Source organism: Lutjanus erythropterus, chromosome 2 (assembly GCF_056507025.1).
Source record: "Lutjanus erythropterus isolate fLutEry1 chromosome 2, fLutEry1.hap2, whole genome shotgun sequence".
Classification (NCBI taxonomy): Eukaryota; Metazoa; Chordata; class Actinopteri; order Lutjaniformes; family Lutjanidae; genus Lutjanus; species Lutjanus erythropterus.
In genome coordinates this window covers 30,409,315-30,553,493 of record NC_139318.1, presented here as the reverse complement: position 1 = coordinate 30,553,493, position 144,179 = coordinate 30,409,315, and the positions used below count along the sequence as shown (strand labels likewise).

Below are 144,179 nucleotides of genomic sequence, written 5' to 3'. Positions count from 1 at the left end.
TGCCCATTACATTCACAAGATTTTCACAGGGATGAAACAGTAAGAAGTTTTATGATAAATTATCAGTGATTAGAAGTTTAAAATTTTAGTTATTGTAATAACCTTGTTTGATTAACACGGTTTGAAAAACTCATGGTAAATATCTAGTGTCCAGCATTCTCTCAGACGCAGGCGCAGCAGCAACGTGAGTTGGTTTTGCATCATTGAAAGCATTGGCATCACAAAGGAACATGATGCCACTTTAAATCTTTGAGAGGTTTTCAATATACAGTAGAATCTGACAAAATGATAGTGTATAAATTAAATGATAGTGAGTGTGTGTATCAGTACTTTTTGAACATTTTCAGCATATTTCAACAATGCCATGGTAATACTGAATTTAAATCACTGTAATCGTGACATGACATTATCATACTATTTCATCTCTACCAGGTAACAGAGACTTTACCACATAGTAACAAATTGTGTCTCATTTTCAAAACACATAATGACGCTACAGTAACTTTGATGTAGATACAGTTATACTGTGCATATTTAATACAAAAAAGCCACTGGAAATGTAAGAAATCCTTTGATATACAAAAGCAGGGCTAGAAACAGAAACACCCTCCTTCTGTACATCCCTACAGCCATTCATTTTATGTCTTTCCCTCTTACCTATTCCTTTATCTGTTCCTCAATTTATTGATTCCTTCACCACTGTGATCTCTCATTCATCAGCCCATCCTCTCATCCATTTTTCTTTCTTTTCTATCATGCTTCGTATCTTGTCTTGCTCTCTTTCCTCACTTATGTTTATGTAGGGATGTGATGTGGCATGCATAGCCTTTCCCCACTTCCTACACTATTTTCTATTTTCCCTCTCTCTCTCTCTGTTTTGTCTTGCTTTGTCGTTTTATCTATGAGTATTTTTCACTTATTCATCCGTCCCTCTGTTTTTGTTATTTCTTTACATTTCTTCCTCCCAGTCATTTACCACCATCTCTTCTTTTCCTTGCTCACTCCTCTTTCCTTTTTTGTCTTTGAACCTTTTCTCCCTTATGGATCACCTGGAGCAAGCAGTACTGAAGATCAAAATAAGACATAGACACAAAGATAAAACGTCTTCTGTTGAAATCAGACAAAAGGCACTGCCAGACCTAATATAATATATGATGTAGAGCCTCAGTTCCAAAGGAGTGAGCAGTGTTTACCTATTATATTGCTTTTTTATATGTAGCTAGGTATCAGTGGAAACAATGAACATCCTCTTTTTAAAAGAATACTTCAGCTTTCTTGGAAATATGCTTGTTTGCCATTTTCCCACAGTGAAATATGATCAAATACATTTCTTATTTGTATAGAAATGGTGCTTGGAGGTATTTAGCTTAGCTTAGCTCAAAGACTGCAAATAGATGTTAAGAGTTTCTGTTAAGAGTTTGTCAGAAATGGAAAAGTACTTATTTACATTTTGGAGTCATCAGTACACTCAGGCTGACTATCAGGTCTGCTGTGTGAAAGACAAATTGAGGAAGTGATCAATGTGTACAGAAAGCAGAAAGAGCTTCTTTAAGTGATGCTGTGTGTGTCAATGCAATGTATGGATAATAAGATAATGAACATCATTCATTGTTGTTAGATTGGCTACAGATGTTAAGTAGAGGAAAAATACAAGTAAATCCTTTCCATTTGGGCTGGGAAATATATCATTATTATTATTGTGATATATAACTATTGTTTACATATCATTTTAGATTTTGGATATTTTTATATGGTTATATGGAATAAGTGTGGTCTTTTCCTGGTTTTAAAGGCAATAATAATACACATTAATGATGATTATTAAAAGTCTCATCATGGGAATACTTTGTGAAGGTACCAAAAGTCTTCCCTGGCTTCTCAAATGAGAGAATTTGTTAATTATCATTCTATACTGAATATCCTTAGTTTTTGGACTTTTGAAGATGTCATCTTGGGCTCTGCAAAGGTGTGACGGGGGCCACAGGTGACAGCTGATGCTGGAAGCATTTTGTTTTTTGATTGTCTGTCTAGCCATCCGTTCCATTCTTGTGAATGCAATATCTAAAGAACGCCCTGAGGCATTGTCCAAATGTCCTCTGTGACTCAAGGATGACCTGATTAGATTTTAGCGGTCAAAGTCTCTTTGACCTCATATCTGTTGGATTCCTGTGAACATAATATCTCAGGAACACCTTGAGGGAATGTGACTACATCTGGCACAAACATCCACTTGGACTCAACAGTGATTGATTTTGATGGTCAAAGATCAAGGTTACTGTGGCCTCACAAAACAAGGTTTTGGCCATAATTCATACACTCATTATGACAACATTTCAGACAAATGTCTAATAGGATAAAATGATGAAGTGATGACATTTCATATCGAAAAATTCATGGTTCAGTTTAACTGTGACATATCTGGACTAATATGGATATAAACTGCAACTTGACTGGTTTGCAGAGGCATACAACTGCAAGGGACTAATCCTAGCCTGAAACAGTGTTTTGGCATTTCCTAGCCCCATTGCGGATGAGTAACAAGAAATTGCAGTTCGGAAATGCCATAGATGTGTTTGAGCTAGAGACAGTGTCTCCATTGCATTACACTTGTTTATTTTCCAAATGTAAAAATGTGCGTTTGTACATGTTGTGGTCACAAATTAATGTGATCTTTCATGTGTTTAAGTAAAAAAAAAAGGCTCCTGGCAATTGATATTGGTATTGGGCTCACAAATCCATCGATCCATCAGTTGTAGGGCTTCAGTTTTTCTTACTAGAATCAGTAGTGATTTGTGATGTGAAAATATCAACATTTTTACAGTCAGATAAGTTAAAAGTGTGCGTCCTCCAGTAGTTCAGTTATTAAATCAACGAACCTGTGAAGCTTCTCTCCTGAGGTTGCGGGTGCTGTGCAGTACCACCTGCACTGTGCGCGGAGTGCTCCTTTACACCGTGAATTAAGGATTTGTTTGAACCAGGTGCAGGTGCGTCTGGACGAGGTGGCTGACCATGTCACACTGCTCTGTGTTTCTGTCACATCCCTACAGCCATTCATTATATGTCTTTTCCCTCTCATCTATTCCTTTATCTGTTCCTCCATTTATTGATTCCTTCACCACTGTGATCTCTCATTCATCAGCCCATCCTCTCATCCATTTTTCTTTCTTTTCTATCATGCATCATATCTTGTCTTGTTGTTCTCTCCCCTCACTTATGTTTATGTAGGGATGTGATGTGGCATGCATAGTCTCTCCCCACCTCCTCCACTATTTTTTATTTCCCCTCCCTCTCACTCTGTTTTGTCTTGCTTTGTCATCTTATCTAAGAGTGTTTTTCATTCATTCATCCATCCTTCCCTTTTACGTCATTTCCTTACATTTTTTCCTCCAAGTCATACACCTCCATCTCCTCTTTTCTTTTTTGTTTTTAAACATTTTCTCCTGCATGGCATGGCTCTTACATACAGTATTTAACAGGTTTTCTGTCTACTTGTGTCCTTCTGGTGCTGCCACAGAATGGTGAATTCATTTTATCATTAAGATTTCCCCTTCAGATCATTGATGTTTTACATAATTTATCCCTTTTAATAGATTTTGTATCTGTGGTTGTTGGTTCAATGTGACATTCTCAGGCTTTATCCCAGGCCACAGGGCTACTCCTTGTTGAAGCCCAAATAAACAGTGATTCTTAACACTTATAATTTTTATCACAAAAAAGCATTAAAGTGTGTCCTTTGAAGTGAGATACCATTTTTTTTCTTTCACCTTAACTCACCCTGTGTAAGAGTAACATTTAACATATAAAAGAAAACCTTTATAGCCAAAGGCATGTTCAGATGTTAGTCATTCATGTTTCATGTGAAAGGTTCATACTACAAAGGCCTTACTTCTTATGTCATAGTCAGACTAAAAGGTCTGAATGTAAAGCCTGGTTTGCTTTGGGCCAGACTAACATCCTTCATTCTATATAATAAATGTGCTGCATATCTTTTCCACTGTACTTACTAATAGTGCTAAGGATAAATATAGCCTTGATGGTAAATGCATGCTGGTGTGCATTCTTTGTAAGTGTTGGCATTACGTGGGAGCTGCTCGCTGGGGTGAGATGATGCTCTGGTTTTATGAGGTCATAAAAGATGTGTCACGCAATGGGGCACTCATGGCATGTAAATCATTTATATTTTTGACAGTGCTGTCTTCATTATGTTGGACTTCAACATTTTTGGACTACCTTTGAATCCAAGATGTTGAGCACTTAAGAGGAAAATGCTTAAAATTTCCCTTTATGTGACTCTACTGGTGAAATGCTGTTGTGACATTAAAGGGATCTGTCTTTTTCTATTGAAAGATTGTTGTTGATTTTGATATTATTATATCCAAACTGTGCAACTACATAGGCACCATAGTTCAGTTTCTCTCCAGAAAGATGTAGCTAATTCTTGTGTAAGTATATAGCCATAAAATTCCCCATGAGGAGCTAAATACTACTTAAGACAACAGTTCAGATTTCTTTGAAAGCTGCATTTCACAGACCTAAAAACTCAGTCTTTACAGAAGATTCTGTATAAAGCTATCGGGACTATCTTGCCTTAACAAAGCAGACTGTTGACCTCTGATGTTTGTGGTGGCTTTATACACTTAGTTGGATATCTCATATATTTTTTTTTAAATACACAGAGTAACATAGTAACGTACTGACCAGAAAGAGGTCTAGGCTGCATGCTGACTTTTTCATCAAACAGTTTATGACACTAGGCTACTTTCATGGGGTTATACTGAGAACCTGTGGTGTCGTATATGTATATTGCATGTTCCTGTCTTGGTCTGTCGGAGCTCAGCTGGCACATGGCATTTCCTTTAGAGGTGTGTTGCCTCATAGTCATTAGGTTTTTCATTTTCCCGCTGACCTGCTTTTTTCATGGTTCCATCTTTAAATGAAATAGCTCTGTTATTTTTTCGCTTTCTGTTTCTCTTTAGAGAGCAACCACACACAAGATGATTTGCTGCTGTGCTGGTTCAGCAGCAGTTTAACTGTAACATCAAAGATGCCTTCATGTAGGAAGCTGTATGCACTGTGTTTAAAGACTGTGCATTTTTCTGTAGTGGGACAGCGAGCGGTAGTGATGGGAGAAGGAGCATGGTTTACTGGCTGGAGTCATGCTGAAAATGTTGCAAGGCATGTGGCTTGGAAGCAAGCCATTTGAGTCATACTTCATACATTCATTATGAACAAGAGCACAGTTTCCAGTGTTTGTACTTGGGGTTAAAATAAATCATGGAAATGATTCAACAGATAAATATGTGAATGTGTCCACATAGGAGCCTTTTGAAACTGTTTAGCATGGCCAAAAGATAAATGCAACAGTCTGTAATTCAGCGTTGTGTGAAAGTCAAAGTTGCTTTGGTGAGAAATATAGTGCTGGCCTTGAGATCAAGTCTTAATAGCATCATTATAGATTCATCAGCGAGATCAGCATCCGTTTATTCAAGCATCAACTTGCTACATCATCAGCCTCATCAAAGTTCACATCTCAACATCTTCTTCTTCTCTTTTCCTTTTCTCTTCCTCACTTTCTCTCCTCTCCTTTTCTAATGCTTATCTCCTCATCATCTTTCTTTTTTCACCCCCCCCTTTCTTTTAACTTCCCTCTTCCTCTAATCTGCCCATCCTCTACTACCTCCTCTTCCTTCTTCTACTACTTTTCCGTCTTCCCTCAGTTTGCTGCAGTGCATCACTAGCAGGCACATTAACATCTCATCTCCATTACCCAGCAATGTCCTGCCCTCTCCCTCTGCCTTTTATAACCTTAGTTTTCTCCTCTTCTTCCTTCCTTTACCTACCCCAATCCCAATACTCTTCCTTTATTTTTCATATTTCATATCTTGTTTTACCCAGTGTCAATCATTTTTTTTACCCACTTGACAATTCATCCCTGTCTTTTTATAGTACTCACTGTTTTCCCCATGTATGTGATCATCATCATTACAGGGACCCTCTCCTCTCCTCTCCTTTCCTCTCCTCTCCGACGAGCTGTGCTGTAGTGTTTCAAGGGAGTGGATGCCCTTGGTGTGACCGTGAGGGAGATGGGCTAAAGCTCTGCAGTAGCAAGCCAGAGAGTGAGCAAGTTGCTCTCACTGTGTGTGTGTGTGCATGTGTGTGTGTGTGTGTGTCCATCCTGCTCAGCACCAGTCGGTATTATTTGCGTAATGCAACTCAACCAGGCAGGTCGGGTTAATATGCAGCCCGGGCTATCTGTCCTCTGAAGCTCACCATTCCCAAATCAGCCTTGTCTCTCCTATTTCCTCCATCACTCTTCATCACATGCTTCCTGGTCACCTAATCTGACTCTTTTCTCCCAGCTTCCTTAGAAGCTAATCTTGTTTCATTGGCAGCATTTTTTTCTCCCCATGTACTGACACTTTATCGTGTTACTCACCAACACAGCTTCACTTCATTGAGTCCATGTCCACTGAAAGGATTTAAGGTCAGTTTTGACTCATAAAGTAATGCAGTATCAAAATGACAGACTATAGATGGCAGAGGATATTGCAAGGACAGTTTTTGGGAAACTGGCACTGAAAAGGGAACGTAGACTGTATTAAGTCGGTATATCAGGGACGGTTGTCTTTAGCTGCAGTCTTTAGTCAGGAGTAAGTATTCAAGTCTCATCCAGAAGACTTCCATTCGAATAGAAATGGCTAATGACAGAGCGATAAATTTTATTACCTAAAAGGATCGAGGCTTTTGTCTGATTACTTCCTTGAAGGTGTCATTCAAGATTAGCCTCTCTTTCTCTCTTTCTCTTTGTCTCTGTCATTCCCTCTCTTTCTCTCTCTCTGTCTTTTTCAGCCTGTGTTTCTCCCTCTACCTTTCCCCGTTTGTGTATCTCTGCTCCATCCACACCTGTGTCATAGCCGAGCAACCACAAGGAATAACAATTCATTGTTGCACTTGAAGGCCCCGATTACATGGAGTGCATCTGGCAGGTTGCAAAAAGCAAGGCTCACTGCACTGCCTTTTTTTGTTGAAGCTGTTGTTTTAAAAAGAGAGCAGCACAGTGTCTTGTTTATTGTTGCTAGGCACCCAATGATTCAGCTGTCCTTAGATCTGTAATCTTATGTTTTGGTTAGCTAAAAGTAGTTAAAATTAAAATTTCAGCTGACTTTGAACACTGATGAACCTCCTTTCAAAAACAAACATTTCTCACACTATCACTTTGTAAGCAGGTACCTAAACTAATTGTAGTTCATGATTACAAATTGTAATTACAACTTGTAATGTGAGTCTTCATGCCTGTAATCACTTTGTGTTATGTATTTATTATTTGAAAGAACACATTCTTGATTGTATTTGTTCTAGCCCGTCTAAATGTTAGAGCATTTAGCGGGAGAGAAAGAAAATAGCTGTGATGCAGAAGGCTTATTTAGTTGAAAACAATACAGATTAAAAGCTGTTTTGTTCATGCTAGCATAATAGCCCAATCTTTTTTAACATGCACAGGATGTAGACTAAAAGCTGCTTGGGGTGTGTGTGTGTGTGTGTGTGTGTGTGTGTGTGTGTGTGTGTGTGTGTGTGTGTGTGTGTGTGTGCGTGTCTGTGTCTGTGTGTGTGTCTGCATGTGTGTGTCCGCATGTGTGTGCGCACGCAGGGTTGTACTCTGTGTAGCCTATGTGAGCTAGCATTATTCTCAGTGCCAGGCAGATCAGTTGCATAGCAACAAGAACTTTTTGAGGGCAGGAAATCTTTCACCAGTGGAATGTGTCAAACACAAGAACAGTAAAAATGGAAAGAGAGAGATATACACTGTGCATATCCCAAAATTCTTATATCCAAGTTTAAAACATTACATAAAACAGATGGATTGTAATCAAGGGAATCACAGTCTACTGCTACTAATCTGTTGAAATAAATTATAATACATCTGAACATCTGATTCTGTTTAAGTAGAACCTCAAAAATCACATCACTTGAGAATTGAAATTTGTGTAAAAATGTATTACATAAATATCTCACAAAATATTTCAGTCTTGAAAGCTGATACAGCAACCTGCAAAATACTTTAACGGAAAATGAATCTTTTCTTAATTAAAATCATACTTTAGTTTGAAGGCAAAGTGTTTTAGTGTCGTCATCATATCAACGGTGTATTGAAAACTATGCAGTCAGATATACTTTGAACGTGTGTCCATGTATGTGATCAAAATACTTACAGGCTGCAATAAAGTGATGTTCTGTATTAAAGTGGCAGCTGTAAGAAGTGATATCATTGACCCTGTGGAGTGTGTGTGTGTGTGTGTGCGCGCATACATTACATGTGTGGGTTGTGTGGGCTTTGAATGGTGCCAGAGGTCAAAGAGGAATCCAGTGATACAAGTTGCTTCTTGCTTCTTGTATTACCTACTTCTTTCCTACTGTAAATCATCTTCTTATTATCATCTCTTTACTGTTTATTAGTGAGATTGACCAGCTGTAATTGATGATATACTAAATGACATTGCAGGGCTTCTCACATACTGCCCTGTGTTTCATTAGCACTGTAGTGCTTGGGGCCTTTGGCAGGGTGTGAAAATCAAGCCTTCTTTGCATATCTAGTGTAGTTACATTAAAATGACTTGTCACTGGAGGCTTATTTCAATCACTGCCATTTGTGATGCTCAAAATGGGTGTTCCCAGCAACCGCCAAGAAACTGGTCAACAACTGGTCTCCTGTCTAGAGCTGCTGCCTCAGTACATTCTGAGTTTTGAATTTCAGTCACGAAAGCTCTTTCTCTCGCATCTTTTATAGGCATGATGCATGCACAGACATGCATGAAAAAATCTCTCCTTACTTTACTTTGGACATATATTTCTCTCTTTCCCTGACGGTATTTTTCTGTGAACATGTTTGTGTTGCTCAACAGCTTGCTGACACTGTTAGCTGTTAAAGTGACACTGGGTCACCACTAAACACAGCTACCACTATATAATATATGTTCTGTGGCTGCTACGTTTCTTTTACAGTTGATTCTTTCTGCAAGGTGTTGTGAGTTAGTGTTGTTGGTTTTTATTACTGTAATAATTTCTCCCCTGCTGTTTGTCTGTGTCTTCTTCTATTCACAGGCAAATTTTAAGCATATCTCTTAATCGACAACTTAATCACAACTAGTGGTTCATCGTCAGGATCAGAAAATGCTTAGCTGAGTGTTTTCCTATCTTTGACATTTGAAGTAAAACTCATTTATTGGATCAGAATATCTGAGAATTAAGATTTGACTTAAGAATTAAGAAATGCTTTTTGTTAAATTACTTTTTTCCACAGCTCTGCTTTCTTTCAAACCAGTATTCTTACTCTTTTATGTATCTAGTATTTTACTCCATTACTGTGGTTGTTCCTTGCACCAGGTATCTGTGTTGGCTTTGTAGCATACGTCTACTTTACTGAGATTTTTAATTTAAATTCAAATGTCGTGAACAATTCACAATGCTGGGTGAGGGATGTTGCCACATTGTCAGCAAGTCTCTCTTGTCAGCTGCTGGATACAGCATAGCAGCCTAAATAGAGCTGTCTCCACTTTTCTCTGCTACCTCTGCACCAGAGCTGTTATTTAAAGCCATGAGTCATAAAATTTGATTTCAAATAAAACACTGTTTACGGAAATATATGATGAGAAATGGGTATATTTTGAGATGAGTGAGGGGGAATATTGTCTTTTTCTGGAAACTCTGCTAGTCAGTCTAATTGTACCTTGCAGATGAAGATACCCAGTGTAATAACTGTGTGCATTACTGACACCAGACTTCCTGATAGTTTCATACTGTACGTAATGTAGCATGGTCATAATCTGTATTGGCATAGCTTTGCAGTCATTTGAATAATATATAAGAGTGGCACTAAATTGCAATAATGTATTGCAGACCATTTTATTTGACTGTAAATTTGATATTTATCTTTGACGTGTATATTTTAATGAGAATCTTAAGTTTCAAAGCTTTTAGTCATGTTGCATGTAGTTTTACTGTTGGTTTTCAACCATTTTTCAACTGTCAAATATATCACCAAGGCACACTGCGTTACTGATACAGCAGTAGAACTTGGTTGAACCCACATTAAAACTGGGGGAGATCTGAGATTATAGACCGGTGAGTCTGCCTATCAATCTGTCACACACAAAGCTGACATGCCAGTAAACAAATTTAAAGACGCCTCTAGGGAACAATGCATGCCATTATTCATCTCTGGCATTCTCTAAATTGCGCTGATTGGCCTAAGGGGGCACTGCAATGCCTGTTTAATTGTCCATATGTTCATCTACATCTACATCAATACTACATCTTTTGTAGTATTGTGCTGTTTCTCTCTAAATATGTGCATACTTCATGGGAATTTTCTTTTACATCATTTACTCCATGAGAGCTGACGAGTACATCCATTAGGCTATTTCATACTGGAACACTATATTTTTTCCTATTTGTACAGTAACTCATTGATCTTCTCCCACAGTTCAGTGCACACTAGTTGGAAGACTGATAGTGGTAACAAAAAATGCAGACTGCCTCTGACTGTAAGGTTTCACCATAGACAGTAGAAGAAGAAGTGGACGGAGCTTCCGCGTCTGAAAATTGAAGCCAATGTGGAAATGCCTTAAACCTGCATTCTCTCTAATGGGCAGCAAGAGGCAATGGCAACGCTGGTTGCAAAAACAAGTCAAGTCTATATGTAAATGACCAGATTTCTCACCTGATGTATAACCTCAGAAAACAAATTCCTAATGAGTTTATGGTCTAGTTTTAAGCCACATACAAATGATGTTCATTTTGTAAATTATAGGTCTATGTTAGACCCGTTGATGGACTTTGTTTGGGAGTTTTCACCATCTGGGAAGCTTGTTTAATGTTCATGGCTTCCTTGAACCGTGTGAGGCACTGTAAGATTCTGGCTTGTGAGGTTCACATGTGCTGCAGATACAATGCCGAGACTCAGCTCTTATTTGCATATGCCCATGATGCATGGCTGAGAATTTAAGTTTACAATTTTATGTTACAAGTTGTTAGTGTTTGTGATGTGTTTGTTCAAAAAATTGTGTTTTATGCTGGTGTTTGTCATTTTGTGCTGATTTAGAGATGTCTTAGTTGACACCATGAGTGAGAGGTGTTGTACATTTCACTACTTCAGCTCTGAGTTGTTAGAAGACAGTGGGGGATAGAGGCAATGCCTGATTTTAAGCTACTTGTTGTAGTGAAGGATAACAAAGTGGTATGTGCAGGCCAAAAAAAAAAAAAATGCACGTGAGTGTATAATTAGTGTTGGAATCAATAGTGAATTTAAACTTCTTAATTATGTGTATGGAGTCACAATTTTGGAACTGGTTCTAAGGTGGATCCAGGTTTCAATGCCCATCCCTACTGTAGACAGGCATTGGATGTGTTGGACTTGTCTTCTCCATGCACTCAGATAATCTGTCCCCAGCTTCTTTCCCATTCAAGGTCAAAGACAATCTCTAAACGAGAGCGTTGTTTCTCCGTCAGCACTCTTTTCTTCTCTTATTTCCCTCCTCCTCCTCTTCTTCCTCTTCCTCTCTGTCTGCTGTCCTGTCCTGCAGTGGAGAGAGCTGGCAATCGTTCAGTGTAACAACTTGGCTCTGATTAATTGGCTGTTTTAAAAAAAACATGGTCCTTGAAAAGTTCCCCTCACTTTAAAGCAACTAATTTTAGATGGAGTTTGAAGTGTGAAAGTGCATTTGTGTTTATTCGTGGATAGTGAGCACAGTAAGTCCTTGTGTTCATTGTATTGGACAGTGAGGTTGAGGTCCAAGTCTTGTACTCTGTACTGAACTCTTTCAAACCTCCTTGCTGTCAGCTGTGTGCAGCATTAGGACACTCTAGAGATGACTTAAAAATGCAGTTCCCTATCTAAACAAACCCCAACCACTTACGTGTCAGTTAAACAAGGGCGTCTGACTAAAATGCATTCAGCATCGTATTCAAGACTCATCACCTCATAAATAAAGCATGTGTTTATATGGTACTGGTTCCCAATATAGAGGGAAATAAGGTTGCCAGATTATGAATTTAAGCCAAAGTGTATCTCTGTAGTTGAAACTATCAAACAAGTGGACTCATTGGTCTATTTGTTCATGTAAAGACTACGTTGTGACTCAGCTGAACAGAGCTGAACTGCACTTTTCTCCCTTTTCTAGGTTAAGGTTGATGATTATTATTTTTTTAATTGAAAATTAACTGCAAAAATCACCATTCCAAATAAAATCATGACTAATTTTGCAATTGTAATATCTTTCATAATCACAATATGATTTTTTTTTGTTTATCATTCAGCACTAGTCTACAGCCATGCTAGTGGTCTGGGAGGTTATACTTGATTGGAGCCAAACAGTAACACCAGCACTCTAACAGTGGAAATGCTAACCTGCTGATCTTCAGCAGATATGATGTTTACGGTTTTCACCAGCTAACATTTGCTCATTTGTACTGTACATGAATGCTAATGGGAATGTTTTAGTTTTAAAGGCATTTCTTCTTAATTGTTCTGGTGATTACGTTAGATGAAAGGTCAGGGGTTCACCAAAGTTATTAAAATTAATCATGAGGGGTCCATGAATGTCTGTAGCAGATATAATGGCAATTCATCCAGTAGTTGTCAAGTCATTACTATCACATCCCAAATGCCAGTCTCAGGGTGGTGTTAAAGAAAAAGTCAGGGGATTGCTAAGGTCGTTAGAATACATTGTAAGGTAACCATGAATATTTGTACCAGATGCTGTGCCAACCCATCTCTATAAAAGAGAGAGAGAGAGAGAGAGAGAGAGAGAGAGAGAGAGAGAGAGAGAGAGATAAAAGTCTGCCCGTCAGTGTGTTTCTCACATATCTCGAGATCTGCTCATCTTATGTACTTTAGTTTTGGCAAGTGTGTTACCAAGGACCCAAGGAAGCGCAGTGTTGATTTTGGTGTAATTTGGACTCATGTCATGGTCAATATTAATACATTGCAAATAAACTGGTGAACAGCTGCTCTGTAGCAGTGGGAGATAGGACTCATCGACATCATGATGTCATCAACAACGCCACGTCGCCAACACACACATCAGCGCACAGTCAGTAGCGTACTTCACAATGAGAAAAAAAAAGAAAATACAGGTAGAGAGCAGGGTCTGTGCAGATACAGCCACCACCACACACCTCTATTGGGTCATAAGTAATGATTGAAAGGGATTATGTAATATTGTTTTTCAGGAAAATGTTGCAGATCATGCCTTCAATTAATTGTTATTCTATATTAATTGAGTAATAGCAAACAATCTCTGGAATAATAGATATATTAGTCAATAGATTAATCAAATAATAATCAGCTCTCCAGAAAGCTGCAATCTGCAACACCAGAGGCCAAGCAGTCATCCCTTTTACAACAGGCGTGTTTTGAATGGAAACTGTCTAGTAAATGTTGAGATATGTATCTGGATACATGAGAAATTTGATCTGCTGCTGGCACTGCTGCTGGAAAAGTTAGAGGACTGCCAAAGACAAGAGGACTCAACCTCTGCGCACCATAGCCACGTCAATCAAATTTAATGGTAATCAATCCAATAGCTGTTGAGATTTTTCATTCTGAACCGAAGTTGTGGACAGATATGTCTACCCCCAGAAACATGTTGCTAGCATTGCTAAAAACATGGCAACCTCACCTGCTGTGAGAACTATCGTTCAATGCAGTGATGTGTAGTAAACAGCTAGGTGTTGTGAGTTATATCACAACAGCTATAGCAATTCACACTCATATGGAAGACTTACAATTTAATGCAAAAACGAATTATGATCTCTGTAGTAAACAATATAGATGATAGATCTAGATCAGGGGGTTTCAACCTATTTTACTCTCCCTTCTTGTATGTAAGAAAAGTTGAACCTTCCCAGCCTGCACACCCACACACACCAAAAGAATAATGATTCATTTCAGAGCTTTATTGTCAAGAATTTAGTAAGAATGAAAAATATTAGCTTTTTAAATAGTTTTGTTCACAGACTTTTATAGAAATTGTGATTTTAGTTAATGTGCAAATCCAATTTTGACAACTTCAGAGCATACAAAGCCTTTGGGACCCTCTGTGATTTTGCCACCCCTCTGAGGGGGACCAGAACCCAGGATGGGAACCAGAGCTGTAAGTGAATACATTGAACCTATGGAAGTAAAGTTCTCAGCAGTATATTGTTGGCAGTTTAAGTTTTTTGACAGTAGGCTAGGCCAGTGTTTGCTTTAATTTTAGTGAGTCACCTTGTCTTAGCATGGGTTTGTCTTTCCAATGGTGAAATGACTTCTCACAATTTACTTTGCCTCATATTTGCAAAGTAAATTCCTTCCCTTCTTGCCTCCAGCGTAACTGACAGCCTTTGTAGCAATATTGACTGATAATCGTAGTGTTTTCAGATTCCCTTTATTTCCCCTCCAGCCACTGACTCAGAAAACCTGTCACTGCTGACCTCAAGAGAACAGAACTGTGTTATATAATGTAGAGAACCTGATACATTTAAGTTAAATGTTTATTTATATTCTATAGACCTTTGTGTCATAATCACCTTTACCTAGCAAATAGTCTTGTATGTCCATAGCCTCATCTGATATCCTGTTTTAATATTAGTTTAACAAAGAAATTATGTAATTACTCCTTATAATCAATATAATATACAAGAGCACTGCAACAAAAATGTATTTAAAACAAAATAATAACATTGTCCAGTCTTACTGGAAAGACCATTGTATTCAGTTAAGAATGAGCTATATTCACTCATTGGCTGTATCCATTCATATGCAGGTTCTAGTCTTTTTATAAACTATCTGCAATTGTCCAGCTTACAGACATGCAAGACTGATTAATCCTCTGCCACAGTTTAATCCTCACACCTCACCTCAACCAGGCATTAATTTCCCCTGGAAATGGGGGAATAAGAACTGAATATATGGCTATTTAGGAGGGAGTGTATGTGTCGAGAGGGAGAGGAGATAAATGAAAACGGGGGAGAAAAAAAAAACGAGGAAGCCAGGGTAGATTAATGGCTTTGGACACCCAGCTTTTCTCGCCTGTACCTCAGTGAATCCCCTACCAGCTGAACAGATTTCAGTGGCAGGCAGCTTTGTTAGATTATCAGTACAACAATGTGTGTGTGGGTGTGGGTGTGCACGCACACGCGTGTGTGTGTGTGCGTAAGTGTGTGTGTGTGTGCATGCATGTGTGTGTGTGTTTTAAGAATTAACTATGCTCCCAGGGGTCAGCCAATCAGGAACAAAGACCCCCTACTGGCAAGGTTGATGGGTTTCCCTTACTAGAATTTGGGGGCTAAAACTGAACTTCCATCTAAAACTACTGTACATATAGGGGTGGTTTGTAATAGCAAAATTACACTTAACTTTTCTTATCTCCCATCTCCTCATGACTGCAAGAGTAAGAGGTAATGATCATAGTTCCAAAAAAAATAAATGAGATTTTAATATATTCTTAGATGTCTAACTAACATTTAATTAAACACAAATTATTATTATTTATTTAATTATTTCACCAATAACTTATGAACACTAGGAAACTATTACAAGCTGTGTCAGTCTTCTCTTTCTTTTAAACTTTAATCCAATCACACTTTCCGCATGCAGCGTAACTGTGCTCTTTGTAGACAGTCAATTACTAGCATGGTGAGGAGGAAAAGTTAAAGCTCGGTTTGACGTGGGTGTCTCAGCAGTGATACTTAGTCCTCCACCCACACATACAATTACTCCTCACCAGACACTTTACAACCTCCTAAAACCTCTGCGTTTGCACTTGTTGTTAGGTGTTAAGAATGGACCATGTGGTCGTTCATTAATATTTCAGCACCACCACAAGTGCTGAACCACCAATCTCTCTGCACAGTTTCTGCAGAGCCATTCAGCCTGTGAACAGGTTGTTCCCATTTAACGAGGGACATACTGGTAAGATTAAATAAGGTGCCCTCACTGAATCCAGTGAAGGAAGGATTTGGTAATTGTTACATTTATGTAGCTACATTAGCCTGATGATGGTTGAGTTCCTGCTGTCAGTAATACTCTATCTAATCTCTCTAATCTATCCAAGCTGCAATATCCTGTATGCTAAAATGGCTAAAGCAAACATGTGAAACATTTTATTTGAATTTAATTTCCTTTATCTCATACTCATAGGGAACCAGAGAGAAATACCGTGCAACTGAAATGTACCTGTTAAAGTACAAATTGCATTTAAAGCTACTACTGGGATGCACCGATGGACCGGCCAGAGATCAGAACCGGCCGGTTTTCAGTGTCACATATCCAATTATGTGCCCGTTATAGTCACACACGTGTTCTGCACAGCAATTCTGCACAGACAAAGTGACCATGATATCACACCCACCACAGTGCTAATCACAGCTACACACACTCAGACACATGCTCGCATGAAGTTGGAGTGAGCAACAGAATCGGAATCGGACAAAATCAGAATCAGCAGGTGAGACGCTTAAAAAAATAGGAAATTGGAATCGTCCAAGAAAATTGAAATCGGTGCATCTCTACCACTGACATCTTCCTCTGTAATGTAGAGGAATCTGTAATAATTTAAGAAAGATACAGAGTCTATGTGAGCCACATAAATTTAATATAATAAAATCATGATGATAGCTGTTTTTCAGAATTATAAATGATCAACTGACCAGACTGAGGTCATTAAAGAGCCAAAATCGGTCCATGGCGTGCCAATTGAATAGGCCTGGTGTAAATAGTGAATCAAATGAATTTGAAAGGACAGTCAATACCTTTCAGTTTGCCAAGGTAGTCTCCAGTTATTATGCTTTGGTACCCTGAGAGAGTAAGAGCACCTTTTCTTGTCATGCCATCAAGGTAGTGTGCATGCCATCTTCAAGATTTCATCATAGTATCTGCATGTCTGTCCACTTTTAAGAATGCAAATTAATTGAAAAACACTGAACCCCTATTTCTGTTTTGTCATTTCTCATTGCCATATTCATTTAAAAAACAAGTCCTGAAACCTTGCTTTTTAAAAAATGAGTTTGTATCAAAAACCTATTTTGTGTTATGAAAACAAATATTCTGACATAAATATCTTACCTTAATTTAACATAAACTCAGTAGAGAGGATTTTGCGGCAACTAAGATCAGTATGAGGAAATAAATGGGACAGCAAAGAGCAATCAGACACATGGCTGCAACCATAAACCACTAGCGTAAATAAACAGATAAATTCCAACTTCATCTTTCTGACAAAACTCCGGCATTTGACAGCCTCAGTTTAAAAAGGTAGAGTGAGTGTTTGCTGCTGTTTTATGTTCTGGTTGTATTATCTGTCATTGTGTAATGTCCCCTTCTCCTCTGCCTACCCTTGCCTCTGGGTTTGGTATGCAGGAAGCTTAGCTAAAGAGAATTTGACTGAGTTCACCCCAACTGTCGGACGATGTCTCCCCGTCTGCTGGCTCTGTGTGTCGGTGTGTGTACGTCGATGTAGGTGTCTGAGTTCTTGTGCTGCTGTCAGGCTTGTGTGTGTGTGTGTGTGTTTCCATTAGTCTTATGGCTTATAGCTGTCCTTGGGGAGTTAGATGAAGCTCTCCATCACTCTTGGAACAAGGACTGAGAAAAGAGAAAAGGGACAAAGCAGTGTGGAGAGGTATAAAAGAGGAAAATAGGATGGGATGATGAGGCCCTCATAGTGTATTGCCTGCCGTGCTGGTTGTGATTGTATGAGTCACCGTAAGATTGCCCATATTTTAAATACCCAGATTCTTTTGTTTGTCTTCTCTGGTTCAAAGCAACTAGAAAACACAGGAGTCTTGCATGAGTTTCTGGATGGGATGGAGCTAACTGCATCATAATCTGGAGTAGAGCTTAAACAATCATATAATTAACCGATCAACAGAAATTAATTGCCAGCTCTTTAGATAATTGATTAATTGTTAATAATGTTTCTTCAGGTCTCCTCCTTTCCAAATACGCAGATTTGTTGCTTTTATTTCACTCATATGATGGCAAACTGAATATCTTTTGGTTTTGGACCGTTGGTCGGACAACACAAGAAATCTGAAGACATCACCTTGGGCTCTGGGATATTGTGGACGACATTTTTGATTATTTTGTGACATTCTACTGATCAAGCGACTAATCGATTAATTGAGATAATAATTAGTAGATTAATCAATTATTAAAATAATCATTAGCTGCAGCCCTGACCTGAAAGTAGATTGGTTTTACTTATCTTACTTTATGTAACTATTTTTATTTGAATTATTTCTTAATCTCCATGCAGTATATGAAGCTCAACTTGCACAAATCAGACTAATGTCATCATGCAGGTTGGAGAGGGGCAGCAATAACCAGGACACTAGAGTGAACATCTATGTGTTTCAGGGGTTGTTTTACAAATTGCATATCAATTTATGTGGTTTACATGTGCCACTAGTTGTCTTGATATGCAAAACATGTTAAAATTGTCATGAAAAAAAAAAAGATCTCATGTTACCAATTGCAGCTTCCATGTTACAGATTTGGTAAAACAGGTCCCAGACTCGTAATACAGGGCTGTAAAATTGGCAGCCAGCTTTCATACAGACAGAAATACAGACATGCAGTGTGTGAGTAATACATTAGATAAGAGTGAGTGTGTGTGGTGGTGACCTCTCATAGAGAGAGGTTAGAGACCTTTGGGAGTCATCTCATTAACTGCATCCTTGTGTGTGTGCCCACACACAGACACAGTGCATGGTTTGATTTTACTACAGCACTCAGGAGATGGTCTAAGGCTTCCGCAATTAATAAAGCTAATGGTTATTGGCTGGTGGCTAGTGACCAGGATATGAGATGTCTGATTGACCCGAGGTAAACACGGCACTTTATGGGTTAACAGATCCCTTCTAGGAGGAAATGGAGCTTTTATGGGAGTAACAGAGGAGGCCATTCAAAAGGACAAAGAGGATGAGAAGCCTCATACTAATGTGTCTAATAGGCTTCTTGAATGACTGTCATTTAATTAAGATGGATGGTATCAATTTCTCTTAAGCTAAATACGTGTGTGTGTGTGTGTGTGCGCGTGTGTACGTGTGTGTGTTTTCCTGAGTGCGAAGGCGTTCCTGCAGCATTTATTTAAAACCGGCCTACCTGCAGGATTTGGGTGGGGAGAAACTGACTTTCATCTTAATGAGACAAGTTTTGTAGTGTATTTCCACTCAAATATTGTTTTGCATTGTACTTTTTTTTAACAGGAAGGCTGCACAGCTGTGTCTCTCTGAACATCTGAGTTCACTATCTCAACTATCACCGAGAATTATACTGACAATTGTTTATGAGAAGTTAAAGATGAAATCCAACTCAGGTGAATATCATGAGGTTATTATGATTCATGGTAGTGGAGCAGCGTGGTGATCTTGTACTGGTGGTCTTGACTGCACAGGACTGGTACCTCCAGCTCTGGCTGCCTGTGATGCCATTGTCCTCTCTTGCTCTTTCTCCCAGGTTTTGGTGCACTGCAGCCCTGAATTCTCTCAGACGTGCTGCATTGATATTCAGGGCCTGTTTCTGATCCCCATCACTGCTCTCTCTCTCTCTCTTTCTCTCCCTCTCTCCATTTGGCTCCCTCCTTCAGAAACTCTCTCTCTCTTTCTCTACCCCATCCAAGATAAAAGGTAGGGAACAGTTGGTCTTTAACACTTATACTGTCCAAACTCTGCCGTAGGCTTCCTCACTTCCTCACAGCAAAATCATTATGTATGAACTGATATATCTCAAAGTTTTCACAAAGTTATCTAGTGACCACTTCTGTTCCATATGCGTTCACCTGCATTGCTGCAGCTGCTGTTGCAACTCACTCCTGGTGATGCTGGAGTCAAGGTGTTGCTTTAAGGAGTAATTGCCTTTTTGTCCAGCTTCCTGAAATTGATTGTTATTTGAATTTTTATCTCACCAGATTAGATCAGAAAAGTGAGCAGCGTCCTTAAAGCTGGGGTCAGTAACTTTGGAGAAACCAGCAAGAGTAAGTTAGATTTTGAGAGTATCCAACTGGAAAAAATCCCACCTCCTACCTACGGGTCTTCTTCTAAAGCTGCTCTCCCAAAACGCGTAAACGCACACTGTCTGATTAGAAGATGAGTCCACAAGAGAGTGCTGGGAAAAGGAACACATACATCACTGTCATCCCCAACTGTATACAACTATCTTATGTTTCATTTATATGAAAGAAATCACCTAAGATTATCATAATAAATGTAAACAAGTATAGCTATTGTTAGTAATCAAAGTTGTCAAGTTAGCTTGTTAGTATTGGACAATTAGGTCTGCCATTTCTGTGCAACTAGCGTGCAATAGTTTTAGCAATATGTCTGCTTAACCTTGTGGAAGACTCAGTCATGTGCAATAATTGCACAGACACAGTGTGTGTAGGTCAGCAGGTATGTAGGTAGGCTGAATAAAATGATTGGATGGAGAAATTACAGGACTGCTACAGTCACAGTCGCATTTTTTGGCAGAGCATTTGATTTATTGATTGGTGATGGTATTTAATAAGAATGTCAATAAATCAAACCAGTTCAGCTGCACAGCAGATATACATGATAAATAATCTGTATTTAGCTCAATGCAAATGTCCAAGAAGCAACATTAATGGCAGGAAAACTACTTTAAATTAAGGGGGAAATTTGGCACTTTTCTTGTGGATGTCCAATAAGTGTTGATGGTAAATGCTGTCTATTGAAGCAATAGATTCCATACATTCTTGGTGCATGCTATATTGCCCAAGTTTTCCTGCTCACACAACTGTGAGACAGCACCTATGTGTACCAGGATGCACTGAGGGGGAATTTGTGACCCCCATGTCCATGTTGCAGTGTTATAACCACCCAAACCTGTCCACAGTTTGGATTGTATCACGGTTTTGAGTCATGGATCGGATCATTTTTCAGAACAACAAAAAAGCGAAAAAAGGTGGAATTAAGGCTAAATTATCTTAAAAATGCACTTGGCTCTCTGTCTGTAGTCATTATAGTAGTGTAATAATAATAATAGTAATTCAAAAAACATATACAGTTGGTAGAGCGTGTGCCTTGTGTACCGAGGCTATTAGGCCACTGCAGCGACCGCTGGCTCGACTCCCACCTGCGGCCCATTTGCTGTTTGTCATCCTCTCTTTCTCTACCCCTTTTCCTGTCCTCTACCCCTTATCTTCAGCTGTCCTATGGATAAAGGCAAAAAAATGCCCAAAAATAATCTTAGAAAAATAAATATGTGTGTGTGTGTGTATACAGTAATACTATACAGTACAGTATCCTTCGAATACTATACACTATTAAACTATACAAGAGTACATATAATAATTATACATTGTGAAGTATAATACACTACTACACCATGTAGTCTGGTCTAGTTACACCAGTAAAAATGTCAGAAGTCATGGATTTCACTTGATGGCAATGTGACTGCTTTGAAATCTGTTTCTCTTTCTTTTTTAAAAACGCTGCTGCCTCACAGAGATGCGCTGCAAAACAGCGTGCGTCTGTCCTGTCTTTTCACTGCAATTCTGCATTGAGATTACGTACATAAAAGTAACAGTGAAAGTAAAACTGTGTTCACGCTATGGTTACATGTAATACACGGATCACATGCATGCCGAATCATGGGGGCCGGTCTGTACAGGCCACGGGACAACTGCGATCTGTTGCACCCCTCCTAGCATTTAGCAGTTAATTGTAGGTCAAAACATAGCGGTAGGTGACAAAAATACTCATCTAGAATGCCTCCTGGCTACCCACAATGACTGGACATCCACATGAAAAGTGCATAATTTTCCCTTTAACAGCTCTAGTCAGCTGGTTGAAGTGTGCATGTTTTTTAAAGTGATCCTCTGCAGTGAATGTCTAGTGCAAGTGCAAGGCATGGTGTCTCAGATTAATGTCAGCCACAATGAGATGTAAACAAGCAAGCAAGCCTGATAACTTGACATTAACCATGGCAGAATCCAGTCTTTCTTTAACAGCCACACAGTAGCCCCCTTTTTTCTCTTTGTTGTGCTAAACAATTCATTTTGTGGTTCAAAACTTGTCAGCCAACCGGGGATGTACTCCTTCTCAAGTGGAACAATTGTGCAGCAGTACTGCTACTGTACAGACCTCTACAATACTGTAGGTATGTCAGTACATGCTGTATATTTTATTAGCTGTTCCTGTCCAGCCTGGATGTGCACAGCACTGCTCTGTTTAGCATGTATTCATCTAGTGGGGGAATGCTGCTAGTGATGCCTGTGCTGTCCAACATCTGATATTTACATAATACACCTGTGACACGACCGTGGAGGGAGAGAGTGTTACACAGTGAGACAAAGATTCAGAAAAAAATACACTCTGACAAAACAGAGAGAAAAAAAAACAGAAGGGGGTGGAGGTAAAACATTTTGACACAGTGCCCCAACCACCCCCACCCCCCCTTTCCTGCATGCTGTGACAGGATGAGGTACAGTGGGATAGTGACGTGACGCCAACATGACATGTTATCTTCTTCTGTCGTGGCTGGCTTGCTGGAGACCCAGATGACTAGCTGGGGCAGAACAGGTGTGCGGATGTGTATGTCGTGTAAGAGCCAAACACACACAAACACATGTGCAGGGGCGCACCAAAGCATTATGTCCTGCAGCCTTCATGTGCACTGGGGTGAGCTGTATGCAAGTTTTCGTGTGTCATATGGGTGTCCCGATATGCAGAAGACAAGAATGAGCCTGACAACAATCTGTGTCCTTGAAAGTTACCCTTCCCTCCTCCTCTTCCCTCTCCTCCATCTCTGTTTTTCCCTCATGCACTCACTCCTTCTTTATCCCCTAGTTTCCTTTTTCATTGTTTTTTTTAAATGTCTTCTCTCTTTCTATCCCTCTTTTACCTTTCCTGCTCCAGTGCTTCTCTTCCTCTCATCCGCTTGTACATAATCTATCTAGTCTCTCTGTCTCCCCTTTTTTCCTCCATCTCTCTTCCCTCTCCAGTTATTTCTGAAATGTGGTTGCGTGCATGTCTACAGTGGACCTCCTGCTCTTCTCTGAGGGCAAAATGTCACACAGAGGGAGTAAGAGAGAGCCACGGAGGAGAGATGTGGAGAAAATCTGTCCCCTTCTTTCTTTTCTGCTACCCTCTCATTTCTGTCCATCAATTTATCTTTCCATCTATCCATCTCGATCCCTCTTGCCACTCAAGAGACAGCTTTGTCAAGTAAAGAACAGCCTCTCTGCTATGCAGCACTGTTCACATACACACACACACACACATAGTGACACACACACGCCCACCCCTGCCGCCTGCTGACATGGTACAGGCTGTGCATTGAGACAGCCCCAGCTGAGGCAGTAGCAGTGAGTGTGCAGCTTAGCGAGTCTCCACACACACACGCACACCTACACTCACTCACTCACACACACATACACACACACATACTGCACACAGCCGCGGTGGTTTGTCTGCTCCTGCATGTGCCGTTGCAATATCATTTTTAGGTGGGAGGATTTTCACGTCACGGTGATGGTGGTGATAACCTTGCTGCCATGTAAGTATACATCGTTCTTGTGTAACATTTGAATGAGTGAGCAGCTTATCTGCGTTTGCTGGTTTCATTAGTTGCTTGTTAAAAAAAAATCTGTTGGCATAAATCATTCGCATGTTGGAAGGCTGTTTTGTGTGAATATGTATCTGTACACGTTGGTCTGTGTTTTATGGATGCAGAACATGGGTGATGTAGTAGAAGCCCCGTATCAGTAGGCAAGGTAGTTAAGAAGCAGGTGATTTGTTAGAGGGAGAGAGGAAAGATGTGGATGACCTGAGGCAGAAATAATTCTCCTGCAGAATGGACTTGTGTTTGAAGATCTGTTTGATCTCTGTGCATCTAATATATTTTTACATATACCTGAATATACGTATGTTTGCATGCATATATAGTATATATAATATAATGCATGTTGTATAGGTCAGTGCTGTATGCTGAACTCTGACTTTTCTTTTTTTTAAGACAACCCCTTGTGTTGTCATTTAGATGAAGATGTTTGATTGCACACCTCTTCACTCAGTCAGGCCATCTGTTGGCAGCATGAAGTCTGCAGTCTCTCTTCTCTGTCACACTTACTGACTGGTTCTGTCATACCAGCAGGTTTCACTGCCGTAACTGATCATGTGTGTTTGCTGGCTTGCTGTCTTCACCGCATTAGCTAAGTGAGTGCTTGGCAGGGTGATTGGATTAATAGGGAACATTATCACCTCTCCTCTTTGATCTGTCTGCTGTCTGTGTTTCTAGATGGCTGGTTATCTGGCTGATTAAAATCAGTGGCCAATGGATTGATCATTTCACTCATTTGTTAGTTGAATGTTTTAATGCTTGTCTGATCAACTGAGTGATCATGACACCAGGTGACTGACGGGGTCACTGGCTTATTGTCTGGTTGGCCGACTTGTCAGTCAGTTTAGTAGACAGCCAGTTAGTCAGTGTGTGCATCAGAAGAAAAAGGAAATCCATTCAGAGAGACGTCAGTACAGGTAGGCAGTCAGTCAAACAACCAGTCAGCCATTTGCTTAGCCACCAAGCCGTTTAGTCATTCATGCATTCATTCAGTTTGCAAGCCAGTCGTTCAGTCATACATCTAGTCAGTCAGCCACACTGTTAGACAGGCTGTCATAGGAAATTGATTGTGCCTCAGTTGGGGCTTGGATGACTGTGTGACCTCAACCGTCAGCTTCACTGCACCAAGACAGCCAGACAGCTCAGAAGCAGAGTGTCAGTCCCCTTGCTGTCCTTTTATACCTTACTTTTTCTCTCACTCAGTTTTTTATGTCCCCTTCAAGCTCTCAAAACATACTATAATGAGGTATTCATGAATAAAAGTGCAAAGTAATGTGCTCGCAGAGTGAAAATGGAGGAGAGAATGAAAATCTGGATCAAAGAGATTTAAAAAAAAAAAAATGTACTGGCATTGTCCCCTAAAACTTCATGCCCTTAAACACTATTTCGGATATGTAACGCACACATTTTAGGACATTATAGGATCGTAGTAGCACTGCAAGCATGTAGTGACATATCTACCACTACTCTTTTTAAATTAAGGGTTGATAATACAGCACTGAAAAGACGTACAGAAAATTCACAATGTGCCGTTTCCATTCTCACGTCAGCCAGGAGTAAACCTGTATTATTAACTTTTACCACTCCTTTCCTTGCAGTTTGAAAATGACCATGTGGAGGTACTTAAGGCATACACACAAAATATATATCCATATTTAAAGTATTTCTTTATGCTCCCAAATTTTTTTATATTTGTGATTTATCAATCATTAAGAACAAGAGGTGTGTTCACGAAAAGCAAACAGCCTACACAGAAGATCCATACCTGACTCTGCTCTGTCATATCTCATATAGTCAAGAGAGAATCTGTTGGCGTCGCAGTGCATTATATTTTGCTGTGTCATCATCACCTCTGTGTAGCATAGCGACAAACACTGTGCTAAAGCAGACTTGACAGTCATTTTTACACACACACACACACACACACACACACACACACACAAAATCTTGAATAGGAGATTTGAGCCAAGGACAGGTACAGTTAAATAAGTATTCATTTATTTCTTCTTGTCTTATTGGTAATAACAAATGACAGGAAATGATTGATGATGCTTGCTAACATTATAAATAACTCATTTTGATTTTGTAAGCTTGTCTACCAGAAAAAAGAGCAGAGGAAAGAAAGGGAGAGATGAGGAGGGTGAGAGGGGGTCACGTAGCTACTGAGAGAGAGAAGGCTGTCTTGCTTGTGAGGATGCTTTAATTTCAATCCTTACTCCTAATTCAGCCTAATGCAGTGAGGTGGGTATCAGTTTTTTTTAACAACTGACTGTCTAAGGATTAAGAGAGGGTATAAACTGACTGAAAGGAATGAAAATTTTAAATATTAGGCTATTTAAAGGAAACTGTCTTGACTCAAAATATGGCATGGAATTACTAATATAGTCTTTTTGATGTTTTTATTTATGCATTTGCAGCTTTTCTTTATTTTTTGGTTGCTTGCTTTCTCCAGTTTTGTGTAAATTGTTAAAACTACAGCTGCCCAAACTTCAGATTTTCCTAGTTCTAGTCCTAGTTCTTCTTTGTTAAAGCCATTAGTCGACTAATTGTTGCATGTTTATGATATTAATCTGATTCATCAATAATATTTTTATATAGTTTATATTTTTGGGGCACAGAGCAAGCTGCAAGTTAAATACAACTGCCAAAAGTGTTCATGAATGTTGTTCAAATAAAAATAATCAAATAAAAAATAATTTCTAATCACATAAAAACACTCAAGGACTTATCAACACGATGGATGATGCGTACGTACAAACAAACAAACTACAAACTTGCTCCTCAGCTGCGTCACGCCTTCTGTCCTTGCCTGAACCCTGCTGTGTCTTCATTGTCCCTGTACTCAGTCCTGTACATCACCTTGGTAAACTTACTGTATTGCAAAAACTGGCCTTTGTGGGTCTCTGAGGCTGTGTCCTAGTCTAATAAGACTGCTAACTGAGCTAATTTGCTAATGGCAGCTACAGCACAGTTAGCAGCAGTACTTCAGTGTTACAAGAGAAAAGGTCAGCGTTGCGACAATCCCCAGGGCCTAACAGCAAGGTGCAGCTCTTGAATGGAATTTGAGTTTTGTTTTTTTATTTTTCTGTGACTAATGAATAAATGAAAATGTGGGCAACTAAGACTTTTCTCACGGACTAACGGTTTAGTCGACTATTAGGGGACAGGCCTCGTTAAAACTGACTGCAATTTTATGCAGAAAGTAACAACATAGTAAAGTCGATTGCTTTGTCACTGTTAGATTTACTGTGTTATACGTGCAGTTTATGTGACTTTCAGTGCTCAAAGTTTTCAATAGACAGTCTTCTGGGGGAAAAAAGATGGATTTTGGGACTGCCTCATAAAATATACCTCAAATAAACATAAGCTGTGTTGTAAGGCAGGATGCAAGCGACTGCAGGTAGTCACTTGACATCGACACCCACTTGCTTTGAGTGTCATGTCACGTTTCAAGGTTCAGCAATAAGCATCTGTGTTTTTCTAATTCATTTTGTCCCAGTGAAAAGACTTCATGTCCCAGTCACCCATTATGTGAGAATGTGACAGCATGGGATGTTTGTGCACGTACATGTGTGTGTGATACAGTGAGAGACAGTGACTAATAGCTTTTATCCCTCTCTCTTCCTGACCTGTCAGTCATTATATTTTGGTGTGTTGCCTGGTGATTGGTTGGGGTTTTTTATAGAATGTCCTGGTGAGTGGGGATTTGTTTCACACTCTGTTAGTTTCCATATGTTTGAGTTGCCCCTTGGCACATTTAAAGTATTCAGTGTGTGAAGATAAATTGTATAATGAGTTGGTTTGAAACATTTACTTCTTTCTTCCTTATTCACATTAGTATGATGGCAAATCAAGTCACTGATCATTAAATGTTTTGTGCTCTTTTGTTGATCAGGCACAAAGCTATTGTAGACAAAGTTGGAGTGCTATTTTTTTGGGCGCATGTAGGCATATTCGAAAATTTTCTTGCTTCACAAACACTCACTGTCAGATGTTTGGCAAGCATCACAGCTAAAAATCTTGTTTATCCAGATCAAATGGCATAGTGCAATTTTGATCCTTGTTTTCATCATGAAACTACACTTGCAGTCCAACATGTTAAGACTACCTCTCATTTTAAATTACCCCTATGTTCAAGAAGAAGTTTTCTTGGCTTTACTTAGTGAAAGTGCACACATCTTTATCACTCTGATATACATTTCTATCTATGAACATGTAAATGCACATGAAATACAAATGTTAATGAGATTATCGGCATGGTAAAGTTGAGGTAAGTTGAACTGCTGTCTGCCACATTGGCTATTTTGATACGACCACTCGGGGCAATAAAGTCAGAATTGTTCAAATCCCACACGTAATTGATAATTGGCACTGCTGCACTTTTACATCTACGGTACGAGACGTGTTTTCACATGTAATAAGTTGCAGTGTAGTTGTTTGCATTTGGTTTACCAGTATTAGCTTAATTAATCAAATAAAGGAGCAGGGTACAATAGTAAAGTGGTGATTCCACTCGAAGTGGTGATATCAACTTGTATCATGTCATCGCCAGCTCACGTTTTGGAGAAATTCTTTATTGCCACACTTACCATTGTGCCCATCTGTAATTTGTTTGAAATGAAAACACAGATCCTAACAAATATTGCACCATCATGATTTTAATAGGTTTTTCAGTAAAAATGAAAATATTTTGAACGCAAAAATGATCATTCCCACTGTCACATATCAGCATTGTAATTTCAGTCCAAATAATCACAACATGACTTTACCATATCGTGCAGCCCTGATTCAGAGTCTCTCTTGCCTGAAATTTTTTGTGCGTTTCTCTTTTCTTCTCCCCCTCCTCCTCCTCCTCCTTCTGTCTTTAGACCCCTCCTAGCACACTTAGCCTGCATGTGTTTAATTTAATTAGACCAATAAGTCCCTCATGATTTCTACAGGCTCATCTGGAGCAAGGAGAGGGCCACAGCAGTCTTTTTTTTTTGTTCTGTCTTCCAGTGACCTTGCAGCAGGAAGTTAGTGTGTGTGTGTGTGTGTGTGTGTGTGTGTGTGTGTGTGTGCGCATAAGAATGTGCACACTACATTGACATGTCTATGTGTAACCATAAGGTATGGTTCCACTCCTCCTTGAAAGACACAAAGTATTTTTTTTTTTTGCGTCATGAATTCTTCAAGTTTAGATGTTTTTGTTTAGAGACTTTAATTTTGAAATTTTATTTTGAAAGTACACTCCTTCCTTCCTTCCTAATGCTAATTGCTCTACTCTCTGCTATGTTGCTGAGCAGAAGTCACAGGCGATGTGATATTATCCTATACTGTTGATGTGAAGTGTATTTATTGGATCACTGTAATGTCTCTGAATACTCGTTTCAGTAATTAGCTCATGGAAATTAGCCTTGCCAAGTGATAAGCCAATTGGTGAGCCCAGCTAGTTTTTCCTGTATCACTGTGAACACACAGGTAAACGTGGCTACTACAACAGTTTTTCATAGAGTATCCTGGTCTCATTTTACAGCCCTAAAATGCCTTTTGGTAATGCTGGTTGTCAGCAACAAGTCGCAGTTATACAGTTAAGAGCTGAAATCCAGTTGATGACGCTGTTGTCATGTAGTGGTCAACCCCCTGCCAGCACCTCACAGCACACAAAAACACACTCACCCCGCTCAGCTGCCCCACCAAAGCAGTATCCCTAGGGCAAATACAGCTTATCAATACTCTTGTAAATACTGCTAACTAGAGATGAAACTGGTGTGAAAAATTCACGTCAAGCTGTGACCAAAACTATCACAGTTATCATGTTATTGTTAAAATGTGCTGGGGCGCCCCTATAGCTCAGTTGGTAGAGCATGCAGTGGCTGCTGGTTTGACCCCTGCCTGCGGCCCATTTGCTGTGTGTCTTCCCCTTTCTCTACCCCCTTTCTTGTCATATCTTCAGCTGTCCTATCACGATGCAAAAGCCCAAAAAATAATCTAAATGATGAAAATGCATCATGTTTTTTGCAATGTCATTTTTTTCATTGATAAAAAACAAATTCATGTCGCTGCTGTGCCTGCATCTGTGAGACTGTTGCTAACTTGGGTTGAAGCTGAGCAATATTTACTGTGAGTTTTTCAATTTGCAAGAATCATACATGACTTTAATGGTCATTAAAATCTGAAATAAAATTATTAATGTAATATATAATATACAGTAATGTAGCTGGAACAGGAAATTATAGTGCTGTTATTAGCCATAATTTTGTGCCAAAAAATATTTGACAGACAAAGATTTGACATGAAAAGATGTGGAAACATTTGGCAATTATTTTATCATTACTTCTTTTTTAGAAGTCACAAGTTTAACTGTTTGCTGAGTTATTTAGCTGCGGTTTCATTAAATTATTCAAATGTGCCCCCACCGATACCGATAGCAGTATTGTTCGTCCAGAAGTTTGTCGATATTTTGGTACTGACCAGTCAGGAACTAGTGCTAGTTTAGTACCGGTTTTCTCTGCACTTAGGGGGACGTGCGGCAGCCCCAGCCGCTTTGAAAGTTTAGTCGTCTTTCAGCCTTCAAAATGTCTAATTTGGGATATGGGTGGTAATTAAGACATAGAAACTGCGTGTCACATTGTAATATGCTTATTCAGTGCTGGTTTGAAACATCTGAAAAATAACAGTGTGCAGCTGGTGCTAATTCAGGATAAAATGGGATAAATGTGTTCTGGTGGCCCAAAATGGCTACTGGTGAGTCTTTTATAAGCCTGCTTTTGTTCTATTAACAGTTAGACGTGCTCTACTGCGTGCATACTGCAGCCAATATTACACCATTTCAGTTCCCCCTTATCTCCCTGTAGACAGCTGAATTCAAAGCTAGTCTATCTTTCTCAGCCTCACGCCTGTTGTCTTATTTTTCAGTGAAACCTGGAACAACAGTATCAGTCCTTTTTTCCTCGTGCCTGAACCGATGGTTGTCCTCCCAAAACAATGACACAAATGTGACACAAATGCATCACCAGGGCCGGATGTTTAGTTAGCTATTGTTGTTGAGGCTAGTCCTGCATGCTCAGTGGCACCAAGAGACAGATTGTTTACAGATACCAATTCCTAACATGCACATTGTCAACCCCCACCCAGCATAGAATCCTAACAGACTCCAAATGTCCCCCTGGAGGAAGACACCGGCATTATATAATGAACCACTTGCTGGCAAAGAGGCAAGCAGGTGTACAGGAGGCAGCGCAGAAGTTCAAAGCAAGGACAGGAAAGACAAGCATGGTTCTTTATTTGAATGCAAGGAGGGAAACTGGTAGAAATAAAAACATATGGCGAATAGTTGCAGACAGACTTTCTGAGAGAGGCTGAGACAAACAAATCATGGGCAAAAATGCTACATAAGCATCAAACAAGAACGCTAAAAAATATCCCGCTGATTTAGTGGCCATCCCTCTGGATTGATTGATGTTATAACATGAAGCAGATGATGGAAATGTTACGTGATTTGTTAGGGCCAATTCCAGCCACATTTTGCTTGTTATGACTGATCCTCAGGATCAGACTGAGCCGGCATTAGTTTGGAATGACAGCAGACAGTTGGCACAAATTAGCCTTACTTGTAATTTTGAGGATTAGGGGCTGTATTCACTTGTTTTCCAGTTCATCTGAGAGCATCGGTTTTATTTCAAACATATGATTTTTACAACTTGATTTTGGGCAAGTTCTGAAGTTTTTATGAAATGATACTTAAGATATCAAATCCAAAAGGAGACCAGCTGGCAAGAGTCAAGGAGAGCTAAGTGTGAGAAAGGGGAAGAAAGATAGAGCAGACGGATGTTTCACCTCTCTGTTTGTTTGTGTTATATGTTGAAGTTGCACCACAAGAGTGTGTCTTTGTGAGGTTTAGGAGATGATGATGGAGTTAAGGGTAAGTAGTGTGTAATCGGCTTCTTTACCATGTCATCACATGAATGCTCAAGTGTGTGCGATGTCTGCTCATGTTTGACAGCTGAAAAAATTGACAGTGTCAGTCAAAAAGTATAAAATTTCAAGTGTGTCTTCCAGTCTTTTGATTCAGTTCTGTTTTGTTTGTACCTCAGTGCACTGGTACCTTGAGGCTCATGTAATCTCATTGTTTCATGTTAAAAATAAATATGCTATTCTATTTTGTTCTATTCTGCTCTACTCCTTGAAATGACGAAGCCTTCATGTTTTAACGCAGATGTCCTGTGACCATATGTGCTCTTTTAGTTGCACAGAAAGGACTTCTGTAAGAAGCTATATCATGCTTTTTGATGCCATGGTGTTTTCCAGACACAGATTAAGCAGTTTGTCATGCTGAAAAGCAACAGAGGGCTTCCATGAAAAAAAAAGGCTTACAAAACTAGGAACAAATGAGTAATCTGAGGTCAGGATCCTGGCTCACAGGGAAACAAACGAAGGAAGGATGGGGGTCAAAGTCATTTAGTTTTAACAAATGGGTTTTCTTTTTGTCGACACAGATAATTGATCTAGCTAATTAGTATACATGTCGGTGGAACCATCATGAGCAATCTTGTTACACTTATTATTGGTTAAATGCTCACCACACAAACAACTATTATCATCATCATTACAATGAATAATTATCAGGCTCTTGACATCAGTCGTTTCTGAATGTGGCCTGAAAACACACATGTTTTGATTTGAATGAATGTGCAGAATTCTTTTTCTATGATATTTACAGAGAACATTGCTCTCCCCTCTGGTTTCATCATTAAGTACTGTAGATAGTCCATCCTGAAATACCATGTTCCCAGCTGCATAACCAACAGAAAGTGGTAGGAGTAACAAGACTGAAACAAAATTACCTTCACTTGACATCAACCGATATTCATGTAAACCACTATGTACATGCTATGCTTAGTCCAAACCTCAGCACCATTTGTGATAAAGAAATACAGAATTTTAGTCTGTAAGAATGTGTCTGTGCAAACGTACGGTGTATACCATTACTATTATGCCATGGATTTAGCCCAAAACTTTAAACTGACAGTCTTTGCCTCATCACACACAATCTTTAAGCATTCAACCTTGAAAATGATGAAGACTCGACTGTTTTGCAGGACCTTTCTTGGTTAGAAACCCTCTTAAGCAAGTGTCAGACTCAGTGCTATCACTGTTGTGTGAGCCATATTATATGTGGACTGCACCATGTGTCACACTGTGTGTGGATTAGCAAAATCCCCACGAGCACATTTGTCATCCACTTGTTTGATGCATTATTCTCTGAAGGTAATGAATCTGGTGGTGAAACAGATTAAAACACATTCATTCTAGGTTCGACGATGACACAGACGTTGGGTGGAAGCGCAAAGGGCATGAAAGTTGTAATAGAAGTAATGATTACAAAGGGTACAAGTAAAACGATAGACCTTACTACATTTTCCCTATGTTTCTTTGTACACATTGTTTCAATTGAGTCTGCCAGGCATTATGCTGATGAGATTTCTAGGAACATTTCTTGAGGCTGTTTAATATATATATAATGTAATGATGTATATATAATGTATATCAGGCATGTGTGGGCAGGTTAATGTAACTAAGAAACAAGATTTGGAGTCTGCAACCATAGTGCCTCTGAGAGGCTGTACTTAAGCACAGGTCAGCATACTAACTTGCGTAGCAGGTGATATTTATATGTTCACTCAGTTTCGTATGTTAATATGCTAACATTTACTTTTTAGCAGTAATGGTGGAACAGTCAAGGGATCACCAAAGTCATGAGATACATCATCCAACAACCAGGAATGAAAAGCGCTATTTACAGTCAGTGGTTGGTTTGTTCGTTCTGGGCTGCTGTAGAAACATGGAAGCACAACATGGCAACCACCCACAATTAAAGCATACTAATGAATATAATATACCGTTTCTGCAATATTCAAAATCTCCATAAATCTTAACACACTGGACCTTTATGTAGTGGACTGAAAAACTGATATTGCCATACCTAAAGCTATAGCACCAGTGTATCTAAAAAACATACTGTGGCTGTAGTTTTGCTTTACAGTAGTAATATATTTTCATATACCATATGTTTTAACACAGTGTATTCTGTTCCCACCTCCATTATGTTTTCTTAGAACAAAGATTTAATATTTTCCTTATTTCTCTGTACCTGCCAGGTGCTTGGCTCTGATTCATGAGTGCTTAACTGCACTGTTTGGTGTGTCATTGTTTCATTGTTTGTAGCCTTGGCTCTAGTTACAGCAGTTACAGAACAGACTTACCCAGCTGGCTGATACCATACTGACTACCCAGAACTGGAGTTTCTTTCACTCAGAGAAGCACATGAGATCAATGTTTATTATAGACTTTGTGAAAAGATCAATATATACTCTTGAGCCTGTGCATTCTGATATTAACTTAAATTCCCTTTGCACTGCTTATTGTTCACTGCTTATGCCACTCTATTATCATATGCACCAGCCTCTCTTAATTAGAAAAACTACTACTGCTACAGAATAGCAAAGTGAGACACTGAAAGACATTAAAAACAACAAAAAAAAAGGTTTCATTTCATTTCACTCCCACTAACTTATAATTTACCAGGGTTCCACTCCCCTGAGTTCCTGTACGAGCTGATTGACAGCTAGATGCCCTGCAGCTCTGGGGGAACTGGTCTAGGAATCTAGTTTGATTGGAGAATTCATCAGCAGATAGCAAAACTGCTTCTCATTTACAGAATCAAATCCTACAGAGCCTGTTATAGCGCCAGACCATCCTCAACACTATTAAGCTCACGCTACACCACTATTCATTATTAGATCATTAGCTAGTTTTTCAATAATACTGACTTTTTCATGCTACATTTGTTTGTTACATTTCAATGTGCATGGCAATAAAATGCCAGTATTTATCTGGTTACAGTTGTTAATATGCCTCCACATCACTGCTTCAGGCAGGATTACACTCTACATATCTCCCTCCACTGCCTGATAATGTTGCTTAAAATGTATAATGCCATTTGCTCACTAAGTAAACTCAGGACAAGGTATTCAGGTGGCCATGAAAAGCGCCTTACAAAAGCGAAAAAAGGACAGGACAGAAATGGCAGTTATTTGTTGCAAATTAGCAATGAATGTTAATAAAAAAAAAGATGTGTCATTGTTAGAGGAAGAGCGAGAGAAATCAAGCAGGCAGTTGAATGTAAAGTGACAAAGCTCAACAGTGACTGCCCACTTTTCTATGGCTGTGGTTCGGAAAGTGAATATTCAATTTATTTTCACCTTCAACATTTCAGAAAACCCTGCTATAAAGAGTTTTAAGCCTTGAACCAAACCAGCCATCTACTTGATTAATTGTGGACCATAAAACAATTGGTTAATTGATTTGAATCAATTTTCCTTTGCATGGTCTGATATTGATTCATAAAATTCCCTAATCGATCTTTTAATGTGTCTTCTCTCCTGCAGATGTGTGGTATACCCTGCAGTTAACTCCTGTTAGTCTTGAGTGACCAGTCTTTGGCGTGAGATCTTTTTAATTTTGGTTGGTGAGGTCATATAAAATAAAAAGTACATGATTGTTGTAACTCCTATGGGGTCAATTTTTCACGTAAACAATATTTTTAATAATGCACCAGGTTAGAGGATAGTCCTTGCACAATATACAGTAAAAGTTCTCTGAGAATCTCTTTCATATCTATGCACAATTGGTATTGTAGCTGAAATATCCCAAGCCTAATCGATATCAAATTGAATTGAATCAAATCGTGAATCAAATTGAATCAGGACCTTGGAAATTTAATCGAATCAAATCGATTTGGGAAATCTGAATCGATACTCAGCCCTGACAAAACATTTGATTCAGAGCAAAAAAAAAAAGGAAAATTTAAGGCAAAGGTCCAAGACTATGTACCTATTTATTTATATATATATATATATATATATATATATATATATATATATATATATATATATATATATATATATATATATATATATATATATTTTTTTTTTGTGAAGGAACCACACTCCCATAAACAATTGTGAATGATAGCAGACCTACTTAAATTTAACTTTGTCATTATTATAGTGATATAATATAGTATTATATTATCACTGTGGCATAACAATATTAGTACAATGATGGGGTTAGTACAATTCATGTCAGTTAATGTTAGATACTTAGCTAGCCAGCCAACTATGGGCTTCTACAGGACATACACCATTGTCTCACAATCTCATCACTTGTGGTCAGTCTACTTTGGATGACTACGACATTACGACTAATGATCTAAATCCTATATTCAGAATATAAATCTTCTGAAAGCTCACTGTTGAGCTCTATGGACCAAGGCAAGAGGAAAGATGACATCTATACAGCAGCCAGAACTGGTGTGTAAGCTGCAGAGGCAGAAAAGCAAAAGAAGCAGGTGGAAGCAAGGGAGAGAGACGGGCAGAGATGGGTTGCACACAGTGGCACAACTTAACATATTATTGAGGCACCACTTGTCCTTTTTTGGAGAGGATTTTTCATGGATGTGAAAGACAGGGTCCATTAGGGCTTTTCTATTTGGACCAAAGGCATATATCGCTCAGTGCCTCGTCCTCCATCCTTTCACCGAGTCATCTCACAGCTATAGCATATCATCACCAGTTCTCACTTTCTCGCTTCTCAGTCTCAATCTGCAGTGACACACAGCAACCCCTGCAGCTGTCGAGGTTACCTGGCTTTACTTCAAAGCCCTCTCACCATCTTTAAGCTGACATAGGCTAAGCACACACATACACATGGATGTATGTATTTGTCTCTTTCTCTCTCCCTTTCTCTCTGACTCATCCCACTCTCTTCTTGTTTTTTTTTTTTCCTCTCTGCGTTATCTTCTCTTCAGCCTGATACGAGCTGGAGCTGCAGTCCTTTTTCGAGCTCCTGCATTCGTTTCCAAAATAACCTCTTTCTTCGTCAGACTCTGTCTGCTGCGCTTAGTTAGCATGACAGCTGCTTTCAACCCAATTAGAGAGCACTGATGGTGGCTGAAAGGAGGCTCTCCGTGTGGTTGTTATATAACAATTCACCTCAGAGACAATGTCAGTTAACGTGCCTTTGGATAATGCAGTGCAGTATTGCGGTGCAGCTGCTATCTAATGTGTGTCTGCGTGTGTTTGGGGATTCCCTGAGCATTGTCCAAGTGCTTCTGCTGTGTAGCTGATATTCATCCAGCTGAAATTTTCCACATTTTTTTTAGTTTTAGACAAATTAGATCAAGAAATTGTTCATTGCCAAAACTGGCAGTGACTGTAGTTTATACGCAATGTGCATATGTACTGTATGCATACACAGAAAAAGAGTTTGCATTTATTTCACTTCTAAAGCTGCACTGAAACGTGTATGTTGGAACACACTGCTGTCAGTCCATGCACACAGAGTAAGCCTTCATTTTCATGACCTCTGCCTTCCAAATTTTCACACAAATCAGTGACATTACTAACATACACAAGTCCTGTCCTTTGTATATGTTGTAATATACAAGGACTACACACTATTTTCAGCACATTCGTAATGTAGTATGTTCCCATCTAGAAGTAATTCTGTAAATGCTACTATTACGAGTCTTGTATTTTTAATACATTGTTTGAAATGTTGTTTCTGAGGCTGCAGTTTGTGATGGTGTTATATCGATTGTGTCACATCATAAGGTATTCATACTGTTTGGTCCCTCCCACATGAACAACTGATTAAAAAAAACATATGATTGGTGCTTTTGAACACTTTTTGAAATGAAACTCTTCATGCAGCAATACATACCCATGAACCTATCTGTAAACCTGTCCGCGGACATGATAATGTGATATTTACAGAGGTGCAGGTGTGCAGAGCAGCAGTGAAGTCTCCTGCACTATTTTTTATCGCAGGCAGGGGGGGCTATGTGCCAGTGCTGCTGCTGGTGGTGGTGCAGTGGGCTCAGCTCATACATCAGCTCTGCCTCACTGTGCTCAAGGACATTTTGAGACAGACACACGGAGAATGCGCATGGCTCCACTGTGGAGGACAGAAGCTACCCACCGCTTGTCAGACCAGGAACTTTTCATCAAAGAGAAAGCCGCAATTAAGCCAGAGCTCCATTTCATCATTAACACTTGTTCTTTATAATCAAAGTGCAGAACATAGAGAGCCAGCAGACAAATCACCAGACACAATACACAGAGAAATTCAAATGAAAGGTAAAATCAAAAGACAAAATATGCAATATTATATTGCACATGAATATGAACAAGGCTCTCCTCATGATGAATGGAAAGACTGTGAGGATGATGATGATGAGGAGGAGGAGGATGATGTCATCAAGATAAAATTACATAAAGCTGTCTGATGGGACTATAAATTGTAGCCTTTGAAGTGAACCTTAAGCTGAATGCACTAAAATCATGCTATTGGAAAATATTGATAAGATAAGACAATGTGTTTTACTAATAAACTAGTTCAGTGTACTGTACAGTATATTCTTGTGTTACGTTTTTACTTTGCTCTCACAACAACACTGTAATAGAGTAAGAGTAGTACTGCATGTTTATGTGCACAAACTAAACATGTCCCTTTCAAAGGTCCAGTGTGTAAGATTTAGGGAGATCTATTAGCAAAAGACAACAGGAATGGAATATAATATTCATAGGCATGTAGGGCTGACTGCTTATAGACAGATCTGAGATCGTCTCTCCATTGTTCCAACAATCACTAACTCTGGTTTGGTCAAAACAAAGCCTTAATGCATTGTTTGAAAGAGCATGCTGGGCTGGTGACGCCAAACAGTGGTTGCAACAGTGCATAGATGGCCAAATCTGATTCGATTTCAAAGAATCTTAGTGAATATGTTTTCATTACTAAGTAAAGTAAAGGAATAATTGTGTTTTTGTTGCCTTAGAATGAACATGGAGGCATAAGCATAGGTACTTAAAGGGGGGCATTGGGTTTTATGACCTCCCAGAGTTGAAGTTAGGGGTACAGCAAGCCCCCAGTCTTGAGTCACAGCTGGAAAAAATGCAGCTGTAAAATAGCCATACACTAATAAATTTAATTGCCATTTGACAGGAAAGGAAAATAAAGTCATATCATGTGCTACACGTATTATTCTTATTATTTAATTTTCATGGGCGGTAGTGTGTTTTGTTGCTCTTAATGTGTTACCAGACGAGCACGCTGAGCCCCCACCCCCCATCTCTTCATTCTCTTCATCCAGACTCGTTATTCGACTACCTCCATCGTTTACATTTGCTTCCCCATGGAATCATGCTAGATCACGTTCTTCATGAAATCACATGAGATCGTGCTCCCTATGGCACAATAATCTTGATAATATCCTGTAGTATGTGATGTGCCATTGTTTTTCATTCTTGCAGTGTGTGGGTGTTTGAGATTAGAGAGAAGAGAACTGTTAAGTTCCTCCTCATGTCTGTGGTGCAACCAGATTTTAAAATCTGTTAGAATTTCAAAACTCCTGTCGTGTGGAGGCAGCTGTAAGGGCTTTTACGAGTTTCGTGGCCACCATAGTTTCTCCTACATACTTGGAAGGAGAGGGTAAGAGAAGGTATTCATTTGGTTGCCATCTACAACCTCGCCACTAGATGCCGTTAAGTTCTACACTCCTGTCCTTTAAATGAAAAAAGCAATCATTTGAAAGTCTGATAAATTGTTAGAAGATGATTTAATAACCTAATGCAAACAAAAATGATACCAATGTTACATGTTATCACAAAAACACTATCAGTAGTTGGTGAATGATTCTACAACATATTGTGGACAGACAGCATCTATTTTGAGATGCTGCATTAGCTTTATGTTAATAGCCCTTTTTGTCTATTCCTCTGTGTTTTTTCAGTTGTTTCATCATACGGCAAACACCGTACAGTATGGTGGTCAGATGGTCTTAGCATCTGGCCATGGAGCTTAACATTTCAATGTGGATGAATCCCATATGGCGTTCGAGTTTATAAAGTCCAATTAAGTGTTCTCGCACTTTAGGTAAAAAGCTGTTAATTATTGCAAAATCTACACTTTCTCCTTGAGTGTTTGATCATGTGTTACTCATTACTCACTGTCAAGCCATGGCGAGCATGCCAACAATTATGCAGACAGACTGGCAAGTAGGCAGGGAGGTAGACAGAATAATAGCACAGCAGGGAAGTGTTTTAGTCAGCTACAGATAGACAGATAAGCAGGATGACAACATAGATTGATGAGACGGTAGAGACAGACAGACAGGTACAAAGGCAGGATTAGGAGTCTTGGTGATGGAAATATCAGAGACTGAGGTTTTTTTTTTGTTTTTTTTTTGCAAGATGCCAGCAAAATCAAGAAGAGCTTCTCATCCCCAACACTTGAGGAAAAGTCAGTTGGTTGCTGACCCTTTGATGTTCAAATTATTTAACAGTGAGGAAGAACCATTTCGACACACTGCCTGCACCATGGTTTTATCTGTGAATGCATACAAAACACCAACAATAGCTCTGCGTACAGCTGCCCTCCTTTTTCCAAGGAAAGAAGAAATCAGTTATGTGTGTGCATACATGCGTCTGTGTGCGTATGTGTGTTTATATTTTATAGAAAGGTGAGCGTCGTTTGCTTTGAAGATACTCAGCTTAGGCTTCAGCGGTGCACTTCACCTCCATCTTACCCCTTCCCTGGCTCATTCTTTGCTTTCCTCTCCTTTCGTCTCCGCCTTCTTCAGTCTTTCAACTTTTGTCTTTTGCTATCTACGTTCTGCGTCTCCCCCTTCCCTTTTCTTCTCTCTTCATTTCCCTCCCACATCTCAGTCTCTCCCACTCCTGCGCATGTCATCGTAATTTAAAGATAGGCAGCTGCATGCCAGCAGAATATAACACCATCGCCGCCGCCAGTCACTTACATCACCAACATGATAATGTGAAGCTGGAAACACACCGTCTATATAGTCGTATAGTTGGTAATGAACAGATGTTGTGAAAGGAACTGCATAGACATTCTGTGTTAAATTAGTCATGGGATACTGCATTTATATTCACATTTTTTTGTTCTTTCAAACAAGAAAAATACAGGAAAGGGTGGAAAAATGACATGCAGAAAGGTTATCAGCATGAGTCAAACTCAACTAAGAATTGCACAGAGTACTCACTGATGTTGCTGCTTTTCCCATAAGATTTGTGATAAATTCATTTATGTCTTCAAGGCTGTCATGCATTATATATTATAGAAGGTAGACAGAATTAACCTTCTTTGTGTGTCCACATTTATTTGATTTAGTCTTTCATGGTCATCAGCATTGTTGGTTTGGAAGTATGCTGACACTGTCTTTTGTGCCATGCCAGCTTAAATTTTCAACAGCTTCAACCATCAAGACAGTATCTACAGGACCCAGAACCCTGCTGGTTTCCATTTTGCTCAGTTATCTGACTGATTAGTTGCAAAAGACAAGCTAGTAGCATAGAAAACAAGCATTACTCAGTACAGGTATAACAGTATAACTAGAGGCAGTATGATGGAGTTCCTCTCCTCAGCCCCTTGATTAACCATTCAGGCACACAGATACACACACACACATACGCAAGCACACACACACTCATATAATTTACTGGGAGAGCATTTGTTTGCTTTCATTTGACGGTTTTGGCACAGATGTCTGCCTTGGCATGCACGGAGTAACGCCAACATTGATTGGACCTGAATGGCAGGAAAGGGGGACAGCATAAAAGGTTGGAGAAAAAATAGAGAGGAAGATGCAGTTCTGCCCCGTGCTGTCCTCTTTTGTTTATTAGAGAAGCTATCCAAAACCCAACTGAGCTGAAATATGTAATGTCTTATTTAATGTACGATTATTTTATCATTTGTGGGTGGTGAAAACAGAATAATTTACTTAATTGGAAATGCTCTCCTTAATCCAGTGATTGAAAAGAGATCTTTTACTTGAAACAAACATCTGTGCCACAATGTAAACAAAATTTTATAAAAGTATCAAAATATACTCTATGTACCTAAAGCTGCAACATTAAAATTTGACCCAAAAAGACGCCATTTACACCATGTTTTTAGCCTAAATGTCAACTGCAGCCTCTCAGACCTGATCCACGTGCACACGCCTGAAGCAGGTACACAGGTTCTTGCACAAGCAGTGCGACACGAGATCTCACCAGATCTGCACTTTAAAACTGGTCACCATTCACTTCAATTGTACTGGATTTGCCTGCAACGCTGTTTTCTACTGAAGCTCCAGGAGTGTTTTGTGAATGGGAGACCTTCACCCATCCTCACATCAGCACAGGGATGAGTAGATATTGTGTGAAATTTCCTTTTTGGGTGAACTATTGCTTTAATGTGCTTTACAGAAATGTTTAGCAGGTATTTTAGGTCACACCTGTCCAGGTGACATTGCCAAGGCTGTCTAACTTTATCATTTCAGTCAGGGCTTGAGCTCATTAGCAGCCAAGACTCGTTCCTGTGGAGTTACAGATGTGTATTCACATGTTGGCAGGGTCTCTCACCACCCCGCTGTGACAAGGTCGGTGCCCCGCTGTTCCCGAGTGCACAATTGTGTCTGGTATTAGTCCCATCTGTATCATCATGCTTGATATTTGCGACCGAACACCACTGCTGATTGTGTCAGTATGGTCAATTTAAGAAGTGTGCGGCACCAGTACCAAGAACCTGAGTGTGTTCACTACCTCAGTGTTGCTGAGTTCTATCTGCTGCCTTGTGAACTTTTTGTTAATTCCCATTGCTATTTCCAAACAGGCAACAACCAGTAGAAACATGTCTTCTAGGTTCTGGGAATGGTTTTGGTTTTAACATAAACAATTCACAAAAATGTAGCTGCTCGCTCTTGGCTGGTTTCAAACATACATACATTCATTCATACATATTCTACAAGATTACATTTGGCAGATTCAGTTACTTTTAGTATACAAAGCAGGGCCTTTACATATCGGAATGTGGTGTGTGATGAAAAGCAAAGTTGACCTGCACAAGTTTACCCTAATGCCCTCCAAATAGTGAATAACCAGGTCCTTAATTGTATGATTTCATAATTTGTTTAAAAGGGTAGCTAGAATTATTGCATAGTGGTTGTATGAGGAAGTGATTATAAAAAGTGTGGAGACTCGTTCTGTTAGTCTGTTTGTGTTATTGTGTGACTGTGGTGTTTTATAAGTGTAGTTAGGATACACTGAAATCACACAGAAATGCAAACAAATTAACAGAATGAGGTTTACTTTGTGGGTCACTGATGTCATTGATAGAAAATACAAGCACATATGCAAATTATTAGTGACAGATCAATAGGGGTTTTCTGCATTTTATTATGACATTATGTGTTTGTGTGGAGGTGGGTGATTATGAGAAACTGGTGACTCAAATGAAAAGGATGGCATTGTTCAATATTTCCTCTATTGTCTACAAAAATTGAAAGAAAAACAAACAGGCCTATTAACAAATAGGCCCATTGCTTGTGCCACTTATTCGTCTGTGCCATGGACCTCTATTGTTATCCAAAAACTATTAAAAACACAACAATTAGCCACACCATTACACTGACATGTTTCTTTATTACAATAAACATGAGCACTGTTGTTTATTTTGAGCTGAAAATATTCTGTCTATCTGTTAAACCACGTCTGTTTCAGTAACTTTCTAATAATTATAGTGTCCAGCTAATGTCCATTAATTTTGTTAATTTAATTCCCACATAATTCCCACTCATAGAAACCTACATGTGAAATCAAGGGCTTCCTTAACTAACAGCCAGCCACTCTGCCACAGCAGCAAGACCAAAGACTGTCTGCTCTGTCTACACCACAAGACACAAAACAACTAACTTGTTCAACTACCTGAAACACCACAAACTGCAGTATGATGAATGAACCTTGCTAACGTCAAGTCACAGATTCCCCATCTTTGTCAGACATTAACACAGACATCTGTAACACTGTACAGCACATCATCCTATGAATGTAGCACAACCTGAAAGTTAAAGGAGTGCATTGTGGAAATAATTTTGTATAAAAAGTTTTGGTACAATCTTATATGGCTGTTATATTTTGCTTCTATACAAGCACTGTAATAAGGATCAGTCTTAGTTTGGTGCACAGATTCGTGCATTAGCAGCACAACATGGAAGTGAAAACAGCAATCTGTTTATTTCAATGTGAAAGTGCCATAAAAATATTTTGTCCCAAAAATCAATGAATAAGCAACATAAATAACCGTGGTCTCAATATTGATAAAAATAATCATGATTATTATTTTGGCCATAATCGTGCAGCCCCATGGCTAGCGGTCTTAGGAATGACCTAACCTTTCTTGAATTAAAATGATCTGAACTTAAATATTTACATCTTCAGTAGGCACAGTGCCACAGACTGGGTAGGGAAGGCTTAAAGTATTGACAGATGGACTCTTTTGGTGTTGGTTTTGGTCTTTTCATGGGATTTGTCAGCAATAAAAAGAAAAACCCTCTTCCTTTGAAACCATGATGATATTTTACTTATAAATGATGTAAACTGTCATAGACTTATCTTAATCCAATAAATTGCAGTGTTAACACCTTAAAGGTGCAATATGCAACAATTATGCCCAGAAATGAGTACTGCAGTCCAAATGGTGACTTGAAGCCATAGATGATATATTAAATAGGTTGAAATCCTATCTAATATACCCTCTATGGTTTAAACAAGTTTTTTCCCTCCGATCCCTCCTCCCCACACTTGGGGAAGCTCCAGCAGACTGCAGGAACACTGCAGGAGCGCAATATGAGTAACAGGCTGTCAATTGTTTGTCAATGTAAAGCTAAACCTGTTGTCCTGAAAAGTAAAACCCACTGCTCTGAAAATACACACACTGAGTTTGATTTCAGTGACTGCCTGCCTTCTGCCTGACAGATTTCATTAACATGTTGCTTAGTTTGTCCGTTATAAGCATCTACTCCTTCTACAAGATTGTTAATAATTTCTTACGACTCATAAAGAGATAAAGTGCGCTGTGACTGTAGTGTTGTTGTCAGAGAAGGACATTTCCTTAATCTCTGATGACATATCATGGTCGTTTTATGATTTAGTACAGAAAATGTGTCACATTCTCCTTTACCACAGTAGAAGCCTCTTCTCTGAGACAAGTTTAGGTCTGAGGTTTGAGGGTGGGAGACATGGAGAGAAATCATTAATGCAAGGCATTACAAGACAGGCAGACTGAGATAAAGTGACTGCATAGGAGAGGTCACTTACTGTAGGATGAGAGAGAACTAGTGGTGAGATAGCAGCAGCACCTCCACAGCTCAGCCCATCCTCCCCGTGACAGCGCAGCGTTACGTGCTGCCTCTCTGCTTTGTCGTCAGAGCAGCCCCAGCCTCCCGCCCGCGCACAAGTCCTCTCCGCTATGCACCAGAAAGGAGCATCCTCTTCTCTCCGCCCTCCCTCTCTTTCGTATCCTCTCTGCCTCTCTCTTGCTCTCTGTCAGTCGGCGTGTCCTCAGAATGAGGTTAGCGGCAACAGCAGCAGCAGTAGATAGAGACAGCAGAGCCACAGTTACTGCAGCAGCCAGGAGAGGCTGTCCTTCAGCCGTGCACCATCTACCGCTGCATTCACCCCTGCCCTGAGAACGCAACACTCATCCTTGTGCTCTCTCTCTGTGTCTCTCCCTCCTCCTCCCTCACCTTCTGTCCTCTTTGAATTCGTCTCTTGGATTCCTCTCCCTCCCTCTCTCTCTCTCTCTCTCTCTCTCTCTCTCTCTCTCTCTGTAGCAGTGATGGGGAAGACCACCATGTAGAGACAGAGAGGCAGCGGAGGCAACAGCAGAATAGCAGCAATGGGAAGCCACACATGGAGCGGGTCTGGACTGCAGCCGTGGTGAGCCTGAGACCGACAGGACTTGAAACCACAATCATTGCCCTTCTCAGGACCTGACCACTGGGGCTGTCCGACGCTCACCTGGATGCTCCCCAGTTGTGTTTCATCATCCCCTCCTCTCCTTGTTCTCTGCTGCTCTTTCTCCTCTTCTTCTGTTTCTTATCTTTGATGGTTTTCGGTCTCCTGATATCTGACAGTCTCTCCTGAAACAGCGACGCTGCTCATCGATTTATCGGATTTTCCCCCCTTTTTAATCTCTCTATCTGCCTACTTTACCTATAAGTGGCATTGTGTTTTTCCCTTTTTTGGTTGTTGTTGCCTGCTTGATACCATTTTGGATTTTTTGGATGAGACTGAGCTCATCTCTCTGTTGTGCAAGCTTTTTTGATTGATCTCTAAGCAATAACAAACACTAATCTAACTGACTTGACAAGCTGACATCATGGGGGACATGTCCAACAGTGATTTTTATGCCAAGAACCAAAGAAACGAGGACAACCATGCGGCGGGCTTCGGCTGCTCGCTCATGGAGCTGCGCTCGCTCATGGAGCTGCGTGGCACAGAGGCGGTGGTCAAGCTCCAGGAGGACTATGGGGGCGTAGAAGGACTGTGCAAACGATTGAAAACCTCACCCACAGAAGGTGAGTCCCCGTGCTCGTCTGTGTATGTGCTGTGTGTGTGTGTGAATATGTGTGCACTTGTGTGTATTGAATAGTGAATCTCATCTTGAGGAATGAACTCTACTACTGTATGTTAAGTGTGTCATCATAAGATTGATGGTAGATTTTTTATTGTATTTACTGTTGAATTGCATGCCAGCCCTCGTAAAGCACCTGGTGAAATGCGTAAGCACAGCATCAGAACAGCAGACAGGGGAGGGAGTCCTGTTTGAAGGCACTAATGAAAATTCTTTACAGCCAGCTAGTGTTAGACCTGTTTAATATGCATAGAAATCTCTCTGGACAGTTTAGCCCCCCCCCCCCCCCCCCCTCTCACTCCCTCTCCCCCATACAAGCCCCCACCCTCCCTTGTCATTCTCCCATCCAGTCAGCCAATCTGCCTTAGCCTTATTAAGGAGCAGGTCTCTGGGGCAACACGGTAGAGGTTTTGGCCACGTGGGACATGCTGTGGCGTCTGCAAATATGGACTGAGCATGAGTGGAATGAGAAAGCAAAAAACACAGTAATAATAAATAAATAGGATACAGGCACAGTACCTCTTCCCTATTTACAGTTGTATTTTCCGCTGAACATTTGTTCTATACAGTAATTTTTTTTATTTCTGTAGTGCAAATGCCAAATATTTTCATTTTTTTAACCCAACAGGTGAAGGTTAGTTTAGTTACATTATAACCCTATTCTTCCTTACTGAGGGGGTATTCAGGAAAAACATGAAAATTACAGTAAAGCACAGCAGAATCCCTTCATTATTATTATTTCCACATACCTCCCTGAGCTATGTCATAATATCCTCTTTAGATTATTCAAATATTTATACAAACATCTATTGTGAAAGCAGCCCAACCTTTACTTTATCTACATTTTGCATAAAAGTAGGATTTTCTGTTGCTTGATCCCCAGCTGCATTACAAAAAGCATACAAAAAACAGACTTCTCTATGGGCTTCATCTGTATATTGAATATTCATGACAGTGTTGAAATCATCTACCTCTCCTGATTGATCAGTATTCATGTAGTGTCACCTGTGTGACATCAGAGGTAACCTGTAACCTTATAGGCTGATAGTCGCAGAAGATTGTGTTCCCTGGTCTTCTCATCCAATAGCACCACTTCTAGGTCAGCTGATGGTAATATCTGTATCAAGACAACAACAGAGTAAACTAGATAAGTTCAAAGAATCTCACAAGTCTCAGAGCTGAATGAAGAGTGAATAAAGAGCAAATTAAAATGGGATGGAATAGAATTAAGGCACTGATGAACACTGAGTCAGACAGGGTTTTGGGTGCCTATTGCTCTTCACCATATTTGCCACATCAGTGTGAACGATTGCCTGCAGTGTTACAGCAATAGTGAAATTAAACTGAATTTGAACTAGCAATAAAATTATCATAAGACATAAAATTATAATTTCATTTTCCCATTCTCATGAGCTTACTGATTAGATGCACCAGCACCACATTTTATCAGAGCACTAAACAATAACCATGATCACAGCCTGCAGATTTGCAATAACACAAAAATTAAAGTAATTAAATGTGTGATGTATAAACAGGAATATTGTAATTATTAACATAGTTAGAGGTAATCTGATTTGTTGAACCTACATTTCACCAGTGCCACTGTATGTGCAACACTGACACTGAGGGGAAAAGCGCATTTTATACTTACTTATCTTAAAACTTTAAATAACAGCAAAAGCAATAAATAGTACATCAACATTTACTTTGTAGGCTGAGTTATAATTACATGATACAGCTCACTTAAAACATTTAAAATTTGCATATTAAGTGTTTGCTGGTGCATTTTTTATATTTTAATTTAAAGCTTCCACACTAACATTATTCTGGATCACAGTGCAAAATTGTAGTTCCTCTTTGTTGATATGCCCAGTGGGGAAAATAATAATCATAAAAAGAAGAAAAGAAATGAAAAAAGGTTGCTCAAAGGAGCAATTCAGAATGTATGTAAATGCAGTACTCTGCCGGCTAGATTATTCAAAACACAACTATCTCAAATGTGTGTGTGTCATTAATTATTCTGGCTTTTATTGGCTTTGAGAATACATCGCATTTTGTGCAGAACTCTGTTTGGATAAACCAGGGGTTTCCATATCATAGTTTGTCAGTGGGTGAATCCCTTTAACAAATTCTGAGGTTTTGCTTGAGATCTTGCCCCACTGCTAACAAGCAGGCTCTTCTCTCGTCCGTCTTTATGATTATTAATTGTTACAATGAATTATTTTATCTCTCACCGGAACATTTGCTAAGTCGAAATTGAGTAAAGGTAGCTGGTGCTATTTGCATTAGTGATCCCAGGTGTTTCTATGTTTATGCTGCATGGGTCCCCTTGTGTGCTGTGTGGTCGCTCCACAGAACACATGTTACCTCAGAAATATGATCATGGTAATTATCCTTGAAGGTATTCTGTATTGCTTGCTGTCATCATGTGTGGTGTGTGTAACATGTATGTGTCCCAGGGGTCTGCGTTTGATGGTTAGAGGCCCTGAGCACGGTTGACCTATTAGCCCTGTATACTGTCTCCCATACTAGCCCCTTCATATGATACTAACAGTTCATGAATAGCCGTAGCCGATTATGCGGCGTAAATGCATAATGGTTCTGGGAGTATAGAAATACAACCAGGGAAATGCATGCATGGCTGCATGCATTTGATGCAGCAGGCAGTAGACTCCTGTAGACTTCTGCATTATTACTACAGAGACTAAAACTTTAAAATTTAGGGAGGGGGGAGCAGAAAGGGGTTTATCTTGGGTCAGAGTATATGGTGTAAACTGTGTTTCCAAGCAGATTAGCTTGAGAAAACATGAGAGACTGTTATAATAGGTCCTACACTTGATACACATTATGGAAATAATAGCTAAAAAGAAAACAGAATAATGCATACAATATTATAGCTCTGGTCTGGGGAAATATATCTCTATTATTAATAATGTAAATAATTCCAGAACTAAAAGAAGCTCCCTTTACCACATTTCTTCAGGCAGTATCAATTCTTTTAAAGGTCCAGTGTGTAAGAGTTAGGGGGATCTATTAGAAGAATATGATAAATGGTATATAATACTGTATGTTTATAATGATGAATATGTTTTCATTAGTGTATAATCACTTGAACATGGGTGAACCAGTAGCTCACCTGGAGTGCATGCACCATGTACAAAGGCAGAGTTCTTACAACAGTGGCCTTTGTTTATTTCCAGCCCACAATCATGTAATAATAAAATGTATTTAAAAAAAAATCAACTATAATCACCTGAAAATAAGAACCACTGCATTTTCGTTACCTTAAAAATGGACCTGGTGAATGCCAGTCCTCTTCCATGGAGGCTGCCATGTTTATATAATATAATGTTCGTAAGTATGTTTTCATTTGTGTATAATCACCTGAAAAAAAGAATAATCATGTTTTTGTTACCTTAGAATGATCCCTATATCTAAAGATGGAGCTCCTCCGTGGAGGTGGCCATGTTGAACCTCCATATTTCTATAGAACAGACAAACCAAACACACAGCAGCTCTGGAGAGGGCATTTCGCATTTTTCACAAGTTTTGTGGTCACCATAGGTTCTCCTATGCCCTTGGAAGGGGGAGGGTGCAACAATCTCACTGTTAGATGCCAGTAAATCCTCTACACTGGACACTGGTCCTTGAAAGGTTTCATGCTCCCAGTGAAGGAACAATTTTCTAAACCCATAAAGGAGGAATGTAATACATGAATTGAAGTTAAAACTTTTAAAAGAAAAACAGCACGTAAAATTCTTTTTTTTTAGATACCTAGTGATGATAAGGGCTGGGTATCATTTTAAAAAAAATCACAGTACCAGTACCCTTCAAGTTATATTGATACCAACAGAGTACTTAACATTTTTGTTTCCACTTCATTTGATACAGATCATGTGAAACATTGCTGAAATAATATTTCTGCATTTATTTTTATTAGATGCCACAGGTATTTAGTATAGCCATACTTTTAAACATTTTGGTGGTGTCTTGATATGCTCAGTCAAATACACCACACTCGACTTTACCACACCTGAATAGGTTGTAGCTGTTGTGGTAGTGGTCAAATCACACTTTGCATTAAATGCTTGCAGTGATTGGCTGAGGGAAAAAAAACATACAAACAGTCATTTTTTTTCTAGATCAGGGTACAAAACTGGGAACTGGGTTATTTCAGTTGATACCTTAAAGGTATCAAGAATTGATACCCAGCCTCAATGCTGATGAAAGGACTTGCACATCTATTTCTATAACATGCAACAATTCTCTGTTTCAAACCCTTCAAGCTTCGCAGTAGCGTGCCTCCTTGTTCTGTATACCTGCCCCCAGGATGTAGTTACCTATGTGTTTCCTTGTAGGTGACTGTGGGGTGAAGAAGCTAGCGTTTCCCCCAGGCAGCCAGAGGGTGAATGGCATGAGTCATTCAGGGGCCAGATGGGATGTCAGGCCACAGCTAAGTTTCCAAGAAGGGATGGCAGGGAGCCGCTCGGAGTACGGCCTGCTTCTCTAGAGACTGGAGAAAAGACGGATAGTGGGTGCGCGCACAGCATAACTATTTTCTCAAGAGACCGTAGAGAGCTGCAACACATAGGTAGGAATTGTGAAAGAGTTCTCAGGGCAGAGCCGTTCCTCGAGGGTCAGGAGGATGAAGAGGTGCTTAGGGCATCGATAGTCTTTGATGTTGTCAGAAAGGGAGGGCAGGAGAGTACTTAGCGAGACCGTGCGGGAAAGGAGGAGTAAATATAGATACATGTAGAAAACACATTATATACAACGAGTCTGTCCACCTAACAAAACCGCAGTGGATTAAATATTGGAAATGAAGCAATGGATGTAAAATATGCATCTCTAAAAGCTTGTGCTAACTCTAATATATATAATACCGATCAATTCTGGGATTTTTTTTAGCTCTATACAGTATGCCTAAATAGTAGTATTATCATCCAGTGCAGAAAACCCACCAGCAAAGACTGGCCACATAGTAATAATAATATAATGCCATAGTCACCTTTTTATAACTTGCAATCCACTGTCTGCAGAGCTGCATATCAGTATGACCTCACACACCAAGCTGATGCAATGAAGTGCTGCCTCATGTATGGTGAAGAGAGATAACACTAAATGCTAATTATTACATATATAGAAATTTTTTTTCTATATAAAAGTTTTTTTTCTTTTTTAATAACTTATATTATAGTCAGTCTTGACTGAGACTGAGCTATTTTATTTCTGAACAAGTAAGAGCTCCTCAATTTCATATTCTCACCCTCACCCCTTTTCTGTCTAATATGTTTTATTTTGGCGTCTACAATATCACCCCATCTCATTTTCAGTCTTCTTGTTCCATTCGCTGTCTTTTTTGTTTTTGCATAGTTAGTGGCAAACTGTTAAGGCTTGGGTGGGCATAAAACTCACACAGTTAAATGACTACTACAAAAGAAGAGCAGCTGTGGTTAGAAAATATCCAGTTAGTACACATAAAAATGTATGAACAAAAGTTAAATATGGTTCCAATAGTGCCTTTTGCAAATGAGATGGAAATTTTTGAAAATGCTTTGTAGAAATCAGATAACACTGTGTAATCAGTAGCTTAAATCATTCCACTTTCACAGTTGGTGTTTTGCTCCCAGCTGAAACTGAAAAGCATGTTGAATTTGCTACAGGTGTTCTCCAGAGGCTAGTATGTGTTTCAGTGTTTCGAAATTGGAAGAAAAACACAATTTCTGAAGTTGAAATACTTAAAACAAAGGCTGATCTGAATTACTGCATAAAGAATAGTTCAAGATTTTGGAAATGTACTCATGTACTTCTTGCCAAAAGTTAAAGAAGAAATGTGTAATATATTTACTGTACTAAATCACAAAATGACCATGATATACTATCAGAGATCAAGGAAACATGTTTAATTGAACTACCGGCTTCTCCAACAATGCCAAAGCCAGTATTTTCTCATTGGAAATTTCCATTCTTGGCTGGAATAACTGTTTTTGTTTGCCCTTTTTACATTTATTTGAGTTAAAATGAATGCCAAATGTTCACCTAATGAGTAGGTGTCTGTCGAGATGCAGGAAATCGTTAATAATCTTCTAGAAGGAGGAGACGTTTAATGGTTAAATTCAGCAACATATTAACATATTCTGGAAATGAGTTTAGCCAGCAGTCACTGAACTCCAACTCCACAGTGTATATTTTTAGAACAGTGGGCTTTTGTTTTCAGGATAACAGGCTTAGCTTTACAATGACTTACAACAATCATAGACGACTGTATAATAAATAGGGATTCAACCTATTTAATATCTATGGCTCCAACTCACTAATTGGACTGCAGTACTTATTTATGGATGCTAGGGACTCTCCTTTAACTGAGAAGCCTCTCACCTCTCTCAGACAGTGTAAGAAATAGTCCGACATATAAACCATTATAAAATGGCAAATTGTTGTTTGTAACCTGTGTTTTTTTTTGTAAGGACTGAATGTGTTAAGTAATCCTCAGAGATACTGGTAGGTGGATTTTTTTTAACCTTTGGCCAAGGCCAGACTAGATGCTCCCCAGTTTCGGGCTCCAGCTTCTGTCGATATTTACCATGCAGTGTAAGTGGCATCAATCTTCTCATCTAACTCTCGGCAATAAAAGAAACGTATGTACATGATTTTTAAATATCAAACAGATCTTATACATGCAAACGTTAAAATGAAAAAGGGGGAAAATATTTCCTCCCACTTCACAACCCTATTATGGACGTCTTTCCATTCATCTTACCTCCTACCTCCCTGTGTCCCGCCCTACCTCTCTTTCCTGTCCCCTCCAGACCTCCTCCTCATCAACCCTTCCACCTGCCCTCACTCTCTCCCTCTACTTCCCATTCCTCTGTCTAACCACACCTTACCTTTCCTCCTTTCTCTCTCTCCTCTGCTCCCATTTCTATTTCTGTGTGCTGGTCGGTTGCTGGTATCCCAGTGGGCCAGTGTACAGCGTAGCCTAAATAGACCTGCTCTACATCTATAACCTTCATCATCTTTCTCTTCTACTCTCACTTCTTTTACTGAGTTAGTAACAATGTAACAGTGCTGGAAAAGTAGCACACCCTTTCTAAACTTCCGTTTGGCCTTAAACTACTGAAAATATTTCCAGAAAGTAGACTTGATTTTTGATAGATGTTAAAGGAGCAATATGTAATATATTTACTGTAATAAATCATAAAATGACCACGACATGTCATCAGAGGTTAAACAAATATGCTAAGCTGAAATACTGGCTTCTTTGACAGCAGTGCTACAGTCTGTGTGCTCTTCTTTTAAATTTCTATTCCAGTGTGGAATATATGTCTTTGTTTTGACCTTAGTGATTTTGTACAGTGCCTGTTTCACTTTTATTCACTTTACAGGCAGATAAAATTAGACCCAAATTACTAAATAGTTGTTTAATGGTTAAACTGACCAATATTTTACAGATTGTGTGTTTTTAGAGCAGAGGGCTTTTGCTTTCAGGATTACAATCTTAGCTCTGCAATGACAGACATGTTATAAAAGCCTAGTCAACTGACGGTGTAGGACTTGTTGTTGCTTGTCGGTGTTAAAGTATAATTTTGTGCTTGTTTTGTGCTCATATAGGTTCAGTGTCCAGGTAGCCTGCAGGGGGAGGAAGGGGTGGGGAAACACAGCTTATATGAATATTTCAAATTTGAACTGTGATGCCCATTTTGAGCACTAGAGTCTTACATTGATCACCTTTAATTCAAATTCCTTTACAATGACTTCAAGCAAGACAACAAGTATAACACAACAGTTATTTTGATATTAAGCTGATTCACCTCTAATATAGAGTGCAGTCATCTTGACAAGCAGAAAAAAAATGTCTCGCATAAATGCAGGTGACAATCAGTTGATTGAGGACAGTTGTGATTACAGCAGGTCCCCGAGGGGAATGCCCCTGCAATGCTTTTTGTGGCTGTAATGACAGGGGTGGATGGTGGCCAGACGATACATCATACACACTGACTGTATTTCTCATGGGAGGATGTTGATGATGGTGAACACTTGACTTGTTTATTCAAATATGACTCAATCCCAAACACACACCGTACAGTCCTCAAATGTCCCCACAAATGCACATACCACAGTGTCTCATATACTGTGTAAATCTATTGATCTGTTAACAGTGATTTGGATGTTTACATAATTTTTTTTTTCTTTAGGGACGTTGTCTCAATGTCAAAGACACAGTAGTCATGTATAAGTTTGTAGTTGCCAGGAAATGTAGATGGAGAACAAAAAGGAAAAAAGTGGTGGAGGTGTTGTAGAAGAAAGAGGCTGGACAAAGTATTGTCAAAAATGTTTTTTCTTGCCAGATTACAATGTATTAACTAACACTTTAACACACTAAAAATCTGTAATATATTTACTTTAATAAATCCTAAAATGACCGTGATATGTCATCAGAGATTAAGGAAACACATGACATTGAAAAGCTCACTTCACTGACAGCAATTTTACAGCCAGTGTCCTCCATTGAAATTTCTATTTCGGCCTGTAATTTGTTTAATGTTAATTACAGTTAGAATTAATGCCAAGTTCTCCGAATGAGTTTGTGTCTATTTGTTACTTGTAACAAATCATTAATTATCTTTTAGAAGGGGTAGTGTTTATAATGGTTAAATGGAGCAATATTAATGCAGTAGGGCAGACAGTCACTGAATCAAACTTCAGAGTGTGTATTTTCAGCAGTGGGCTTTTTTCAGGATAACACGCTTTGACAGACAATTGACAGTTATAAAAGGCTAATGAACTTACAGTGTAGGACTCGTTGCTTGTTACTGTCAAGTTGCAGTGTTATGCTTATTTTGCTCTCCTGCAGTGTTCCTGCAGTCTGTCTGATTTAAAAGGATTTCAGCTTATTAAATATACCATCTGTGGCTGCAACTCGCAGTTTTGACCGCAGTACCCTTTTTGGATGTGCAGTTGCAACATTTTGCTCCTACCCTTGCAGATACAGTTGTCCATCTAATATCTACATATTATTGCAGTTGCCCTTTCTAATGTCAAGACAGTGCTACTATTATGCTCCTCTTTCCTCCTACATAACTCACTCTCTGTACTGCTCCCATGATGAGGCCTTTATGAATTCTATACATAACTCAGGAAACTGTTTGACCCACGCATCTGTCATCCACTTCTTCCCACCTTCTCTCCATCCTCTCCTTCGCCCTCTATCCTCTCTGTGACTGCACAGTTTGGTTGCAACACCTCCCCTGCTCCTCCCATTTCATCTGCTTTGTTTCTCATTTTCCTTTTTTCGCCCCATCTTCTGCCTGTTTTCCTTCTAATCTTTTTTTATCCGTCCCTTGAAATAAAGTCCACATTTCAGTCTGGGTGCTTCAACATTTCTGCACATTCTCCTCTTTTAATCTCAACACTGTTCCTCCTCTTCTTCCACTCTTCCATTCTTCTCATCTGTTTGTCCCTCATCCCACCTCTCCTTCTTGCTCCCTTTCTTTTCCTCCCTCCCTCCCTGATGATCATACTTATCGCGTCCTCCAGTCGCAGCACCACGAGCGCGTTCCCTTCTGACGCAGTCTATTTAATCTCCATCCCACAAGGGATCTCTCACATGGAGCAGCCGTCTCTTTAATAAGGACAATTTCTCCTGCTCTGCAACTCCTTTCCTTCTCTCCTTCTCTCCTCTGTGCCCTCCACTCTCCTCCCCTCCCCTCCCCTAGTGACTCTGTGAAAGGGAGAGAAGAGGTAGAAAAGAGAGAGAGTGAAATAGGAGGCAGTGAAGAAAAGAGAGAGAGATGGCTCTCAGAGGACAGATTATAAATGATAGACAGCCATTTTGCTCTGTGAAGGAGCAAAACCACATCGTGGGCAGACACACACACACACACACACACAAATACACAGCACTACTCGCACAGGTGCCTCCTCTGCAGTGTAGTAGCAGTGACCTTGAGGCAGGCTTAAGCAGTGTTGTGGCACAGTGGTCAGTCACTCTACAATAGCACTCTATATTCAATATTAAGAAGATTTACCAGGGAAAGGAATGTGCTGAAGTCTTAAGAAGTAGTTCAGCTAAATGCATGTCTTTGGTGTGTCTGTAAAAAAGCCTGATTTTATTAATGGTTAATAAATGTTTCATTGATGCTTCTAGATCACTAATAAGCACTGACCATTTTGCATTGCCAGGATGTCCACACAAATATAAAATGAGGATCTTTCACCTTTCGCCTCAGTTTCTTGGTGTGCAACAAAAGTTTTTGTTACACACAGAGAAACGGAAACTAGACATGAAGGTGACAGACACGACCCGAAAAACCTGTCCAACATGTGATCTACACACTGCGTGTTTTATTGCAGTCAACTATAATTATTGATGTTACAATACAGTATACTGATTAAAAAGCAGTGCAGGTTTTGGCTTTAATTAGTCATAAAGGACCAGTCCCACAGATGATTTATACCTATCATCTTGAAAAAGCCAGAAAAACATCATGACAAATAACCTTTTTAAGAATGATTTACTGTTCCAACATTTGAATCTGCACCCTTGATAGCTTACTGTAAAAGGGCCTCCACCATTCTTCAATGACTTGTTTAGATTTGTAACTGCAGAATTGATGTCTTGATGTAAAACAGGAAGCCATGAAAGCAACCTGTGTTTTTGACAGATGTTGAAGCACCACCTAATGACACTCCCCCTCAGACACACACACACACACACACACACACACACACACACACACACACACACACATACCAGAGAGCTTCTCAGCCTCTGTGGCCCAACACTTAGTTCAGCTACAACATAGGTAACTATTACAGAGAATTTTTTTTTTTTTACAAAGAACTGTAAATTTGTTTATAGTAACTATGAAAACTCATGGCTGCTTAGCTCTGACTGCTGGCTCTATATGACTATGGCTATTTGCTATTCTGAGCGCTGCTTTGCCTCCTTACCTCCCACGTTACGCGCTATTTTGCCACAAGGCCACTCCCCCCTACAGTAGCTCTGCTGTGAACCCCCAACATACCCTGCCCACCTCCGCCTCCCTTCTGAACCCATTGCCCACTCTTCAGCATTTTTCAAAATTAAGCAGTGGCTGGTGTTAGGCTCAGACCTGGGGGTGAAGTTACACCCTTTGTATGACTTACTACAGAATATGCCTTGTTGCAAAGCAGTGTCAGTTGTTTTAATTTAGCATAATACAAAAAGATGAGCAGGTGTAGGGAAAAAAAATAATAATGGCTTGTGAACATTTCCACTGGGGCATGTTGTGAAGTGCAATCACTTCTCAGATGCTTAGGCTTTTATATCAGGGTTTGATTACTGTCTCTGGAGAAGTACACTGTGGGCTGGTTTCCCAGACAGGAATTAAACAAGGCTGTGGACTAAAACAAAATTTATATCCATTAGGTGTCCACTGAAATGCCTAGTTTAGAACAAATCTAATTTCAGTTTGAGAAATTAGCCTTGAATGTACAATTATTATTAATTATTATTGTGTAAAAACAATATTCAATATTGATTTCGCACAAGAAAACATATACCAGTTACAATAGAAAGAGAATCAGATGAGCGGTAAAACGGTTTGCAGAGGAAAAATGGCTGCAGTTATACTTTTTTTTTTTTTTACCGCACATTCAGTGTATTCATTTATTTTTTCCGTCGTTTTATTGAGGCAGTGAAAACTTTATTAAATAAATCTTGTCAGAGAGACTGTAAGACAGACAGATACATAGACACACACACATGCAGATGCTGGACATGGCCAGCAGTGAAGTCAGCTGTCCCAAGAGATGCCTGACTGAATTAAGAGGACAGATGCCAAAAACCAGACTCTACTGGCCTGCTCCCATGGAGCCTGGTGCTGACTCACAATAGTATACAGTATGTCTGCCTGTGTGAGTGTATACCATAGTGTACAGATCAGTATTCAGAAGATGTTACTGAAAATGTAATTAATAAATATAGTTGTTGTGGTAGATTTCAGATAAAACTGTAAAGCTACCTAGTGCTGAAAAAGCAACATAAGTTCTCAGTCAAATTTTACTGGAAACTAATGTTAAAGAAGCAAGGAATGTTAGGATTTGTACATTTTTTTTAAGATATCCTTGAATTTTTTAGTTGATTTGAAAAATAATCCCATTATTAGGAACTCACTAACCATAAGATTACAGATTATTGTGACAGTGTAGCCATTTCATGTCTGATTTTATGTTATTATTATCTAATCTGGTCATTATTGGGATTTTTAAGAATGAACAAGACACTGATTGACAGTTCAGTCCAGTGATTGTTCTTGTTGTGTCTACTGCCAAAATAACCTGGCTTTGAAATATTAGGTAGAATAATGCTAAATCATTCTTATCAAGGGTAGAAATTGTAGTCGTAAGATTCTCTCTCATTTTGTCATGCATGAGTGTATTGGTTGGGTAGGACAGGTTGAGGGACAGTACAGGACAGGTGGCTGTTGAACCTATGATCCACTCCACCTCATTACATTAGCCTGCCTGGAAAGTCTGTCCTCGAATAAGTGAATAGTTCAGAAATACAGTGCCAGAAACTTGACATCTCCAAATGCTTCTTGGTCCCAGGTTGCTGTCATACATCTAAATCCAGCTCTTGTCCTCTGAAATGTCCTGAATCTGAACTGGCGGCTGGAAGCCAGGAGTATGGATAGTGAGTTGACAGGCGTGGTGATGCTTTTAGCTGAATATGCAGAGTCCCGGGCTATAACCGGCTTGTTTCTCTCCATGTCAGCTCTTTTCCTGAGTTGACCTCTCTCCTCTCTCTTCTCCCGCTGTGGGGCAGAACAAGGGTGGTACCACTGCTGCCAACATAGACAGACAGCATTTCCTTCTCAAGGGCACATATTCCAAACAGTCTTGGACCAGATCCAGCCCTGCCTTGCTCAAGGGCACAAAGCAGCTATCTCTCAGCTCCGAGTTTAAACATACTGTAGAGGAAAATAATCCATGACATCCCAGCAGCAGAAAAGAGCAACAGGAACATGGATGCTGTCTTGCTCTGACTCTGAACCTTTAAGATGTGTCCTTTCATGCCTTCCCCGTTGGCATAAAGGGGGCAGAAACTAAGCCTGTTTAGTCTTGTCCAGGGGAAAAGGGATACTGACACAGAGATAGTCATACACAGGATCAAAGCATCTAAATCAGGCACCGCCTAATGTACAAACGCATCATCTCAACTTGTACAGTTCAGTTGCCTGCACATTTCTCTTGTCATGGTGTTATTGAACTATTGTAATATTATCCAGTAAATACATAGACTACAGCAGGTTTAGAGTTAAAGTTACCTTCATTTAAGAATTTTGAAGAAATATTCAAGTGTTTATTTCATAAAAAGAAAAAAAACTTACTTAAATAAAAGTACAAGGGAAAGTGTACTTAAAGTATTGAAGTAGAAGTACTTATTTTACAGAGAAATGGTTGCTATTAGGGATTTATTATTATGAAAGACTGTTAAAACAGCATGCATGTGAAAGTCACATTTCATTGTTGCATTTCAGCTGCGTCGTTGAAGTGGAGTCCTACTGTTAGGTAATTTAATTTATACCTGTTGTATTTTATAAGGTCATCAAATGTTTCTATGAAATGTAAAGTCATAATATACAATGTAAATAGTAACTGTAGCTGTCAAATTAAATTAATTGATTAGATTAAAAAGGTTTTGAAATTTAGAAAATTACCAGTACCTCAACATTTTACTACAAGGAGTTTTAACTCCAGGTCAGATTCTCTGTGAATTCAGATGAAGCCAGCCTGTGTTAACATTTTCCCAGACAAAGTTACAGTGAGTAGAACTTTAGCCAGTTAAAAAGAAGAAGGAGATTTTTGGGGTAATAATTTTATTCTTGACATTGTATTTTGTTGTTATTATGGAAACACTACTGTTTCTGTCCAGTGCAGTACTTGAGTAAATGTAAACCCAGTAATTCTGGAGGCAAGTAATGATGTTGGGGTGGATTTTTTATTTTTCTATTTTATTTTATTTTTTACTAAATATGCATTCTATATGCACAATATAACAGCTGAATTTTTTGAGGTAGTATTGCAACAGTTAATAACATCAACAGACAAGTAATCAAAGTTATTTATGAAAGAAAATGACTGATCTAGCCTCAAAAGTGTGGAAAATTGCTTCTTTTGTCTGTTTATCGATATCTTTAGAATATCTTTAGATTTCAGACATCACATTGGTGTGATGGGCATCTTTTACCATTTTCTGACATTTTACAGATTAAAAGATTTATCAATTAAGCCCCTTACTCTCATAATATTCAGTAGTCTGTTTTCTAGTCTCTAGCAAATATTTCACTACTACAATCAGTACTAGTATTTTAGTATTTCTTTACATAGCATAAATATGACCCTGCCAACGCCAAATGACTGGCCTTACATGAGTGGCATATGGAAAAATCAATTGTGCTGAATACCATGTACTGTAAGTACATCTGTTTCATGTCAGGAATATTAAAGGAGACGCGTCCATTTGTGCAGCAGATGGAACTTTTCGGATGGGGTTTCACAGGCTCAGTCACATTACAGTTCAATCAAAATGCTACTGCATAGCACAGGCACAGATCAATACTCTTTCAACCCTCCACTGTAATTTCCCTACAGCGTTAGTGCTTGTAAACTCTTATTGTAAGCGTGATTACATGATTATTCTCGCTTTAACCCATTAAATATATATCCTGTTAATGTACAAATATGTTGACAAAATTATATTAAAAATGCCAAATTATTATAGTAATTATTTGTACTATTTATATATACTTAATTTGGCATTTTCTGTGCACAGCCATCAGCATTTCTCTTACTGTACCCCTATACGTGTATTTTCCCTGCAGTTCCAAGCAGACAGACAATAAGGGGCACATTAGAGTGTGTAGATTTCCCTTACCTGTCATGACTATTTCATGACTCTCTCTGGTAGTTTGAATTTTAATAGCTGTCCCTATTGTGTCCAGAGCTTATCTGAGCCCCTGGGCGAAACCAGAGACTGACACCCAGATGGGAGACAGCAGATAGACCACTGTCACTCTCCCTTTCAGCCTCTTGGCCCTGGATGCTCTCCCTTTTCACTCCCAAGGGGGGAAGGGTTTGCTGATTTGCGTGAGTGTGCATTCACTGTGCAGTTGGAAACGTTTCCTGTGTGTGCGTGTGGGCATGAGCGAAAATACAAGAGCTCGCAATCGGCATGGCTGGCATAAGCCACGTGGCCAAAATTATAGCATCAGGGTTATTTGAAATATCATTCTTCAGATCTTGATTTTACAATACATAATTTAAAGGAAAATTATTTAAAATGATTAAATGAACCAATAACTTTGATTCAGACACTATAATATACAGTGAGAATGTACAGTCATTTATAAGCTCCAAGTCTGTGTGAAAGGGAAAGTGAGAGACATACAGATAAAAAGCAGCTCTATATTAATTGTCACAGCATCTATAAAGTAAGTAAGAATTCCAATAATTAAGAATACGAATTACATTTTATCAATAGATAGGAAGGCTCTAAAAAATTGACTGAATTCATGTTCACCTGATGATTAGCTGAATAGCATAGATGGATGGATGAATAAAAAAAGTGATAATGGTGGGATGCATGGGTAGACTGACTGACTGAATGAATGGTTGAACAGTCTGGAATTACAGGATGAGGTAACTGACCCCGTTACACTTTGCCCTTATCACTAAGCAGTTGTGTCTAAACACGCTGACACACTCTCACTATCTCTTTCTCTTTCTTTGCCACACACATACATAGAAACACACACCTCCCCACACACAGAGGCTGTAAACAGATGTCTCATTAATGTTGTGTCCACATCTAGGGCAGCCGGGCCAGCTAACATTACAGTGTTTGAGGCTCAGATGGTGGAACAGATATACTAAATGACTCATAAATTCAGTAAGAAACTCATATTTATTCTATTGTTTTTCACTTTTAACCACTTGTAGTGGGTTTCGTCACCATATTTGTGCACACACATGGATTCATGCACACTAGATCTGCACAATCCTGGTTAGGGCTGTGCAGTATATCAATAGTATATCAATATCATGGTATGAGGCGAAATATCATCTTAGAGTTTTGGATATTGTTATATCTCAATATGGCATTAGTGTTATCTTTTCTTTGTTTTAAAGGCTGCATTAGAGTAAAGTGATACAATTTTCTGAACTTAAGGCTGTTCTAGCTGTTCTGTTACTTGCCTTTAAAGCGATAGTTCACCCAAAAATTAAATTTCACTCAATATCTACTCACCCCTGTGCTGATGTGAGGATGGGTGAAGATCTCCAGTTCACAAAACACTCTCAGAGCTTCAGCAGAAAACAGTGTTGCAGCCAAATCCAGTACAATTGAAGTGAATGGTGACCACTTTTAAAATGTAAAAAAATAACTAAAAAACAAAAAAAAACCAAAATGTCTTCATAGTGCACGTGTGGTGTAATCCAAGTGTCCGTAAGCCGCAACATCTGACCCCAAAAGACGCCATTTACACCATGTTTTTAGCCTAAATGTGAACTGTAGCCTCCCAGACTTGATCCACGTGCACACGCCTGAAGCAGGTACACAGGCTTTCACCCAAGTGGCACGACACAAGATATACAAGATCTCGCGATACCTTCACGTCTGTGTTTACATGCTACCTTGAAGCGACTCAGACAACAGAGAGAGAGAGATCTGCTCAGAAATAATGACTTGTTAAGCACAGCTGACTTTGCAAACTTTCAACAAAGAATAAAATGTCCGAGAACTTCGACATAGAAGAGGAACATCATTTCTTTGCTGCAGCTGCGCTGCTTGGGGGAGAGCCTGTGTACCTGCTTCAGGCGTGTGCACGCAGATCAGGTCTGAGGGGCTACAGTTGACATTTAGGCTAAAAACATGGTGTTGGGGTCAAATTTTAATGAATGGTCAAATCTTATTTACGGTATATTATTTTAGACCAAGTGTGTGCAGTGATATATATGTATTGCATATTGCAGAACAGCCTAAAAATATTGATATATTATTTATAAGCCCTTTAGCCCAGTGCTAATTTTGGTCCAAATAAGGATCAAAAATTTCTCCACAAATAATCCTCACACAGTTGTTAGAGACATCATCTTTTAGGGACACACTCTTTCCAAGCCTCCTGCTGTGGATATTTGATTATTGGGGTGACAGTCAAGAAGGTACTTTCATATTGTGCTGATTTTGGAGGCCCTTATGGACAGAAGTGTTAGATTTACCACCACCATAACCATAAAATATAATGTCAGTCATCTAAATAAAAATTGCCTGCTTCCTTTTGACTGGCTTATGTGCCTCTTACAGTAACTTTGCTGGGAAAATAAACACGAGCCTAATTGATATGATTTCAAGGAGGATCCAACCCGATGGCAGGCATTAAGAATGATTACATAGGAATAGATGATTTTCTTGCTCATGGTATTGTTTACTTTGTAGGTCATATAGAGATATTAATGTTAACTGAGACCGGTTCTTGAGCACATAAAACCTCCCTGTAGTAGAAGAAAAATGGAGTAGATTTTCCCATCATTGCAAACATAGCAGAATCTTGTCACTGAAGAATGACATTGCATAGAGGTGTGATCTTGATATGAATAATCGTGCAGCCCTAATGTACACACACATAGTTTATTTAAATGTGGGTCACATGCACCCAGTAGGGCTCAGACGTATGGGTGATGCATAATATGAATTGGACCTCACCCATGCACAGAATTCTAACCCAATAATAACACATTCATGAATTTTGATAAGGACCATATGCACCGAAGCCTTCGTCCTACATGAGTCACTGTCAGCTTGTTTCTCTTTTCTTTTTTTTTTTTTTCCCTCCGTGCTTCTCTTGATGAGCTACTTGCCAGGCCTCCAAAAAAGATTTCTATGAGGTGTAAATTAAACCTTTGGGAATACAAATTCTGTGATATGAGCAGCACACACCAACAACATCTATGGGTTTCCTTTTTTTGTTCCTTGCATAACATTACATAATCAGCTTTTTTCACAACATTATAAGATTTAAAAAAAAAAATGCAAGCTTTATCGTCATAGAAACAAAAATAGCATGTGATTTTGTCCGTATGACCGGGCCCTAATTTACAGTGTGTTAGAACATAATAGCTTATAAAATTAATGTAGGATGCATATTTCAGTCCTTCAGACCTGAAACCTACTTTGTTTACACAACTGCCTTTATCCAGACCCTTTGCAGCATCTTCATTCATTTATATATGTATAATATAAAGCAGGAATACTAAGTAATAATCACTTATCCTGTGGAGTGAGTGGCATGTGTCTTTGTGTGTATGCATGCGTGTGTGTGTGTGTGTGTGTGTGTGAGAGAGAGAGAGAGAGAGAGAGAGAGAGAGAGAGAGAGAGAGAGAGCTGTGAGCTGTGTTCTCTCACTTCACTCTTTCGCATGAGTCAGAATCATAGAGCATGGTGCGTGACAGAAAAACTCACCCACTTGTACAGCTGCCCCCACAAACTCTCTCTCTCTCTCTCTCTCTCTCTCTCTCTCTCTCTCACACACACACACACACACACACACACACACCCACACACACACACATAGACACACACTCACAATTGCATATTTTATTTTCAGCACTTCAACATACATTTAATTTGGGTTGTAGAGAGACCGTTAAAACTGCTCTGGCATCTGAGCCTTTTAATAGAAAACACAATTATGTGGCATCACAGACTAAGTTCAGTTGAAGTGAATTATTTGTTGTGATAATTTAAAGACTTAAAATAACAAGGCCAAAAGGTGTTTTTAGGGGTCAGCATTGTCATAATGTGTGCATAGTGTGCATTGTCTTAATCAAAAATAATTCACCTTTGGAAGATGTGCACCACATCCAAAGGTGACATTATTTAATCCAACAGCACCTCTAAAGTTCACTAATTAACACACTATGTCTGGAATAGTAAAACATTTGCCATTTAATGGAGAGGGGTTATAAGCGGAATATTTCTTAGACAGGATCAGCAACTTCCTTGAGTCTTTTTGTTGCCTGGCAACTAGTCTCACCAAGAAATACTGATATCCCCATCCACTCATGGAGACATGAGAGTGGTATCAGTCTTTCGCTCAGCAACAACGCAAATAAGCAGATTTCCCTAAATTGGTGAGCTATTCCTTTAAGTCATTTTCCGGTAAAAGCAGCAACTGCAACCAGAGCTCTGGATTATCTGTTGCTTGATGAACAAGTACAGTACATCTGCAACATTAGAATGATCTGTCATTTTTTCGACACAAGCAGAAAGCGTAATAGGCTATAGTGTGGTATCACACTCACATGAACATACAGATACACACACACACACACACACACACACACACACACACAGTACTTGTGTGATGGGAAAGACATGGTGTCAGAAATTGCTCAGTGTCACTTTCCAGTCCATTACCTTTGAGATGGGTCTGTCCGTAGGGGAATGAATGATAGATCTATGCGTTTGTGTGTGTGTGTGTGTGTGTCTGTGTTAGCGTGACCCTGTGACTCCTCATGAAATGAGAGAATGTATTCTCTCAGCTGTTTGTTTACATACAGCACAATAAGTCTGCTTGCCTGTTTTGTTACACCGACATCACATCAACTTTTCCTCACAGATAGCCTGCCTCCTGCTGTCCCCTCTTTGCACTCTCAATCCTGATAGGATGCGGAGCATACAGAGAATGAGCACGCAAGACATTGTCAGCTGTGCAACGAAAGTAAAGACAACATTAAAAAAGACGGTGCTAAAACAAAACTCATTCAAACTAGAGGAATCTCCCTGAACATAGGACAAGGGTTGAGACACCCCTTTTCCTGCTGTTTGAGATGCTGCACTAACATCAGCCCCATGCTGTTTCCCCAAAAACATTTAGCCCTACCATGATTAAGTGAAAAAAGGGCTTCCTTTACTTAATTATGTCTTCATTTAATAGTGGGTGGACCTGCTGTGCTGTGCTGGGAGTAAGGGGGAGTCTGGCACTGCCAAGATAGCTACAACCAGTGCTACCACACTCACAATAGCTCTTCAGAGAACCAATGGGTGACATCACAGAGACTACATCCATGCTGTATATGGTGTATGGTTCAAAATTCCATACTAACGTGCCATTTAGTGCGCTAAAACAGTATGTGAGATTTTTTGGTATGTCCCAAACCTTAGTATGAAACCAATATTATGCAAGGTGCATACTGTTTTCAGGGTAAATATTGCAGTATGCAAGCATTGGACACGATGCTGGCATAAATATCCCACAATGCCAATGCAGTTGTGATGAGAGCAACAAAATAACAGAGGCGGACAGTGACCAAGGAAGCTTTGGCACAGCGTCAATAATGCTTCAATTTAAATTTAATTGTAGCATTATATATTTTTAAAATTGCCTCATTGTTGGTATGGTTACTACTGTTAAACGTCTCTAACAGGCAAGGAAGCCCTCAGGAAGTGACATGATATGTGCTGATCATACACAGTAGAATAAGTAGACAACAAACAGATGGGCGACATCACATTGGCTTTGTCCAGTTCCTGAGCAGTGCATCCAAAAAGATATAGTAGTGATGCATTTGGCGGAGGCATACACACACGTCTCCACAATCACTAAACACCTTCATTTATGTTCAGTCTTTTCCCCACACGGGAGCGTGGATTAGTTAAATGTCCTTTGACCATATTTTCCACCAGCAATTAAGTGTAAATATTGAAGTTGAAAGCGTGCGCATGTGTGTGTCTCTCACTTGGTTCAAGTGTGCATACACATCTCCACAATGACAAAACATCTTTCATTAATGTTTAACAGCCATGAGCGTGTGTCTTTAAACTTAATCTCACTAATAAGGAAAAAGGAATTGTTATAATTATAAAGCTTAATAAATCTCAACAGACCTGCAAAGTGCGCGCAGGACAGAATTACAGCTGTCAGATGTTTTTATCAGATGAGTCAGCATGACAGCTGGAGCAGCTGTAGTGTTTGGGCCTGTGTGTTTATCAGGATCCAGAAAATCAAGGATTAAACAATTATGATCTATAACATACAAAATGAGCAAGACGTTATATCTGATTGCACCACACAGGCCCAACCCAGGAAAAAAAGGTATGTGTGCTTCTGTCAGAGCTGGTTGGATATACCCCTGCGTAATTTTGTGTACTTCAAACTTCAGAAACACTTTCTGATTCTTTTCTTTTTATTTCCTCCTGTTAAATCCACCGTCATGCTGCCACTGCTTCTTAATGGTGATGAGCGCTCGCTACCTGATTGGTTTTTTGCATGTTTGGCTGAAACTTGCCCATGAATTAATCAAGGTACTTGGGCACACCTGATAGGTGTATCCCGCTGTGTGTTGGTGGCGCAAGGGGCGGGAGAGAGCAGGATACCCCTGCGCCCCTGGCGCAAAATGGCAACGATGGATTTGGTCATACTTTGAACAAATTAAATCCATCACTCCTTGTGCTTTTTACTTGTGCTTTAGATCAGCATAAGATAGGGTCCATATAGTCACACAGCTTAATCAAGGACAACAGGTAGAAGGCTACTGTAAAAGCATCCGGTACTTTCCTCCCCTGAATTACCACCACAATAATCTATACTAATCATCCTACCTTACAGACACAAGCCCAACACCTGCATAACCCAAACAGCAATTCAAAGATTTCTGTGGTTTATGTCTCTTTTCTTGTCTCTGTTTACACCTTCTTATTATTTTCTGAGTCTTTTCACACTCCTCTCCATCTCACTTCCTACTCCTATCTATGTCATTTCCTTACACATAACATAGTACATTATTTCTTTTATAGTCATCCTTAAGAAGATATGCTCTTCTGAAGCTATTTCTACTATATTCTGCCTTTGTAAGCACAGTAACAAACCTCTTTCTTTCCTCTGTCTGTCATGGCATAAAATGGTGTCGTTATTATGGAGGTCATTCTCAAGGACACTGTGACACATTTCTCCATCACTCCATCTTCTAATAAGAGCACGATAATTATCCACCTTTTAGCTGCTGATGGGTTATTATTCATAGAGTTACTCTACATGCAGCCTACTCTCATTCTCTGTTTCAGTCCATGTCTCTCTCTGTCTTTTTCTCACTCTCTTGTGCTCTCTGAGTCACACTTCAACCCTCTCTGTCTTCCCTCTTCGTTCTCTCTCTCTTTTTTAAAATGGTGAAAGCCGAGAATACATGTTGAAGCTATTGATTCGCTGCAGAAAAAAGCATCAATATTTTGCGTCGTTGATGATGATCATCATCATCATCATTGGAGAACCCTGTTGCCATAGTGACTTGTTTTGGACACTGTAGCACAGAGGATTGTGAGGAGGGGGAAAGTTCAGACAGACAGACAGAAAGATGTAAAACCAAAAATCTGATAGCGCTTGAACCCAGACAGACATATTAAAATGTTGTTCACCCGATCATGTTAAGATTAAAAAATAATATTAATGTAGACTAATGGTTTTGCATCACTGGGATGTGCCTTTTCACAAGGGCATTTGGAGGTCATCACATCATTTCACTATTTCTTGTCTTTTCTTTGTTAGAACATACATACCTGTGCACACACAAACACATGCATGCTCTTGGACACAAAACACACACACACACACACACACACACACACACACACACACACACACACACACACACACACACACTTACATACTCCCACATTCTCCAAGGTTCAGAGTCGCGGGTATTTCCACCCAACGAGTGGGATGCATAGTGTTTCCATGGAGATCTATTTTTAGCCATGGACAAAAAAGGGCCAACTGTTAAAATATGCCATCATGTTCCCTCTGACTGAAAAAAAAATCCCATTTCCTCTCATGCAGAAAGGATGGCATAAAGTTTTTTTTCTTTTTCTTTTTTTATGTCCCTGTATATTTGGAAACAGGATGTTAGGTAGGTACCATTTGTCAAAGCAGATTTGAATCACAGATCCTGCTGTGTTTGACAGATCAGTGCATTACTAGCTATAAATTATAGAGTAAGAACAGTGAAGAAGGGGAGGAGAGAAATTCAAAGTTCTATCTTAATCAAGTTTTACAGAATGTCTGTAAATCTTTGTTCATAAAATATGATAATAATAATAATAATAATAATAATAATAATAATAATAATAATAATAATAATAATATAATAAGACATTTTATTTAGTGGCGCCTTTCATGACACTCAAGGTCACCTTACATCAGAAATGACAACAGCATAGATCACACATAAAAATCATACAATCAAAAACGACAGTAGCAAAACATATAGAGCAGAAATAAATTAAAATCAGTAACTGTACTAGATAAACGAGATTCCATCAAAGGAGTTAGAGCAAGTATGTTAGTTTAAACAGATGGGTTTTAAGGGCGGTTTTAAATTTTGCAACAGAGTCCAGTGTTCGGATATGGTGGGGAAGAGCGTTCCAGAGTTTAGATGCAGCATGAGAGAAGGCCCTGGCACCCGTTGTGTTGAAGTTAACAGGTGGTACTATTAGTAGATCAGCAGATGAAGAGCAAAGTGGCCGAGGTGGAGTGTAGGTGTGTAAAAGTTCTGTAAGATGACAGGTTACTGAATAACTGAACTGTGTAACTGAATAAGCAGAGGAGTGACATGTTCAGTGGATTATGTATTATGTAATTTGTCAGTCAACAATAGGTGTGAACAATTAATTGAAATTTTATAGAAAATGCAATATGGCATCACGTCACGTCACGTCACGTCACGTCACGTCACGTCACGTCACTTAAAAAAAATGGAAATACAGGCTCTTTTCATCTGATTTAACAGAGAATCCGACCCAGGGGTAGACATCAAGAGCAAAAATGTAGAAATATTCATTCTTCTTGCGGATGGTCTCATTAACTTAGTTAGGTCATATGAAGGGAGAAATAAATTAAGGCTATTTCATAACCAGTTAAAACTCCCTGTAGTAGCTTTAAAGGCAAAATGTGTGTCAGAATACCAGTTGAAATTAAATATTGTTGTGCTGCATAGATGTCTTGGCTTGAAAAAAATACCCAGTATTCACTGGTTCTGTCTTAGCGATGTTAGCATCTGCTGCTTGTCTCTAATTTCTATCATCATATTTTATATGAAAATGTTTATATATTATATCATCATATTTTAAATGTCCTTAGGTTTTGGATTGCGATCCTACAAAACGAACAATATATAAATGTCACTGCTGTTTCACTTTAGTTGGCTTTTAATAGACACAACAAGATAAATTAGAAAAATAATGGCCAGATTAATCTACAAAGAAAACAATTCTTAGTCGCAGACCAAATCTAATCATTGTATTTTGATATGATTTAGTATGTTATTATCATTACATTAGTGTTGGCACTAGGCCAAACTTCATGGTCAGGTCTCTAAAATGATCTAAGAGTACAGTGGCTCATTATAGAGTCAATTTGTCTGGTAAATTACAGAAGCAGGGGCAGCTTTTCTTGGCCCTGAACCCAGACTGCCATACCGATCATTTGGGGTGCAGTCCTTTTCATGATTAATGCCATAATCATAAGTTTTCTAATAGGCATTGGAAATTCTAACTGTAGCCATCTAATGCTCACAATCAAGTAGGGCCAAATGTGGTTTATTATTAAGCACATCTGCTTAATTAGCTAGAATTCAGAGGAAAGTGGCGGAAAATATAGAAGAGTGATTTGATGGCATGCAACCAGATTCATAAATTAGATTAAAAGGCAGGATGCATTTCTGGTACAGTAAATGGCTTTTACTTAATCTGCTGAGTCACCAGGATACCCACTGTTGTTTTAAGTCCATCAGCTGACGATCTAAAAGGGAACTGCAATTTAACGTTAATGTTAGTGCATCATCTCTCCTCTCATTTTTCATAGGTGGACTCAAATTACCTCTCCAAAAGGCTTTTACTGTTTCAACTGTCATCAGAAAAATTACAATGAGCTTTGATAAAATAAATTGCCCATTATTCAATACCAGGAGTTCCCTGTCTCAGAGAATTTGGTATGTAGTTTTCTTATATATTGCTCTCCATTCAGGCTTCACTACTTGGTAATGAACTCTACCACAATGACTTCTTTGCAATCACCCTTAATCCTCTGTGAGATTGTTGTGACTCATCGGTGTATCGCCACAGTTTTTCTGCCCTCTCGCTGCCTCCTCAAAATCCTCTGCCAGAGCAGTTAGGTGGGCTGACAGTATTTAGCCTACAATATTTAATAATCTGGCAAATGAATCTTAAGCAGCATTGCAATCAGCGATCCAGGAAGGAATGATAATGTAGCAAAGGATTTTCCAGGAAGCAATGAGTATTTAATGATTCGGGAGGAGATTGATTACAGCATAGCTCACATCTCAAGGGCATTTCAGGAGGAACACAGTTAAAACATTTAACAAGGTTAAATGTCATCCTGAACTGATGCACCATCTCCTATATAATAGTACTTACCACATGGCAGAAATGGCTCCGAGTGTGCAATTTGTAGTATTTCAATGTGAAATGGTTGTTGCTCATGTGCAGAATGGTGCATTTGCATGCTATAACTAGCTCCCCTGCCTCTGGACAGATGCAAGAAATGAATGTGGATTAGAAGGATTAGCATATGTATTTGTTGTTTTTCAAAATTCTGTGGATGCAGTATTGGATAGAAATATGATTTGACATCTTATTTGATGTGCACCTGAACTAACTAAGATAGAGGGGTATAAATATGTGTGTGTGCACCTTTGTTTGCGTGTTTATGTGTGTAACCAAATGGAACTGGCTAAAGCCTGATTATATGAGCTCTAGTTTTACCATGCAATAGTGCAAGCAACTGCAGGCATGCCTGGCTAGCCTTACACACACACACAAAACACGTGCAGGCGGTCACGACTCACAGACTCATGCATACGCACACACACCAAGACACATGCACACACACACAGACATGTTTGTGTGTGATGTGATGCAGGGGGCTATGGAGATCAATGGGAGAGCATGCTAGGTCCTCTCACAGAGACAATTAAAAGAGAATGGATAATGAGGCTATTTATAGACTGATCTATTTGTAACCAGGGCATTCTCCTACGTAGGAGCTGGGAATTGTTCTCTTTTCAGCCTGCCCTCCTTCTGTCCTCTCCTTCTCCCTCCCTGTTGCTCCATCGCTCTTTTACAAGCAAGAGAAACTGATTTATTTTCTCTATTTTGTCTCATCTCATCTAAACATTCATTTTTCACACAACAGCTCTGTCATTCTCTTCCTTTATCCAGTGTCAGATGTGGACAGATCATCAGTTATTTCCCGCAGATGCTAATAAGTCATCTCGCAGTCATATGCATTGGCATGTAAAACAGTGTCATGCAGCAGTGATGTTATCAGGTGCAATCCAGGGCCACTCCTGGGAGACCCAGTGACGCACCAGGCATGACATAATGCTGTGGTAATGTCTGTGGTTGTGAGGGAGAGAGAGACATAGAGACAGAGAGACAGTGAATACACACAGTGCTTGTGTGTGTGCTCAACAGTCAGATAATGGTGCCACACTGAAAAGAAGCCAGATAAAAACTAATAATGCAGCATGATAGAAATCTTTTATGAATCATTTTAAGATGAGATACAGAGCATACATTTGCATCGCCATTATTACACCTAATGCTACCTCCATAGCTGAATGGGAAGGTTTAGTGTAGATATAGTTCACAGTTCACAGCATTTTCTGACACTCCAGTGATGCAGATTCTTATTGTGGCTGTAATAAATATGACTTATACTTATATATGAACATTTATTAATATTAAGTACAATAATGTGAGTTATACTCAGTTTTAAAGCCCACTATGTAAGATCAGAATGCAGATAAAAAATAAACTACAGTAATGTTAAATGAGCTTGTCACATGATCCCCTGAAAAAAATGATGCACCAAAAATTATACAGTCTCAGCCATTTTAGCACAGAACATAATGTTCTGAGAATATAAATTGTCCCCTTTACAGTCTTGCATATTGCAATTGATAGAAAACAGAGTTTTTATTTTCTCTGGTTTATATCATTTTGAATTAGATATCTTTTATGCTTTGGGGTGTTGATCACACAGAAGAAGTAATTTAAAGATGTCACATCAGGCATTGGGGAAATTATGAAGTGCATGTTAAATGGTTTTCTGACATGTCGTAGGCTAAATGTGTAAGTATCTAATTAGACAGAAATCGACATTATTTTGCAGCTGTAATGAAACAGATTTCATATGAATGTGACTTAATATGACAAAAATAGTTAAGGCAAAGTAACCTCAGTTTGAAGGTCCATTAGTTAAGATTGGGAAGATAACAAATACAGGAACACCCACACATTTAACTCTAAATTACACCCATATTACATGAAGTTGACTTTAATGCACCTGTTACATAATTAACCTTTAAAAGACAAAATGGAAAAAAAAAGACATAGCAGACAAAAAGCTACTCATTTGCAATAATGCTACTTCAACTTTTTGCAAAGACACTATATCGGATATAATTGACCCCTTTGCCCCATTATAGGAGCTACTGTATGAAAATAATTTGCTGGGCAGTATTCTAAAAGTAAATTGTGCCTGGAGCCAGTATGAAGTTCTTCAGCTAAAAGAGCCAAAGATATTTGTGTACAGTAGTTCATGGTGTATGAGGAGGTGGATGAGGTCAAAGCACGAGGCCCTCATCTCTTGAGCAGAATTATATAAGGAACGCAGAGCCGAGCCCCGCCATGACTCAAACTGGTAATTAGAGATGGTTTGTGTGGTGTGAGAGTGAGGGAGAGAGAAGAAGAAAGAACAAAAAAACAAAAAAAACAAAACAAAGATCGATTACGAAGCTGGCTGCAGATCATGGCTTTTAACAATAAAAATGTAAAACTGTAAAAAGAAAAAAGTTTTCACTTGTGCATCTAAATGCTTGTGGGGATAAAAATGGTGATTTTCTTGGATCAAATGTAGAAGTAAAGCAGATTGTTGTGTTGCATTGCTGTAATGTTAACCCCAGTGTTATGGTGTGTTGTTGTGTAGTGTTGTTAACTAGATGTAGTTAAATTACCAGTTTAACTACAATGGCTATCTGGAAAGCAGTGCTCTTTCTTTGGACACATAATTTCTACATTTATTGATCCTCTTACACTTTTCATTGTGAAGAAGCTAGTGGTCTGGTTTTAAAGTAGTTTCCCCAACACTGCTTAACCTTTAGTAACTACAATGTAAAACTCACTGAAATACATCAGAAACAAGATGACCATTGTAGAGTGATATGATCTAAGTTCCTCCCTCTCATCTCCTCTTTCAGGTCTTGCAGGCGCCCAACCTGACCTGGACAAGAGAAAAGAACTATTTGGTAAAAACCTGATACCTCCAAAGAAGCCAAAAACCTTCCTGCAGCTGGTATGGGAGGCCCTGCAGGACGTCACCCTCATCATCCTGGAGATCGCCGCCCTGATCTCCCTGGGCCTCTCCTTCTACCACCCTCCCGGAGAACATGGCACAGGAGAGGGTGAGTGACGTGGCCCTTATGACATCACTCCCTTTAAAATTCTCTCGTCATTCATTTCGAGGTCTTGAGACAGATACACACACAACTTACACACACGCACTGTTATCTCTGATATCTTTGGTTGTGCTGAGGATAACAAAGGGTTATAATTGCATTGGCCCACTGACATCACTTCCTCTGACATTACAGACACTCACTGACACACTTATACCTACATGTATGCACACACACTTTTTAATTGGCGAGGCAGGTCACACTTGGTTTGTGACCTGCCGCAAGAGATCAAGTGACTCATGGACCATAGGGGAAATTTTTGTGTGTGTGCACGTGTGTGTGTGTGCACATTATGAACGTGTTAAATGTGTGTATTAAAGGTACCAGGAAGGTTAATGAAGTGTTGAGCAGAGAAATAACCTTGAGCTCCCAGTGCCCATACATCAGCCCTGTGAGCCGTGAAACAGGAAATGAAGACAGAGACCATAACGAGGTGCTGAGTCAGCAACATCAGTCATTGCTCCCAGCATTATCACAGTAATGGAATTCAGCTACCCTGCCAAAGAGACCAGTCATCATTTTAAGGGCTTTAAAAAAGGCAGAAATACCAGAGAAGGAAGAAGTAGGTACCTTAGTCTTAGTTATATGGGTAGTTATTCAAATCAGTCCTGAGTTAATACATTTTCGTCAGCTGGTTAAGATTAAGAGAGGATTAATAAGTGAGTAAATAAATGATGTACTCAGCCATTTAGTTTAGTGGTTTAATTATTGGTCAATTGGCCAGTACTTTTCCCTTCATAATTTGCTTATTCTCTTTCCATCTTTTGAGGTGGTGCTTTGTAAATGTTGCTTTTTGCAAGTCCCAATAAAGCAGAAAAGGACCAAAAGAATCATTATGCTGATAACTGTGCCCATCTGCAGATACTTAATCAAACTTCACTTTAACTTGATGCAAAAAGCCAATGTGCAAGTCTCTTCTCATATTTGAATGTTGTTGTGTAACAGAGGAAAGATGGACATTTGGCCATAGGGAAAGATTTTTAATGACCCATAACAAAATTCACGAGTAAAAGTAAAGAATGATAATTATATATTGGTCTATAGCCCTTTTTTACACAGATATTTAATATGATCAAAAATTCCTGGCAGTGATCCCTCAAATTTGGCTGTTAAAGAGTTGCAACAAAGATGTGTACTAAAGATATTTTATGTCTTGGAAGACCCTTAAAAATGAGGTGACACATCTCACAGGGATTTTCTTTGTATTGTCTTTGTATTTGACTAAATTAACTGGAAGCTGTTCATAATTATGACTATAAAGATAATACAACATATTTAAACTTAATGTAGACAACTATCATTCAAAAACCCATAAAATTGGAGCCTAACATTTATGTACTGAAATGTTTTTATAGCAAATATCATAGCATCTACACATGCATACAAAAGCACACATCGCTCACTGCTGATTTACTGTTTTGTTTTTTAATAGGTCAAAAAAAGCTCAGCAGACCAGAAATAGAAGGTGGTGGGATGACTTAATTCTCATTTGCATATGAAACAGCCTGACTTCAGTTGAATGAGGAGGCTCTTAATTATGTCTGTGTCAAACACAACATGCAAAAAACAAAAAGCTGAAAAATAAAAAGAAAATACAAAAGTAGGCATAGAAACCAACACGGTTGTCAAACAGTCCGAACCGCTCTGCCTTTGAAGCTTATAGACATTTATTTCTTTATTTACAGGCCACCCAGGTGCAAAAGTTTCTCAGTTAGTTGCGTTAGTTATTATTATTATTATTGTTATTATTTTGTGCTTTGTCTGGCTTGGGTGTCTGTCTGCAGTGTGTTGGAACTTCAGCACCATGGACAGCTACAGAATGATATTGTGTGTGTTTCTGAAAATGAGACTGGAACACAGGTTGTGCACACATTTGCGTTTATTATGGGCTTTATTCAGACTGCAGGCAGATCAGAATTTTTTCGCAAATCAGGTCTTTAAGACAGACAGTCCACACTGTAATTTTTGAGTGATCAGATCCGATTTTTTGTGTACAGACATCACAAACCTGCCTGCATGGCATGCTGTGGCAGTGTCGTAGGTATCAATAACTTTGTAAGCTGGTGACGCTGCTTTCCAGCGAGGAAGCATAAGAAATAGAGGCCCAGCATCTTGCCCTCCAAATAATTGTAACAGTTTGGGTCTGTGTTTCTTGGTTGTGTGTACTTGGAGAACTTAGAGGAAGTCAACAGTCAAAAACTTACAGCCGCACTGGTTCTAGAGGATACACAAAGTTTGCCATTTATTAACATAAACATCAGCCTTAACAAGCCTGGTTGTATAGCTACTGTATCATAAATCCATGTAACCTTAACATTACACTTGATTCGAGAGGCAAGATTTAACAGGAGGTTAGTAACAGGTGTCTCTCCATGCCATATGCAGCGCTCACCTGACTCAAGAAAAACATGGCACTGTCTGATGACATGGTTTCCCCTGTATCTAGGCAGTGCAGCATGCTGTTAAGATATATTTCACAAATTCACAAACTATATCACAATCACGGTGTTAAGTAGTGGTGCAGAACTCCTCCATTGCACCAGACAAACCCTGCTAGCAGCATGGATTCTGCTCAGCTGCTATGATGCACTTACGTCACTCTTGATTTTGATGTTGTTGTTTTGTGTTGCATTGTAAGTGATGCAAAAGACAATTTGAAATCTGATTTGAGCGGCCAGCACACCTGGACTTAAGGATATCTATAGAAATCCTATTGGAATCACTTTTCAAACCACCTCTAGTTGGTAAAAATCTCATTTTGTGTTTTGCATGATTAAGACTTTGTAAAATCAATCTGGATTTATTCTTGATATACCAAAAAAAACCTATTTAAACTGGCAATCTGAACAAGGCTTATGAGCTGTATAATCAGAACCATGGACAGCTTCAACACTCACAGTGTCAGTGTGCTGCAGTGACCAAGTGGCACAAACTGAACTCCTATTAAATTATTTACTGCCAACATTACTGGCATTTGGTTCTTTCAGTACAAGAAATAAATGGTAATGATTTGTTTTACATGAAATCTTTTTTAACAGTTGCTTCTCTTAACATATCCATGCCAGTCTGAATGCACTGTTGCATTTAGAGGAGTAAGATTAGTTCTGAATCGCTAAATACAGAGCTGTCACTTGTTGAAATCAAGAACTCATTTTCTCTGGCAAAACACAATTTACTGAAGAAAATATCAGATGAAATAAAATTACTCTTCATAGGTCAATGAAAAAAAACATATACAAAAGAATGATATTTTGTACATCATATGAAATAAATTATTGAATTTAAATGTTTATTCAATTACCTCTTTGTGCTAAAACCCACATGAATGCATGAATATAGATCCCGCTTTGGTACAGGTGGTCTCACAGAACAAGGACGGTATGTTCTGTAACTGTATGCAGTGTGTTCTACTAAATTTCACATTGATTGGAACCCCTCTGTAGTCCATCAGTAAGTCCAAATTGCTTCTTGGAGTCTAGGTCTTGGTTAAACTGGACCCTGCATATGTATCGTCTATAATACGAGGTCTGCACTAGTTCTCTTGTGAGCTGCAAGTGTTTTATAGTCCAAAGCAAATCACCCCACTGTGGGCTTTTGAAGTCAGCTAGCCAGGAGGGTAGGGCTCAATGGCTCCCAGAGTATTACATGAAGCAGCACAAGGAGGACTGGGAATAGGCCTTGTTTCATTCCCAAATATATCCCTGTCTGTGAGTGAACAGCCAGTAGACTGCAGGGCATTCATTTGAAGTAGAGCAAATGAATGAAGAGGCGAGGCGAAGTGAATTCTCTGAAGGTCATTTCAGCCAGAGTTCATTTTATTTCAGAGTTGTCTTTTATATTGCACACATTGTAAATAGGCGGAGAAATTGCATGTATGCATGTATTTACACTATATGCATACACACTTATTGCAAACACAATCACAGCTGGCTTTGTCCACAGCTTTTCAGTCCCCAGTGTGAATGTAAGCTTTGTTTACGTCTCTTTTATTATGAAGTGTTCACTCTCTACATAAGTAATAAGCATATATACCCGTGTATAAGATTTGTGAGTTGATATCCAGTATGTAAGTGTGTGTCGAGAGAATACTTCAGTCTGTATGTATGAAAGTATAGTGTGCTTGTCTGATATCTCTATAATTACCCCTTTCTCCTTTCTGTCACTGTTACCAAACTGTAGCATGTGGAGCGGCGGCAGGTGGGGTAGAGGACGAGGGCGAGGCAGATGCCGGCTGGATCGAGGGCGCAGCTATCCTGTTGTCTGTCGTGTGTGTGGTGCTAGTGACGGCCTTCAACGACTGGTCAAAGGAGAAGCAGTTTCGTGGACTGCAGAGCCGCATCGAGCAGGAGCAGAAATTCCAGGTTGTCCGTGGCAGCCAGGTCATACAGCTGCCCGTGGCTGACATAGTCGTCGGGGATATCGCACAGGTCAAATACGGTAGGTGTGAGGAGATTGTCAAGCTGTGTGTGTGTGTTCATGGCATACAATTAAGTTGAGTGAATTCTAACTTTAAATATCTTCTTGGTTCAAATTTACAGTTTACAGGGCTTTGAAACAAAATCCATGAAATGTTGAAATGTTCAGCGGCAAGACCTCGTCACAGCCTCTCTCCTTCTGTGCTGTCTATACATACCAACACCCAAAGACACAGGCCAATATAAACAACATATTTTTAAAGTTATTAATGAAGGAGTGAATCTTCTGGATCCAGGTAGTTCCATGGTACTAGCAGCGTTTCCTATATTTGACCTAAATCTTTCTAGGGACATAAAAAACATTTGCTTCCCATGTAGCATTTGTCTTGTATTTTAAAGAGTTAATTATTTTGTAGTAAGGTATCTCTCTTTTATATCGATTATTTTTTTAATGATATTCATTGACATCTATACACTTTGACTTTGCTGCAAGGCTTTTGCATCAGCTAGGTTTTTTTTTTTATTTCAGCCATAGCCTTAATTGAAACATCAGAGTCTATGATGTGATTACAGGCCAAAATTGACCAAACTTCCTAGCACACTATGATAAGCACACTGATAAGTCTGATGTGGTTGGACGTTCCCACTCACTGCCTCGATTGGCTTGTCCATTGTTCTGTGCAAAGTAATTGTCATGGTTCAGTAGCTGAAAATAGACTTCCACCTCATTTCCAGAGGGGGATTAAAGTTATGAAGTTATGAAGTCTACCTTAAGCAATTAAATATATTCAAGCGACAGTATGTTAACGTTGATAAATTAATTAGCTGCAGACAGGCGCATAGATGGAGGATCACGGACACATCCTCTCCCAATACTGCAAGAATATACAGTACTGGTCATTAGCTCAAACCTGTGATAAACTCTAATGAATCTGTAAAATTATCTGAACTGTTGAGTTGCATAAATCAATATCAATCAATTCCACAGTTCTAAATAAATCCACTACAAATATCAACTCTGCCATTTCCATTGTTGCAGGTGATCTGCTTCCTGCTGATGGAGTGTTGATCCAGGGCAATGACATGAAGATTGATGAGTCGTCACTGACCGGAGAGTCTGACCACGTCAGGAAATCTGCAGACAAGGACCCCATGCTGTTGTCTGGTATGTTGCCAGTTGATGGATGGGTGCATGTCACAGTCATGTTTTCCAGTAGGTGTAAAGAAGAAAAGGACAAAAAAGAGGAGGAGACTTGATTGAGGACTCTGTGGGCCCTAGCTTACACCCGTCTCTGAGGAGCGTGCAGCGGAGCTGTTGTTGCGAGTTTCTGAAACCACGCAGTTGTCACTTTCACGCCCAGTGCCCATGTTTCTAAGTAGCAAATTGATGACCTACTTGCGCCCATCTGTGCGTCTATGGGGTTAGTGCATTGCTATCTTGAGGCGTCAAAAAGCAATTGCGCCATTTAGCAAAAAAAATCTTCTTTAAAGTCAATGGCAGTTTTCCTGCTATTTAAAGCTACAACATGGAGTTTTAACTGGTTATAAAAGAGTCGGTTTATTACTGATGCTTCTGTATGACTTATATAAGTTAATGAGACAATCTGCAAGACAATGTCTATTTCTGTATAGTTATTCTATTCTTCAAGGAGTTTTCCTGAAATCACATAAAACAAGCCTGTTTACATTTTAACAGGCAACGTTACAGTGAGTAGTGTGTTAATCAGTTAAAAAAAAGCAGGAGATTTTTATTTAGATCATTTAAATTTTTATTTAAACCTCCAAAATCAACAAAATCTTAAAGCTCCTTGCAGTATTTTAAAAGTCTGCATTATTCAGATGGTAAGATGAGCCTACACAAGCAGGTTCACAACATGCTGACACTTTGCTTCATTGACACTGCAATTAATTTGTGGGTCATAAAAATTAACATTCTGGTTAACAGAGGATGAGTTTCAGGTGGGTGAAAAAGGTGGAGCCTCTCCCTGTTAACAATATAAGCGAAGCCAGTTTCTTTTTTCATCTTTACAAAATAAAAAGCACAAATGAAACTCTCAAATAAGTCCGCAATTACATTTTTGGGACTTTTTACCCAATGGACGAGTTCAAATTTGAACAAACCAGAATTAGAAATGAGAAAATAAAGTGGGTTGGTTTGTTACACCTACACGCCTAATGTCATGACCCTTTATTTCCATCCACAGCTAGAAATACTAAATGTTTACACAATAAGCATGCCTTTTTATATTTTTTTCTCAGAAGAAGCGCTAACATTGATGACCCAAGTGAAAGAGTCTTAGATTTGGTCTGCCAAGCTCCTTTTAGAGAATCTGTTGTGAAAAAAAATGTAATATATTATAAGTCACAGTCGTGGCATAGCCTCAGACAGAAGACAAAGGGTTGTTAATTATAATCTGAATATCAGCACAGACAACACTGTTTTTTAATCTACTTTACCGCTTTATTCCTTTAGTGTTTGCTGCAGCAGAAACTAGAATTTGCAGCTGTAGGATTCTTAGAAATGAAGAATATCACAGATAACAGAAACGTGGGTTAATCAGATCTCACATCTTAGTATTTTTTTCCTGTGGATAATTAGCTGTGTGCCTTTTTGCTGCCTTCTTTAATTAGCCTCGTATTCACCCACATCGACTTACTCTCCCAAAGGTTAATAATGTTCTGTGTGTGTATACTGTACATATACACACACACGAAAGTCTACTGCAGTCGGCACGTATCTGGTGACACATTTTTACTGCTTTTGGCTCATTACTGCAATTGTCGATGAGAACAGAATGCTAACTTTTGGCTTTAGTGATGCTTGCGGTACTCTTCCATAAGGTGAAATGTTATAATTGTAGCCACTTTGACACATACGTTACTCCTTCAATTTCATGTCAGTGGAGCAGGACAAGAATCGTAAATACAGAAACAATATAGAATCAATAGATTTTCTGGAGAAACCAGTAGAATGTTCTCGATTGAGTCGCTCAGAAGTGTTGTTGGCACAGGTGTGAGCTATTTAAGTATATTATACTTATATTAAGTATATAATTTGGAACATACTGTAAGCCAACAAGAATAATTTCAATGAAAAACTGCCCAAATAGGGAAATTCCCATTTGGTGTAATTTCACCATTATGTGTAGGGATGATGAGTTAAGTTTGTTTTTAGAAAATTATTAAATCAGTCCTTTTTAGAGTATCTTGAGATGGAAGCTGTAATATTGTAACACTGTGCCGCTCTTTCTCTAGGGACCCATGTGATGGAGGGTTCAGGACGCATGGTGGTCACTGCTGTTGGTGTCAACTCTCAGACTGGAATCATCTTCACCCTGCTGGGAGCTGGTGCCGAGGAAGAAGAGAAGAAAGAAAAGAAAGGTAAGATCACTGTGTCATTAAATCATCTTTTTTTTTTTTTTATAAACATATTCCATAAGATTTTTCTGCAGTTGCTTCAGGAGCACTGAGGTAATTTGTTTTTTTGTTTTTTTTATCAGTGTTGCTCAGCAACATACCCTTGAAAAAGCTTTTGTTGTTTTATTACCTTATGTTCTCAAAGTCTAACTGTGTACACTCATTGCATAATATCAGTGTTTTTAACTGTTGTTGTTATGAGAAGGGTTATAAACAAGAAACTCACTAATGTCCACCTGTTTAACTGTATGAACCTTTTGTAGGTATATGTAGTACAATGCACATTGCTGAATGTGTATAAAAACTTTATAAAATGAGTAGTGGTGGTACACTTGTGAGCTGCAGTATCCAGGTTCTGTGGGTTCAGGTGCATCATTGTCCTTACTCTCTTATCCTTACAAATTCACCTCGAAGGAGGGGCAGTGGAAGACGGACACCAGACTACAGGTAGAGTATCACCTTTCTCTGACCCCTGGGAGTGGCACTTTTGACCTTTAACCCCTATTGCTCCCCAATAAACCACCGTTACTCCTCAACCCTTTCCTGTAGCCGAGCACCTTTGCCCCAATTTAATTCCTCACTTAAAAAGAGAAGCCTCATCTTCACAACACTGCATCTTTTTAAGTGCTGACAGATGACACATTTCACAATGCATCTCTCCCCTTATAACAGGCACTGCACTCATCAAACTAACTAGCTAGCATTCAACATCGGCCCTGTTTCACGACGTATTGAATGCCTTGAATAAACAAAGCCTGTCAGACTCATCTCATTTCTGTGTCACAGAACAATGACATGAGAGCGACAGCCTTGCAGGTGTACAGCACATGTACCAGCAGTAGAGAGTAAAGTAGATGATATGCACCTTTGTAAGATGTAAGAACATCTCATATATGTACCTATACTGTACATATTTTCACATCTGTAGTGATTTCTTGCCACTGTTACCTGTGCCTCTTCTGACAGCTCTGTAGCTTCAATGAGCCGATACCACAGTAGCTTGCATGAGTAACATGCTATATGTGCTGTCTCAGAAATGTCACATTAGGTTACAGTAAAACATGTCATCCCCTGTGGACAATACTTTCTTCTTCTGATCTAAACACTAACTAACAAGTGATATCTGTGTTTTTGTTCTGACATGTAGTGCTTCAACAGCATACCTTTGATCTTTCTGTAGCTCAGTGGCAGTATGCTTTTATTTTGCAAGGTTCAATTTAACTGATCAGACTGATCAAACCAGGAATACTCACAGGTGTCTGATCAGCCAACAACAAACTGTACAGGATAACAGATAATCTGGGCCGAAGGATGCAGTCAGTGAACTATCAAAATTTACTAAAAGCCCTTCACGTTAACTCAGCTTGATCATCATTGCTCCTTTGTTTAAAGTTGTACATTTGATCACAATTTGTATTAAGTTTCACTGGTAGGAATTTCTGTTAATATCTTACAAAGAAAATGTACCATACGCTCAGTTTTTCAGGCATGGCTGGCCTAATTAGTACAAGTTAAACAATTTCTTTTAAAGTTGTATTAACACTATGTAAATACAACTTTTTAAAGTTTGCTGAGAAGTTTTAAGGGGTCACATCAGCCAAGTGTAGTTTTATTGTGATGGATTTCCTGTCACAACACTGTTCATGGTTGCAAACTCAACAGCACTTTGCACTAAAATCACTGGGGTGCTGTGTCATTAAAGAAAGCAATTTCTTTTCAGTGAGATAATAAATGAAGTATAGAACTGTGATAAAACTTTAAAACTACTATATATCAACTCTAGACACATAACTCAAAAAAGATCAGGAAACCAGCTCCTTACCCTCCTTGGAATTTCCTTTTTCACAGTTTATGTGACTGTCGTCAAAGGACAAAAACAAATCCTTACAAAATCTGTTCCAGGTCTTGAAAACATATCTTTAAATTAATGGGTCTAAAGTAAAAATTTGGACACCTTCTCATCTCATATATTTACCCTAGTTAAGTTCAGTATCCCCCCCGTTGCTTAACTGGTTGGCACATGTGTATTTTCCTGTTTAATACCTTTTTTGTTTCCATTGCAGGAGAATTTAATTTCAGACTGGCGATGCAACACCCCCTTTTAGCTTATTTGTTTCAGATTTTCTGCTCAAATTATGATTTTGTGATGCTAAAAGATAGTACATGAATAACATGGTTTAAATAACTTCACATTGAAACAAATTAACAAAAGCAAAAATAACAGTAAATGCAGTTTATGTCACACAACATAATATAATATAATCACTGCTGTTTAGTATATGTTCAAGATTATATTACTTTTATATTATAGTACAGTACATTCAGTTTATTGTGACAAATATGTATAAAATCAAGTTACAGTTGGTTTGTCGATTTTGTAGCTCTGGTTTCACATTTTCTTATATTTACATATATGTTACATTCAGATTTCATGTTCCATGTCTGTCCAATGTTTATTTTACTGACATAACATTTAGCTATCACTTTAATAACATACATGAGATTACATAAATAATAGATATATCACATACATCACAAATTTTACAAACAACAGACTTTAGTTTTCACATATGCTGAATCTCTTGAATGTGCTATAACCATGTTATTTCTGTTCATTGTCTTGTGTGTGCACGTGCGTGTGCGTGTTTGTGTTTGTGCGCGGGTGCGTGCGTGTGTTTTTTTGTTCATTCATGTTCGGCCTTCATTGTTACTGGCTAGACTGCTCCCATCCCCCTATCCACCCCATCGCAACTATAGCCACGGATGGGGCTGCAGGCATTAATGCCCCTGGCAGTGCCAGCCTAATTAATGGTAGGTTGACAAAACCTCTGATCTCTGACCTCTTTCTGTCGTGACTTTTGACACCTTCTACCTTCTCCATCCTCCAACCGCCTCCTACCATGAGTGCTCACCTTCTGCTCCTCTGCTCTCCCTTTTCTTTCAGTTGTGTCAGACCCTTTTGTATCCACGTTCTCAGTGCATGACCTCTGTAGTTGTAGAAATTAGTCTTGTTTTTCATTTTCTTCTCTTTATGCTATCTTTTGTCTTTAAATGCTTTAAACATACTGTATACTGTATATACTACTGTCCTTGCACTTTTATAAGCGTTTGGCTGGTGGTTGGTGCTAATTTTGTACCCCTGTTAGATGAGAAAAAGCCTGGCACGAACCCCTACAAAGTGTAATTTTTACACTTTGGTTTTTGTACATATAAAAGGAGAACAAACTGGATATAATGTGTTAAGTAGAGAGCTTTAGAGGTGCTGGTAGGTGGATTTTGGACACAGCCAGGCTAGCTGTTTCTCCTTGTTGCCAGCCTTAAGCCTAAGCTAAGCTTTACCATGCAGAGTGATATTAATCAAAGATGCCTTTCAAAATGCAGAAATAGTCCTTTAAAATTGTGCATGTTGTAGTTATTGTGTAATAAAATAATTGTTATATATTAGTTCATATTTCTGACACTAGATAAGACATTACCTGAAGAACAGTCACAGTGTAGGGACATCTCCTTTCATTGGGTGTCCTCAGAGATCACTTAGTGCAAATCCTCCATTTCTGTGTGAGCTGGACAAGATGCAAAAGATTAACTACATTCATCGTAGCGCTGGGTTCTCTCTTATCTTTGTCTCCTTGGAGAGCGGCCACAAAATGTTTGTACTCAAGGCAGGAGGGGCGTGATTTGCACTGTAATGATGACCTTGTGCTGTCCTGGGCTGGAACAGAGCAATTTGTCATCTTCAGCTTTATTGTGACTCCAGGGAACTGGCTAATGTGGAAGTGGAGGTGAAACGAGACATTTATTCTCCACATACATACATGCCAAAGATTCTGAGAGAACCAGGTCTTCCAGGTCTACCTGAGTAATTTTTTCTGTGACATTTGAGTACAAAGCACTGAAAGACACATTCTGTGCAATTTCTATCCTGCCTACCTACCACTGAGACAAACAGAGCATATCTCTATAATTATAGCCTGCGTAGATAATGGGATCAACACTGCAGTATATGATAAATGCTTTCTTAATTATAATTTCTTGTTTTGTAAACATTGTGTATGCATTTGGTTTGAAAGCACAAGACTTGTAACTGTTACACTGGGTTGCACCAACAAAGATTAATTTAATGCAAGATTAGTTCTAATCAAAGTTTAGCAAAACTAGGTTTAAAATGAGTAAATCCAAATTTAGATTTAAGCAGAGCTCTGTTGCACAAACAAAGCTAATCTCAGTTTTGTGAATTGAAGTTTAGTAATGTAAACCAAAATTAATTCAATAATCACTGAAGAACAGTATGTTTACCAAAAATTAAAATAAACAAACCCATAAAAATAAAGTGCTGCTGGGACATAAGATGTGTAAAAGAGGGGAGAAATTTTCAGCTGCTATTCCATAACAAAATATTGTATTGTTTGCTAGCTGGCTAAAAAAACAAAAGAAAAAAAAAATAAAATGGGGTTGCTAGCTAGCTAAAATGTTTTTAAAAGTTATATTGTTTGCTAGCTACCAAAAAAGTTTGATAGCCTAGTTAGTCTGGACACGATGACCCAGCAGAGAATTATTTTGTCAGAAAGGCAGCGATTTTGGTGACCTGCTAGCTCAGCTGGTAGCATGTGCGCCCGATGTGTTGAGACTGAGTCCACTATGAGTTTGACTCCCAGCTGAGACTCCCCCCTATCCTGTTGTCACTTAAGCTGTCCTGTCTAGTAAAAAGTGCACGTGCACACACATACACGCACACACATGTATACATTTGCAGTTTAAATTCATCTTCACTTTAAGATAGTTTAACATGAATTAAGGTTAAGCCATGAATGAAAATGAATCCTTGTTTGTGCAACCTAGCCTTAGTTTTATGTTTCATCTTCAACTGTACTAACAAGAAAGTTGATTCTTTAATTTAAAACAATGTTTTTTGATTGAAATACACATTTAAATGAAGTTCAGTCCTTGTGTAAGTAGACACTAATGGCATTATAAATTCACTGTCCCCGAACTTAGATTTCGATTTTCCTCCGGTTGTTCTTATGTAACTTCGCCATGTGGGAGGCTTTCCTTCAGGCTCTCACTCCCTCTCTCCCTCTTTCTCTTTCTCTCTCTCTCTCTGTCTCTCTCTCTTTCTCTCTCTCCCCCTCTCCCTCTCTCTCCCGTTCCCTCTCTTTCTCCCTCTCTCCCTCTCTCTCTTTCTCTCTCTGTATTGTTCACATCTCTTCACGTCTGCTTCCCTCTTAAGTGTGTGATCTTGCATGTGCTTTTGGACTTTCCTCTAATGCATGCTGTCTCTTGTTTGAGTGTGCTCTCTGTGTATGTGTGAGTGTGTGTGTGTGTGTGAGTGTGGTGTACTCTCCCTCACTGTCAGTGTTCAGTGTAATGCTGTATCTACTGTATGTCTTGATATCTCATTTTATACCCTGACAATTTGACTCGTATTGCTGATAAAGTGTGTGGAATTGCCTGTGCTCATAGTGTGAGTATGTCATTCAGATAAATATTTAAAAATAGAAAATTCAGCAGAGCGTGTGCAGTTTTTGTAAATGTTCAGCATACCCAGTGAGCATTTTTTCGATGAAAAGATGTTTATAAAACAACAATGGTCACGGGTGAAAAGACTTTTAGAACTGGTTCAAAAATAAAAAGTTTTTCCACCGACTATTTGAAGACACTGATTAAATGTTCACATGTACACAATAGTTCACTGGGATTTGCAACAGTGACATTTTTTCATCCTCTGTAATGTAAGGATAATAGCCTGTCGTCATTTTGGACTCTCACTAACAAACTACATCCAAATTTCTACGTTGAAAGACAAAAAAATGCCTCACAGGGGGCTCCAACCAAGACCTGTGTTTAACCCACTCATCCACCACAGCTCTCTGTTCATTTATCTTCTATGTCACTCGTCCCAGTATGTAAATACAGGCCTAGTCAAAGCTGTAACCAATGCTCAGTACTCATACGCAGGTTTTTGGCTACAGCAAGAAGCGTTATTTCTTTATTATGAAGCAAGAAGTAATGTACATTTTATATTACCAATGAGATATGACTGAACAAATTATTAAAATGATTCAACAACTTTGTGTTTTGTGATGTTGTAACCACATTTTAGCTGGTTGCAAAAAGAGGTTTTAGACGTTCAGACCAAATATCAACAACTTTTCAACTAGAAATCAATGTTCCCCAGTTTGTGCTCACTGGGTAATATTATGCCACACATCATATAACATTTTTGTTTCAGAAAGGCCCATTAAGCATTTTAATTACCTGATTATTTGCTCACGAAATGAAATAAAACAAAATCTATTAAAACCTAATTTCCTCCCACTCAGTACAAAAAAAAATCTGCACACTACAGTATTTGTCTGTGACTTTCAATTAAATTTTGTTTTATTAACCCCTCGCCCGTAGCTGTAGCTTCTACTTACATTACATCACTTACACATCACAAGCCTTTCTATGTGACTGTCACAGAGACGTTGTATTAAAAGTCATTTTTCTGTCTCCCTGTTTGTGACTTTTGGTTCTCACTGTGTGTGTCGTCTCTGTGGTGATAATTTGTTGACTTGTCTGCCTTGGTTATTTTTGTTGTTATTGTCTTGTATGTCTCCATCATAGGTAAAATGCAAGATGGCAATATGGAGAGCAACCAGATTAAAGGTAACCAAACCATCTCTTTCACCCCCTCCTCCCCCATGCTTTCTCTTTGCCTCCTCCTCTTCCTCCTTCCCTCTCTTCTTCTTTTTCTTCTCATCTTTTCCCTTCTATGGTGTGTAGTGTAAGCTCTGGGTCAAATGCAGGTGGAAAATCCACTGCTTTATATTCGTAGGTCTTAACAGCTCACTGTCTCTGAAATTACTGCGCAGTGCTAATTCCATGTAGATTCCAAGGGACTTTAATAAAGTCCACCACTGACTAAGTAAATCCCAGAGAATGTAAGTGTTTGACCCAGGTTTTGCCTGCAGTCATATTAGGGTCGAATGCCCCTCTTCTTCACCCCGTCTGTCACTGATGTGTTGTCCCTGGTCTGTTGTTCTGTTGTTGTTCTTGTTGTGTTGTTGATTTGTCATGTTCTCAGCGAGAGAACCTGTACCTCAACTGCTGTATCTGCCTCACTCGGGCTGCCTTCTTCCACCAAAAAAAACCCCCTGTCCTTTTGGTTCTTTCCTCAAGTGATATGCCACACCCTGGTTTTCCCCCTACCACTGTTTCATGAAGTTTGCCCCAGAAAATATGACACGAACTGTCTGTGATTAGAGGGATACTGTGAATTTTTTTTATGTCTACAGTAATGGTTATTTTTTTATTATTAATCTCTTGGTTTAGTCTTTGTCTGTTTATTGTGTCTGACAGTCAGAAACATGAAAGTAATTAAATCCTCAGTGTAAAACAGAAAAGGACTGCACATTTTTGCATTTCAGAAGCTGTTATCGAGTGTTTGATTTATTTTTGGTTAATGAATGCATTTTTTCATTTAAGAGACATTTGAATTCACTAATTGATTTATTCACTACTGCTTTACTACCAGGCACAAGTCATGTAAACTGACCAGTATTTTTTTTTGTCATCAAAAAATTCAAACTTGGTAATTGTTGGTATTGTTAATACTACTACAAGTCAAGTCTATCTACCAAATCTTAAGAATTCATGTGATGTTAAAATATGTTTCCTCTCTTGGGAAGAGATGATATAACAAACACAAGCTGGAAAAGTCAAAGTATCCCCAAAGCAAAGACGCAAAAGGGTAAATGAAGACATGGTAAGCCATGGTATATTGATGACATGCTAGATCAGCCTTGCTAGAATTTAGAACAAAATGCCGCTCTCAGAGGATGAACCTTTTGGTCCTGAGCATGTATTAACATCCAGTGTTTGGTCTTCTGCTGGGTACAGTTGGATACAGACACTTTCTGTCTTGAGTCATGGGGATGGAAAAAACAAAATCCACAACCAGACAGCATGACAAATGTTCAACATTAAAAGGTTTTTCGTGAGCATCAAACAGATGCCTCATTGTTATTGGGAAACTGGGCTGAAATGATTCTTGGCAATGGGTTACATTAACAGGAAAGCACTGTACTGTATGTGTGTGTGTGAGGGGGAGAGAGATGGAGACAGAGTGATGTAATTGAGGATTGGTTTTATAGCCTGAACAGTGTTTTTATTACAGAAAATATTTTTTTTACCACATTATAAAACAGTTCCTACAGTATAAAATATACAAAACATCAATTAATCTCAGAGTGTAAATATACATTATATCTATACAACATACATCGATTGCTATGTATTTTAGCAAATGATCTTTAACAGCTGGTGGGACCAGTTTTGTTAAGTTTTATTTATTTATTTTTGTCATTTCAAATGCAGCTGCAGTAATTGTATTTTTTGTGATTTAGCGTCCTCCCTGAGATGTTTGTTTCAGTTAGATGTTTAATCACCTTTATAGACAAGTTTCTACTACAGTATTTGGGGATATATTTAATTCTATTTAATTACAGAATGAACTTTCAACAATTTGGATTTTATTTTTTATTCTGTTGAGTATCTCTTGTGCAGTTCTTTGATCATATTATTGGCAGAACAGAAACTTTCTACACCTTAACCATCTCCGCTGCCTTCTATACATCTGTTCCACAGTATACTGTGTATCTCTCATTGGATGGAGGCAAATATATACATGTATTTCTGGCTTGCTTTTAAAAATTGAATCTTCTAACCTCCAAGATCATTTGAAACCAATCTGCCAAGTTTTCACAAAGTAAAAAGTAAACAGCTAGACAATTTTTTTTTAACAGATTTAAGTTACAATGCTACAAAGTGTAACAAACCCCCATAAGACTTGACACACTATTTTGGACTTACAAAACAATATATATTCTCCACTTCAATTTCTTAAAAAAAATCTGTATTGTTTTGAATTGTGTTTTTTCACATTATCCTTTTTAATCGTTTTGTTTCATTTCTTGTATTTTATTTATTTCTTAAACGAGTTGTGTGTTTGAAATGTGTTGCACGGTGTATAAAGTTTCCTAATTTTCACTCTCTACAAGTACTAAGGTACTAAATAATCTGTGAATTCAGCCTGGACCTTGGATGTAGGGCCACTGAATTATTCATGACTTACTGTAAATATGTGTTTGTGATGAAAAGATAGTGTGAATGATGAGAAACACAGTGTTCCTTACAACAGCAAAAGAAGACCTACTGTATCTTAAATGTTTAGTTTTCACAATCTCTACAGAAACAAGGTTGATCTGAACATGAAGACAATACAGGGACAAACAAATAATCCTTATTATGGTATGTGAAAGCTTTATACATACCAGTTAGTTCCCATCTTGTCATGGGATGTCATATAAGCTCGTCCTGGTTTTTGAATCTAAACTGAATATCTGTGTTGGAGCTAGTGTAACACCTGGGTGTTGAAGCCTGGCTCCCTGTTCCTCTTCTCTCCCTCTGTTTAATCTACATTCCTAATTCTGCTTCTGTCTGTTTTTTTTTGTGGTGTTTACAGTAAAGAAGCAGGATGGAGCAGCTGCCATGGAGATGCAGCCTCTAAAGAGTGCTGAGGGAGGAGAGGCCGACGAGAAAGAGAGGAAGAAGGTGTCCGTTCCGAAGAAAGAGAAGTCTGTGCTGCAAGGGAAATTGACCAAACTGGCCGTCCAGATTGGCAAAGCAGGTACAGCAAACCGCACACAGACAAGTCCATCACTCAGTCAGGCAATTAAATCAGGGACAACAAGGTACTGAACCATCATCCTGTCCATCAAGGCAAGATGTTGCACTGAGAAGACTCACTTATTCTCTCGCAGTTAAGAAGAATGCTTAAGTGTTTGAATTATGAAGAAGAGCCTGTTCATTTTATTTTTCTAAATGACCTGCCCTCTAGGGACTTCTGAATCATTGTAGTGGGAACAACTGAGACTGCATTATGCAGCTTGTTAACTTAAGCTATTTTATAATCATTACATTATATTACATGACATTTATTCAGCTGACGCTTTTATTCAAACCAACTAAAAGTAAGTGCACACAATCCACACCATAATCAATTGTTTGTGATGGAATTTATGGCACCAAGGAGTTGATGTCTAAAGCACTTGCACTGGGTCTGTACCAGCGAGCATTTTTAGTAACAGATGCCCACATGCCAGTGTGCCCACACTGTGGGTGTCCTCCCGGCAGCAACATAGTAGGATTACTTGAACAAATGATATCCATGAATATTACATACCTAAAATACTTCATGCAAATATTCAGGAGTTCATGGACCAGTGTGAAGGAAAAAAAAAACAGAATCACAAAAATCGTGCCAAGGCTTTCTTCGAGGGCCTGTTTTCTTTTTTTGTCTTGGAAAAGTTAGGCTTCTCATTTTCTGAGAATCCCTTAAAGAAGTACCAGTTTTTGCAGCGTGCTGTTACATCAGACTGCTGGTCTGAGTGATGGAATGAGGACGTGGTGTCAGAACAATGAAATACCGTGGATGGATTAGCATACAAGCAGCTCTTTAAAATCATATGGCCTTCCTGCGGGTCTGGCAGAAAATGTTTGGACTTAATACACTTCAGGGCCTGTGACCCTCTAGCATATGTGCTGTTTTTATGCTACTGTGGCTTATCTAAACTCTGTACACTCTTAATAAGCTATTAGCTTATTAGCTTTCAGAAAAGGAATAAAGACAGCACAAATACTTGAAGCATGAAACTTGTAGAGTTTAGTTAACTGCATTGCACTTACACTAAATATCTTAATGCATCAGCCTCTATTAAAATATCGTGTCACACTGTCTACTGTGTAAAGATACACAAACAGAGCAAGCAAAGGTGCGACAGAAATCTACCTGCCGTTTTTGAAAATAGCAACTGACTATCCAGCCTATGTAGGAATCCCTCATTTTACAACCTGTCCCTCTGACATGACTGTTTTTCTAACCCAATATATGATAGATGTTTGAGAATGGAAGAAAGAGAAATAAATGGTCATGATGAGGAATCTGTCCAATCCGTTGTCAGCTAGCCACCTAATCTAATCCAGCAGTCCTGTAATAAAATCCTTCCTTCATTAGGCCATAATGTTCTGTTTTTGTTGTAATTGTTTTAGATAAGAGTTGTTGTTGTTATCTTTAAGGTAGTTTTGGGGGCTGTGGTTTGTAATTCTTTCCAAATGTATACATTAAATTATATATATGTCTATGTATAAAAATCCTAAGCCTAAACAGATATTTGCTTACAAAAATATGCAACTACATATTTCAGTCTTATTATGATTTGATGTTGGTTTAAATGCCATTTTGCATCTCTTTGGGATGATGACCCTGACATTTTCACTCGGCCAACTTCTGGATACATGGTAGAGTAATCAGATTACTATTGTTCTTTAATGATATTTGTGTTTGCTTAGCCATAAATTAATATAATGCTGACTTTGTTCACATAAAGAGTTTGACATGTCTAATTTGAATGATAACCTTTTGTATCTTTTTTCAGGTTTGCTCATGTCTGCCATCACAGTCATCATCCTGGTCCTGTACTTTGCCATTGACAACTTTGTGATGCAGAAGCGCCCTTGGTTGCCAGAGTGCACTCCCATCTACATTCAGTACTTTGTCAAGTTCTTCATCATTGGTGTAACTGTGTTGGTGGTGGCCGTGCCAGAGGGGCTGCCGCTAGCTGTCACCATCTCCCTGGCCTACTCTGTTAAGGTGAACAAACACATACCGTACACACACTGTACATCTTTTGTAAGAGCTGTGAATTTACACACTGTACACGTTTAGAGGTGTGTCCATTCATGCATTTTCATTTTTTTTCAAAGACTGACACTGAATCCTTTTTTTTTTGCAGTTTGTTGTTGTTTTTATGTGTTTTTGCATGTGCAAAGTCCTGAACCTCACACAGAAAAAATGAAAAACGTGATTTGCTAGCATACATGAGGATTGGGTGTAGTTAATGGTCACACTGTGTCAATAGCTTATTTGATTCAAAGCAGAAAACAATTCTGATTCTGACAAATACAGAAAGCATGTTGCCCGAAAAGGCAATTCAGATGTCCATTTAAAAGTTTAAATACTTGAAACCATTTTCATCTTTGCATTGCAACACATCCTGGTCATCATGTTATTTCCACCCAACAGAAAATGATGAAAGACAACAACCTGGTTCGTCACCTGGATGCATGTGAAACTATGGGCAATGCGACAGCCATCTGCTCTGACAAGACAGGCACGCTAACCACCAACCGCATGACCGCTGTGCAGTGTTACATCGGAGATGTGCACTACAAAGAAATCCCAGATCCTGGAGCTCTGCCCCCCAAATCGCTGGACTTACTGGTCAATGCCATCTCCATCAACAGCGCCTATACCACCAAGATACTGGTAAGCCACCTGTAATGGTAGCCATTAAAAGTGACATTACCTAAATTTGGGATTGCAAAGCCAAAATGGTTTGCCAATCTGTCTTTATTGGGTCGCAGGTTGGCAGAGTGAAATGCATAACAATGCTATGATATGTTAAGTCATTTTCCAAATTGAAAATCAGTTTGGACCCGAGGAAGAAACCAAATTTATCTTTTGGGTTTCGGGTTGAAAAGGTTTGGGAACCCCTGCAATAGGGGTTGAACATTGTAACTGTAAAGACATAATGCATATCAGCACATACACCTAAACTTATTAATTTATTTATCCTTTACAAAACCAACCAATTCTTTAATATGCAATCTGACACTCTATATATACCTCTTCCATTTTTATAATGTACGTCCTATGTGCCAGTCGAGCCCTTAACCAGAGTGTTCAAGATAATCTATTATACTGTAACCAGTTTAGTTAAAAACACTTGAATAACTTGGGTTATCTGCAAATTTCAGCTCCCTCTGGGTGACAATGAAACCATATGACGAAAGCAGCCCTGAAACAGTGAGACAGCTCTGCAGTGCTTTCTTCTTGGCAAAGCAGGCATTCTGTGTCCTTGGCTGCTGTATTAGATTCATCAGGCATTCACTCAACTTGTCACCTTTAGAATGGTTGTGTAATTTTGTCTTATCTGAGAGCATAGCAGACTGTAATTGAATCCAATCTGTCTAAGTGCTCGAGATGATCTCTTGTTTACAGTGAATGCAGCGAAGAGAGATTTTCCCTAAACCAATAAGACCTGTATGCAATAATAAATGGATGTATAGATAGAAGGATATATAAATATACAGACAGATGGAGTGTTACATGTTCTAATCACAGAATCTGAAACCTGTTTGCGTTTGCATTCCTTCAAGCCACAGGTTTGATACTTAATAAAGCACTTGGCAAAAAATATAAGAGAAGCAAAGATTGCCAAGATCAGGATGTCTTCAGACTGTTATGCCTGAGTAATAATTTTCCTGGCATGACCATGTATACTCACCTGCACACAGACACGCACACACAATTTGTGCCTGTCTGTGTGTCACTATCCTTGTAAACCCCTGTAGAGTCTATTCATTGATGGCTGACCAACTGACAAATGCCCTTATGGAACATGCATGGGGAATGAGCTGAGCGGGCGGGACATCTGCGATAGAAGGATCCCACAGATTTCACTTCCTACCCCTCAAGGGACAATTGTAGTCTTGGTGAAAACAGAGCCTTGGTCACTGGGTTTTTAAGATGGAGAGTTACATATTTGTGACCATGCTTTAGTTTTAACTCTACTTTGAAAGATAGTAGATATACTTTGGCAATGCATTTTTTTTATTCCAGGCTTTATGCCAATTAGCATAATATAATATATAAAACAGCAACAAATGTAGTTTAATTCTTCAACAATGTACATGGTGTACAAGCCTGAGCTCAGGCTTTGAGAATAGATTACACCGAGTCTAGATGTGAGTTCAGTCCAAGTTGAGACTGAGACCCAAGAAACAAAACACTGCCTGTTCAATATGAGAAACATAACTTCAATCACACAGTGAAGTTTGAAATGTACAGGAAAAAACTAGCAGAGCAATTACTGCAAAAAAAAATAAACAAAAAGTAAGCATTTTTCTATGTAAATATGCCTAAATGTGTCATGATTTATTAAAGATGCTCAATATTTACTGCCACTAGAGCTGGCAGGTGAACATTAGCATCTCACACCAAAACAACTGCATACTTTGTTTACCCAATAAAGTTGGAAATAAAAGAAAGCTGCATCTGAACATGCAGTGCTCACACAACTCTGATCAAACTGTCAAACTAGGCAGTGTTGATCAAATGTGGATCAAGAGTCTGTTACTGACTGACTGACCATCACTTAAAATGTTTTCAGAAACATAGTTTAGTGTACTGTTTAGCTGTAATACAACAAACTAACTCGCTAGGCTGCCAAACTGAAAATGGACATGAAGAGGACAGAGATGCATGCAGGCTTGCACTCACATGCACACACAGGCACACACACACACACACACACACACAAAGGAAATGAATTTAGGAAGCCATTACTCCACTATACACAGAAAATAGTTGTTTGCTGACATCTAGTGAGGCTGAATGTTGTATATCAGAACTTTAAAACTGTGATTGCAAGACCAAAAAGAAAAAATATTAAAAAACCTGATATTCTTGCACAATAAAACAAGTTAACTATGAAAGTAAGATATTTTTTCCACACATTTGTGCAAAAAAAATATGTCTGAAAGGAGAATGTTTTGTTATTAAGCGGCAAAGACAAACAGCAGAAAAACAGCAAGAATAGGGCAATTAAAGTATTTTTGTCTCTATTTGGAGCGGACTGTAAGAGGTGAGAGTGCCGGCCAAGACAAAAGAGAAAAACACATTAGCAACACATTACTGTAAATCTTTTACATTATTAAGTCTTTGAATGTTGTTTGTAGCCACATAGTTCAAATGATTATTTAGTTCTGCTGGTGGAACTGTGAGTTTACCTCGGTTTCCCTTTTCCCCACAACATTTCTTCACCAAGACGTGCTACATTAACAAGATGTTATCCCTTCAGAAAAACCTGGAGGAATGCATTGCAGCATTACATCAGACCATTGTACCTCTGTAGCTGCTTAGCTCAACGGAATTAAGCACCAGCAGAGTGCGGCTTAGACTTGGTGGATTAAATGGCACATTTAGTCTGTTTTATAATCTCTTCATTCATAAAAGAGGTTACCTCATGCACCCAGATAGAAGTTAAACTTAGGGTAAACTTCAGAAGATATTAGCTTACATACCTTTCATCAACAGCAATTAGCTACAGTATGTATACTGCTACTTGCAGTCTGACTCTGACTACACTGCATTCGTACACATATATCCCTATACACATAAATTAGTTCATCCATGCATGCATACATAAGTACATTGTAATCACATGAATAAATATAGTACAGGACACAAAATCTAGTACAGCAATAGAAGATAGTACAGTACATGTCGTCATGGATGTATTTATTTACTGAGAGCTCTTATTATAATGAAGAAAAGGAACAGAGCAAAAGCAAGACGGAGAGGAACAGACATAATTATGGAATGAAGTGAACTCAGAAAGCAGGATGGAAGCGGGAAATTTCTGAGGAATATTTAGTGCATCCCTCCCTCCCTCCCCCTGCCGCCCCCACTCCCTCAGCACCACTCCAGCCCTGCAGTATGCTGGCTGGTGTGTTCTTATATAAGAGGCCAATCCTGTGGGATGCCAGGATGGCTATGGAAGTCTTTGATGGCCACCACACAAAGGCACAAAGGCAAAGAGGCAGGCTTTGATACCCGTATCAGTCCCTCTACTGCCTCTCTGGCTTCATAATACAGCCAGTGGTATAGCTCTACTTCTTCTGTCAGCACATACAGTGTCTAAAGTGGAGAAGCCTCATCCTCGAGGGAGAAATTCACACACATTTACACAATGAGTCCATCCACACGTACAGTATACGCACACTCATCCTCTACATGCACATGCTCATAGATACTGTATCCATGTGCCCACGTGCACTTATTCATATATTCTGAAAAGGAAGCGTGCATACATGAATAGAAATAAGCACACAAGAAGATCCTCAGCACACCAGTTTGCCTTGGTTGTCTCTTGCAGACAAGTAGAGCGTGCGACAGGGAAATTTATGAGCGGCATCCAGTGACGTCAATATACCAACGTCATTTCAAAGGAACATGCGTCATGGCCAGTGGCAAGAGCCTCATAGCAAACAGTCACCAAGTTGAATTAGACATATTTTTTATTTATTTCTTCTTTTCTCAACTTGAACTTCTACCCTTTTTTTCAGTTTTTCAGTTCAGCACTGACTACAAGAAGACTGCGTGTGTAGCATGAAACTAGCGATGTGCAGATACACACGACTGTCATGCAAATACACACATCTGTCAAATCAGGCATGCTCACGCACCGTAGCAGGTATTCAGATCACAGGTGTATGTTCTCGCAGCACAGTGGTGTGTGTTTAGCAAGGCTGTGTGAGTGTCCTGGGAGCTCAGTCTCATGTTGCTTCAACCACCTGCTCAGGTCATTATTCCGGTCAGGGACAAGAGAGGCAGATACACACACCTATACACACACAGATGGCTTTAATAGTGAGGGATGGGTGCTTGGGGAAAAGGAAAGACACTTGCAGTAGTTCATTGCTGGATTAAAGAAATGATGTTGAAATGTGGCTATTAGAAAAACAAGATTCAGTTCATGCTAAGTAGTGAAAAACTCCATTTGTCGCTCTACAGTGAGAAATTTATGGTTTGTAATTAAAATGGGCTGCCTTGTTTTTTTTTCAGTAGTGAGTAGTGAGTTCCTGATATAATTGGCTTTGGCTCACAATGCTTTTGTCATCTGGATGTTGCGTGCTTGTTTGCACAACATGGAGGAGAGATGAGAGTATCTTGGATGTCTCTAGCTTGAAGCACCCAGTGTCCCCACGGAATAATTTTGGACACCGAGAAAGAGAAAGAGACAGAGACAGAGAATCAGCAGAGGTAGCGGAGACAGAGACATCTTCAGCAGAATTATGTCCATCCCTTCTCTTATTCTCTCTTTCTGTGTTCAGCACTTGCTTACAGACTTGACAGTGTTGCTGAGATGGCACTGAAAGAGAAGTCGTCATCACATTAGAATGACAATGCTTTGATGTTTCAGAGGCACAAAGCTTAATGGGATCCCTGCGTTTTCCGCTCATATGACGTGAATGATTTCATGCTTCCAGATATTGTATTTTCCAGGTTTTACTAGTGTCAATTAAGCACATAATAAATTTATTTAGAGAATGTGAAATCAGTGGTGATAAAACTAAGATTATCTTTTTTAAGAAAGAGAATATTATATAGTTGTGAAGTAATGTTTGTGTTGCCTGTAATAGATATCCATGGTCTGTTTCACAGTAACCACTTAAACCTAAATGCCAGACTATGTCTTATCGTAAAATCAATGTAAAAGACAAAAATTAAATCAAAGTAATATTTGTAAAGTGGTTCATCATCAGCAGAATTAAATCTATAGGCAACTTAACCTACAATTGTGTTATTTCTATGTCAGTGTCTTACTAAACAGAGTTGATATTTCACACTCAAGCCCAGATGTCTGGATGGCGGCCAAGTTTCTGTCAGACATGAACTCAGTAAAGATGGCCACATATTGTAAAAAACTCCCACAATAATAAATCAAGGTGGCTGAGATCAAGGTATCGAGGTTTTTTATTGTTATTATTCAACACAAAGTTGTTGATTTGTAGTCCCGTCATGCGACACATACATACAACATGCAGATAATGAATTAAATTCAGAGGAGAATACGATAAAATTAAAAAATTAAAAAATAAAACACAGTTACGATAATATACAACAATATAACAGTAATGCATTTTGTAGTTATTTACATAGACACCCAGGAAATAATTTTGTAGGTCATTTTTGGAATTTGCATCAGGTTAAATGTAAACAGCAACAGAAGGTGATGATAATATGGTCGATATCTTAAAATACAAAATCTGACATCTGGGAAACATTGTCATCAATTTTGACTGCATTTGTGCACAAAATCATCATTGAAGTGAAGTCAGACTAGAGATGTGTGTAGTTAAAAGCAGGTATATTTGCAGCCTAGGATGTGGACACAGCAGTCCCATTTCGTCTGTTTCATTTTCCTGACCGGGCATTTGCCAGGAGCAGCCTGGACTTTAAGCTGGGTTAGCATGGCTCTCATCCTGGCTCATCTCTTATTCTAATAGGTAAAAGTAACAGAAATTCCACAGGCTTGAACTGTTTGTAATTGAACAGTGCTGAACACTGATGATGAGACCAAGTTGTGAATCTACTGTACCAATCTCTATTCTCTCAGCTCTTAACTAGCTAATTAATAACCTGTCCATCATACATTGAAAGTAACACCCAGGGTAAAGCAGTATTCTGTATTCAATTTGCTTGTCTGTGATGCCAAAGCTACAACAGTTGAAAGCCAGAGAATAAAGATGGTTATGTTAAAGTAAGACACAGGGAAGCATAAATGGTGGCAAGAGCAGCAATGCATCAAAATCTATGTGGATACAATTCCTGTAGCTTTGTTATCAGCATCACTGTTATTCGTGGGAGGTTGCTCATTTACGGAGAGAAAAATAGCACACGAGACAGGCACAGATTTCATTAGAGCAATAGTATAGTTTCTGTATTTGGTCAAGGTTGTTATAAATTGTGTATTGGTGCTCATTTATAGATCAAAGTATTAGTATACAGGAAGGCTTTATCAGTATTATCACTATTATAAGATACTGAAAACATATTCACACAGACTTGATGGTACTGGTTCTAAATGAAACTTGTTATGAATTTGAATTTGAGACTTATGTCTTGTCCTATTGTGGGAGTGTTCGCAAAAGAAGGGCAATAAAGGACATAACAAAAGACATATAGACATTAGAGAAAATAAACGGTCAGAGATGGAAGCTGAAAGCAAATGGAGGTAAAATATGTAATAAAGATGGAAAAGCACAATGAAAGAATGAAATAAGATGGCAAAATTATACAAGAACAGGAGAGAGAAACCACACTCGCGTGACAAGTGTCCTCATCATGGACTGGAAGACTGTATTACTGTCCTCCAGCTTGCCTCCAGGCCTTAGCCCAGTTGGCTGGTACAGTCATGTGGAGAGCTAGAATATCATCCACTCCTACATGTGAAGAAGGAACAACAAGGAAGGCAAAGGCGAGGGGGGGTGAGGTGCCTTGTAAGAGTCAGGGGGACACTGATAGCGAGGAAGAGGAGAACGCCATCCAGAGTGAGAAAGGAGGAATGGAAGGGATTGAGTAAGGGGAATGACAGAATAGAGAGTCTAAATCAGGGACAGAGAGAAAAACAGAGGAGAAGAAGGGTGGGGTTGAGTTGTGAAGAGAAGAGAAAGAAAATGGAAGAGAAAGGGAAGGAACAGGAGGGATGGATTAAGGAGACCCCCAGGTGGAATAGGAAGTAAAGTTGCCAGCTCTCCCTCTGGCATATGTCCTTGCCTGCGGGAGCACCCACGGACCAGGGAGAGGGCAGCTGGTCCTTAGCCACGTCCAGGCCAGGACGTGCCAACCGTGGCCCAGTCGTGCCAGCGTTGGACGTCCCATGCCAGCAACTGTCCTCGTGCGTAGAAACCCACGTCAAGCTAAACCTCTCCGGAATCTCTGAGAATTAAATACAGCAGCGTCGCTGTCTGCTTTTTGTTTATTTTCTGTTTATTCATTACTCTTTCTCCCTCCTTGATTTGTTTCTGCAGCAGCAGTCTCTGTGTTTCTCTACAAATGGCAGGAGTTGTGCCAAATGATTTTCAGTGACATGTTCCTAGTTCACAGTCTGTTTTCGCAATACGAAATGTTCTAATGTTGTGTTTGGATGTTGTGTCTAAATGGCACGCTGTGATGTGTACCTTTTGTGTGTTTGCATACTTATTTGATTACATTTTATTTGTACGTTTGTTGTTTTCAAAATGAAGAATTTTAATTGCAACAAAACAACTCACAGGCAGCAATTGTGGTTTGAAGAGCACCTTAGTAATCCAAATATAAGATGGTCTTGATGTTAAGATGCCCCTCCTCCTGTTTGGGAAAGATTCAGACAATACATTCTTCTTCCACCAGCAGCTCTACAGGTTGATAAGTTGGTTGATTCATCAGTCGGTCAGTCAGTCGTTTCACAACCTTCCACCCTTTTCACCCTAAGAGGCTGAAAGTTGGCATGGAGGTCAGGTGTGTGAGCCAAACAATAGCTGATTAACTATCAATGACAAGTGGCAAAAGGGGCATAGCAGTGGGAGTGGCCTATAAAATAAGATGCATGACTTCTAAATGGATTCATGTAACATGACCAAACTTATGAACCATTTGTCATAGACACTTGTGGGAGTCATTATTAGACTAAAGAGAGCTTTAGCTTTTTTTTAATTGTTGTGGAATTAATCTTTTAATTTGAATACGCCCACACAAACTCAGTCTTTTGATACAGAATGCAAATTTCAAATGTAAAACACAAAATTCAAATTTATTTGTATAAATATCATAAAGTAAGGGAAACTGCATAGTAAATGAGTGCAACTACTGGCACCCACTGGCAGAATAACAGTATTTTAGGATATAATTGAATGACTGGCTAAATATATGACTGGAATTAGATTAAATCTGTTGTCTTCAGTAGATTGTAGAACCACTGAATTGCTGCTTTCTAAGAATAGTTGGTAAGACATCTCTTATTAATTAAAGTTTTGATTGTATGAATTCTCATTTAAAACTACAGTATATCCTGTGTGGGTTCCAGCTGGCCATTTACATTTAGTTGTTTAGTGTGATGTTTTTCTGTTGCTGGGAGCCTATTCTCCCAAACACTTAGCAGACAGCACAGATGAGGCCATTTGTCCCATCCCCTCATTAGCCAATGACAGGCAGTGTCTTCCTGATGTAATCATTGGTCATTAGGAAAAGGCATTAATTCTGTTATTTACCGCAAACTCGGTATAAAGTATTTATACTCTTGTCTGTGTCTGGGAGACACACAGCTGAACATTAACCAGATATGTTCAATTACTAGGTGAACACGGGCCAGCAGTCTGATTGGGTTTTAATGATTAATGAGATTTTAGCTGACTGTCTCTCTAACCCTCTCAACTGGAACCTCTGGCTCATGGCAGCTGCAGCTAAACGGACATGTTAAATATGTCGGAGCTTCAGTGAATCGATATTCATTGTTTCTCAAGAAATTGTGGTTTCAAAATATTGAGCTTCTTATGAAAACGCTGAAAGCAGATACATCACCCGCTGGACGGATGAATTGAGCTTTTATAGAGGTTTGCAATGTTTAGCCACATGTCCACGGATCGTGCAGGATGCTTCCATGGTAAATACTTCATTGAAAGCAGGATTTACTGGAAAAAAACACACAGGAAAGTGAATGTTAAGACAAGTTCATTTAAAATGAAATAGCCCAAAATTTGCCTGAAAGGGCAAAGGGCAGTTTGTACAGCATACAGTACGATACCCTGTATCCTCAGACCATAAGACTGTTAGCAAACAGGAACAGAGGAGGAATCCCTCCTGCAGAACAGACACGCAATAGATGTCGCATGTCCAGAGTAGACAGAAAAAAAACAATTTGTAGAAATAAATGACAGTATTAAGTAAACAGATTGCAGTTTAGTAATAATTTCCCACTGCGTGAATATATATGTCAGCCTTTGTCATTTACCTTAAAAAGGCACATTAAAACAGTTTATTAGTATTATCTATCAAAACCTCATTAGCAGGTGGACAAGAGCAGTTCATAAGATGGAGAATGTGAGCGCACCAATTCCAACAAGCCATTAATGTGATAAACTTTGCCGCCGTTGCAGAATCTTTCTCAACACATTTCAGCAAGTGCTGAGTGAAGACAACAACAAGAAGAAAGTAAAATTCAAAAATGTTGAAATGTCAAGCTATCCTTTTAAATCTTATCCTGGTTGGAGGCTTGTTTAGACGCAGAGCAGCAAGCCTGCAGTCGATCTATTTTGGGGCAAATAGCACAGACTGAAGGTGTCTGCTTAGCAGCAAGTCAGAAGCATTATGTTCAGTGTGCCTTTGACATGCTATGTTGTGTGTGTGTGTGTGTGTGTGTGTACACGTATGTGTGTGTTAGAAAAAGAGAGTGTACCTGACAAGCTGTTCTTTAGCTGTGAGTGTAGGTGTCAAGTGTACTGTTGGTACTATATAGCAAGACCCCAGGGAGACTAGCTCTCAGCTCAGTGCCAGCTAATAGGGATCCGAATGAGCCGAATGTAACCAAACAGAATTGTGCTCTAAAGTACTGATTAACAACAACATACAGCAACACTTGCTTGCTATTGTTACAACATATTTGATTTACACGGCCCAAATAGAGAGCCTTACTCATGTTCCTTTGGATGTGCCACATGGGACCTAAACTCGGAAAGAACATGAGCAGTAGTCTGTGGTGAGAGACAAATTATTTTTTGATTCCGTCTGAATTGTTCCATGAGTTCCACATATCTTGTTTGTCAGTTTAAAACATTTAAGTTTACAAGTCAAGCAAATATCAGTTTGCACTGGGTTTGTTGTAGTTTAGCTTAGTAAACAACATCTCTCGTCTCGCACAATATACATCAACACCAGACTCACGCCTTGTAACGTTACCTTACCTGAAGTGTCCAGGAACTCCTGGTGCTTTTATTAGCCATGAGGAAAAAGAACGAGTAAGACCCGCTGTTGTGTGACTGCATCCAAGTATGAAAACACACAGGCATCGTGGCTTCAGCGGCTAACTTACGCAACTTTTGTGTGTGTAGTCTTTTTAATTACATATACACACAGCCTGATACTTCAACTGTGACTGTCCTGACTTGAAAAAATAGCTTTTAAATTGACCAATATAGTATGTGTGATTCATGGCACAATTCAAATAATATCAAAAAATAATTTGTCACTCATCATTGACTACAGTTCTTTTTTTTTTTTTAAGTTACTTCCCCATGTTAGTCCACAGGAAGGGGCGTGACTTAGGCACTCTGTTGTGTTTATTTGCTTTGGAGGTGAAACCATTAGTTGATTAAACAGGTGGTCATATGACAGAAAGGTCCGGTGGGATACTTTCTGTCCCAGGTGGGATTTACTGGGATCTATTGTCAGAATATGACAGGAAGGAAATATTATATTCATAAGTATGTTTTCATGTAGTGTAGAATCACCAGACAATAAGATAGTTGTGGTTTTGTTACCTGAGAGTGAACCATTTTTATCTAAAGAGGGCGTGGGTCTTCTTCCATGGAGGCCGCCCTGTTGCACTGTCATGTTTCTACAGTAGCCCACAACAGACAAACACTGCTTCTAGATATGTACGTAGGCATTTTGCGCAAGTACTTGCGTCCACCGTAGGTTCTCCTACACAGTTGGAAGAGGAGAATAGGACTGCAGCTAACGATTATTTCCATTGTTGATTAATCTGTAGATTATTTTCTTCGGTTAGTTGTTTGGTCTATAAAATGTTGATCAGTGTTTCCCAAAACCCAAGATAACATTCTCGAATGTCTTGTTTTGTCCACAACCCAAAGATTTTCAATTTACTGTCATAGAAGAGTAAAACACAGAAGTTATTCTCACGAAGAATTATTAAGAAACTGGAATCAGAGAGTTTTTACTTTTTTTCTTAAAAATTTACTTAAACTGATCAACCAGTTATCAAATGGTTGGCAATTAATTTGATTGTTGCCAACTAATCGAGTATTTGATCAGTAATTGAGAGTAAGAGGAGGTGTTACACTCTGCAAGCTCAACACTAGATTCCTCTAAATCCTGTTTCTTTAACTGGCAGTGATTTTGATAATCAGTGAACAGTTCTAGTCATTTTTCAAGCAGAAGTGCCAAGTGCTTTTGGTTCCAGCTCCCCAAATGTGAACATTTGTTGCTTTACTTTGCATATACAATAGGTAACTGGAGTTGTTGAGTTTTAGACTGATAGTTTGATAAAATGAAGAATGTGAAGATGCTACTCTGAGATTTTGCTAGGCATTTTTCATTATTTTCTGATGTTTTCGAAGCAGTCGATTAATTAATTTCCTCATTAGTATTTCTGAGAGTTAAGTTGCACATCTTTTTTGTTGCAACATCTTTTATCAAACTAACTTGAATATCATCTTGAGAGCTTGTGATTATGTGAAGTTGTGTTATGAATAATGACGGTAAAGGCTGCACACTCTCAGATGTGTCCAGACTTGTGAGCATCAGTGTCACTACAGTGGTCAGTTTGTGTGAGAGTGTGTGTAGGATGTTGACAATAATGAGATTTGTTCTGTCACAGTGGCTTAAATAGAAGAAAGTGCCTTTTCAAGGAAATATGAATAGCCACACTATATGCTTTATTGCTTTTATTTCTCTGTGATTTGACAATTGGAAGATAGTGAGCAGATGAAGTGAAGCTTGGGAAATGCTAATAAATAAGGACTGGAGAAGATGAAAAAGGGACACACAGAAAGACTCAAGGACATGTGTGAAGTGAGATGAGTGAAAATCCTGCAAGAGAATCGGAGCCAAAGAGTAAGAATCCCCAAGTGGCAGAAAGAGAGAGCACCCTCTCTTTTCCCCCCCACAAGTCTGTCCTTCCAAGTATGCTTTGCCCAGTGTTACCATGGCAACGCTGAGTCTTCCACAAGCTGACCACATGCACACACTCACACACTTGCACATACAGTAAGTGTGTGTGCAGTTTCACACTTATACTGTAGCACCTGCGCAGCCTCGTGCACAGGTTTGAACAGACACACAGACACACACACACACACACACACACACACACACACACACACACACACACACACACACACACACACACACACACACACACGAGCTACAGTAAAAGGCTGTACTGATAATAAACACACTCTGGCTTTGAGAGACAGAGACATCACATGCTGTATAACATTTCCCTTCTACTTGGAGTAAATGTGTTGATCATCAGCACATTAATCAGCAACAGTTCTGACAAGTGAGTGATTTTTTTTTTGTTCAGGCAAAAAATGACATTCTCTGGTTGCAGCTTTTAAAAAGATGATTCGCAGCTTGTCTTTGTTTTCTATGACAGGTATTTGAATATCTTTGTGTTTTGGATTGTAAGCTGGACATGTGGGATGTTGTGATTGGTGTTTATTTTTGCCATTTTTTGATATCATATAAACCAAACAAGTAAATTTCTTAATTGAGACAACAATCTGCATGTTAATTTGGAATAAAATGACCATATCAGAATCACATTTGACATGTTTTATGTAAATTTAAAAAAAAAAGACAAAAAAAAAAGACACATCACATGCTGTGTCTATCATTTGCGCACGATCCATGCGGTTATGTAGAAATGTGGATGCTGAGATGTTCACTGAACCAGAGAAAAACACAGTTCCAAATGTACAATTAAATGTCCAAATTTAACAAATGTCCAGATTGCACTGGGTTGAGCCGTATGCCTGAAATAAGAACATTCAAATTTGATTCCATCCATCTCATCTCCTACCCTCCCACACAGAGCAACCCCTTCACCTGCTAGCTGGTTAATTATCACTAGCAGCTATTTCAAGCCTTACATTGGTCGCACTGCACTGAAGAAAAGAGAATCTCATTGATCGAATAGAGCACAGAACAAACAGCACAGGCAGTTTGTTCCTAAAATGTGTTCAGTTGAAGACTTTTGAGTCTCTATATCAGGATTTTCTTTATTTACTATATGAGAAAACACAATGACAGATAAAATATACACTTTAAAGTGCATAAAATGGGGGGTAAAACTATTATAAAATAGCTTAAAATCATCAAAACCTATGAAGAAAAACATCCAAAGGTAGCAAATGTACCACTATATTGCAGCAAATACTGGGCTTTAAAATCTTTTCCTCTGCCTCTCTCCAGCCTCCAGATAAGGAAGGCGGCCTTCCGAAACAAGTGGGCAACAAGACAGAGTGCGGCCTGCTGGGATTGGTCTTGGACCTGAAGCGGGATTACCAGCCAATAAGAAACCAGATCCCAGAGGAGAAGCTTTACAAAGTCTACACATTCAACTCTGTCAGGAAGTCCATGAGCACTGTCATTAAATTGTCTGACGGGAGCTTCCGCATGTACAGCAAGGGAGCCTCTGAGATCGTCCTCAAAAAGTGAGTCTGGTATTGTGATTAAAACGACATTATACGGATGCTAATTGCAGCACATAACCTTGTGGTACAGTAATATGATATAATCAAGCGCTGAATTATTACCAAACGTACAGCAAATCCATTTTGAGTGCATAATGTACTTAAGGGTATAACCTATTGCGGTGTGCAGTGAGAGTGGGCTGAGTTTCCACTAGAGGGTCATACGATTGTGACACTTTACAGTACATTGCAGTAAAAGCACAGTAACAAATAAGTCGGACAAAAACTCAGAAAACAGTTCTAAAGACTCTTCCACCCACTTAAGGAAGGAGCAGAAATTCTCTTTTGACAATGACTGACTAAAAATGAAAGCTACAAATAGCTTAATTTGAGGTTGTATGTATGGATGTATACATGTTTTTGCACAAGTAACAGCACATTTGGTCCTTTTAAAATGGCTTACAGCAAGTGAATTTGATCCAGGCCTTAGTGTTGCACTTTATACCAGTATACTGTTTTTTTTCCCCATTTGTATGTTCATTTATTTAACTAATGAGGCAATTAGGCAATGTCCTGGTGGTGCAGTTGGTCTACTCTCATGTCCCAGGGGTTGTCAGGTACTCCTGAGGCACATGACCACAACATCAAGGATCATGCTTCCATAACTGGCATGTGTTGAAAATATCCTGGACCATAACTTTAACACATTTTCCTCCATTTAGTTAGTGAATATCTGAATGGGTTTTGTAATTGGGTGCAGAAACAGCAATGGATAAAACACGCTTTCCTCAAGGTCCATTTAGTAGCTGTTATGGAGCTTTCAATCGGAATGCATGATAAGCAGCTGATGGAGTTTAAGATTGATGTTATTTTTAAAGCTGTGGTTCAACACTTTGGAAAATGAGAAGACAACACCACTCTCATATCTGTTTGGAAACATGAAGCTACAGTCAGCAGACAGCTTAGCATAAAGTGGGCTATTGTTTTTATACTTTTTGTATGAATTTAAAAAGCCAGATATAATAGGTTAATTAGTGAGATGGACAGTATTTTTCCACGTTTTGTGTTGAAGTGACTAATGGGGACAACATTTTTTGAAATTGCCCCAGAATTAAACACAACCTGTGCAGCCATCATTGGCAAAATAGGTCGCAACGTAATCTTGATGGGCAATTTCATCACCTGTCAAAGTACATCCACTTAACGTGCTCAGATTATTCTAAGCGTCTGACAACATAACATGTACAGAAACAGTCATTTTATCTTTGTAAAACGATAAGTCAGAAGACAAAATAAAGCTCAACAAAAACGTCTTGGTTAGTCTTTACACTGTTCCAATAATCACTAACTCTGGTGGCTTGGTCGAAATAAACTCTTAATTTACCATGTTGGTATTTTTTATTCGTCACTTAGACACAAATATATCAGAAAATAGGTCCTAAACTCCTGAGGCACTGATGATATTAATACCAAAATGTTTTCTGTTCATTTAAAGTCACTATGATTAAGACTGCATTTAGCATTCAATACTTCCTCAAGTGTACTCGTAATCCAGGATTCCTCTACAAGTACAGCATATTTAGTTTTCAATTTTGGGCCATTTTGACATAACTTGATTTAAAATATCCCCATCCCACCATTTCACCCTTAATCACAGATGCAGCCATATCCTGAACGAGGTGGGTGAGCCGAGGGTTTTCCGTCCACGGGACAAGGATGAGATGGTGAAGAAGGTAATCGAGCCCATGGCTTGTGATGGCTTGAGGACCATCTGTGTGGGGTACCGTGACTTCCCTGGTGATCCTGAGCCCAACTGGGACGACGAGAACAACATCCTCAGCGACCTCACAGCCATCTGCGTCGTTGGGATCGAGGACCCTGTCAGGCCAGAGGTAGGACCGACTGAGATGTTTCGGTGTCTGAGGGGAGTGGATGTCAAATGGGTGATACACTGTATGTGTGCTCACCATAACCGCCATAAGAGTTTTTATGATTTCATATACTGTGCCGCTTGTGTCTGCTGCCCCAGGAATGAATCACATATCACATATCAATATCAATCTATCCAATACCCACCTACTTTATGAATCATCTGTACAGTTTTCATACCTCTCATTTTTGAGAATAGGCTTTTCTATCTGCAATTCTATGATATCTGAAACAGTTGATCGAGACCTTGAAATGACAGCAAAGAAAAGAAATTTAATACTCTGTCAACGCTGTGTCAGTAAAATAAATCCTTCTTTTTGTAATTAATAGCACAGAAGATAAGTTACTGTTATACAAGGAGACATACTGTACAACTGATCAATATTATATACATAAATAAGGCATAAAATGGGTATAAATATAGATTCATAGATAAATTTTATTATTTAATGAAATTTGATTTTCTTTCTGGAAGTATGACAACAAAATTGATTGAGAAGGTGAAAGCTTTTTATTAATTTTGAGATTGCTTCAGACTGGGAGAAAGGTCCGTGTGGTTTTAATGTAATACAGTTTGATGAAATTATTTATAGAAGGTAGCAACTTGACCCCCCCAGTTACTGTTATAATTATATAATTTTAAATAATTAAGCCTCTTAAAGAACTGTCTGTGTGGGATGTTGGTGAATTAAATTTTGACAACTTAATTGCCAAACTATATACAGTTTGGATAAAAAGGTAAATATTTACTGTGTGCTAGTCTGTTTCTAAGAAAGTTTTTAATACGTAATTCTAACAAACTCTCAATAACCTTCTTCCTGGATTTCAGATCCTGTGATTGTTAATAAGCTTCTGTTCAGTTGGCAAAGTTAATCCACTTTTTTTTTCCTAGAAAGCCCAGATTAGGCACATAAACATTGCTATGGATTATAGTTACATCAGTACAGCTCCTTTGATCACGTCCATAAAGTCACCCCCGTGTTTATGTCAGGCTGTAGCTGTGGGGACAAAGAGTTAACAAAGAAACAAGACTCTGTGACAGCAGCAGCCTGCACAGTGAGCTGGCAGAGTGTGATCATGTGTCATTTGAACGACTTGACATGAGGGTGTGTGTATGATCAGTTGCTTCACTGATGATTATTGATTCATGAAATGCACACTCAAGTCTAGAGTAATCAACTTTTAGTTGATTAATGGCACTGGTTAGTTGTCGTACTTTGCTAATATTTTTAACATGAGGTTGCTACTTGTATATGCTGCAGTTACCATACTTACATATTGTGAAGATATACTGTATTATATATATAATATTTATTGATTTATTATATTATGTCCTCAAATGTGGAGACACAGCTCTATTGTGCAAATGCCTAGAGAGATACTGTACCAGATATTGATGCAAAGACCTGCTTAAACCAAAAGCAGTTTTACTACTGCTGATTAACTTGAGTATTTCTATTTTATACTCTAATTCTAGTCTATTTTATAAGGACTAATCAGTCATGAAGATTTTGCATTCAATGTAAAATGAGATCACAAAATATCCTTGTTATTTGGGTAAACAAGTACATGATACAAGATTTGCACCCAGCAGTGAGAGTGTGATGCGTAGTTCAGTTTTGTCAGGAAATAATGTCCTCAGCGGCACAAGTCTTTTATTGCAATTTTCATTTGAAGAAAGGCAGGAATATATTTGAGCTGAATAATGTTGGGTGGAAATGTATCTGTGTACAGTAAGAAAACTGACCTCACTTGACAGCTCGTGTGCAGGTACAGGGAAGCAGGAAGCTAACTGACTACTGCATTATTCAAGTTCATCCTTTCATCTTTTTTTTCCATCCCCCTCCTCACTGTCCAACACGGTCTCTTATTCAACCTCTCCCCGTCACATTTTCTCGTTTCCACCTGTCTCCATATTGTAGGGTTTGACTTTCACCTTCGTCTGGTTTCTCTCTTTTTCTTTTGACTTTCTCTTCACCTGACTCCCTGTATGCCTTTCTCTCTCTTTTTGTCCTGAGCTGAGTTATGTAAGCAGCCGAACAGACCTAGATAACATAAATAAGGGAAAAGAGAAAACATTGTGCTTATAATGAATAAGCAAACAATCTTGGGAACAACTAGATGAACTAATGAGAAACCCCTCTTGTATCACAGTGTTATTAAAGGTTGCATATTTAAGCAAACTGTAGAGTTGTCTTGAAAAGAATGAAAATAAAATTTAAATAAATTGCAAGAAGAATCAAGATATATGCAAAAAGCTAAATCTTCAAAAAATCTGCAAATCCTGCAACATTTGTGGTATTAATTCACACTTTAGGTGTTAATTTAGTCCCTTGCTTTGCTCCAAGCCTGACAGTTTGCAGCACTTCTCTTTTTCTCCACTACAGAAGTCACTTAACATCTGACATTTTCAATAACTGGTGTGGAAAAGCAGTGCTCTGAACACCGCTGCTCTCCAGCGGCATCTTTTCCTGATCTCTTAGTAAGACTGCCTACTGGAAATGAGATGACTTTCTGCTCTGCTAAAAAGGTCACACAGAGTGGTAAACATGTTTTTGGGTTGTTTATTAGTCTCCGATATCTTCCTCCAGAATGCGATGTTCTTTTAATAACTGGCCGCTCTGTAGGGTTGCCCCCACAGAGACAAGAGAGGAGAGAATGAGAGAGAGAGGGGAAAAAAAGAGAAGAGGGAAAGATAGAGAAATTTAAACAGATTCAAAATCAGATTCATGTCAGAGGGATGACGGACTGCAGGGGAAGGAAGACAGGTAAGGAGAGAAAGTGGAGGAAAATGAGAGTGTAACCAGATCCATACAGAAGGCTTGTTTTTCAGTCTCACCTACTAGCCTCCTACCCTCTTCCTCTGTCGGGCCAGATTGTATTTTTAATAAGCCTCCACTCTTCTCCTCTCGTCCTCTCCACCTCCTCTTTCGGGTGACCAGTCAACTAGAGCAATGGGAATCTAAAGGAAAGGAGAATGAAACAGACAGCAGGGATGACAGATAGGCAGACGGGAACTTGATATCTTGATAACAATGACTCGGTGAGAGCAGGATGTAATAACTTGCTCCACTTGCCACAATATTTACTCTAAGAGCTTCTTAATTATGTCACATTTTTTAAATCTAACCAATGAATTAATGTAGCATGTACATTGTATCTGTGTGGTGCAAAGTCATAGCTAGAAATCACATTTTTTATTTAGTATTTTATTTTGTGCAAGTGATAAAATGCAAAGCTAATTTGGCTTTGTTTTTTTCTAATCCTTAGAATATGTACATAATTTAACTGGTGTCAATTTAAAGCAGTTAACTTGGTTCTATTAATTTTTTAAGTACTTTTTAAAGCATTGTAATTCTAATCTTTACAGTGAGACCATGTATGCTTTGAAAGAAGAAATAACACATTCTATATTTTGCAAATGAAAAGTTGAATTCAGAAGCAATAAAAAACTCCCTTGCTCATTTCACTATACTCAGGGGTTTTGCTTTTTCAGCGTTATTTGGTCTGATATGACCACTAGTTTATGGTGGCTAATGTTAGCAAACTTTAAGTAAGAAGGTTTTAGTTAGCCAGACTATTTCACAAATGCAAATTAGTCTGGAATTTCCTTGTGGTGTTATCAACAGTTGCAGACCAAAATGCCAAGATAGGCCCACAACCAATCAGAGCAGCGAAACGTGACATAGTGCTCAGTGATAACATGCAAGTTGGGGCAGTGGCTTGCCCGTTTAAGCAGGAAAAATGGCAGCTTGGTCATAAACATCTTCAAATTACAGCTAAACAGTACACTAAAATGTGTTTCTGAAAACATTTGAGGGGGAAATAGTTCATGCAGTGACAGAATCTTGACTGATGTAAGTTTCATGAGCCTGGTGCTCAAAAAGTGCGACTTTTGAAATTTGGACTAGTGGAGCTCATCTGTCAGTAATCTTATCAAACCCATATTAAGTAAATGGATGTGATTGGCTCGAAGCAATCGAGGACAGGTGGAAATCACTCTGGCTGGGAGGGGGACCAGATGTATTTACCAGAGCAAATGAAACATGAGCTTGCAGATTCATCAAGTTCCAAGGATAAGTTTTTAGTATTCAATATTATAATAAGAATTTCACTTGCGGCAGCTGTTGTGCAAAAACTACACCACATATGGTCTCAATTTAAAGCTATCTATGATGAGCCATACAAGAGAATTATAAGATGTGTCATTAAAGACCTGCCCTCCTCCACTGGAAAGATTTACTTTGTAATCCACTCCCTTTAAATGAGTCAAATCCTTCATGTTTTACACGCATGAGCGGCTTGATTTGACAGTTTAATGGCCAACGTATCACATTGTGGTGGTGGATTCATTTGGTCTTCCATCCTGTGTTGTACTTTGCATGTGTGTTGGTGAGTACAAGTATGTTCCCAAGTGTATGTGCAGTGTCTGTGAGTGTGAAGTGGAGAGTGTGCATATTCCTGCCTCCGTACTGCATGTGTCTGTGTGCATGTGTGTGTCAGAGAGAAAAATAAAGAGAAAGTCCCTGACCTGTGTGTATGTGCAAATGGATGTGAGTTGCAGTTACTGTATGTGTGCACGCGTTTGTTTATGTGTGGGTTTGGAGAGCAGTGCTCGCCCACACTGACCTTTGTCAGGAAGAAGATGTGTTTCTGAATTAATACTCTGCTTTTTCTACCGAGGTTCACTGCAAATCAATCTCCATACAGTAATATCGCCCAGTTATTCTCTCTAGACTACTATCTGGAACAAAAAGAGTTCAAATAAAATGCGTCATTATATATCTTGTTAATTAAAAGGGACAAAGGCCATGGAATAATTTATAATGAATAAAATAAGTATAATGGAGTTAAGTTTGTTTTGTGTATCTGTATGTGTGTTTTGCCTGTCAAAGAAAGCAGTATTGTTGCTACTGATATGTTCTTAAATCAGCTGTAATCAATATCTTCACATTAACGATGTATCACTGCTTGTATGTGAAAGGGGTTGCTCAAATAGAACCAGCACCAACTCTGCAGTTCTTCTCAGCTCTACAGATCTTTATAGTGTTCTTCAGCTCATTGTTTTGATTTGATTTTCCAGCCCACAACTTTACTGTTTTGGTTCAGTCTCATCACATTCATTCTGTAATAGACTGACTGGATGTTACCTACCCAGCACCAAATGGCAGTCTGACGAAGTTAGTGACGAGCTGGTAAACATAGTGGGGCATTTAACAGCAGTCTCAGGATTTAGTGAAGACCAAAACAGGAGAGTGAATATTTGCTTGTATTCATCAAGTGGCCTGGCAACAGGACTACTCATTATTGCTCATGTTGCCCTGTGACTGCTGGATGTGTAAATAAGTAGCTAACAAGTTCACCATATCAACTTAAAGAGTGACAATCTTTCAATGTTGGATTTACAGCATTGCCTCCAAGAGGTCCAAAAAATCTGTTTTCACATGTTTAAGTAATTTGTGCGTCGCTTATCTGTACACATTACCTTATATGTATGTCTGCTGTCCCAAATCATTTGGCTCATGTGTTTGTGCGTCACTCTTCAGGTGCCCGATGCTATCCAGAAATGCCAACGTGCCGGTATTACAGTGCGCATGGTGACAGGAGACAACATAAACACAGCTAGGGCCATAGCCATCAAGTGCGGTATCATCCATCCCGGAGAGGACTTCCTCTGCATCGATGGCAAAGAGTTCAACAGGAGGATCCGCAACGAGAAAGGAGAGGTACAGTAACTAGTGAGCCACAGAGTAAGAGAAGCTGCGCTCAGGAGGAAAGTTACCTCTCCTGTACCTAAATCATAACCACCTGTCCGTTTACTTCTGTGTGCGTCCAGGTGGAGCAGGAGCGTATTGACAAAGTTTGGCCTAAACTGCGAGTACTGGCCAGATCCTCCCCAACTGACAAACACACACTCGTTAAAGGTGAAGTGGTTCCACTATTACATATTTATTACTGCTGAAATATGTGCGCACTGCTGCATGTTCTGCTTTCTTTACGTGTGTGTATGTGTGTGTGTGTTTAACAGGCATTATTGACAGTACCATGGTAGACCAGAGGCAGGTGGTGGCTGTGACAGGAGATGGAACCAATGATGGACCTGCACTAAAGAAAGCTGATGTCGGTTTTGCCATGGTGAGCAAACCCCATTTCCTTTTCTCTGTTTTGCATCTTTTTCTTCTTTTTTTTTGCCTTGCTTGCTTTCTTTTATGATTGATCTCAGTCAACATCTGCGGATATCTTCTTCACCTCTGCAGTATGTGGGGGCTCTTCTCAGGCACTCTGCCTCTGGCTGTGTAGATGAGGAGCTCCCCCTAGTGGATTTCAGACCTCACACAATAACTCTGCAGTAATATGCACTTTTCCATACACTAGTGGGTTTGGTGAAGTTAAATTTGTACTACCACCACCAGGAGTGTCAGAAACAGGACATTTTAACCTTGAGACCTTCACTTTTAGGTCTGTATTTTGACTTTGAAACTTGTGAACTACTCACACACTCTGAATCACAGCATGTGCTGTTACAGCAGACTAGGGGTTGACAGAGGTGTGTCCGATGCAGTTGTAGCTGGTAGTTAAAGGTATCCTGTAAAGTGTTTGATCTCTAATAGCGCTCTGTATCGTTCTTTATAATTAGTGTGGGTCCCCTTTCGTTTGGCCGCACATCAGCACAAAAGTGGAACACGGGTGACACAAGGCACATTCCTGCCAGTGGTTCTAGTGCTTTTCAGTTGATCTGCAGGTTTTAGTTATGCACCAAAGTTAATGAACATGGAAGTACAATACAGGTTTAGAACAAAGTCACCTTTATAAATGTTTAATGAAGAGGAAAATGCATTGATCATACTTGTCAGGGCTTAAGGATACACACACTGCCTTTTGATGAGTAACACTGAATGTAAACATAACTTTTGTTGGTTTGCATCGCCTCTGTTGGGAAGACATCGCCTCAGGCTGATACTTCAATCCTGCTGAAACTACATGGGTTAATTGAATGGAACACACTGTAGCATTCTTTTCGATCACAGCTGCAGAGGGCAAGATTGTCCAAATATGTTTATGGCGATGCTGCACATTGCCGCTTGTCCTGTAACTCACTCAGCATGAAGGGTGTCCTGCTGCTCCCATAAATATGGACCATCCTGTCAACAAACCACACAGTGGAATGCAGTGCAGTATGATGAAATAGATGATCAGCAAATGCGGAATCACCATAGCTGTGTTCCAGCACACCTAGTTTCTGTCTGACTGCACCTTTTCTGCACTAGGGTATTGCTGGTACAGATGTGGCCAAAGAGGCGTCGGATATCATTCTGACCGATGACAACTTCAGCAGCATTGTCAAGGCAGTGATGTGGGGCCGAAACGTCTACGACAGCATCTCCAAGTTTCTTCAGTTCCAGCTTACTGTCAACGTTGTGGCCGTCATAGTGGCTTTCACTGGCGCCTGCATCACACAGGTCAGAGCAGCAGGGTGTGTGTGAGTGTGTGTGTGGGCATGTGATTGGATTGTATCTGTGTGGGGGTGGGAGAGATGAACAATTTTCATGTATGTAACATCACATTCCTACAGGTAAATACTGATCGACTACAATGAAAATTCTACAGCAAGTCATCAGACTGCGTGTCATTAAAAAAAACCCCACAAAATAAGAACCAACTCAGCATACCGTCACAATAAAGCACATATACAGTACATACAGTATCATATTACACATTGATGCTTAACACTAATTAATGATATTTAACAAAAAAAATAAATGAATAAATAAATATAGATGTCTACTGCCAACCATAGAAAATAATGCTTGTTAGGGAAAATATACTTTTTTTATTTTTCATTTTGTGAATGTTGCTGCCTCTGTAAAATGTTTGCCATGGATGCAAATTGCATTATACTTGTAGAAGTGAAGAAGTAGCTCGTTTGAAGACTGCTCAGGGTGACAACAATCACAATAAAAAGGCCAGTGAAGAATTGTGATGGTCACATTTTACTGTGATTATTCCAGCAGTTTTGTTTAGTTGTGCTCACTGAAGTGGTGACCATCTTTTCCTCATAAGCTCTGCAGACATTTACCTTATGATGGAAAATAGATTCTTAAAGGGAAAAATTTAGCACTTTTCATGTGGGTGTCCAGTCAGTGATGATGTTAAATGTAGTCAGTTGAAGCAATAAATTCCTCAGGTCTTATTATATCGACAAAGAAAGCAGAGTTCTCCTGCTGCAAAATCTGTTGTTCCCCCTGCATCTGTATCTGCAGCTTTCTTGGTTAATATGACTATATTTATCAACACTAACTGGACATCCAAATGAAAAGTGCAAACTTTTCCCTTTGAAGCAAAATTACAGATAGAAATATTTTAAATAATTAGTGATACATTCATAATGTGTTCATCTGTGGCTGGAAAACATTTTCATGCTCTGCTTTTGAGATTGTCCTGGCTTGTTGGGGTGCACCTCTTCTGACTGACAGTCCCACAAAAGTCCTTTAAAACAGGAGTAAGTGCAAGGGGAAGCCTTGGTTTCTGTGTGGGTTATATTAGCAGTATAACCATAAATGCATTCTTCCTCAATTATTTAACAAAACAAGCAAAACTATGGTTTATATGGAATGTGATGAAATTCACGTGTGGAAAAAGCATCAGTTACAGCAGCAAAAATACTGGCTTTTAGTTACTCTTTTTAAGTTACTAGTTAGTATTGAGGTTATTAGTTCTTAATCACAGTTTCTGTTGTGTTTTGCCAGGACTCTCCCCTGAAGGCTGTGCAGATGTTGTGGGTGAACCTGATCATGGATACTTTTGCATCTCTGGCCCTGGCGACAGAACCTCCCACAGAGTCTCTGCTGAAGAGGAAGCCATATGGTCGCAACAAGCCTCTCATCTCCAGCACCATGACAAAGAACATCCTTGGACATGGAGTCTATCAGCTCGTCATCATCTTCACACTCCTCTTTGTCGGTACGCACTACATTTTCTGCTCTGTGATACAGTATGAGTTCTGCATCTTAATGAAACAACACAATATGGCCTCAGTGTTAATCACATCCTACTGACTATATGTCCGTTTTTTTACCTGTTCTACCCGTCCTGTTCTTCTCTTATAGGTGAGCAGATCTTTGACATTGACAGCGGCCGTAATGCTCCTCTCCACTCTCCTCCGTCTGAGCACTACACCATCATCTTCAACACCTTCGTCATGATGCAGCTCTTTAACGAGATAAACGCCCGCAAAATCCACGGAGAGAGGAACGTCTTCGACGGCATCTTCAGGAACCCCATATTCTGCTCTATTGTCTTTGGCACATTTGCTGTGCAGGTAAGCTGATGAAAGTTGGTTTTACTTAATGGTTTATTTTTGGTTGGTTATCGTCATACTTTTGATATGGTGCGTCAAAATAATTTGGACAAAACTTTTTTTAAAGGCACATGTGAACGTCGTTTTCTTTCTTCTCTTTGCTCTGTGTAGATTGTGATTGTGCAGTTTGGAGGGAAGCCATTCAGCTGTCAACCTCTCGACCTGGAAAAGTGGATGTGGTGCGTTTTCCTCGGGCTGGGAGAGCTTGTCTGGGGACAGGTAACATGCAAGCTCATCTGTTTCTCTGTCTTTCTTTTTTCCCACCGTACATGTTTTCTTGCTTTATACCAGTTCACCTTGTTTTCACTCTTTTCCTCAGTGTATCTTTTCTGTACTGTAAACGTGTCACTTTGTCGTTTGACTCTCTGCTCTGTCTTCGCTCCGGGTCAGGTGATAGCCACCATACCCAATAGCAGGTTGCGCTTCCTGCGGAGAGCAGGCCAGTTAACTCAGAAGGATGAGTTACCAGAGGAGGATGTGAATGAGGAGAATGAGGAGATCGACCACGCAGAGAGGGAGCTGAGGAGAGGACAGATCCTCTGGTTCAGAGGTCTCAACCGCATTCAGACTCAGGTGAGGACACGACAAAAGCATGAGAGACTCAGTTCGCATGTTGAAATTAGCTGTTTCATTTCGAAGAGAGATTTTGCTGGATTGATTCTGGGTGAAAGAAAGATTTTAAAAATTCTTGTATCTTTACTTAGTAATAGAAATGGAAGGTCTTGTTTAATCAATTGAGAAGAAGTTAATACCAAACAAGATTAAATTACATATGTGACTTTTTTGTCTGTCTGTTTTTGTCATACAATCAGTTTTCAGTAGGAAGTCGCACCACTTTAGTCAGTAACAGCCATATAGTAATTTTATCTGAAGATGATTTATTTAGGTACATGAAGATGCAGCTTTCTCTCGCTGGACTGAGGCGATCACCAGTGTGGACCTTTGGGAGGAAACCTCGGGGTTTAAAACAACTGGACATAGTCGCTGAATTGTTCTCACTGTGACCAACTCTGCACACCGTTATCACTGTGATACTCCAGACAGTCTGGCCTGTGTGTTGGATTTGATTTCATCTCACTGATGTTTCACTGATGGTCCAGGGTGAAGCTATCCCACAACATGATACCACGGACCAGTATCCTACAAAAGCAGCCGAACATGGTTGAGAGACAGTAGAAATCCAGGTTTTCTGTATTTAAAGGGAAACTATGGTTTATTTCAACTCATCAGAGCTCCAGCCACCAGTTTGAATGTTTGTGATAACACTGTATTCACCAACAAGCAAGAGCAGACACATGATCAAACCAGTCCCAAACAAACAGTCAGATTTATTTAAAAGAAAACTATAAAAAAAAAAAAATAAAAATACAGCATAAATTGTAAGGTTAGAGACAGGTTAGAGACAGACTTCCTGGCTCAGATTTGACCTGTTGTACCTGCTGTAGTTGTACATGCTCAGTTTCACTTTTACTGCAAAATAAGGTGGTTTAACTAATCTGGCAAAAGTGCCGTCCTGACCACTTGTGTCTGTTGCCATATCAGAAGTTTTTTTATGCTTCTGCACCGGTGACAAGGCCATTATGTTTTCAGGTTGTCTGTCCATTCATCCCATTCTCATGAATATGATATTTCAAGAACGCCTTGGGGAGAATTTTCTTTAAACATGACTCAAGAATTCACAACAACACAAATGTCTAATAGTATAAAATGATGAGGTGATGACAGTTTATATCCAAAAGGTTGAAGGTCAACCTCATTGTGACAGATAATGTTCTGCTCTGTATCAGTCCTCTGTACTCTGCTGTAAAAACTGTCTCAAGACACAATGTTTTTCAGTGGAATCATGCACCTCAACTCCCATTCTGTAAAAAAAAAATACTATACTCAAAGTTTTCACTTCATATACAGCATTATATAAGTCTGCACAGACATACTGTAAATTCTGTAACTTGAGTGGTTAGTAGAGGCATACAACTGCAAAAGTGGTAATTTTAGTTGGAAATGTCAACAGCCTCTAATATTTCAGTAATTATTTATGCTACAAGAAAAAAAAAAATCCAAGTTGTATTAAACCATAGTTTGTCTTTAATTCCTGAAGTAAACTAAGTGGATACCCTGAGTGATGTAAATGGCTGCATCTGTTTGCTATAGATCAACTAGCCAGCCTTTTAAAGGTTCAGATCACCCAAATTAGCAAACTAATTTACTGTCTTATCTCCTAGCCTATCCAGCAGTGTATAGAGTTTTGGTTTTATTTGTGTAGGTTTTGAAATTTCTGTCTCCAAGCACCCAATGCAAAGGAGGTGAATGGTAATTTAGTTCTGTGGTGTCTCTTTCCAGAAATGAAGTCCCAGTTACTCTGGATAATCCACCCAATATACTGTCAGTTGTTTTTGTATGACTGTTTCTTCAGTAAGGTTGGACTTTGTTTCTGGAAAGACAGATTTCTGTTTGTGTTTTTTATGTAATTTGGTGCTGTGAGCACCACAGTTGAAAAACCACACACCTCCTTTGTGTTTGTGTGGGGACAGAAATCTTTTTAGGTTGGAGAAATTATGTTTACTGTAATTTGGGTGAACTAACCCTTTGAGTCAAATTCAGCATTTTGTTGAGGGGATACTACACCCTGACCTTTCGCTGTCCCCTCTCATCATGTCATGATTGAGACACTTTGCACTTCCTTTACCACCAAAGTCACCCAGCCAGTCAACCTGTGTTGCCATTTGGTCTCTGTCACTTTGAGCAGCCATTTGTCCTCTCCTGTCCCGCTCTCCTCCCACAGATTGAAGTAGTCAACACCTTCAAGAGTGGCACCTCCTTTCAGGGGGCGGGAGCTCTGAGACGCCAGTCATCCACCACCAGCCAGACCCAGGATGTAACCAATGTTTCTAGTCCTAGTCACGTGTCCTTGTCCAATGCCCTTTCCTCTCCTACAAGCACTACTGCTGCTACTGCTCCTCCCACTACTGGCCGTGAGTCAGATCTCTGTCAGTCTGCTTCTCTGCTCTCTTTGCTTCAGGGGTGCCATCATGTCATGAAGAAAAAGTTATTTTGTCTGGTTTATTATTCTCTGAACAAATTACCGTGACAGTCCCCATTTTGGGGTTGGCACCTCTGAAGAGTCGCCTTTTTTTCTGTCTTGCTATCTGCTTTCTTCATTTCCTCTCTTTCTTCTGTCTTTTTTGCTGTTCATACTGGATTTCAAATTCATCTTGATATCTCCTCCCATGCTTGGGTGTACTGTCCTCTCATTGGCGAATGTGTGTTTGTTTCCTCAGAGTGCTAGGAGCGCAGGACTAAGGGTGATACCCACGGCGTGACATTTCAGGTTGTGAGTTTGTCTCCCTCTGCTCATCCATCCCCCCATCCACCATCCCATCCTCCAATCCTTCCAGTTATATGTCTTGACAGACATTAATGTGAACTAATTCCAATCAACTCACCAAGGGACTGGGTAAACATTCAAGTATAAGTTGCAATGTTGTCTTATTTCATCTGTGAGTTTGCTACTGATGAGGCAAATCACACCGAATTGAGCTGAAGCAAATTTTACCTGCTATTCTCCAGCTGACACATCATCTGCAAAGGAAGCTACAGTTTGAAAAAAGGAGAAAAAAAAATCAAAATGTTCTCTCAAACGGGGATCCCAAATGGTGCAACTAAAACCTATCCACAAGGGAGGACTGTCAGTATCAGGGATTATCTCTGCTTTTGTCCACCTCCATCTTCTCTTTCTGTCTCTCTCTTTTACACAAACACACACACACACACACACACACACACACACACACACACACACACACACACACACTGTCTCTAATCTTTATCTACTGTACTTCATGAAAATCAGATGTAAAACTCTGCTCGGGGTTTGTGGCCAGGAATGGAGGGGACAGGAGAATCACCATAAAGGGACTGCACCAATAATTCATCCCGTCTTGTCGCTTCATACTGTCGGTGTAGTTGACTGTCATGTTGCCATAGTTACGGACAGAGATCCTCTGCAGCAGCAGCAACGTAAATTCAACCCCCCACCCGTTTCTGACACCCCATCAGTGTTACTTGTCAGACATCCTGTCACATGCACTCATCCAGACAGGCTCCTCTTATTATTTTTCTTTATCTGTTTTGTCTCCTTATATCCTACTCTGCCACTACAACAGCAGCAGTGCTACAATATTTACAGTATATACAGTATCTGTATAATGTATAATATGAACGTTTAAAAGCAAAACAATACACTGGGGTGCATAACTTTAACATTAATTACATATAATATAATATAAGTGCAAAGTACCATCTCTTTTAGTACAACAGTAAAATCGATAAAAACAAACAGTGAAATAAATAAAGGCCCTGTCCGCTTTAGTTTTAAGGATTCACTGAGGAGTGGTTAGGAATGACCTACCAGAGAATCTTAGGCTGCAAAAAAGATATATCTTGCAGAGCCTTAAAAATGACGATTAAACATTTTCTATTCTAAGTCAGACTGGATGGCAGTGAAGTGATTTTAAAAGCAGAGATTTTTTCTTTCCTGTTGGACTTGGTTATGAGTCTGGCTGTGGCATTTTGCATTAGCTGAAGTTAATTTAGGATTCATTGCGTGCAGCAAGAGAGAGTGCATTGTGGTAGTACTACCAGGATGAGATGAATTCATTGAATTCATTCAAATCCAACTTATTGTCAGAGAAAAAATACCTGATTTTTCTCATTTTTAGAGGGCTCCAAAATGGGAGGAGATGTAATTCTGTGATGATTTTTCTGAGTCTAACCTTAACAAATTTGATGCCATCCAGTTAATGATATTTGCAATACACATGTGGAGTTGTTTAATTGATTGGTGACATTTTTGTCAAAAGAGAGATATAATCATGTGTCCTTTGGCATAGAAATGGTAACTGATATTTTATTTTTTTAATAAACTGACTGGGTGGTAGCATATAAATTGAAAACAATAAGGGTCCAAGAGTGGAACCCTGTGGAACTCCATATTTGTGTGTGTTGCATTTTAATATTTGTTAGATCTTATATTTCAGTAGCATTGGGGTGAAATGTTGCTATAATGAACAACACTAAGTTTTTATGGCTTCAGCTCACAAAAATCCTTAAAAACAGGATGACATTTACACACAATAACCCTGCAAAAGTAGTTTTGTTATGTGAACAGGAACATTATGACATATAGACCCCAGTGTGCTGGCATGATACAATGTCCAGTGAAAAACTCAAATAATGTCTTTTCTTATCTATCAAATTAAACACTTTCCTATATTCTACAAATTGAATGAATTGACATACAAAGACCATCCTCACTAAAGGTTCACATAGATGTTTGGGACCTATACTTGAGTGTTTACTTAGACATGCATGGAGTTGAAAACATGCTTTGACCGTCAGACCTCTGACAGTAAAGTTATTATTTTCATTATTCACTTCCACGTTTTGTGTCAGCAGTCTGTGTGCCGGTGTCCACTTCTTCACCGTCCTGTTGTCTTGTTGCATGTAGTTTGTGTTTACCTCTTGTTTACTTCATGTGTTCATAATAACCTGCTGTGTTTGCTTGTTGTCTAAATGCCACTGTTTTTTTTTTTGTTTTTTTTGGATGTGTCAATTTGTTGTGAGTGTTACACTGCAATGCTCGTGTCGAACCAACCTCCTCAAGCAGGCTTGAGTTCGACTGTCTCCATCGCCCTGTTTGGGACCATGCTTTACCCACCCTGTGCTATATCCGTGTGTTTGTGTGTCCCATTCAGAGTCTGTGTGGATATTTTCCCAGACAGTGCTCTGGTACCTCCAGAAGTTTTTAAACCACCTGATTGGATCTCTCAGATCTAACCTCCTTCCTTCTTACTGACCTCGTCCACCAGATTTCTTCAAACTTGCATGTGATATTCTCCTTTAATTTGTTTCTGTGAGCATTCCATTTATTAACGTGGCTTGTTTCTAGGTATACAGCACATTGGACTAAAGCGTATACTTACAACGAGCGTTTGTGTTGCTTTGGTATTTGTTTTTCTTGAAATGTATGATTTTGTTTTTTTACAATTGTGTTCCTCACGGCTTTTCTTAGTGCACGCCAAAACTTGAGTGACTTGTGAACTGTAGTCATCTTGTGTGAAAGCAGAACACAGACTGCAGTTGCCTTCTCTCTCGTTGCTCCTTCACCTCCTCCTCACCTCAATTGAGAGGTTCTCTCCTCCCAATCTGTCCCTCCTCTCTCCCACTCCCCTCTTTCCTCTCATCCCGAGGGTCCCTCCAAGCCTTCCAATTTGTCTTTCGCATCACCTCTCATCCTTTTCTCTTCTCTTTTCCTCCATTTTTTTTTACGGCAGATCCGCGTTGTGAATGCATTCCGTAGCTCCCTCTATGAAGGCCTGGAAAAACCAGACTCCAGATCATCCATCCACAACTTCATGACACACCCCGAGTTTAGGATAGAAGACTCCACGCCCAATATCCCCCTCATCGACGACACAGACGATGACTCTGCTCGGAGGAGGGGGAAGTACTCCAGCCAGCCCTCGTCCCCCAACAAGAATAACAACGCCATCGACAGTGGTATCAACCTCACCATCGACACCAGTAAATCAGCCGCTTCCTCCAGCCCCGCCAGTCCTCTTCACAGCTTGGAGACCAGCCTCTAACCCTGATCCTAAACCTCAGCTCTTAACCTCTAATGTCATTTCCTTGCACTCTGGCGGTGCCTCCTCCAACTTCTCCAGACCGTTAACTGCAACCTTACACCTTGTCACCCCTAAGATTCCACCCAGTACAGCACGATTGTCATCCTCCAACCCCCCCAACCCATTTACCACCTACACAGGACAAATCCTGTGGCAAAATCTCCATCTTTCCCCCTTAAACGTTGAGCTCTTAAAGCTCCCCGCTCCTTGAAAAGGAGAAAATAAAGTAATATGGCAAGGTGAAAAGAAAAACAAACTTAACATACAATCAAAAAAGCGCAACAAAGCCACAAAACCTACACAGCCATCCTGCTTTTGTGGTTGTATGTGTACGGTGGCGGCGGCGAAAGGTGGTGGTGTGTATGACTATATGCGTGTTAGCATGTACTGTATTAGCGTGCCGCTGGCTGCACATTATGTACGAACTGTGTCTTTAGTGGCACCGCGAGGAGGAGGAGGACGATGAGGAGGGAGACACTGCTGAGGAGTAAAAATCACAAAACAGGACAGACTCTAAACTCCCCTTAAACACTCCCTCTCCTCAACAATAACATTGTCAATACTGATAATAGTTTAAATTAAATTGAAAAACATTGTTATTATTCTGATTCTCATTCTGATTATTATTGTTATTATTATTGTTGCTCCTGCATGAATGTACATTACCCAAGTTTTATTTAAAAGGGTTTTAATTTTATTGGAGTTCTTTCGTTGTGACGGGCTAGGCCTCGCGGCGGACTACTATTTTAAAGACAGCTTCTCTGAGTTCCTGGCCTGCAAAGTTCCCTCTTCTGTGTGGCATGAACATGTACCCGACTGTAAAAATTTCTTTCATCCATAAACAGAAATGTGTAACGAGGTGGTAGGGCTCAACTTGCACAGTAGTTTTGCACCTGTCGGAAAAGAGGAACGCAAAATAATATTGATGATGATAGCATTTATGGGATATATTCTATAAATATAAATACATATAAATATATTTAGAGAGAGTTTATCTTTGTTTGTCGGCATGTTGCCTTGTTCCTGCTTCAATGGCTCAAAAATACTTTGACTTATTTATGTCTTAAAGAGAATGTAATTTGTTTACAACCTCGTAGAGATAAACTTCCTGGTTTCTAGAAGGAGAGAGGTGGAGCTGGGGCTCAGAAGGACCAGAGCTGTGTTGGTGTGTTATTACTGAAAAACCATGTGCTGGAATTTGCCTGCTATCTTTTCAAATATTGTAGATATTTTTAGAGGATTGACAAACAAAAAGAAACCAAAATATAATGGGATACGTAGTAAATGTGGAATCTTAGTATTACTGCTATATGATTGTTGGAATCAAGTTGGAGTGGCTTGCCTTTTCTAAACGGAGGCCTCCTTTTTGTGACAGAGGGGGAATATTTAATTCTTTTTTCACTACTTCTTCTTCTTCTCTTTTTTTATTGTGTTTTTTTTCTGTGCTTCAGCACTGGCCTGGGGGTCAGGACTCGAGTCAAAAGGCTGATATCAGGACCTTTACAGTGAACTGTCTTCTAGATAAAACTTGCTTGTTCAAAAGGACTTGATGTTTTAAAAATATGTGTGACCATCAAAAAGGCTGCAATCGAGTCATATAAGAAATCTACAAAGTTATATTTGGCTTATCTGTGCCGCACGGAAATCAGAATTTTTGTTTTTGTTTTTGTTTTGTTAAAAATTTGGAATATATTGTGTTGTTTATTTTTTATTTAATTTTGATTTATTTTTGGTTCCTTTTCCTCTAGCAGAGGGACACATGCAGCCCCACAAAGCTGTTGGCATTTTTAACATCTAAAAAAAAAAAAGGAAAAACTGACAAAAAAAAAAACAAACAAATTACAACAAAAATGGAATGTTGCTTTGACTCTTTTTCTATATATAAAAAAAGACGATCCTTTTCTGCACTATCTGGTTATGAATGAAAACTTCTGTGGTGTAATTCTAGATGTGCTTTTGTGTGTTTTAACCAAGCTTGTCTTCCTGCCGTCACAGAATATACAGTACTCTAGCATCTCAACTGTACTCACTAGTTGTAAACTATTTATTGTGCTTTGACCAATCAGACATTACCAGAGAGAAGTTACATACAGAATGCACATTTACCCTGTCTTATTGCACTCAGAAGGACAAGGCCACTTAACTAGCCTGTACTATTGTTATTTCTATTACTAACCGAAGTCATTGGCAAGCATGACGTGATAGGCTCATTATGCAACTTGAAAAAATTGACGGTTTTTCTACTTTTAAAAAAAAATCTCCTATACACTACTACAGTATATACAATCATTTATCCGAGCATCTCTTTTTTCTTTTTTATATCCTCCTCCTCTGTCATTTCCCAGTCGATCTGTCCATCTGGAGAGGGTGCACAAGCTTTACCAGTCAGCTCAGGCGTGTTGAAAACGTAAACATGGACCATTTGAATAAAATCTGTCTTATTTAAGTTGAGAAAAAACAAGTCTCTATTCTGATATTCTGCTTAAGAAGCTGTTGATTTATTTTGTTTCCTTTCCAACGTTTTAACTTGACAATTTATTTGTTTGTCTGTAAAAAAAAATTTAAAAACAATAAACAAAACAGCATTTTCAATAATAAATAATAAAAAAAGACTTAAGCCAACATTCTCAAACCACTTTTACATCCAGGAGGACATTCAGCTTTAAGAGGATGCAAAGACAACAAGTTTAAAAATAATCTTTGTAAATATACAGCAATGAGTCCACTGAGGACATGAAACTCCATGCGGACTGGTGTGAAAACAGGAACTGTTCCTGACTACATCTACCATCATGCACCACCACAACGAGTCATACTGCCGACGCAGCTGTTTGGCTGTATGTTAATCAATCACCGCTCCTGTCAGAAACACTTCAAAAACATCGTGATTACATCCAAATGATAACACGTGTTGTAACAACCAATAATTATGTTGACGATGACACCGACGATGATGATGATGATGATAATGCTGATGATAATGATAATGATGATATCAATGATAACTTCTTGCAATATACTCTCACCTGCCTCGATGTACTGTATTTAGCAGCATGCAGTTTGTGGAACAAAGAAAAAGAGAAATGCCAACAGATAACTTTTTGGCATACTTAGCCATTTATGGGTAAGTGATTTAAGTGTTCATCTTGTTTTTATGATATTTTTTTTATCTATACAATAATTGTAAATAAAGAACTCAATGTCTTTGTTCATTTAATACTATGCAAAAAGTCATGCTTTTCTGATTGTTACCCACCCTTAATCCTAGAGTGTGTTGCTGGAATGTTTGTGGTCTCAAAAGTCAGTGAAAAACATGTGATGTAAATTATTTTCTAGCTTGAGGAAAAAGTTAAATGATGATGAAAATTATTATTATGATACCATGAGGAGGAAGATAATGATGGTGGTGACAGTGATGATGATGATAATGATGCTGATGATGATGATGATGATGATGATGATGATGATGATGAACTGTGACTCTTGCTGCTTGACTGTCCCATTTACCACACTCCTGACAGGAGCGCAAGTGAAAAACATAATAAAAACAAAAAAACGAAAAATCACTAAATAAATCTCCCAGAGCAGCATGACCCAGCATGGTGTGTCCTGGCCCCGTGTGACATGTCCTGTTCTGATTCGTTGTGATTCACGTACCAGTGTCCACTCTGACTTTGACTGTTTGTCTATTTTCATTGAGTTGTTGCAAACGGTTCTGCTGACAGCAAATGTCTGGGGATTTCAGTTTGATCAAAAGCAGAACCTCCAACCAGTGGGTCCCAACCTTTTTACCTTATGGCCTCTTAAAATGAGGCTAAACTGAGGTATCCTGGTGGCTAAGGGGTTTATGACTGTGTAGAGTTAGCGTAACATCTGTGATTCAAGTCCAGCTGAGGACTTTTGCTGCATGTTATTCCCCATTGCTCTGCTCCCTTTTTCTCTCCCTCTGCACTGTCTTCTATAGAGGCCCCGAGACACAAGTGAGAAAGAAAAATCTGGTGATCCATTTTCTAAGTCTGTTCTACATTGTTTAATCCCATGTGTTTATGACTTCAAGGGACAGTTCGCCCCAAAATCAAAAATCCATATTTTTCTTCTGGCCTGTAATGCTATTTATCCGGAGTTTTTGGGTGTGAGTGGTTGAGTTTTGGAGATATCTGCCATTAAGTCCCATTATACTGGAGAGAAGGCAGAAATCTGTACGGCCAATATCTACAAAACTTTACAACGCACACCAAAACAATCTATGTATTTTTTATTTTGGGATGAACTGTCCCTTTAAGAACAGGTTTGGCAGATGTGTTTTTGTCAGGATCATTTCTAGAAGTGTTTTGTAAGAGTTGCTGTAATACTCATTTCAGACACATGATTGAAATGTATTTTAATCAACACTAATCTACTGTTAACTTTAATATACATTTCTAGCCAAAAGAAAGACATGACAGTAATGTCACATGACTTGCTAACATACAGTGTGTGTACCTTGTGTATAGACAAGACTACCAGATGTGCAGATCATGTGTATATTGCGTTGGTTGGTACAATAACATATCTCAATGTCTACATGACACACAAATCAGGGTCAATATGGATGTCTGAGGAAGATCTGTCTTGGATGTTGAAATGCAGCTCAATATTTGAATGTCTGGCTTGGAGATTTTTGAACATCTGTAGACAGGCAGGACAGGTGCAGGAAACTAATTTGAGATTAATGAAATATTTCTAGTTTGTGCTTATATAAATAAATAATATGTATAATGTATTAACAACATATTTGTTGTTTTTTTTGGGTGGAGAGACGTTCAGCAGAAGTTTTTAGGATGCATCTTTGATCAGTGGGATAAATTTTAGTCCTATTTAGAAGAGTATAGGTGAACTTCAGTTTCTTGTGGCTGAAATAAGTATTATAACAACAAAAAAGAAAAATAAACCTGGCAAAACTATATTTTTCACCTTTTTCACTGCTGGAAAACATTTTTAGGGAGGATTTAGATCAGAATTAAAAAATGGATCACCAGATTTTTCTCACTTGCGTCTCAGGATGTCTGCACTGAACTGGAATTATACTGAATTTAAGATCTTTAGAGACCTGAATGGCGAAGTATCACTATCCAGTATTTTATAGAAAAACCATAAAGGGACTAAGGTTCTGCAAACATGTTCTTAGCGCTGTGAGGCTGTAGTTAACCTGTAGGTGCGGTGGTGATTTGAACTAAATGCTAATAGAAAATGCTCAGAATGAAAACACTAACTTCCCGATGTTTAGTGAGTAAATCTTTACTGTTACTGTAGACCTAAACATGGCACTCAATGAAAAGTCAGGAGATCACCAAAGGCGTCCTCTGAGGACCATGAATGTCTGTAAAATTTCATGGCAATCCATCAGATGACATATTTTAGTCTGGACCAAAGTGGTGGACTGTCAACCGACACTGCCATCCTTAAAGTCAGGTTGTGTGGCCATATAATAAAAATATAACATAGTAAAATATACTATTTATATAAAATATATATGAAAACATGATTTTATGTAGCAAAATCTTTTTTTCGTATCTTCTTAATCATGTCACATCCCCTCTAATGCATTTAATATACTGTATTTGTGTAGACTTTTATTTAACTAGGGAGGTTTTACTGAGAGTAACGATTCCTTTTTCAGGGACTTCCTGTTCACATTTATACATTTACTGACCTTGAAGCTGCCCAGTACAACCACAGTCTGATCAGTAGCCACTGGGCGGCTCCACTGGTGCAGTTGAGTATTAAATGTCCAGCTCAAGGTTTCTTCAGCAGTAGTATTGATGGGAGGGAGGGACAGGCATTTGCATTTCATTTGTCCGACCTTGATTTATCTGACCCCCACTGTTGCTAACCACTGCCTTAAACAACCAAGGTATTTTAATAAGTTACTGTTAGCAGCTGTAGTGGTTATATTTCAAACAATGTGATCTATTACACTCCTGAAGTCATTACATACTATACTGCTTATAGTATATACTATGTTTGAAAGCTTCTCTGAGATTTCCAAAGGCAGTAGTCATGATAAATACATGGACATGGCAAATTTCTTCCATAACATAAAACTACTGATGCCTGCAGCATGCTAAAGTAGGTTTCTGCAGGATTGAGCCCGTCCTATTTTGATGGGAAGGGCGGCGGTGGCTTCTGAGGAACATCATAGCGCTGACTTAATCTTCTTTACAGTTAATTTAAAATGGGACCATGCCTGCCAGTATCGGCGTGATTTTAGACTAATTTGAAGCGGAGCAGCATTGCACAAATCTGCTGAGCATGTTGAGTCGACTGAGATGACGAGCCCAAACCCACGAGAGATGGATGGATGTATGGATGGATGTATGGATGGATGGAGAAATACTAACCCAACCCTCTTCTTGAAATAGTAAACAGTTTAGTCAGTGGATTCACGATTAGTGAATATCTTAGTGATAGATGAGGCTTGTTGTGTAATAGAAAGGTCATAGAAGACGTTTGATCTGAATCTGTCCACTGGGGGGCAGTCTTTCACTAGAGATAACTGACTACATTCCAGTTAATTCATGTAAAGATCCCTGTAAAGAAGACCTGTGCAAAATGCAGCCTGGGGGCCGGATGCAGCCCCCTGAAAGGTTTCATGTGGCCCGCAAGGCCATAATGGAAATACCAAAAGTGAAAAATCTAGTGTTGACAGTCAATAGCATTTTGCTTACCATTAAACCGTTATCAGACCTTTATTTTGAAAGGGGTCAGTGCTGTGTTCATTGGTAATGATAATGAACTGTATCTTTTATATTAAACTGTAACTTAATTCACTCAGTTCTCCACATCCATGATGTTTAAGTTGCTCTTCTACTTCTACCTGTATGCAGCATGCATACACTTTTAACATTAAGTTTTAGACATTGTTTTAGACATTGCCAACAAAATATTAGCCCACAGTTCATCACATGGCAATTCAAAAAGAGTGACCAGCTGTAGAAGAGCCCTAGAGATTTACCTGTTATTAGGACCTTATATAATTTGTGTCTGGCCCATGGCAGCCTGATCGATATCTCATGTGGCCCTCGATGAAAAATAATTGCCCACCCTGGTGTAAGTGTCTCTTCAGCATCAGTGTTCTTTAATAATAAGACAGAGGTCGTCATGATCCAGTCTGGTCATGAAGAGACGCCTTAAGATTCTTGTGTGATTCTTGAGAATAAAGAAAACAGAGGAGTCAGTGGAATTAGAAACTCTGAGCACAGCAACTCAACTCACTGCTCTTCTTTCTGAACATTTTATCATGTTAGTCTACACACCTTTTCCAGATTGTCACTGTGCCTTTGCGTTAGTCTTCAGGACACGGGCGTAGGTTTAGTTTTAACATTGGGCAGCAACAGATTAAATGGATGTCTATGAAATTTTGAGTGAAACACTTCATTTCCTGCATTCTGGTGATTTTTTCTATGCAGCAGTTTACTGGGAATGTCTTTATGAAAATATATAATTCATGAGCGTTGTGTCAATTCACAGTTAATGGAATATAATAATATATAAGGCTCTCAGGCAAACCTTTTGTCAAAATAAGAGTCACATGCAAATACACATTCTAAACCAATCAGAATCAAGTATTTAACAAAGCCATGCAATAAATGATTTTTGCTGTCACTTTGGGGCAGTGCAATAAGCTGTGAATGTAAACATTATCACAAACTATCTAAAGTTGTTTTGGTGAATGTGTTCACAACAGCAAACAGCCACTTATTCACAATGCCAACAGACATGTAAGGGAGAATGTACAGTGAGCAGGTCAATATTATGAAATAAATCCGGTCAGGATGATGCAGTACCCCATGATCAGAACTGTGTCCATCGCAATGGTCTGTTCTTCATAACAATGGTCTGTTATACATAACAGTGCAGAATTAAATACTGCAATTGAACAATCAGAATTGAGTATTTAGCAAAGCCATGTAATGAAGAACAATATTAGCTTTTTTATTAGCAACCCATTTCAGATTAAATTCAGCTTTAAATAAGAATTCAGACATACAGATTCAGTTAATAGTGTCAAAAAATAAAAGATGAAAAGAAGCCTAAAAATTCTCTTCATCTTTACCATTAACCTTTAAGTGTTGCTGTCAACAGAATAATGTGTTTGAGGAAAATACAAAGGAATCATCAGACATCAGAGCATCAAACACACTTTGGTTAAAAAACAACAGCGAATAACAAGAATAAAAATCTCCATCCAGTGACCCATATTAGTTCTCAAAGGAAAAGTACTGTACGCTTGATAAATGGTGATCAAGGCCATAATTAAGACGCGGGCTATTTGTTCACAGCACCATCAGAGCAAAATAAAATGTGGATTATTAATTGACGACCACCTGGTTGAGCACATGCTGAGCAGAAATAGATCCAGGCTCAGAACATTGTTAATGAGGCAGAGAAACGGGGTCAGTGTGCAGTCATAATGAATGATGTTTGTCTGCTGGTCGATATAATACGGCAATGAATGTCACTCATCACTGGAATAACTCTCATCCCCAAGATTAAGAATAAACTGGACCTCTATGTTTGTGTGTGTTTATACTTTTTTATGTTTGGTCATGTAAAGCCCCCAGAGCAGAGCTACTGTAAGGGGGGCGTGGATGACCAGGTGAGTTGACTGAATATGATCTATGTAGGGGAAATTAACAAACAAGGATTTAATGATGCTATGATACCAACCTGTATTTCACTAAAATGTAACTTTTGAATCCACACCTCACGTTTGCTCACTTACTTGTTTGAATTGCTTTCAGGTATGAAGCGGTGTGTGGAGGGAGACATTAAGACAGATATTTCAAAACCTGTGCAATTGAAAATATAATTATCTGCATGGCTTGATACCACTAGACATAGGCTAAGTGGGAAAACTTATATTTTTCTGATGTTTTACTTTACTGGTCTGTGACTTCTTAATAATTTCCAGGCAAGTTTCATGAAAAGAGCTATTTTTTTGGTTGTAAACACAAATCTAAAAGTTTTCACTTGACTCAGTGTTGACTTCTATGCTAATTTCAGGTTTTTGCTGTCCAATGATGAAAATACTTTCCAGATTATGGTAGCAATTATTGGATTCAATTAATAGGAAGTGTACTCATTCTAGTTCCAAATTGAGTAGTTCATTCCAAGAAACTTCTAACAAGCATTAGTTTGTTTTTTTGTCATTTGGGTGACCTGACCCTTTAAACTGGTTATGTAAGATGTGTATAAGCAGACATTTACCCAGGCTTACTACATATAAACAAACTTTATTAAATGAAATGTTACTGTTGCAGGTCTTACCGGATGTACAATAAATGTCCAGTGAACACATTCAGTGTGTGAAGCAGAACAAGAGAAAACAATCAGACACACAAACCCAGAGATTCCAGAAGCTACATTAACATTAACCCTGCGTTAGCTTTAGCATTAGCCCAGTAGTGTGTGTAATAGCATCAGCATGCGCGGCTGTGCCTGCTGGGGTGGCACAGCCTGTGAATATAGAGTGGGCTCCCACAGCTCGGAAGATTAGCGTTCGAGTGCATTCAAGTCCATGTGCGAGGGCCGATTTCCAGGAAGAATAGCCCTTTATTGGGCCCCAAGTTGAATCCTGCTGCTTCCCTTTGGCCCAATAGAAGGCTGCAGTAACTGACAGTCCTTTACAATCAGCCAACACTGGTGGAGGTTCGGGGGCTCTCATTCTTTTTTTTCCAGTCTTTCTCTCCAAAAGGATTGATTTTGAAATTACTCTTTCTCTGCCCAGTGTGTGTATGGGTTGGTATATTTGTGTGCATTCGTCCGTATATGTGGGATTGTGTGTCTGTTTGCATGCACGCACACACACACACACACGCATAAACACACACGCGCACGTGTTTGAATGCCAGTCTTGGCAATTGTCTTAATGGGATAAGGAGAGTCTGTGGTTCCTGTTGGGGGGATGGGACTGTGGGAATGACACGGGAAAACACACACGTTGCATTCATGGCACTAACAGCCATGCTGTTGGATGATTCAAAGCAAAGGTGATATGTGACGACTTATTATCTCCAAAAACACACCTCAGGGCTGAAAATACTCTGCACACTAGCCAAAAAAGATATGATACACCTTTAGGCAGGACTTCTGTAAAACAAAATACAACCATAATCAAAAAAGATAATGATTCATGAGCTCAGTGTTAGAGTGCATTTATAGTTTAGAACTTTCACATTTTTCTGTTGATGTTTTATTTAATTTCACACAGTGCAAAAGGGTCATTTAAGGAGAATAAAAGAAGTGCTATTACATTTTACTGAGGGAGGGGTTGGTGGGGGTGTTGCAATAACTAGTTCTGGCCAGTAGGGGTCATCTGTGGCATAATATTCATAAAGGCCTTCATGGCTGCTATAGTATCTCAGTTTTTCCACACCTTTTTGGCTTGTGACCAATAAAACAAATCACATTAAAGCCTCTATGTACAAAACTGACTAGTTGTACTAGAGAGTGATTTTTCCTTCTTAGATTAATCAGTTGATTCAGGTAAATGTAAAGGTAGTTGTTGCTACAGGCTGCTGCGCAGTATTCGTCTACACGTCCAGCAATGAATCGGTATTGTACTTCGCACTGAAACACGCCCTGTGAAGCAGCAGCAGAGGACAAAGTTCCATCCCTCATGTGAAACAAATTAAGAAAGGTTTGTCATTCTTCTTCACTGAAGACAGATGCACAGACTGAACTGACAATCAGATTCACCTTCAGACCAAACTAACAACTTCCTCACAGTAACTTCAGCGACACAACAGAAAAGTGGAGAACTACAACACCGCTGCTTCAACCTGCTGATGCTCCACACACTGAATCTTCACTCGGAGAGGGAATGGCTTCCAGATCGGAGGAGAATCTCTGCTGTCCGGTCTGTCATGACATCTTTAGAGATCCCGTTGTTTTATCATGCAGCCACAGCTTCTGTCAAGACTGTTTGAGAAGCTGGTGGGGAGACAAACAAACTTTTCAGTGTCCGGTTTGTAAAAGAAAATCTTCAAAGCTTGAACCACCTGTTTGTCTGGCGTTAAAGAGCCTGTGTGAGGCCTTCTTGCAGGAGAGAGATCAGAGCGTTTCAGAGGCTCTCTGCGATCTGCACTCTGAGAAACTCAAACTCTTCTGTCTGGACCATCAGCAGCCAGTGTGTGTCGTCTGCAGAAACTCAGATGAGCACATCGACCACAGGTTCAGACCCATTGATGAAGCTGCACAAAAACACAAGAAGAAGCTACAGGAGACTCTGGAGCACTTAATGGAGAAGTTAAAGGGTTTTGAACAAGTCAAAGTGAAGTTTGATCAAACAGCAGAACACATGAAGGTCCAAGCACGACGCACAGAGTGTCAGATTAAGGAGCAGTTTAAGAAGCTTCATCAGTTTCTAGAAGAGGAAGAGGAGGCCAGGCTGGTTGCGGTTAGGGAGGAAGAGGAGCAGAAGAGTCGGATGATGAAAGAGAAGATGGAGGCTCTGAGCAGAGACATAGCAGCTCTTTCAGACACAGTCAGAGTCACAGAGGACGAGCTGAAAGCTGAAGATGTCTCATTCCTGCAGAACTACAAGGCTGCAGTAGAAAGACTCCCGCAGCAGGATGATCCACAGCTGCTCTCAGGAGCCCTGATAGATGAAGCCAAACACTTGGGCAATCTGACCTTCAACATCTGGAACAAGATGAAGGAGATGGTCTCCTACACTCCTGTGATTCTGGACCCGAACACTGCTCAGCCAGGACTCATCCTGTCCAAAGATCTGACCAGTCTGAGCCGAGGAGAGGGACAGCAGCTACCTGACAATCCAGAGAGGTTTGATTGTTACTGCTCTGTCCTGGGCTCTGAGGGCTTTAACTCAGGGACCCACAGCTGGGATGTTGAGGTTGGAGACAGTAAATACTGGGATGTGGGTGTGTTAGAAGGGTCTGTCCAGAGGAAGGGAGACATATGGTCTGAATTATGGGGAGTAGGGCTCTATGATGGTAAATACTATACAGGGTCACTTCCAGGTCCACTCGTTGATCTCAGAGTGCAGAAGAAGCTCCAGAAGATCAGAGTGAATCTGGACTGGAATGCAGGAAAGCTGTCCTTCTCTGATCCTGATACTAACACACACATACACACCTTCACACGCACCTTCAGTGACAGACTGTTTCCATACATTAACACAAATGATGAACTCCCGCTGAAGATATTACCACTGAAGGTCTGTGTGACAGCGCAGAAGAGCAGTTAGAGGTAAAGAGAACAATTACATTCATGTTGTGTGTTGGGAAAGTTACTGCTGTTAAGCTTCACCTGCTTCTCCTTCTGTCCCATTGCTCCAAATATATGTTTATTTATGTTTCAGTTATTGTTTTATTATTTCTTTTTCTTTTTGTTCTTATTTATTTTTCTAGTGACATTTTAACCCTCTTTGTCCCGTACATCACTGGTTATGTAGATGCTGTATTTATAAAACAGGACATGTTTTTATGATAGAACCATGATAAAATTTTGACAAAAACTATAAAATGTACACTTTCCATTGAGTCCACTTCTGAAGAAAAGATTTTTAAATTATATGAATTTGATAAAACATAAATGTTTTTACATTGCTCAGTTCAGGAGCTAGATCTCTGCAGTCCCCGCACCCATTCACACACATTCATTTCTGACACCACCACCCTTAACTTTCATTTTCAAACATCACATAAATACCTTTATAGACACTTATTTGTCCATTTGAATGAGCTGAATGTGTTTTGAATGGCAAAAACAATTCATCACAATTTTTTAGTGTGTGCTTTTCACAAGAATTTCTGCACATGTTCAGAACTGTTCACAATGTCTATGCTTTCTGTTGATTCAAGAAAAAGTTACAAACATGGCATACATACTGCTTCCATATTATTGTAAATGAGTTTGTACTGAAAATAAAAAATGAAACTTTGGAATCACTGTGTTGGATTTTGCTGAAATTTACAAAGATATGAGAGCATGAAACAATCACCGCAGAGTCTCAGTTAGGGCTGAGACCTCAAAGGGTTCAATCGTTGCTCTTTTTAAAAAAATATTATTTTGTACAGGAGAGAAAACTATTCAGTGTTACACAACAGAATTATATGAAAGTCAGGAAAAAACAAACAAACATTTGTAGAACAGAAATATGATTATTTTCTTTCTTATATATTTAAGTATTATGTGACTCACCCCAGATTCATCTCAGCACTCCATGGGGGTCTCATACCTCAGGTTGGGAACCACAGCTCAGATCCTGAGCACTAAATGGTGACAAAATCACTAACTGAAAGACTTACATTGCAGGTGTTGAATCTGTCTTCTAAAAATAAAAATCTGCATTAATATTGAAGCATTAATCTACTTTCTATCATTAAAATCTGTCCTGTTTGATAACCTTGCATCCTGTTGTTTTCAACCAGTGTTTTGCTGACAGCTAAGTCATGTCATGTTCCCCAAAAATGATGCTCAGTGGTGATGGAGTTACTTTGGATGTTTATTTTTATACTTTAGAAGTGTAAGTTTGATTAAAAGATTCTCATCTTAAGATCCATTTACTTGTTCTTTCCAAAATCCTAAAAAGTTTTTTGATTTCGGCAGATGGAGTTGTTCAGTTTCAAAACATCTTGCCAAAGGACTGCAGTTGAAAATTAGCCAGCTGGTTAACACAGGCACAATTACAGAAAAGCTGAGTGTGTTGTCCTTATAAATAAAATAAATTAAATGAAAAAAAGTTTCATAATAATATAAATAATATAATCTGACCCAAGTGTGAAACTAAAACTATCGGTGAAGCAGCAAGGACCCACGACAAGGGACTAAATGAGCAGAGTACAAAGACACATGAGCTGTCTGAGAAACAACAAACCAAACCTGGTGACGGTATCGACTGAGAAAAGGTCAAAGGTCATCAAGCAAGAGTCAGTGTGGACAGACGACGAAAAATCAAGGTTCATTAACATCGGACACCAGAGACCATTCTTGATTGGAGACAGTGGTTACAGTGTTCCTCCGTACACCTCAATATACATAAGTCACATGATAGCTAAACCATCTCTATGGCAACCAAACTTTGGTCATTTGGTTTCTTCTGCATCTCAATTCAATCCCCTAGCGGGAACATTCGGGGTGTAAAATAATGTTCCTGAAACTTTATTGAGAGCCTGGTCCCTGCTGTGGACACGCCTGACCACAGTTGTTCCCTAATGGTTAGTATTGTAACCATGACGATTAAGGTCCTCTAATCTTAACATAGAACTTATTTTAAACCAAAATACAAACTTAAGCAAACGTTAATCATAGCAGCATAAGCTCACATATCAACTTGGTGATTTTAGTACAGTTCTTTTAAACAGTTGTGTCCACTCATAAATAAATGTCAATCATGTCAACCAGTATCAGATTTCATCAGTTGATTCATACTTCTGACCTGACTGGTAGGAATTCATTAGTGAATTAGTGAAAGCGTTGATTGAAATGAACCCTCTTAGGCGTGGATGACAGGTGATTTAAACAGCATGAGATTCTTTTTTTTTTCTCATCTGTTGGTGATAAAGCTCAGGAGTCACATTCCTCCCCCTGAAGTAAGATGCACAGCCTAGGAACACACAAAGTGATACATCACATACTCACACACAAACACACGAGCTTTCTCTCCTTCTGTCTCGATCACGATCACACTGTTTTCTCTGGCGGCAGCAGATGGACAGGTGTGTGATTACTGTCCCACCTCTAAACCTCACAGGTATTACGTCCACACACACACACACCCCCCGCTCACTGTGTCGATACTGAGATGTCAGCCGGCGATAAGTGAAATGACAGATTCAGAGGAAGATGTGGGGGTGTCATATTTCCCAGACTGATCAACATTTCATCTTGAGCTAAGGATGAGCTGAAGAGGGGGAGGTGGACGGATGACAGCGACAGAAAAGGAGACCACCAGCAGCCGTTATTTGTATGCTATCTCCAGTTTGTCTTCATTACCCATGGTCCATTGCACCCCAGGATGTACTAATAGCTCATGCATCAAAAGGCTGTCTGGCAGGTGAGCATGGAGACAGATAGAACTAAGAATAGCTGAATGTATAATTGCACATCAGGTTTAATATTATCAGTCTCCCATGAGAAATCTGCAGGGTAAAGGGCTTGAATGCAATTATTACCCTGGTGCTCATCAAGACAGAAACTGTGAGTGAAGATGACAGTTATCAATACTGACACTTCAGTCGACAGTTGGCATTTCTGTGAGAAAAATGGACTCAGGACTTTAAACAACCACATTTTTTTTCATAAACCCAGTAAAAATTTACAAAAAAACAAACATTTTGCCACAAAATGTCAGTGATCCATATTAAGATTTCTGCTCTGCTGCTGCTTTTGGAAGAATGATATAGTTCGTCTCTTGCTTCAAAATGCACAAGATCTTTAGTAAATGTTTTATTTGACTGTTTTTGATTTCTCACTGTTGTGATTAAGGTATGTTTTGGTTTAGGCACAAAGATTACCTGCTTAAGGTCAGAAAAAGGTTGTGGTTTGGGTTACAGTAAAAATCCATGGATCGTAGAACAGGGATAAACAAATATTAATATTTATCAAATTCAAAAAATACTTAAAATGCCATCATCATTATCTTTCTTTGAAATTCTTTGTTTTCAAATTAACTGACTTATTAATTTAACTTACTAATTAAAGTAACTTGGTACATGGATAGATACTTACACTATATGACAGATAAGTCAGATATTCTTCTGTATTTGACGGCTGTGACTGCATTTTATTTGTAAATGATTAAGTTACATTTAAAAGAGTTTATGCAACATCAAGCACAGCTTCCAAGGAAATGAAAAAATAACTTTTTAGTTTCCTTGATAGCTGCCTGGAACCTCTTCCATCATGCAGTCACTGAAGTAAATGATTCACAAACATAAACCATAAACATTAACTGTTTCAACCAGGAACAGGATGAGTAGCATTTTTGAGCTCTCTAATTGTGTGTGGGCTAATGTGCAACTTCTCAAGCAAACACCAAGGGATATTACTGAACATTTACTAACGGATAATCAAACAATGAAATTCCCACTGTGAATGAATTTATTTTTATTAAATTAGAAGATGATGAAGAAGTTAAGTAACTCTGCAGTAAAATAAGCTGACGAAGCCACAGTGATGTTGGTTCGTGGACATTTATTTTAAAGCCTTGATTTTTTATGTGGGACTATTGAAATATTTTAAGTGAGAACTAAGCAATGCAGAATCTTGATGCATATTTGATCAGCAATAATAGACAGTTTGATGTGAGTTTTGTGAACCCTGTGTGCTGCACTGGACGGACTCACTTCTATTTTACTCCAAATAGGACCATGACTTATAAAATAAACATCATGCTTTAGAGAAGAAGACTTGAAACTGGTGACTGAGACTATAAACTCTGTCTCCTGAGGTCATGAATCAAGTATGAAGAAGGGTCATTTTCTAATAAGACTTCATTCAGTGAGATTTTTTTTTGCATCCAGCCGAGACGCCCACTGCTGGCCTTTAGAAAGAGTGCAGGTTTAACACACACCCACAGTGGCTTCACTTTCAAACCTGGAAGCTCTGTCCTTTTATTCTACTGTCTACTTTAAAAACAAAACTACCGAATACATTTATGGAAACAGATAATTTGGCTGAATAGATACAGATACAGATAAAGATACAAATAATGATGTCTCTGTGCACCTCTGCTCTAAACTATATAGCACAAAATTCTATACAATATTGTAGTCTACTGTAGATCATAGAGACACACTGATGTCTGTAGTATTCCTGTAATATTTCTATGATTATTCAGTAATGGCTGAAAACTGCTGCTGGAAAGACAATCCCAGACCAATCAGCTCCTGTGACATAAACACAGCGGGCCATCTCCCCTGTTAAAAATGAACAAATAACCAACTGATTTAAGTGATTACAATAATCCTTAGGAAAGCTTGACCAACACAGTCGTCCCTATGGCATTTTTTGGCCAGCTGACACTGCTGGCTTCTCAGAGAAAAAGAGACATCAAGAGAAAAACACCACTCTTTTCCTGGCAACAACTGACTAAAAAATTTAATTAATACAAAATATTCTCTTTGTCTGAAAATCAAAACGTAAAACTGCAAGCCAATTGTATCTTTGAACAGAACAAAACAAACACATTTAACAACTACCGTATCTAATATTTACTCATGGTTTAGTTTTAAGTTCAATATTTATCTGAAAATCTGCAAGTTAACATACAAAACCTCTGCTGGTTTTGATGATGATGTATTTCTAATTGAGACTAGACCCATTTTATTTCAGTGACTGATGCCAATTTATATATTTTCATTGTTGAATATCCAGATGTAAATACATACAGTATACACAGATATGCAAGACAAACTTGACTAATCTCAGTATCACCAGTTTATTCTGGCCATGTCAACAAACATGCTAACTTTTGGGCTCAGTGGCCTTCATCACAGCATGGAAGAAAATGGAGGTCATGTCATTTATATATTTGTCAGATGACTGGCTTGAAAAGACCCATGGTAATTAATTTTCTAACGTCCCAC

At 39.1% G+C, this 144,179-nt stretch overlaps 2 protein-coding genes across 5 annotated transcripts; both read left to right on the top strand.

Annotated features, from left to right (window-relative positions):
• Positions 1-44,928: 44,928 nt before the first annotated feature.
• Positions 44,929-130,233, top strand: atp2b2 (ATPase plasma membrane Ca2+ transporting 2). 4 transcript variants are annotated; one of them, XM_084736888.1, is made up of 23 exons: positions 44,929-46,076; positions 74,447-74,650; positions 78,884-79,141; positions 80,159-80,284; positions 82,375-82,500; positions 82,951-82,983; positions 85,255-85,347; positions 89,143-89,184; positions 92,042-92,206; positions 94,014-94,228; positions 94,661-94,903; positions 108,395-108,636; positions 110,273-110,507; positions 116,091-116,270; positions 116,381-116,468; positions 116,573-116,679; positions 117,813-118,004; positions 119,292-119,505; positions 119,652-119,863; positions 120,014-120,121; positions 120,293-120,475; positions 122,685-122,777; positions 126,235-130,233. In XM_084736888.1, the coding sequence occupies exons 1-23, from the start codon at positions 45,878-45,880 to the stop codon at positions 126,544-126,546; spliced, it is 3,870 nt and encodes a 1,289-aa protein (XP_084593014.1). In that variant the 5' UTR covers positions 44,929-45,877; the 3' UTR covers positions 126,547-130,233. The 4 variants fall into 4 exon arrangements, with proteins under 4 accessions (XP_084593014.1, XP_084592995.1, XP_084593005.1 ...); XM_084736869.1 differs by lacking the exon at positions 122,685-122,777 and having other exon boundaries at positions 44,930-46,076; XM_084736879.1 differs by lacking the exons at positions 82,951-82,983; positions 122,685-122,777 and having other exon boundaries at positions 44,930-46,076.
• A 7,082-nt stretch (positions 130,234-137,315) lies between these two features.
• Positions 137,316-138,842, top strand: LOC146331918 (nuclear factor 7, brain-like). The gene has a single exon (XM_084745300.1). It carries the CDS (start codon positions 137,450-137,452, stop codon positions 138,833-138,835), a length of 1,386 nt encoding a protein of 461 aa, XP_084601426.1. The 5' UTR covers positions 137,316-137,449; the 3' UTR covers positions 138,836-138,842.
• Positions 138,843-144,179: the final 5,337 nt, after the last annotated feature.

Bases quoted from the DNA above. Each gene is read 5' to 3' on its own strand.
- atp2b2 (XM_084736888.1), top strand. From the start codon at position 45,878: ATGGGGGACATGTCCAACAGTGATTTTTATGCCAAGAACCAAAGAAAC. The intron at 92,207-94,013 runs GTACAGCAAACC...ATCTTTTTTCAG, and splicing joins CGTCCAGATTGGCAAAGCAG to GTTTGCTCATGTCTGCCATC. The intron at 116,680-117,812 runs GTGAGCAAACCC...TTTCTGCACTAG, and splicing joins CTGATGTCGGTTTTGCCATG to GGTATTGCTGGTACAGATGT.
- LOC146331918 (XM_084745300.1), top strand. From the start codon at position 137,450: ATGGCTTCCAGATCGGAGGAGAATCTCTGCTGTCCGGTCTGTCATGAC.